Below are 143121 nucleotides of genomic sequence, written 5' to 3'. Positions count from 1 at the left end.
TAGTCAGGTTCGGTTTGCCTTTGTCTTAGGAAAGAAATTTTAAAAGGTATTTTTTATGGACTGTCAGACCACTCAACAGAGATGAGTTTAACATCTCAACAGACTGGGAATAGCCCAAAAGATATCCACAAAGAAAATAAACATCAAGGAACATCAATGAAACATCAGCAACCATCAAGGAACACGCAGACACTGCCCCTGGCCGAGATGGAGACACCTGGTCTGGAAAAGACTGAGAAAGAAATCCAGGAATGCGGATCTAATTAACATCAGAAGAGGAGAAATCCGCCTGCAATAGGAAACCAAATACTAAGAACTACACAACCTGGAAGGAATAAACACTAAACCAATGGATTTCAATGGGTCCAGACTCTAAAACGTTTAGGAAAATTCTACTAAAATTCACGTCTCATGGAATGATTTTCTCTGCACACCCGGGCTATGTGTGGATGAAATTATTTCTGTTGCTCATCCTGACCAGAATCAAGTAATGCTTTGACTCTAACACTAAAGACATTATTGAAGAGTTTTTGTTTTTCCTGCAGTTCCAGTGACAAGATTACACAATTAGAGAATTTTTCATATTAATCCTACTTTTATTTTATCAGTTAGGTTTGGACCAGGGGTGTGACAAGCAATTTTTACTCCTAGGAGAAGATGTAGAAAAGACTTGCTTGCACTGGAATATTTTTCTCTATATTTGTGGCTGACTCTTAATGATGGCAGAATTTCCGAATGGGTTTTTCAATGCTCACCTTTAAGTTGCATTTTGCAAACGTAGAAGAGTATTAATCGTAAGGCTTTAACACATAAATAGTTAATACAAAATAGTTTAAAAAAAAAAAGAAAAATAAAGCAGATTGTGAGGGTGGACGTGTGAATCACCTAAGGGCTGCTCTGGAAGAAAATCCTAGTTCCAGGCAGCCAGGAGAGGAGTTTTAGAAATGCAAATTACCATTGCTCTGGAAATGTGTGGACAATGCCCCAGGGACTTCTTGCCAGGGGGAGGAATTTCCCTGAGTCCATCTGCCCCTCACCCCCAGCTCTGCCTGCTTGCACAGATGGAATTTGCACAACTAAAGGCAGAGCCCATAGTGAGGATATCTGACTGCAACAGAAACTGGTTAAGCTGCAAAGGGAAACAGCAAAAGGAGAATATTGAGCAAATTTCATGAAAAAAGTGTGTGTGGGGGGGGGATCATCCCTCTCCCCAAAGCACTGGGGTGTTTTTGCTAGTCCAGAGAAATCACTTGGGAATCCAAACATTTGATGATTTAATCAGAGAAAAGGGGTCAATTGATGCAGCCCTGGCTGGAAGGAGCACCCAAAAAAGGGAAAAAGATGAACGGCCACCAGAACAAATCCTACAACACCATGGACCAGCCCCTGGGATCCCTAACGAATTCATATCAGGACACAGAAAACCTATCCATAATTTGAGTGGCATAATTAGGTTAAAAAGTATCCTTGAAATAATAACCAAGCAGACAGCTCCAGCTCCTGACCTTCCTGCTGACCAAGCCGCTGAAATGAGGAACGAGACATTTCACCATGGGATGGAATCAGATTATCTACTTACAGAAGAAGGAGGAGTTTGTGGAAAATTAAGTGACACAAACGGCTGTTTGCAAACACATGATAACCGAAAAGTGGTGAAACAGATAGCAAAGGAAATAAGAAATTATTTCACGTACCAGTCCAAACAGGGAAAGGATGGGAATGGGACACGTTTTCATGGTTTCCTGGCAGACCATGGCTTAAACGAATGCTGCTCCTCCTCTGATGTGCAGCAGCAACTCTCATCTTTTTACCATGCACGACACCTTGCGCCAAACAGGATGCAGGAAGAGATTGAGTCAATGGAAATTAAAAGTTTGTAAAAGCAATTCTTGAGAAAATGAGAAAAGGAGGGATTGAAAGCAGTAAGATTAATATCGTAGTAGGGGTGCATATTAACGAGGACATGCAGTAGGCGGATCGGGAAGTCTGAACCTTCCAAGTATCTCAGCCAGAGGGGAATGGGACAGGGAGACGCAGCCGGGAAAATGAGGATAAAAAGGAGGCGGCGTTTTAGAGACCGCATGGCAAATGCCGCATGGCCTGTCCCTTTGTTCAGGAATAAAGTCACTTTTACAGGACTCCTCTGTCTCCTGCGGGCACACAAACCTCTGGCCACGGGAATTTTCCCGCACAGCCCCGGGCACAGGGCAGACACCTCTGTGCCACCCACAGCAACCGGGACGAGCCAGCGCTGCTCCGGCACCGGCTCCTGCCGAGGCCCCAGCGGGAAGGAGACCGCGGGCAGCCGCTCCCGCAGCGCCCTCAGCCCAGCGCCAACACGGGCCGGCACCGGCACAACCAACCCGCCAGAGCCCCCTGCCGCCCCCGAGGCCCGCAGCGAGCCCCGAGCCCCCGCACAACCGAGCGCGGCTCCCACCTGCGCTGGGGCCGCCTCCGAGCTCCGCCGCCGCCTGTGGCTGAGGAATTCGATGGGATGTGTCGCCTTAACCTTTCTGACCACTCCCAGCCCATCTATGCCAGCATTCAAGCCCTGAAAGAAGGTGTCAATAAACTTCGGGTAGATCATGGGTACGACTGGCTGAACTGCCTCTTAGGGCACTGGGGACTCACTGGCTGGGTTAGGAATTTAGTTAAAATAGGTTTGTATGTATTAGGCATCATATTATGCATTGTAGTAGTTATTCCTTGTATTTTACAGTGTGTTAAGAATTTAATCGACAAATCGCTTAAGAGTGTATTTTTAGTTAAAAGAAACGGGAGAGATGTGGATATGGGTAATGCAAATGAGACTGATAGTACTGCAGATTTAATCAGCAAATGCAGCCTGACAACGAGGATGCCTGGCAAGAGCAAACAGAGACCTGACTGCAAGAGGACTGGATCAAGTCTGGGTTATGGGAAATAAGATTTTACTAAGTCCAAATGTAAAGTTTGTCTATGTGAGAGTTTGTCTATATAAGGTTTGTCTATGTGATTGTAGTAAAATATTACCAGCCTTCCTGTAAATGGTATATAAGCACATGTAGTGCTCAGTAAAAATTGGATTTTGATCACCATTCAGTGTCCCCATCTCTCTCTCATCGTCGATAGTTCAAGTACTCCCAGTGGGTTCCTGGAAAGAGAATGGTGGCACATCTACTGCCTGCTACCCCCTCTAGGCAATATTCAACTGTTTCGTTCACAGACTCATCTTCTAGCACTCTTAGTGGGGTCAGCAGAGCCACTTCCCACTGGTGGGGGCAAAGAGCACCCTCTGTGCCTTTGTGGTGGGAGCAGACAGTGTTGTCTCAAAGGAAAGGTCAAAGAGAGACCAAGCTGGACCTCTGCCTCCTGCCCCTCACACCACAAGGGCAGGAGGGCACAAAACTGAGAATGCTTTTTTTCTTTTCGGTCCTGTCTTTCCCAGGAGCTTGACTAGTTTGAAGGAGAGGATTCGAAGGATTTCTTGAGGATCACTGCCAGTGCACAGCACACATGGCATCCCTCACCCCTTACATCATCATGGGATGGAGGGGTAGGAACCAACAACAGCCCTACCCCACTGCTCCAGAAGCCAAAATCCCCATGCAAGCATTTAGTTATGGCCTTCTTAGAGAACCACATTCCCACCCAAATCTTCCCCTCTGCAGCAGCTCATTCCCACAGGAACTGGCAGAGCAGATGGGCTTTGGACATTGGCTGGCTTCCATTGCAGTCCTTGCCCTGGAGCTGGCACGGCAGGAGAAGGGCTCTGGTGAACCTTCTCCTCCTCCCATGTAGGCTCTAACCCAGCTGCCAGAACTTCAAGTTCTCAGAGCACTTCTGGGCTCTGAGCAGCGGCCACGGGAGGAGGAGATGCAACTCCAAAGGCAGCAGTTCCCAGGCCCAGCTCCTGCCATCCCAGTGGGGCTGTTCGGTGGTTCAGGAGAGGAAGGGAAGGGCAAGTGCAGGTGGCAGTAGCTCATTTCAGACTGAAAGAGGGAAAGGTAATTTATTCACTTGGAAATCCCTGCATTCAAGCTCTGATCCTAAACTGAAAGAGAAGTAGCACCTGCTCGTGTTAAATTTGGGTGAAGAACAACTGTTACATTGGATATGGTAAGCAGTTCAATTATCTGAGGGAAAATGTACAGCAAAAATCAGCATTCACAGAGAGACAGAAAACAGCAGGAGTTGGCAAAAGGGAGGAGGAAAAGAAAGCACACCCCAAGCCAGTGTTTCACCCAAATCCAGGATTTTCTGTTTGTAAGGACTGGAGTCCCCCCAGGTCTCTCCCCCCAATAAACGGGACCGGGTGAACTGGGAAGCTTTACTGGGAACACTGGAGCAGCTGTGCTTGGGCAGAATGACAGCGGGGCTGGGTGTGGGACACACGACTCCTCTAAAATCAGTGTGGGGATGTGTTAGAGTCATTAAGTCAAGAATTTCTCTGAATCCTTCAGAGAGAGATCAGAGTGCAGGGATTGAATTAAAGTCTTGAGATGGATTGAAATATGTTAAGCCTCTCACACATAAAGCAGAGGTGAAGGTTTAGGTTGTAGCACGAGGGAGCAATAAGTAAGTAAATGGAATAAGTTTTAAGTGCTTTTAGGGAGTAAAAGGTCTTAGACGCCAGAGAAGTAGTACATGTTCTAGTGAAGGTTGAAAGACATGCTAGTGTTTCCTCCGAGGCTCCAAGAACCTCGCTTCAGACATAATAGAGTTAGAGTTAAGAATATTGCTTACATTTTTCAGTTAGAACAAGATAGGCCATGTACATAGTTTATATGTAGCACTTCACCACTCTGTGGATCCCAATGGAATTAGGCTCTCTGATGGAGGGCATCCACAGACCCCTTGGAGATGGATCCCAGTGGCATACTGTGGATGCTCTACATCTCTGTCTTCTTGGTGCTCAGGGTCCCCCACAAACACGGAGTTCAGGGGGTCCATACACACTTGGGGCAGGTGGGAAGGCCCAGGTTCCTCCCCTGGCAGGGACAAGTCTGACACAGGCTCTGGCAGCAGCCTCTGGCTCTGCTGCATCCCTTTGCATCAGGAGCAGTGCTCTGCTGCAAGGCCTCAGCAGTGAGTCTGGGCAGCGCTTTGGGGCTCTTGGATGGATTCTGGCACCTCCTCAGCTGCCCCTCACGGCAATGTGCCGTGGATGTGGCCTTCCCGGGGTGGGGATTTTCCAGTGGAGCCAGTTTGTGTGAGGGAGGATGGGTGTTCAGTGCCTGTGGGCAGAGGTTCCTCCACAGCCCCAGAACTCTCCTCCTCCCTGGCTGGCTGTGGGCAGTGTGTGCAAACGTGGCCTCAGCAGATGAGCCTGTGGGCTACGGCCTCCCCCAGCCCCAGCCTGGCCCAAGCTGATTTTCAGGACAGCTGCTGGCTTTGCCTTGCTTTGGATACATTCTCCTGCCTCAGTCTCGTGTCCTTGTCCCTAGACCAGAGGCAATTGATCAATGGTGTCACCTTGATGGTACCTCAGGTGCTGTTAGGCCGCTCAAGTCCCAGGCCAAAGCTGCAGTCAGGTGAAGGAGGGCTGGGCTGGGCTGGTCTCAGCCTCTTTATTCAGTTTAGCCATAATGTGCAAATCTCCTTCCTGGCAGCGTTTAAGCCATTGCCCATAACATTTCAGTGTGTGACACCGCTGCTGTGCCCAGAGCCCTGTGAGGCCCAGTGGCCCAGGAGAGACCCCCCCGAGCCCCACAGTGCCAGGCCTGGCTTTGCAGGCTGGGCTGTGCGGGGCCAGAGGAATTGGCCGGATGGACGCAGGCAGGGAGTTGTGGTCAGCGGCTCCATGGGCGGCTGCAGGCCGGGGATGAGGGGTGTCCCTCAGGGAGGGCTCTGCCTCGGCCCCGGGGGGGCCCAATGCGAGGGCGAGGGGCTGGGGGGGCCATGGGGGCGTTCGATCAATGGGGAGGGCCCGGGGAGTGCTGAGAAGGGGGTGGGGAGTGGGGGGAGGGAGGGGTCCCATGGATTTGGGGGGAGTCTTTGTTATGAATGATGTTCTATTTTTTCCAATTTATCAAGCAACAAGATTAAATTTAATAGTAAGTTTTTAATAGTAACAAAATGAATACAATCAAAGTATTGGAGATGACAATTAAAGTATTGGAGATGAAACATTCAAAGTGCATATATTTAAGAATATACAAAATTCGGCAGTAAGTAATTTAGTATAATTGAGGTTCGTATAAAGCATAAGCAAAACCGACCGGGGAGGGGCCCCCCTCCGACCGGGGACACGGGGAGTGGCTCCCATTCCTCACGTACTAAAGCATCCAGGCTAACAATCCCACTTATATACTGTAGGCTACAGAATTTTCTAGAAAACTCCTCCTAGTTTCTATTCCTAAAATGTGCGTCACTGTGTGTACGGCACGTGCTGTACTAATGGGTTAGGGGGTCTCTCACCCTTTTGAGGATCTTATTTCCGATGAAGGCTCATCGTCTTCCTCAATGACCGAGGTGTGACCTGCAGGTAGCGCAGGCGCCCTGTGTGACTGAGCAGATGTTTTCCATAAGAAGACTGTAATTGAGTCCCATGCTTGGAATCATCCCATTTTGGCCCATTTCAAGGTCAAAACTTTCTGTTTCTAGATGCTGCTTGTCAGACCTACGTCCTTCTACTATTCTTGTTTGACTTTCTTCCAAACTCCTTCTTCGACTCCCAACATTTGGAAGATGTCCTTTGCCCTGTCTCACCCATCTCCCCCCTCACTCTGTAACAATTGTCTTCTATTGATCTAAATATAATTTTGTTAATATAGTTACAATTTAATTAGCACGAATCACATTTATCACAAGCCGCATCCGGGAAACCCCAAATCCTTGAGAATTCTCACTTGGGACCACCCAAACCCTCCCCAGAACTCCCCTCCCCCACCCCTAACCCCCCCTTTCCTGTCCCCAGCTGTCCCCCCCTGCCCTGCCCTCCGAGCTGGGCCAGGCGGATACCATGTGGCACCGAGCCCTGGTGGCCCTGGTGGCCCTGGTGGCCCTGGCCAAGGCCTTGAGGACACCAAGCACCATCCATGCAGCACTGGCTGAAGGCAAGGTCACGCTGTATCAGGCCCAAGTGGCCCTGGAAGAGCTAAAGGAGGTCAGGAAGGCCGAGGTGGCCCCTGCGGTGGCCGGGGGGATGTTGGGGGATGAGGACGAGCAGGAGCTGTGGCTCCAAGGGGTCCTGGCTGAGGCAGCAGTGATGATGATGCTGGAGCAGGAGGAGGAAGGGGCACAGCAGTGCCAGAGCTGGCTACGGGCTGGGCACAGGCTGGCCATGGGGCTGATGGTGCTGTGCGATGCTGTGTGTGAGTAAAAACCAGTATGGACCAGTATAGACCAGTATGGACCAGTATAGACCAGTATAGACCAGTATGGACCAGTAGAAACCAGTATAGACCAGTTTGGGTGAACTGGGCTCTGGGCCGGGCACAGGCTGGCCATAGGGCTGATGACACTGTGTGTCAGTAAAAACCAGTATAAACCAGTACAGACCAGTACAGACCAGGACAGACCAGTAAAATCCAGTACAGACCACTATAAACCAGTATGGACCAGTATAAAGCAGTACAGACCAGTACAGACCAGTTTGGGTGAGCTGAGCTCCAGGCTGGACATGGGCTGGCCTTGGGGTTGATGGTGCTGTGTGTGAGTATAAACCAATATAGACCAGTATAAACCAGTACAGAGCAGTATGGGCCAGTATAGAGCAGTATGGGCCAGTACAGACCTGTACAGACCAGTATGGACCAGTAGAGACCTTCCCCTGTCCCAGGATGGGGACACTGGGCTGGCACTGGGAGCACTGGGAGGGAACTGGTTTGGTGACATTGAGATGGTGACATTGTTTTGGGGACAATGAGTTGGTGACACTGGGATGGGGCTGGGATGGAACTGGTGGCACTGGGACACAACTGGGAGCACTGGGGCAGGATGGGGGATACTGGGATGGGACAGGGACACTGGAATGGAACTGGGAGCACTGGGCTGGTGACACTGGGACAGGACTGAGGACACTGAGATTGAACTGGGGACACTGGGGTGGTGCCATGGGTGGCACTGGTGATGCTGAGATGGCACTGGGGACATTGGGACAGGACCAGCGACACTGGATTGGTGACACTGGGACAGAACTGCTGGCACTGGGATGGAACTGGGGACACTAGGTTGGTGACACTGAGCTGGCACTGGGAGCACTGGGCTAGTGACACTGGGACAGGACTGGTGGCACTGGGCTGGTGACACTGGTACGGGTCAGTGATGGGGTGGCACTGGGCTGGCACGGGGACACAACTGGGAGAACTGGGACAAGAACACTGGGACAGGATAGGGGACACTGGGATGGCACTGGGGACACTGGGCTGGTGATGACATTGGTATGGGGACACTGGGGATGTGGTACTGGGACAGGACTGGTGACACTGCTATAGGACTGGGGACACTGGGCTGGAACTGGGTTAGTGACACCAGGCTGGTGGCACTGGATTGGTGACACTGGTATGGTGACAATGGGGGGGTGGCACTGGGATGGGACTGGGAGCACTGGGATGGTGACACTGAGAGGGAACTGGTGGCACTGGGACACAACTGGGAGCACTGGGACAAGAACACTGGGACAGGATGGGGACACTGGGATGGCACTGGGAGCACTGGGAGGGAACTGGTTTGGTGACATTGAGATGGTGACATTGGTATGGGGACAATGGTGTGGTGACACTGGGAAGGAACTGGAGACACAGATTGAACTGGTAGGACTGGGATGGTGACACTGGGACACAACTGGTGGCATTGGGATGGAACTGGTGACACTGGGACACAACTAGGAGCACTGGGACAAGAGCACTGGGACAGGATGGGGGACACTGGGATGGACTGGAGACACTGGGAGGGAACTGGGAGCACTGGGATGGTGAAATTGGTATGGTGGCAATGGGGCAGTGACACTGGGCTGGGAAGGAACTGGGAACACTGAGCTGGTGACACTGGGACAGGACTGGGGACACTGGGATGGGAGTGGCTTGGTGGCACTGGGGTTGAACTGGGGACACTGGGCTGGTGACACTGCGACTGAACAGGTGGCACTGGGATGGTGACACTGGGCAGCCCTGGGGACACTGGGCTGGTGGCTCTGGGGTGTCCCCGGAGCGACTGCTCAGGTGCCACTGTGCTGGGTCCCCATGTCCCTGCAGTGTCTCTGGACGGCGTGCTCTGCCCTGGGGGTGGCCGAGGACAGTCACCTGCTGCTGACCCTGGGCACGGTGGCCGTGTCCTGCCAGGTGGCCCTGCAGGCCTTGGTGACATCGTGGTGACACCTGGCCACCATCGCCCGTGAGCACCGGGCCATGCCCCAGCACCTCCGTGACAGCACCCAGCGGGTGGCAACGGCCAGGGCCAGTGCCGAGGCCACTGTGGCCACCAGCAAGATCACTGCAGATGTCCAGGGGTGGCTGGAGACGGTGACATGACACCTGGGGTACTTGGAGGATGCTGTTAACAGGGACATGGTGGTGACACGTGTGGGACATGGTGACAGGGGTTCCCCAGAGGTGCCTGGGCCCTCGGGGACATCGTGGTGGCCTTGGGGACATCGGTGGAGGGACACAATGAGGTGACACGAAAGCTGGAGGTGGCCCAGGACGTGGCGGCGGGGCAGGGGTAGGGACAGGGTGGGGACATGGAAGTGGCACTGTCACCCCGAGGGACACTGGGAACCTTGGTGTCCTTGCCTTGGGGACATCAGGGCCACCCTGAGGTCGCCTGTCCTGTTTTGGGTCACTACGATGTCCCTGCAGTGTCCCCACAGGACCGCAGGTTGTCCCCCTGAATCGTTAAAAACCGGGATAATCACGGACAAAGGCGCTGTAACTAATTAAAGTTACAAAGTGGTGTGTTTATTCACCAGCACAGGAGTCACCTCCCAAAGGCGTGACCGCCCCGAACAAGGTTCTTTGCCCTCTATTTATTGCCCCAGATCTTACATACAATACATGTGCATAACCCCAGCACCTCCCATCCCCATCCCATATTAAAATGAGCCCATTCGTCCTTCACGTGTGCGCAGTTCTTCTCTTGAATTGGGTCGGTGCTCTCGAAATGGGTCAGTGGTCTCGATGGATGAAGTCAGGAGAGTCTTCATCAGGTCTCAGTGACCCTCTGGCACGATCCAAGGCCTCGTGCTTCATGATTAACGGTTTATTATTTTATGTTCTTCTATACATAAGTTCATAATAGCAGATAATTATACCAATTAGCTCTTGCCTAAGCATCAAGTAATTACCTACCTAACTTACATCTTGGTCATGGAAACTCATTCTACCCTTAGCAAAAATCTTAACTCTTTCAAACCATCATTCAACTCTCCATGTCTGTGCCCCACCATGTCTTTGTCCCTCCATATCCCCACCCATGTCTCAGTTCAGTGTCTTTATTTTCACCCCTGTTGGTTGTTTTAAAAGGATGAAGAAAAATGAAAAGCAAATCGAGGCTAAAAGAAAAGGATTTCCATGTCTGTGTGAGCTGAGAACCTATGTGCTTGAGTGGGAGGGAAAAACATTTTTTGGAGGACTTTCTACCCCACTGCATCCAAAATCTTGGTCTTTGCCTCAGTTCATCACCATTTGGCTATGGAAGACAACCTTGGGCAATAGGAAATGAAAATCCTGGAATCAGTGAGGTTGGAAAAGATCTCCAAGACAGTTGAGTACTCCTGGATGCCACCAGGACTGAACACAGTAGATTTTCTGGGGTTGAAAGTCAACAAATGTGCTCTCCTCAAGGAACTCCCAATGTCAGTTTGGGCCCCGATGGACGTTCCTGCCCCTGCATTCATCCAGGTGCCCACAGGGAGACAAGATGATGCACAGCCCCCCCAGCCAGGTGTCTTCCCAACAGGGATCACCAGGGCTCTGCCCAACGGGGGTCACTGGGGATCATCCAACACCGATCCTCCCATGGGGGATGGAGCTGGAGCAGAGCACGAAGCTCTTCCCACACTCGGGGCACTCACAGGGCTTCCCTTAGTGGAGCCTCTGTTGGTGTCGGGTCAAGTGAGAGCTCTGTGAGAAGCTCTTCCCACACTCAGGACACTCGTAGGGCCTCTCCCCAGTGTGGATGCGCTGGTGGACAGTGAGGGTGGAGTTGTGCTTGAATCCCTTCCCGCAGTCGGGGCAGCGGAAGGGCCTCTCCTCTGTGTGAATCCGCTCATGTAGGAGGAGATCGGAGCGGGTCTGAAACCTCTTCCCACACTTGGGACACTCGTAGGGCCTCTCCCCAGCGTGGATGGGCTGGTGTCTTCTCAGATCAGAGCTCCACCCAAAGCTCTTCCCACATTTCGAGCAGCTGTAGGGCCGTTCCCCTGTGTGGATCCTCTGGTGTAGGATCAGCTGGGACCTGTAGCTGAAACCCTTCCCACATTCCAAGCACTTGTGGGGCTTCTCCCCTGCATGAGGTTTCTCCACCAGCTCTGAGCTCTGCCTGGATCTCCGGCCGCATTCCCGGCTCAGGGAGGGTCTTTCCTCCTCGCAGCTCCCTGGGCTGGGTTTGCAGCCCCTCTTCCTGTGGGATCCCTCGGACGTTTCTTCCTTTTCCATCCACCCACGCCTTGGGAATTACAAATCCTGGTTTGGAGTAAAACACAAGAGAGCACCTTTGGCTGAGGGCTCCTCCTTCCCAAGTGCAACTCAGGAAGTCATTTGGCATCTTGTCTCTATAAGAACCTCCAAAACACAATGATTCAGAACAAAAATGATCCAAACATCAAGACACAGATCAAAAACTCCCCAGAAAGTAACTTTCAGCCAAAATCCCTTCCAAAATATAAAGATTCAGCCCCTGCAAAAAGCAAAGCAGCAACATTTAGCCCAATAATGCTCACAAACACCAAGATTCACTCCTGTGAAAATCATGCATGGTCCTCTTCAGTCACCTGCTGCATGTGTGGGGAGCAACGCTCCTGGGGCTGGAGGGACGCTGTAGATATAGGGAGGTTTGGAATCTTGTGCTGCTTCCCGTTTCTACTCCTCCTCCTCCTGTGTCCCTGCTCTTCCTCACATTCCTTTTCCTCCTATTATTCCTCTACTTCCTGCACAATCCCACCTTCTCCTCCCATATGCATCGTTTGATCATTTTGTTCTTCAACCTTGCTTCTCCTTCCCTTCTCCTGCTGCCCCCAGGCCCAGCACCCACTGCCGGCTCCCTCTTCCCCCCAAACCCACAGCATCCCAGCGCAGGGGCAGCGATGGAGCTGGGGCAGCTCGGGCTGGGGCAGCGCTGGGCTCTCGGCCGCTCCCGCCCGCACTCGCTCCCCACTGCAGCCGCTGCCGCCACCACAGCGCGGGGGGGCCCGGCCTTGGCGCTCCCCCCCTCCCACCTCCCCAAATTCCCCTGCCGGGGGGCGCTGGGGCCCGGGCCGGGCGCAGGTGGCTCCAGGTGGGCAACGCTGGGAGCTGCGGCTCTGCCTGGACACTGCTGCGTCATCACCGCCGCGCGCTCTCATTGGCTCAGCGCTGCCCGAGGGGCGGGGCTGCACCAAGCCGGGACACCCTGCTCCAGGGGGGATGGCCCCAAAACGGGGGACCCCCATGCAAGGAACAACAGCAAAGGGTCTCTACAAACACATGCTGCGAATCCGCTTGGACACAGGGCCGGGGACGTGGACATAAGGAAGGGACAGCAGAAGCCATCAGGGTCAGAAAATGTTATTTATTGACCACACAGACTGCTGCTCAGCCAAGGTCCTGAGCAATTCATGACTTCCCAGAAGAAGAAGTTTCTACAGCCCCTGAGGGATGAACCCCAGGGCTCAAAGTGGGCCCCATTCACCAGGTGACAAGCTTGAAATGCAGGAATTTTTATTTCCTCATAACTGTGATTGTCATTTACTGGGAAGTGATTTGATGCCTAAAATTGGAATGCAAACTAATACTGAAAAATGTGATACAGTGCCTAGTTCTGTTGTAACTTTTTGGATTATTTTTGGCAAGGCCTATGCTGAAGTGAACCCAGAAATTCAGGCAGCTCCAGGAAAATAGGGAAAATGAGATATGGAGCCTCTCCAAAGTACTTTGAAGCAAACAGGACAAGTGGGATCTAAAAGCAATACCGTATTCCAAGGGAGGGAAGGAAGGGCTTACAGCCTCTGATTGAGTCCCTGAAAAAGCTAGGGCTTTTGGAACCAGGGATCTCTCCCTATAATGCTCCTATGCTGCCAGTCAAGATATCAGATGGAATCAAGAGAATGCTACAGGACCTAAGGAAAATAAATGAGATTGTTCAACCCAGGCACCCCACAGTCTCACATCCTTACACCATCTTCAACCAGGTGCCCTCCTCACACTGACACCATTCAGTCCTTGATGGCAAAGATGCTTTCTGGGGATGCCCACTTACACAGGATGGTAAACTGGATTTTGCCTTTGAGTGGGAGCAAGAGGTAGAAGGGAAAATGGAAAAGACATGGACGGTCCTTCTGCAGGGATGCAGGGAAGCACCAACCTTATTGGGGCAAGCCTTGCAGAAAATATCACAAGAATTTACCCCACCCCCAGGGATTGGGTTAATGCAGGATGGGGATGACTTGCTGCAATCAGGAGGACAAGAAGTGGCAGAAGAAGCCTCTGGGAAATGGCTGAATGTTCAGGCTAAAAAGCATCTTTGAGTATTTGAAATATAAGAGCAAATGCTGGAGAAAATAGTTAGACATATTTTGACTGAAGGTTTGTGGTTTATAGACCCAGAGAGGGTCTAGAGAATCTCAGAAGTAATCCAGGACTGAAAAGGAGGTGCAAGAATTGTGAGCATTAATAGGAAACTGCAGGACCTGAATTGAGAGTTCTCTGTTCTATCCATAAGATTGTATCACTTTCTGAACCACAAAAGCCTCAATGTTGCGGTATGGACAGAAGAAAAGCAACAAATAAAATGAAAAATAACAGAGAAAATGAAAATTAAAAATAACGAAATGATTGGTGCCCCAGCTATGGCTCTTCCATACTCAGAAAATAAATTTGAATCCTAGGTGTGTTATAAGTACATATTATATTATTGGCTTTTTGAAAATATCAAAATGAATGCTCTATGTTGGAAAACTTTCCTGTATGAACATAGTTTATTTTAGATCTGCGATTAACACAACTTAGAAATAGTAGTGGTAAATATATTTCTTTGAACTACAACATTTTGATGTGAAAAGCTTTTGTTCATGTAACTAACTCAGAGAATGGTAAAAAAGATAATCAGGAAATTCTTCACATTCATGGATTATGGGACACCAGAACCCCAGGGAGGGAAAAAATAATGATTTACAGGTTGGGGAGAATGATTCTGAATAATGCATGAAGGTCTATGAATATGCAACATGTTGCTGCATTTAGGAAGTGTTTTCTGAGTCAGTGTGTGCCCTTGGCTGAAGGCCAAGCATCCGGCCATTATAACCTTTGGCCAGAGCCAGGGCAGATATTCAATTATCTCCCTTGGAATTGATCTTTGCAATTCCTTACCCTGGGAATTCTCCACCTAGCGCGGGCTGGAGATAAGGGATGTATATTTCAAGCAGTCTGTGGCCAGAATCCTGTCTCTTGTGAAATCTCTGCCACAGGAAGCTGGGCTGGCACAGAGCCTGCCTTGGCACTTTGCTGTTCACAGCATCCACCCAGGACTCTGCCTCTCAATTACACTCACACACTGGGCTGCCTGCGATTCCACTGTTGGAAAGTATACCAAATTTAAAATGTTTTACATTCCATTTTGCTAGTCAGGCTCGGTTTGCCTTTGTCTTAGGAAAGAAATTTTAAAAGGTATTTTTACAGGGATGTTGCACCACTCAAGAGAGATGAGTTTAACATCTCAACAGACTGGGAATAGCCCAAAAAATTCCCACAAAGATAACAACATTCAACAAAACATCAAGGAAACATCAGCAAACATCAAGGAACACCCACCCCAGACACTGCCCCGGCATAGATGGAGACACCTGGTCTGGAAAAGACTGAGAAGGAAATCCAGGAATGTGGATCTAATTAACATCATAGGAGGAGAAATCCAGGTCCAATAGGAAACCAAACACTAAAAACTACACAACCTGGAAGCAATAAACACTAAACCAATGGATTTCAATGGGTTCAGACTGTAAAATTTCAGGAAAAATCTAGGAAAATTCACATCTCATGGAATGATTTTCTCTGCACACCCGGGCTATGTGTGGATGAAATTATTTCTGTTGCACATCCTGACCAGAATCAAGTAATGTCTTAACTCTCTAACACTAAAGATATTGCTGGAGAGTTTTTTATTGTCCCTGCAGTTTCAGTGACAAGATTACACCATGAGAAAAATTTTTCACATTAATCCTACTTTTAGATTGTCAGTTAGGTTTGGGCCAGGGGTGTGACAAGCAATTTTTACTCCTAGGAGAAGAGGTAGAAAAGACTTGATTGCATTGGAATATTTTTCTCTATATTTGTGGCTGACTCTTAATGATGGGAGAATTTCGGAATGGATCTTTAGAAGCTCACCTTTAAGTTGCATTTTGCAAACCTAGAAGAGTATTAATGGTGAGGCTTTAACGCATAAACTGTTAATAAAAAATGGCTAAAAAAAATAAAAAAAGAAAAATAAAGCAGATTATGAGGGTGGACGTGTGAATCACCTAAAGGCTGCCCTGGAAGAAAATCCTAGTTCCAGGCAGCCAGGAGAGGAGTTTTAGAAATGCAAATTAACATTGCTCTGGAGAAGTGTGGACAATGCCCAAGGGCCTTCTTGCCAGGGGGAGGAATTTCCCTGAGTCCATCTGCCCCTCACCCCCAGCTCTGCCTGCTTGCACAGATGGAATTTGCACAACTAAACCCAGAGCCCATAGTGAGGATATCTGACTGCAACAGAAATTGGTTAAGCTGCAAAGGGAAAAAGCAAACGGAGAATATTGAGCAAATTTCATGAAAAAAAGTGTGGGGGGGATCATCCCTCTCCCCAGAGCACTGAGGTGTTTTTGCTAGTCCAGAGAAATCACTTGGGAATCCAAACATTTTATCATTTCATAAGATAAAAGTGGTCAATTGATGCAGCCCTGGCTGGAGGGAGCACCCAAAAATGGGAAAAAGATGAACGGCCACCAGAACAAATCCTACAACACCATGGACCAGCCCCTGGGATCCCTAACGAATTCATATCAGGACACAGAAAATCCATCCATAATTTGAGTGGCATAATTAGGTTTAAAAGTATCCTTGAAATAATAACCAAGCAGACAGCTCCAGCTCCTGACCTTCCTGCTGACCAAGCCGCTGAAATGAGGAACGAGACATTTCACCATGGGATGGAATCAGATTATCTACTTACAGAAGAAGGAGGAGTTTGTGGAAAATTAAGTGACACAAACGGCTGTTTGCAAACACATGATAACCGAAAAGTGGTGAAACAGATAGCAAAGGAAATATGAAAATATCTCGTATTCCGGAGAAAGGATGGGAATGGGACAAATTTTCGTGTTTCTCTGTCTGACCACGGCTTAAACGAATGCTGCTGCTCCTCTGACGTGCTGCAGCAACTCTCAGCTTTTTACCATGCACGACACCTTGCACCAAAGAGGATGCAGGAAAAGAAATTGAGTCAATGGAAATTGAAAGTTAGTAAAGGCAATTCTTGAGAATATGAAAAAAGGAAGGATTGAAAGCAGTAAGATTAATATCGTAGTAGGGGTGAATATTAAGAGGGACATGCAGTAGGTGGATCGGGAAGTCTGAACCTTCCAAGTATCTCAGCCAGAGGGGAATGGGAGAGGGAGATGCAGACGGGAAAATGAGGATAAAAAAGGAGGCTGCGTTTTAGAGACCGCATGGCAAATGCCGCATGGCCTCTCTCTTTGTTCATCAATAAAGTCACTTTTACAGGACTCCTCTGTCTCCTTTATGTACACAAACCTCTGGCCACGGGAATTTTCCCGCACAGCCCCGGGCACAGGGCAGACACCTCTGTGCCACCCACAGCAACCGGGACGAGCCAGCGCTGCTCCGGCACCGGCTCCTGCCGAGGCCCCAGCGGGAAGGAGACCGCGGGCAGCCGCTCCCGCAGCGCCCTCAGCCCAGCGCCAACACGGGCCGGCACCGGCACAACCAACCCGCCAGAGCCCCCTGCCGCCCCCTCGGCCCGCAGCGAGCCCCGAGCCCCCGCACAACCGAGCGCGGCTCCCACCTGCGCTGGGGCCGCCTCCGAGCTCCGCCGCCGCCTGTGGCTGAGGAATTCGATGGGATGTGTTGCCTTAACCTTTCTGACCACTCCCAGCCCATCTATGCCAGCATTCAAGCCCTGAAAGAAGGTGTCAATAAACTTCGGGTAGATCATGGGTACGACTGGCTGAACTGGCTCTTAGGGCACTGGGGACTCACTGGCTGGGTTAGGAATTTAGTTAAAATAGGTTTGTATGTATTAGGCATCATATTATGCATTGTAGTAGTTATTCCTTGTATTTTACAGTGTGTTAAGAATTTAATTGACAAATCGCTGATGAGTGTATTTTTAGTTAAAAGAAACGGGGGAGGTGTGGATATGGGTAATGCAAATGAGACTGATAGTACTGCAGATTGAATCAGCAAATGCAGCCTGACAACGAGGATGCCTGGCAAGAGGAAACAGAGACCTGACTGCAAGAGGACTGGATCAAGTCTGGGTTATGGGAAATAAGATTTTACTAAGTCCGCATGTAAAGTTTGTCTATGTGAGAGTTTGTCTATGTAAGGTTTGTCTATGTGATTGCAGGAAAATATTACCAGCCTTCCTGTAAATGGTATATAAGCACATGTAGTGCTCAGTAAAAATTGGATTTTGATCACCATTCAGTGTCCCCGTCTCTCTCTCATCGTCGATAGTTCAAGTACTCCCCGTGGGGTCCTGGAAAGAGAATGGTGGCACATCTACTGCCTGCTACCCCCCTCTAGGCAATATTCAACTGTTTAGTTCACAGACTCATCTTCCAGCACTCTTAGTGGGGTCAGCAGAGCCACTTCCCACTGGTGGGGGCAAAGAGCACCCTCTGTGCCTTTGTGCTGGGAGCAGACAGTGTTGTCTCAAAGGAAAGGTCAGAGAGAGACCAAGCTGGACCTCTGCCTCCTGCCCCTCACCCCACAAGGGCAGGAGGGCACAAAACTGAACACTTTTTTTTTGGACCCATCTTTCCCTTGAGCTTGACTAGCTCGAAGGAGAGGATTAGAAGGATTTCTTGAGGATCACTGCCAGTGCACAGCACACATGGCATCCCTCACCCCTTACATCATCATGGCATGGAGGGGTAGGAACCAACAACAGCCCTACCCCACTGCTCCAGAAGCCAAAACCCCCATGCAAGCATTTAGTTATGGCCTTCTTAGAGAACCACATTCCCACCCAAATCTTCCCCTCTGCAGCAGCTCATTCCCACAGGAACTGGCAGAGCAGATGGGCTTTGGACATTGGCTGGCTTCCATTGCACTCCTTGCCCTGGAGCTGGCACGGCAGGAGAAGGGCTCTGGTGAACCTTCTCCTCCTCCCATGTAGGCTCTAACCCAGCTGCCAGAACTTCAAGTTCTCAGAGCACTTCTGTGCTCTGAGCAGCGGCCACGGGAGGAGGAGATGCAACTCCAAAGGCAGCAGTTCCCAGGCCCAGCTCCTGCCATCCCAGTGGGGCTGTTTGGTGGTTCAGGAGAGGAAGGGAAGGGCAAGTGCAGGTGGCAGTAGCTCATTTCCGACTGAAAGAGAGAAAGGTAATTTATTAACTTTGAAATCCCTGCATTCAAGCTCTGATCTTAACCTGAAAGAGAAGTAGCACCTGCTCGTGTTAAATTTGGGTGAAGAACAACTGTTACATGTGATATGGTGAGCAGTTCAATTATCTGAGGGAAAATGTACAGCAAAAATTAGCATTCACAGAGAGACAGAAAGCAGCAGGAGTTGGCAAAAGGGAGGAGGAAAAGAAAGCACACCCCAAGTCAGTGTTTCATCCAAATCCAGGATTTTCTGTTTGTAAGGAGTGGGGTCCCCCCAGGTCCCTCCCCAGTCCCGCCCCCCAATAAACGGGGCCGGGGTGAACTGGGAAGCTTTATTGGGAACACTGGAGCAGCTGTGCTTGGGCAGAATGACAGCGGGGCTGGGTGTGGGACACACGACTCCTCTAAAATCAGTGCGGGGATGTATTGGAGTCAGTAAGTCAAGAGTTTCTCTGAATCCTTCAGAGAGAGATTAGACTGCAGGGATTGAATTAAAGTCTTTAGATGGGTTGAAATATGTTAAGCCTCTCACACATAAAGCAGAGGTGAAGGTTTAGGTTGTAGCACGAGGGAGCAATAAGTAAGTAAATGGAATAAGTTTTAAGTGCTTTTAGTGAGTAAAAGGTCTTAGAGGCCAGAGAAGTAGTACATGTTCTAGTGAAGGTTGAAAGACATGCTAGTGTTTCCTTCGGGGCTCCAAGAACCTCGCTTCAGACATAATAGAGTTAGAGTTAAGAATATTGCTTACATTTTTCAGTTAGAACAAGACAGGCCTTGTACATAGTTTATATGTAGCCTGGCGTGCTAAGAAACTAGAATTCTAATAGGTTAAGAAGCAGTGGTCTGAGTTTGTGTCTTAGGTAGTTGGAAAGTTGCTATGAAAGAACATGCTTTAGGGAGAGCAGGTGCTCTATGCCATGGCTTTATGCCATTGCATTTTGCCACTTGCATTTTGCCATTGCCACTTGCTTTATGCCATTGCTTTATGCCATTGCTTTTAATGCCATCTGCTTTTTGCCATTGCTTTGCTTTGTTTTTGCCTTTGAGACTGATGTGCTTCTGCAATAAGCAACTTGATAGTAACGATTAGCTGCTTGGCACATGAAAGAAAATAACCCGACAGTTGGATGCCTGAGAGCACCTGGAGGTTCAAAACCTCACAGTCCTCGAGCTCTGTGAGGACAGAGAAGAGAGAGAGCGCAGATGGGCAGGTCTGTCAGCAGGCGGGTTCCCCTTGGCTGCCCCTCGCCAGGCCTGGGTTGAGCCGGGACCAGCTGAGCCGAGCTCCCCAGGCCCGTGCTGTGCCTGCCCTGCCCGTGTGGAAGCGCCTGCAGCCATCAATAACCATCGATCCCGGCTGCGGCGGGCACTGCGGGCGCTGCGCCGCCTCTGCCGCTGCCCCTGCCTGGCTCCACTGCCCCAGCAGGAGGGCTGGAAAAGGAGTGACAACAAGAAAAAAAGAAATTGAAAGAAAAAGAATAATAAGAAGATTTAGAATAAGAATAGGAAAAATAAGAGGAATTAAGAATAAGGAAAACAACTCAACAGTAATAAGAATAAGATTATAAGAGTAAGAACAAGACTATAAGAACATAAGAATAGAAATAAATGTAGAAATAGGAGAACAAGTAGAAGAAGCCCATAAGAAGAAAGAGTTATATTAAGAATTATAATAGGAAGAAGAATAATAAAACTACTAAGTTGAAAAAGAAATGGTGGTAGGAGTAAATGAAATAATCATATTAAGTATAGACAGAAGAAGAAGAAGAAGAAAAAGAGGAGGAATGGGAAGAAGAAGAAAGAGAAGAGGAAGAGGAGGAAGAAGAAGTAATAGATGTAGTATTAAATAATGGAATTTGTATTAAATAATTATAATGAAAATAAAATTATTATTATTATAATAATTTGTATTAATGTTACCAAGTTAAAATACACATCCACACATCTTCTAGAGTCAAAGCATAGTTTGTGTTGGGAAGGACCTCAAAAATCCTCTACTGAATAAAGAGGCTGAGACCACCCCAGCCCAGCCCTCCTTCACCTGACTGCAGCTTTGGCCTGGGACTTGAGCGGCCTAACAGCACCTGAGGTACCATCAAGGTGACACCATTGATCAATTGCCTCTGGTCTAGGGACAAGGACACAAGACTGAGGCAGGAGAATGTATCCAAAGAAAGCCAAAGCCAGCAGCTGTCCTGAAAATCAGCTTGGGCCAGGCTGGGGCTGGGGGAGGCCGTAGCCCACAGGCTCATCTGCTGAGGCCACGTTTGCACACACTGCCCACAGCCAGCCAGGGAGGAGGAGAGTTCTGGGGCTGTGGGGGAACCTCTGCCCACAGGCACTGAACACCCATCCTCCCTCACACAAACTGGCTCCGCTGGAAAATCCCCAGCCCGGGAAGGCCACATCCACGGCACATTGCCGTGAGGGGCAGCTGAGGAGGTGCCAGAATCCATCCAAGAGCCCCAAAGCGCTGCCCAGACTCACTGCTGAGGCCTTGAGCAGAGCACTGCTCCTGATGCAAAGGGATGCAGCAGAGCCAGAGGCTGCTGCCAGAGCCTGTGTCAGACTTGTCCCTGCCAGGGGAGGAACCTGGGCCTTCCCACCTGCCCCCAGTGTGTATGGACCCCCTGAACTCCGTGTTTGTGGGGGACCCTGAGCACCAAGAAGACAGAGATGTAGAGCATCCACAGGACACTACTGGGATCCATCTCCAAGAGGTCTGTAGATGCTCTCCATCAGAGAGCCTAATTCCATTGGGATCCACAGAGTGGTGCGGTGCTACATATAAACTATGTACATGGCCTATCTTGTTCTAACTGAAAAATGTAAGCAATATTCTTAACTCTAACTCTATTATGTCTGAAGCGAGGTTCTTGGAGCCTCGAAGGAAACACTAGCATGTCTTTCAACCTTCACTAGAACATGTACTACTTCTCTGGCGTCTAAGACCTTTTACTCACTAAAAGCACTTAAAACTTATTCCATTTACTTACTTATTGCTCCCTCGTGCTACAACCTAAACCTTCACCTCTGCTTTATGTGTGAGAGGCTTAACACATTTCAGTCCATCTCAAGACTTCAATTCAATCCCTGCACTCTGATTTCTCTCTGAAGGATTCAGAGAAACTCTTGACTTAATGACTCCAACACATCCCCGCACTGATTTTAGAGGAGTCGTGTGTCCCACACCCAGCCCCGCTGTCATTCTGCCCAAGCACAGCTGCTCCAGTGTTCCCAGTAAAACTTCCCAGTTCACCCCGGCCCCGTTTATTGGGGGGCGGGACGGGGGGGGACCTGGGGGGACCCCACTCCTTACAAACAGAAAATCCTGGATTTGGATGAAACACTGACTTGGGGTGTGCTTTCTTGTCCTCCTCCCTTTTTCCAACTCCTGCTGTTTTCTGTCTCTCTGTGAATGCTAATTTTTGCTTTACATTTTCCCTCAGATAATTGAACTGCTTACCATATCAAATGTAACAGTTGTTCTTCACCCAAATTTAACACGAGCAGGTGCTACTTCTCTTTCAGTTTAGGATCAGAGCTTGAATGCAGTGATTTCCAAGTGAATAAATTACCTTTCCCTCTTTCAGTCTGAAATGAGCTACTGCCACCTGCACTTGCCCTTCCCTTCCTCTCCTGAACCACCGAACAGCCCCACTGGGATGGCAGGAGCTGGGCCTGGGAACTGCTGCCTTTGGAGTTGCATCTCCTCCTCCCGTGGCCGCTGCTCAGAGCACAGAAGTGCTCTGAGAACTTGAAGTTCTGGCAGCTGGGTTAGAGCCTACATGGGAGGAGGAGAAGGTTCACCAGAGCCCTTCTCCTGCCGTGCCAGCTCCAGGGCAAGGAGTGCAATGGAAGCCAGCCAATGTCCAAAGCCCATCTGCTCTGCCAGTTCCTGTGGGAATGAGCTGCTGCAGAGGGGAAGATTTGGGTGGGAATGTGGTTCTCTAAGAAGGCCATAACTAAATGCTTGCATGGGGTTTTGGCTTCTGGAGCAGTGGGGTAGGGCTGTTGTTGGTTCCTACCCCTCCATCCCATGATGATGTAAGGGGTGAGGGATGCCATGTGTGCTGTGCCCTGGCAGTGATCCTCAAGAAATCCTTCGAATCCTCTCCTTCGAGCTAGTCAAGCTCCTGGAAATGACAGGACAGATAAAAAAGGTTCTCAGTTTTGTGCCCTTCTTCCCCTGTAGGGTGAGGGGCAGGAGGCAGAGGTCCAGCTTGGTCTCTCTTTGACCTTTCCTTTGAGACAACACTGTCTGCTCCCACCACAAAGGCACAGAGGGTGCTCTTTGCCCCCACCAGTGGGAAGTGGCTCTGCTGAGCCCACTAAGAGTGCTAGAAGATGAGTCTGTGAACGAAACAGTTGAATATTGCCTAGAGGGGGTAGCAGGCAGTAGATGTGCCACCATTCTCTTTCCAGGAACCCACTGGGAGTACTTGAACTATCGACGATGAGAGAGAGATGGGGACACTGAATGGTGATCAAAATCCAGTTTTTACTGAGCACTATATGTGCTTATATACCATTTACAGGAAGGCTGGTAATATTTTACTGCAATCACATAGACAAACCTTACATAGACAAACTCTCACATAGACAAACTTTACATTTGGACTTAGTAAAATCTTATTTCCCATAACCCAGACTTGATCCAGTCCTCTTGCAGTCAGGTCTCTGTTTGCTCTTGCCAGGCATCCTCGTTGTCAGGCTGCATTTGCTGATTAAATCTGCAGTACTATCAGTCTCATTTGCATTACCCATATCCACATCTCCCCCGTTTCTTTTAACTAAAAATAGACTCTTATGCTATTTGTCGATTAAATTCTTAACACACTGTAAAATACAAGGAATAACTACTACAATGCATAATATGATGCCTAATACATGCAAACCTATTTTAACTAAATTCCTAACCCAGCCAGTGAGTCCCCAGTGCCCTAAGAGCCAGTTCAGCCAGTCGTACCCATGATCTACCCGAAGTTTATTCACACCTTCTTTCAGGGCTTGAGTGCTGGCATAGATGGGCTGGGAGTGGTCAGAAAGGTTAAGGCAACACATCCCATCGAATTCCTCAGCCACAGGCGGCGGCGGAGCTCGGAGGCGGCCCCAGCGCAGGTGGGAGCCGCGCTCGGTTGTGCGGGGGCTCGGGGCTCGCTGCGGGCCGAGGGGGCGGCAGGGGGCTCTGGCGGGTTGGTTGTGCCGGTGCCGGCCCGTGTTGGCGCTGGGCTGAGGGCGCTGCGGGAGCGGCTGCCCGCGGTCTCCTTCCCGCTGGGGCCTCGGCAGGAGCCGGTGCCGGAGCAGCGCTGGCTCGTCCCGGTTGCTGTGGGTGGCACAGAGGTGTCTGCCCTGTGCCCGGGGCTGTGCGGGAAAATTCCCGTGGCCAGAGGTTTGTGTACATAAAGGAGACAGAGGAGTCCTGTAAAAGTGACTTTATTGATGAACAAAGAGAGAGGCCATGCGGCATTTGCCATGCGGTCTCTAAAGCTCCGCCTCCTTTTTATCCTCATTTTCCCTTCTGCATCTCCCTCTCCCATTCCCCTCTGGCTGACGTTTTTGGAAGGTTCAGACTTCCCGATCCACCTACTGCATGTCCTCGTTAATATTCAGTCCTACTACGATATTAATCTTACTGCTTTCAATCCCTCCTTTTCTCATTTTCTCAAGAATTGCCTTTACAAACTTTTAATTTCCATTGTCTCAATCTCTTTTCCTGCATCCTGTTTGACGCAAGGTGTCGTGCATGGTAAAAAGCTGAGAGTTTCTGCAGCACGTCAGAGGAGGAGCAGCATTCGTTTCACCCATGGTCTGCCAGGAAACCACGAAAACGTGTCCCATTCCCATCCTTTCCCTGTTTGCACTGGTACATGAGCTACTTTCTTATTTCCTTTGTTATCTGTTTCACCACTTTTCGGTTATCATCTATTTGCAAACAGCAATTTGAATGATTTAATTTTCCACAAACTCCTCCTTCTTCTGTAAGTAGATAATCTGATCCCATCCCATGGTGAAATGTCTCGTTCCTCATTTCAGCGGCTTGGTGAGCAGGAAGGTCAGGAGCTGGAGCTGTCTGCTTGGTTATTATTTCAAGGACACTTTTTAACCTAATTATGCCACTCAAATTATGGATGGATTTTCTGTGTCCTGATATGAATTCGTTAGGGATCCCAGGGGCTGGTCCATGGTGTTGTAGGATTTCTTCTGGTGGCCGTTCATCTTTTTCCCTTTTTTGGGTGCTCCCTCCATCCAGGGCTGCATCAATTGACCACTTTTATCTTATGAAATGATAAAATGTTTGGATTCCCAACTCATTTCTCTGGACTAGCAAAAACACCTCATTGCTTTGGGGAGAGGGATGATTTCCCCCCACACTTTTTTTTCATGAAGTTTTCCCAACATTCTCCGTTTGCTGATTCCCTTTGCAGCTTAACCAGTTTCTGTTGCAGTCAGATATCCTCACTATGAGCTCTGCCTTTAGTTGTGCAAATTCCATCTGTGCAAGCAGGCAGAGCTGGGGGTGAGGGGCAGATGGACTCAGGGAAATTCCTCCCCCTGGCAAGAAGGCCCTTGGGCATTGTCCACACTTTTCCAGACCAATGTTAATTTGCATTTCTATAACTCCTCTCCTGGCTGCCTGAACTAGGATTTTCTTCCAGAGCAGCCTTTAGGTGATTCACACGTCCACCCTCACAACCTGCTTTATTTTTCTTTTTTATTTTTTTTAACGATTTTTTATTAACAGTTTATGCGTTAAAGCCTCACCATTAATACTCTTCTAGGTTTGCAAAATGCAACTTAAAGGTGAGCTTCTAAAGATCCATTCCGAAATTCTGCCGTCATTAAGAGCCACCACAAATATATAGAAAAATATTCCAATGCAATCAAGTCTTTTCTGCCTCTTCTCCTAGGAGTAAAAATTGCTTGTCACACCCCTGGCCCAAACCTAACTGACAATCTAAAAGTAGGATTAATGTGAAAAATTTTTCTCATGGTGTAATCTTGTCACTGAAACTGCAGGGACAATAAAAAACACTCCAGCAATATCTTTAGTGTTAGAGAGTTAAGGCATTACTTGATTCTGGTCAGGATGTGCAACAGAAATAATTTCATCCACACATATCCCGGATGTGCAGAGAAAATCATTCCATAAAATGTGAATTTTGCTAGATTATTCCTGAAATATTACAGTCTGAACGCATTGAAATCCATTGGTTTAGTGTTTATTGCTTCCAGGTTGTGTAGTTCTTAGTTTTTGGTTTCATATTGGATCTGGATTTCTCCTCCTGTGATGTTAATGAGGTCCCACTCCTGGATTTCCTTCTCAGTCTTTTCCAGACCAGGTGTCTCCATCTATGCCGGGGCAGTGTCTGGGGTGGGTGTTCCTTGATGTTTGCTGATGTTTCCTTGATGTTTTGTTGAATGTTGTTATCTTTGTGGGAATCTTTTGGGCTATTCCCAGTCTGTTGAGATGTTAAACTCATCTCTGTTAAGTGGTGCAACATCCCTTAAAAAAAGCGTTTTAAAATTTCTTTCCTGAGAGAAAGGCAAACCGAGCCTGACTAGTAAAATGAAATGTGAAAAAAATTTAAATTTGGTATATTTTCCAACAATGGAATCGCAGGCAGCCCAGTGTGTGAGTGTAATTGAGAGGCAGGGTCCTGGGTGGATGCTGTGAACAGCAAAGTGCCAAGGCAGGCTCTGTGCCAGCCCAGCTTCCTGTGGCAGAGATTTCACAAGAGACAGGATTCTGGCCACAGACTGCTTGAAATATCCATCCCTTATCTCCAGCCCGCACTAGGTGGAGAATTCCCAGGGTAAGGAATTGCAAAGATCAATTCCAAGGGAGATAATTGAATATCTGCCCTGGCTCTGGCCAAAGGTTATAATGGCCGGATGCTTGGCCTTCAGCCAAGGGCACACACTGACTCAGAAAACACTTCCTAAATGCAGCAACATGTTGCATATTCATAGACCTTCATGCATTATTCAGAATCACTCTCCTCTGACCTGTAAATCATTTTTTCCTTCCCTGGGGTTTTGGTGTCCTATAATCCAGGAATGTGAAGAATTTCCTGATTATCTTTTTTACCATTCTCCAAGTTTGTTACATGAACAAAAGATTTTTACATTATACTCCAAGAAAAATATATTTATCACACAGCTATTTATAAGTTTTGTTAATTGCAGAACTAAAAGAAACTATATTCATACAGCAATGTTTTCCAGCATATAGCATTCATTTTAATATTTGCAAAAACTCAATAATATAATGTACACTTATAACACACTTAGAATTCAAATTTCTTTTTCTCAGTGTGGAGGAGACATAGCTGGTGGTCCAATCATTTTGTTATTTTTCATTTTCTCAGGTTTTTTTCCTTTTCTCCTGTCCATACATCCCTTATCTCCACCCTCCACTAGGTGGAGAATTACGAGGGTAAGGAATTCCAAAGATCAATTCCAAGGGATATAATTCAATATCTGCCCTGGGTCTGGCTTTTATTCTTGCCAAAGTCAATGGCAAAAGCTGTATCCATGGCATCTTGGTTTCTATCACCAGCTTCCAAAGGAGTTTCTTTATTTCCCCATTCATTCTTTCTACCTGACCTGAGCTCTGGGGGTTCCAGGGCTTGTGGAGGTCCCATTGTATTCCTAAAGCAGCCATAACCCCCTGAAGGGTCTTTGCTGTAAAATGAGTTCCCCATCTGAGAGTCTGTTGTTTCCACAATCCCTTATCTTGGAGTTATTTGTTTTAGAAATACCTTAATAAGCGATTTGGTTATTGCTGAAGAAGTCAGAACTGCTTTTTTCACTCTGTTAGCTGCCATGCTGTCACCAGCAGATATTTGAGCCTTCCTGCTCAGGGCATTTCAGTGCCAGGCTCTTCCAAGCACACCCAGCTCTGCCGGTTGAGCTGACCATGCAGGGGTAACCTGAGCTTGGTCTAATTCCCTTTCCTTCATCAGAGCGTGTCTTGGAGCTCTTTTCCCTTCTCCTGCCCTTGCAGACCCATCCATAAACACATTTTGTCCCTCAGGCCAGGAAATGTGTCCTAAATCTCTCCCAGCCTGGCTCTGGAGCTCTGTCACTCGAATGCAGTCATGGGTTTGTTCCCAGCCCCCTGTGCAGGCTGTTCAAACAGGAGCCTGGGTTAAACCCTTGCCCTGTCCTCAATTCTAAATCCTCCTGTGCCACTGAACAAGTTTCATTCTGTAATCACCGAGCACTGCTCATCCATGTAGAGGCTCCTTTGGTTATCACAGCTTTGACTTGTTGCCAGACTTGAACAACAGGAGATCTGCTGCCATCAGTTTTTGGGCCTCAGGTCCCATTAAAGCTGTGGCTGCACAATTCTGCAGACAATGAGACCACTCTGGCCACTGGGCTAAACATTTTAGCACAAGAATTCCTTTGGAATGGCCCTGTTTAACATCCACATCCAATTCAAATTTCTTTTCTAATTCTAAAGGAGCCATGTCTGGGGCACCAATCATTTTGGTTTTATTTCATTTTTTGAAGTTTTGCAATTTCTCATGTCCATACCACAACATTGAGGCTATCTAGGCTTAAAAAGTCAGACAATCTTCAATCCAGGATTGAGGATCCAATTGCAGGTCCTGCAATTATCTATTCAGTCTCAAAATTCTCCCAGCCCCATTTTAGTGCTGGGTAACGTTACTTCTGAGATTCCCTAGTCTTTCTCTGGGTCAATACACCACAAATCTTCAGTCAAAATATTTAACCTTTTTCTCCACCATTTGTGCTTTTTTTTTCAAATATTCAAAGATGCATTTTAGCCTGAACATTCAGCCATTTCACAGAGGCTTCTTCTACCACTTCTTGTCGTCCTGATTGCAGCAAGTCATCCACATCCTGCATTAACCCAATCCCTGGGGATGGGGTAAATTCCTGTGATATTTTCTGCAAGGCTTGCTCCAATAAGGCTGGTGCTTCCGTGCATCCCTGCAGAAGGACCGTCCATGTCTTTCTCATTTTCCCTTCTACATCTTACTCCCACTAAGAGGCAAATTCTAGTTTACCATCCTGTGTAAGTGGGCATCCCCAGAAAGCATCTTTGCCATCAAGTCCTGAATGGTGTCAGTGTGAGGAGGGCACCTGGTTCAAGATGGTGTAAGGATGTGAGAGCCCCTGGGTGCTGGAGCCCCCTTGGGCCCTGGGGTTCATCCCTCAGGGGCTGTAGAAACTCTGCCATGGCCTTTGCCTTCCCCTTGGCCTTTTCCTCCTCCCTTCTTGCATTCCCCTGCTGTGCCTTTGTGACCAAGTGCTCCAGGGGCTTCTTCTGCCCCTCCTGCAGCCCCCTCAGTGCCTGGGGGTGCTCATCCTCTGACAGCTGCTGAGCTTTCTGCTAAATCATTCCTTTCTGCACTGACCCAAGGAAAATGCTTAAAAGCTGATCTCGATCCTTGCACGTCCAATGCCCATTTCCCAGCTGTTCCTTCGTGCTGCTGCTCCTTGTGCTGTGGCTGCCGTGGCCAGCCCGTATCCCAGAGCCGGTGCCTGTCCTGCCGCAGTGTCCAAACGCGGCCCCCCCGGCGGGCAGGGCCGGCAGCTCCACGGGGCCGGGCAGCGGCCGGGGCGTCCCGCAGCCTCCTGGGGGCCGGGGGCCACTGCCGGGCCTGCAATTGCCGGGGGGTGCTGGGCTCAGGCAGCGCCCGGCGCTGAGCCCCGGCTGCCCCACAGCCCCGGCCCGGCCCCGCAGCTCCCCACAGGCCCCCAGCCCGTGCTCCCGGTGCCGCCCCTCTGCGCCCGCTCCTGCCGCTGCCCAGCACAGAGAAACCCCCTGCAATCCTGACCTCCTTGTGTGCCTGTCCTGGCAACCGGGGATACAAAGGATCTGCAGCAGCTGGCGACTTCTGAGGATAAGAGCCTGCTGAAAAACATCCCCATCCTCAGTATTTTTCTCTTCCTCCTCTTTTCCATCCTTCATTTTTTTCCCACATAGATTGCTCCTGCTGCATCTTGACTGAACCATATTCCTGCACACTCCCCTTCACCCAATGCCTTCCCAGAAAACCAACAGCATCCATCCCTTTTTGTATCAATCTCTTCTGGACTTGCCTGATTGCCCCCATGAGTGTCCCTGTCCTTGATTACCTCTGGGAGAATGTGCAAACTCCCTCCACATGCTCCCAAGGGACCCTTCAGAGATATTTTGGGATCATCATCCCTTTTGCCAGGAGCCCTTCCTGGCTTTCCCTTCCTATCTTCCATGGGTGCCCTGCCATGTTTAGTCCCCGAAGATCCCACTGTAGTCCCTGCTGAGATTTTCAGTGCTCTCTGGCTGCCGACTCTTCCCAGCCCCCCTGATCTGTCACTCGTCTGTCTCCTGGAACCAGCGCCCCCCGGCAGGGGAATTTGGGGAGGTGGGAGGGGGGGAGCGCCAAGGCCGGGCCCCCCCGCGCTGTGGTGGCGGCAGCGGCTGCAGTGGGGAGCGAGTGCGGGCGGGAGCGGCCGAGAGCCCAGCGCTGCCCCAGCCCGAGCTGCCCCAGCTCCATCGCTGCCCTTGCGCTGGGATGCTGTGGGTTTGGGGGGAAGAGGGAGCCGGCAGTGGGTGCTGGGCCTGGGGGCAGCAGGAGAAGGGAAGGAGAAGCAGGGTTGAAGAACAAAATGGTCAAAGGATGCACGTGAGAGGAACAGCTGGGATAGTGCATAGGAACGAGGGTTAGTAGGAGCAAGAGGAGTGTGAGCAAGAGTAGAGACATAGGAGGAGGAGGAGGAGCAGAAACGGGAAGGAGCACAAGGTTCCACCCCTCCCTGTATCTGCCGCCTCTCCCCCAGCTCCAGGAGCCTTGCCCTCTCCACATGCAGCAGGCGACCGGGGAGGGGATCCATGATTTTCACAGCGTTGAGTCTTGGTGTTTCTGAGCTTTATTGGGTTAAATATTGGTGCTTTGGTTTCTTTGCGGGGCCTGAATCTTTATATTTTGGAGGGGCTTTTGGCTGAAGCTTGATATTTGGGGGGTTTTTGATCTGCGTCATGATATTTGGAGGATCTTTGGGCTGAAACTTGGTGCTTGGAGGTTCTTACAGACACAAGATGCCCAATGTCTTCCTGAGTTGCACTTTGGCAAGGAAGAACCCCCCATCCCAAAGCTCTCTCTTCTTGTTTTTTCCCAATAACAGGATTTTTCATTCCCCATGTGTGGGCAGATGGAGAAGGAGGAAAAGCCTGGGAGATCCCTCACTAGGAGTGGCTGCAAACCCAGCCCAGGGAGCTGCGAGGAGGAAAGACCCTCCCTGAGCCGGGAAGGCGGCCGGAGATGCAGGCAGAGCTCAGAGCTGGTGGAGAAGCCTCCTGGAGGGGAGAAGACCCACAAATGCTTGGAATGTGGGAAGGGTTTCAGGTGGAGCTCCCAGCTGATCCGGCACCAGAGGATCCACACTGGGGAATGGCCATACGAGTGTGGGGAATGTGGGAAGGGATTCAGAGACAGCTCCAAACTGTTGCAGCACCAGGTGATCCACACAGGGGAACGGCCCTACACCTGCTTGGAATGTGGGAAGAGCTTTGGGTGGATGTCCTACCTGAAGGAACACCGACGCATCCACGCTGGGGAGAGGCCCTACGAGTGTCCCAAGTGTGGGAAGAGGTTTCAGACCAGGTCCAATCTCTTCCGACATGAGCGGATTCACACAGAGGAGAGGCCCTTCCGCTGCCCCGACTGCGGGAAGGGATTCAAACAAAACTCCACCCTCACTGTCCACCGGCGCATCCACACTGGGGAGAGGCCCTACGAGTGTCCTGAGTGTGGGAAGAGCTTCTCAAAGAGCTTTAACTTGACTCAACACCAACGGAGGCTCCACTAAGGGAAGCCCTGTGCATGCCCCAATTTCGGGAAGAGCTTCGTGCTCTGCTCCAGCTCCATCCCCCATGGGAGGATCGGTGTTGGATGATCCCCAATGACGCCCTTTGCACGCCCTTTGGGCATAGCCCTGGTGATCCGTGTTGTGACGGGGTGGGGGGGGGGGGGGGGGGCGGCTCTGCACCATCCTGTCTCCCTGTGTGCTCCTGGATGAACGCAGGGGCGGGTACAACCATTGGGATGCAAACCGACATTGAGAATTCCTTGGGGAGAGTGAAATTGTTCACTTTCAACCCCAGAAAATCTTCTGTGTTCAATCCTATCTTCTGGTGGTGCCCTGCTGGGCAGGGTGGAGGAAGAACCCCCAGCCCTTGGCTGGAATTGAGTGCAGCGGGCGCCGGAGAACAGCCATGAAACCAGAAACTCATGACGGCTCCTCTGACTAAACCCTACAGTCCTCACCCAGCCCCCAGCGTGGCCTTGAAAGACTCTTTATTGTAAATAACTCTGACTGCCCCACCTGGGAAAAATCACAAATCCCTCTGCTGCCCTCTGGGCAAGGTATTAACTCTTTCAATGCCCAGAATAAAACTTTACAGATACTTTATTCTCGCTCCTAAATTGAAAAAATCAACAACAACAAAAAAGACAAAACAGTAATACACACAGAAACAATATAAAAACACCAAAATCAAACAAAAAGAAAAGTCAAATCCTAAATAAAGGAGAAAAGTCATGAGCGAAAATTTCTCGTTTTTTAAACTATGGACAAAATACTTTTGTTTCCCTATAACACATACAAATATTATGAAGTGAATATGACTGTTTGTTGGAGGTTGGGTGTTCCCCTTTTTCTCTCTGTGGAATTTTCCCCATTGTTATGCTAAGAAGCTGTGGCTCCCCCCTGGCTCAGACGGCTGGTTTTCCCTCGAGGGGAGGGGGAGGGAAGAGGGGGAAACACCGCGATGTGCAGGCAGCAGGTAAAGGAGAGGTTTGGGAGTCTCTCTCTCTCGCTCGTGGAGTCGGAGGAAAGACGCCGGTGCTGCTGCCGCCACCCCCTCGCCATCCCAGCGCCGGGAGCCGCGTTCTCTGCTGTGGGACACCGCACTGCTCCCTTTCCCGCTTTCGGTCTCCCAGCTCCGGACACCCTGCTGGGCACCGTGACCGACACCGTGAGCAGAGAAGTCTCTGCCCATCCCTCTCCCACCCGGGACGAGGCCGCAGCCATTGCCCCGGTCCTCCCGCAGCTGCGGGGACGGGACCTGCCCACAGCCCCGGTAACTGCAGGGCAAGGAGAGGGTGTCTGCGGCCAAAAAAGGACTAGAACTGAGTTATTGTTCTGTTGGCTGTTAATTTCATAGCTGTTGTTTTTGTTTGTCTTGTTAGATATATTAGTAAAGAACTGCTATTCCTACCCCCCATATCTTTGCCTGAGAGCCCCTTGATCTCAAAATTATATTCAAGTGAAGGGAGGGGGGGTTTATACTCTCCATTTCAAAGAGAGGCTGCTGTCTCTTTTGGCAAATACCTGTCTTCCAAACCAAGACAGATTTGGGCCTGAGGGCATTGAGAGGAGGGTGAAAAAGGAACAACAGTTCTCTTGAGTTACCTAAGTTGTGGTAGGTGACACCATGCTGTCCAGCTTACCCTGGTTTGGGCTCCATGTGGTCACTGCTATATCTCTCCCATTTGCAAGCCCTTTTTTGAAAATGGCTCTCATCACTGAGGTTCCTGTGGCCATTATCCAGTTCATTCTGTGGGTTGATCAGCAGAGAAATTCATGGATTTTTAACTTCCTCTGGAAGACAGCCACATGGATTCAGAGCTTTTGCACTCTAAGTGTGTAGTTTTGGGGTTTACTTCAATAATGGTACTTACTGTGAAGAAGTGTCAGCAGGGAAAATGTACTCCCAACCCATCACCCAGTTTTTTAAGTCCTCTCCACCAGATTTGAAGGAGTTCAGATCCACTCTAAATGCTAATGATATCATACAGTGGTTGGTGTTGCTGATATGCCTGTTCTATTTAGCAGTCAGAGATCAGGGGATATTGGCTTGCCAACAACCCTGATACCTACCCCAGGAAATTGGGATGCTGCCCCAGAGCCTGACCCTGCCCCACAGCCCACTTCAGAAATGAAACACCCAGAGTAGGTAGGGGAAAGAGATGAGCCAGATTCTGAAGGAGTACCTTTCCCCAGCTGGTGAGAAACCCTCCCCCTGCCTTAAAGAGGGAGACTCTGATGGTGCAGCAGTGGAACCCACAGACATTACATCTGTCCAGGTTCCAAATGTACCACAAGGGCAGTCACAGCCAGCAGCAGTCACCCCTGTGGAAACAAAGAAGTCTAAGATTTAAACAAAGCACCTAGAAAATAAGGATAAGAAAGGAGGGTCCTCATAACCAGCAGGGGAGTCAGAGGTTGAGATCATCACCAAGTCCCTGTTGTATCAAGGTAATCTGTGAAAAGACATTGTATGATGCACCGTGAGGCTTTTACAACCTGATTACTTTGGGTCTGGGACCTTATGGGTACAGGTGTGCAACTGGATGGTCCTGAGGCAAGGAATTTGGGACTCTTGACCCAGGACTCAGGTGTGGACCAGGTATTTGTAAGGGAGCCAGGGCCCTTTTCCCTCTGGGAGTGGCTTTTAATGAGTGTGAGAGAGAGGTTTGTCCACAGAGAGAGAATGCAGGAGCACCACCATAGAATGTGCTGGAAGACCCTTGAGGAAGGGATCCAAGAGCTGAGAGAAGTGGCAGTGCTGGAGGTGCTCTTTGGGAGGGATGGACAGCATGACAATGACCCTGACAAGGTCAGGTGCACAGGGCAGATGTTGTGGAATCTGGCAAACCTGGGCCCATCTCAATACACCACCTTTATTGCAATGGTTAGTGCTGACAGCAGCCGAGAAACAGTGGGTACTGTCACCAACAAGCTTAGAAATTAGGAGAGTATGATCAATGGCCCGATGCAGGCTCATGTCTCTGCTGTAATTGTGAGCCTCCAAGAGGAGATGAGGGAGGAGGGGAGGAGGAACAGTTCCCAAGCAGCACCAGTGCGAGTCACAGACCCCAAAGTTAGAGTACACTCTGAGTATTTTATTGATAACTTACATCTTGCACTTCATACATTAAACTGTGTTAATCAGACTCTGTCATATCACGAGTTCCTGGAACACATTTTTAAGCCCTTCCAGCTGTAGCCCAAGGGAAGCTGTTTCTGTCTTGCGTCACAAAATTGGCAGTTTTTTTGCAAAGACAACCCTTTAAAAATGACTTGTTACTTGCATTAACATCCGAGGGGTTGCTTTCAAAGACAGACAAAAAACCCCATGAACAAACAGAAACCAACCAAACAACATATTAAAAACTTTATTTTTAGCTCTTGCTTTTAATATTTTCCAAGCTGGCCTCTTCTTCCACTGCAGTGTTTTTCTTTGAACAGAAAAACACCTTTGCCAGAGGATGTGACTTAACAAGGCACATAGAACTTACACACAGTGGATATATTAAAGCTAAACAGGCAGAGTCCCATTTCACAATCATCATCATTTATTTTCTGTTTACTTTGTTTTCAGAAGGGTGGGAACTGTATCTCAGATCCCCTGGCTAGTTTGGTGCCATAGCCACTGATTACCTGTCCTTTCTAATTATCTGTCCTTTCTAATTATCTGTCCTTTCTGTAGTTCCTCTGGCCATTTGTTGCTCTTTGATCACTCCCTCCTTCACCTGATTTTTATATTTTTCTGGATTTGTGGGGGTTTTTGTATGGGTTTGGATTTTTTCTTGCTGGTTGTTTTGTTTGCCTGTTTTGTTGGGTCACAGTTTTGGTTTTGTTATTTGGTTGGGGTTTTTTCCAGTTACCAGTAGGAATCAGCTTGTGATTTGGATTCTAAAGTTTTGAAGACAGGTATTGCATATAAAGGTTGGTTTTGTTTTTAAAGTCATCTCACACACAGCTCTGCAAGGCCCTGTGACTTTGAGGACTGTGAGCTCTAACAAATTGTGCATGAATAGGAAACTTGTAGTTCCGATCTGCATTACACACAGCAAAATGTCAAGTGTTTGGAATGGAATCAATTCTAACCTTTTTTTTTTTTTTGCTGCCATGCCATAAAATTGTATCAGATTCATCAATGAACTCGGTTCTTCCAGGATGGAGTGTGCAAGGATAATCCCTTAGCTCCTGTGTGGAGCTGGTGTGCACCAGGCCAGACACAGCACTGTCACCCATAGCCAGCCTCTGTCTGCACAGAGAGCAGGGAGCTGCAGCTCTGAGGAACTCAGGGCTTGGTGAGCAAACACACCAAACCCCTCATTTAGATCAGTTCCTTTACTGGACTATTTGTTGCTATGTATTTAGTATATATTTATTTATAGTATATGCTGCTGGTATATTTTTATATCCTCACCCAAGGCTGAAAAAAAAGAACCCTGGCAGTTTGCTTTAGCTGTGAAGTGAAGAGACTCATTTCAACAGGTTCCAGCTTTGCTCCTTGTTTGAATTCAAAGCAAGCAAAAACCTCTTCTGTTGGTCACATCAAACCAGCATAAGTCTGTGAAAGACAGAAGAGTGTAAAAATAAGTTCATTTTATAGTACTTACAGTCTTCTAATTCAGCCATGGGATAATTATGCCATAATTCACTAGATCAAATAACTGGTAAAAGCAATAGAAAAGAAATTTTTTTAAAGCTAGGTTTAACAAAAGTGGATTAATTTCATAAACAAAACCATGTAGTAAAAATACAGTAATTTAAACTTCTCAAAGCCCTTTGATAATGGAGCCCTGCACCCCAGTCATGTGCAGTGCAGCCTCAGCTGTCCCTTTGAGCCCAGAGCTGCCAAGGGTCAGGGCTGGGATGAGCCTTCACCCAAAAGTGAATCCAAAATCAGTCGAGAACAGGGCTCACACACAGAGCAAAGTCTCAAGGCCAAGGCCAAACCTCCATCAGGTTGGATTTGTTTAAACACTGAATTGTAGAAAGTTTGCTCATCCTGTAACATCATTATTACCATGAAACTTTACATGAGCTGCTAAATAACCACATTCCCATCCTGAAATGCATTCCCAAATATTGTTGTGAACTTGCTCTGCCTCTGCCGCTGCTCCTGGGGCTGCTCTTGGCCACGCAGCCTCAGTGGGAGCCAGCACTGGCTGCAGCCCCAGCGGGCTCCCCAGGACAAGGCCCAGCAATTAAGAGGCCAATTAAAGCACTGGGCAGCAGCAGAACCCTTATCAGAGTTATTGGGACAACAGGGACTTGCCACAGCTCCACAGCAGCATGACCATGAGCCAGGCTACCAATGCAATGAGCAGAGTTTTAATAAAACTGCAGAGAAAAATCAGCAACTTACCGTCCTATCTGATAGAGCTTCCGAATGCCAAAATAGCAGCAGAGCAGGACAAGTGGCACAGTGAACATTGTCACTACTGTGCCGATCATGCAGGACCAGCGCACATCCTGGGGGCAGACAATTCTTGGAAGGCGCTCTGGATCCTGAGCATCTATTCCTGTTTCAGGGATAACATCTGTGGGAGCAATGGGGAGCGTGAGCCCGTGCTGTGCTCCACTGCTGAGCTGGCAGCTCGCTGCATACGGCCAGGACGTTCTCTGTTTGCCCCAGAGCTGGGGCCTGCAGGCACCTTGGCACCCCTTGGCACAGGCTGTGCCACCCAACAAAGCCCAGGAGGCCGGGAGGAGAGCCCGGGGCCAGCGCAGCTGCTTGGGCAGTCGCTGCTTCCAGGGAGCCGCGCCCAACCCATCCCTGAGCAGCCACTGCCAGCCCCGACCCTCCCTGCCCCGTGACAGCTCCCCCAGCCCAAGGGGACAGAGCCAGGCCCTGTCAGGACACACTGGAGCCCTGCTCTCCCCCTCTGCCCTTTCCCCACCATCGTCACCCCTTGCAGCCCCTCCCAGGTTTTGGGCGGTGTCTCCCACGGAGGGATCCCAGCAGGATTGCTCAGCCTGGCTGAGCCTGGCACAGCAATCACCTTCTGTGGCTCTGCCTGGCATCTCCTCCCTTTGTGTACCAGGGGCTGGCACGGAGCCATTGCTTTCTCCAGGAAGCGTTGCCTTCACCAAGGCCTTTTGGTCCACCTCTGGAGAAAGGAAGAGGCGCAGCTGGATCAGATGGAACCATTCCCCATTGGGGAGGGGGCATCTTCAGTAAGTAATATTTGTCCAGGACATGGATAAGGATCAGGAAAAGGCCCGGGCTCTTGGGGTTGCCACGGGGCCCTCCCTCCTCCGAACAGCCACCCCTCCTGATATACCATGAGACCAGGAAATTTCAGGGATCTCAGGGTGTGCATGGCCTGTGGGACACTTTGGGATCCCTGTCAGATGATGCCAAAGGCCTTCCTGCAGAGGCTCGGGAGAAGCTGCAGCCAGGCCAGGCTGGGAAACAGCCCTGCAGGCTGTGACAGCAGCAGTGGGACAGCGAGGCTGCCATGGATCCCTTCCCGCTGTGCCGGGCATGGCGTGTCCAGATGTGCAGAGAAAGCCCCCGGCTGCTGAGTGTCAGGAGAAGGCTGAGGGAAATGCACCCACCACGGCGTCTCTGCAGATCACTCAGCATCTGGTCCAGCAGTTTGGCTGCCTCCAGGGATTTCTTGTTTCCTGTTTCTTGGGCCTTGCCTGTTGGTGGATCTTAGAGCAAAGTAATTCAACTTCATGTGGATGGATTCCACAAAAGCAGTGCTCAGCTTGTGGGGTCAGCAGGTACACACTACTCCTGCTATGGGAATTGGATTTGGACACAACATCCAGCCCTGGACCTGCCAAAGTGCTCCCTGCAGATACACCTGTAACTCAACAGCCACAGAAGCTTCTGTCACCTGGTTTCTGCCACGTTGTCAATGATTGTGCTGTGAGGGGAAGTTAAGAACTTACCTGCAGAAGCTCCCAAGAGTTCCAAATCATCTTCCACCCAACTTCCTTGAGAAGCCTTCCCAGGAACCTCACCTAGAAGGGAGCACAGATCAGAACCATTTCCATGGTGTGCTGGGATCCCCTTCTGCCTTAGGGAACTGGGCAGTGCAAGGAAGGGAAATGCACCCACCACGGTGTCTCTCCAGATCACTTAGCATCTGGTCCAGATGTTTGGCTGCCTCCAGAGATTTCTGGTCTCCTGTGTCTTGGCTCTTGGCTTTTGGAAGACCTTAGAGCAAAACAGTTGCACTTCAAGTGTATGCATAGGGTGAGGCTGTGGGAACCAGATGTGAATGGACATGGCCAAAGCTGCAGAGGGGCCTGGGGGGCTCTGGGCTGGCTCTGGTCACTCTGCACACTCTCTCCATGCCCTGTTCAACATCCCTGGAGGGGAAACCAGAACAGCCCAGGGCCCGTGTGGGCTCTCTGCCTCCCACTGAGGAAATCCTCCCTAAAGCCCTATGGAAAACCATCCCAAACGCTCCCTGGGGAGAAGGGAGCGCTTTCCCAGGAAAGGGGAGCCAGGCCCCCAGCTCACCTGCTCCCTGTGCTCTCCACGGAGCTGCCTGGGCAGCCCTGGCAGGCAGGGCCAGTGCCAGGAGGAGCAGGAGGAAGAGGCGCAGAGCCAGGGCCATGGTGCCTTGCCCTGTGCCAGTCCCGCAGCTCTCGCTGCCCCCGCTGTCCTGACACCGCTGTCCCAATGTCAGCACCACTGCCGCCGCCGCCGCTGCTGCCGCAGCAGTTGTGCTCAAGGCCTGACTGCTCGGTGCCTGTGGTGCTGTGCAACCACGGGGCTCTGGCACCTCTGCGACCTCAGAGCCTGCTGTGACCTCAGCCTGCTGTGACCCCAGAGCCTGCTGTGACCTCACGGCCAGGGTGGAATTTTGTGGGGAGTGGGATCTATGTTCTTTGGGAAGGAGCTCATCCTGCCCAGCAGCTCTGTCCAAGGGCTGTGACATAGTCCCAGCCCAGCTGATCTCACAGCCTGGGGGATGAAGGGATGGAGAGCAGCTCTGCCGGGAAGGGCTTGTGGGTGCTGCTAGATGAGAGGCTGGACATGAGCCAGCAATGACACATCCAAAGGAGTGAATGTTGAAGGAGGTGATTCCACCCCTCTGGTCTGATGAGACCCGACCTGGAGTACTGCATCCAGCTCTGGGTCCCAACACCAGAAGGACATGGTGCTGTTGGAGCAAGTCCAGAGGAGGGACAAAATGATCTGAGGGCTGGAGCCTCTCTGCTTTGGAAACAGGCTGGGAAGCTGGGGGTGTTCATCCTGGAAGAGAGAAGGCTCCAGGGAGACCTGATTGCTGCCTTTCAGTACCTTAAGGGGACTTGTAAAAAAGATGGGACAGAATTTTTAGTGGGGTCTGCCTTCTCCGGGCAGGCCTTGGCAGCACCGCAGCCCTTCATGGCCTCCCACTGTCCCGTGCCCTCCACGCCTCCCCCAGGCCTGCCTGGCTGCTGAAGGAGCTCCAGAGGAGCCGCATCAAGAGGCACCTCAGAGCCCTCAGCAATCCAGCCAGCAACACACGGGCAGGACACAGATGGCGCTTCCAGGCTGGCAGAGGGGTGCTGGCCATCTCCAGGGACCGGTCTCTCAGGGATCCCCGCCGCAGCTCCGGCCTCTGCCCGCCCGCTCTGTCGGAAGCCTTAAGGCTTCCACAGAACCCCCAAAGGCCAAGGGCCTTTTGGCCACTTTCCCTTCCACTCCGCACGCTTGGCCAACTTGGCGAGCACAAGCACCCTTTTTGCCCTCTTCCCCATTGGCCTGAAGACTCTGGGCACCAAAAGAAAGCTCCTGGACCTCTGTGTATGACAACAGCAATTTACTAATCCTACAGTGGGGTGAAACAAAGTGCTTGCAGAGCAGAGGTGTTCCCTGCAGGCTCAGGTGGCCCCAGCAGACGCAGCCTCCCAGATCAGTTCTCCACAGTGCTCACACAGGACAACCAGCCCCTGCGACACAGGGAAGGCCGTGACTTCCAGAGCCGGCGGAATCCATCTCGCATCTGCTGGAGTCGGGAGGAGGGAATGCTCTGTACAGCTCTGTTGATGTACAGAGTCTGAAGAGCCAGGCATGAGATGGCAGGGCTGGTGTCATCTGTCATGTCCTGAAGGGCTGGAAGAGAGAGGAACAGAGCCACAGTCAGAGCCTGCATCTGCAGGGACCTGGGGAGACCCTCCTGCCCCATCCCTCCCACACGGCAGCTCTTGCCATAGCCTGGAGGAAGCAGGAGACAGCAAGGATCAGCTGGAAGGCGCTGGCCACAAATGTCCCTCCCGCAGGCCCCTGGAAGGTCTCTGTGCTCTGCCCACGCCGCCCCTCGTGCGCGCAGGGAGCAGAGCCCTCCCAGCCGGGGCAGACAACGCAGCTGCCAGCGCCAGCCCCCGCTGACAGCCCGCTGGCCTCACTCACCCCTGCACATGAGCTGCAACTCTCGCTGCTGCTCTCTCAGGAACCGCCCGGCCATCCCTGCCAACACAGAGCCTGTCACGGCCCCAGCCGCACAGCTGCCCCGCAGCGGCGCTGCCAGCCCTGCGGCCACAGCAGCGCCTTCCCCTGCAGGGCTCAGGCCCGGCCCTCGCCGCATCCTGACGCCCAAGGACACGGCTGCGAGAGGGCGGCAGCGGCGCCGAGGGCAGGCGGGGCTCCAGAGCCCCGGCCCGGATGGCGCTGCCGGGGCAGCAGGCGGGGCTGGGGCCGAGCTGCGGCGGGGCGGGGAGGGAGCCGGGCTTGTGGCTCACCAAGAAACCTGACGGCCGCCTCTCGCAGGGGCTCCTGTGGGCTCCGCAGGTACGGCAGCGCCTGGCGCAGCAGCTCGGCCGCTCGGCTCCTGTCCTGTGCCAGCTGGAGAGAGCGGCAGGGCACGGAGGGAAGGGTTGGCGCGGGCTCTGTCCCTTGGCCCCGGCCTGGCCTGCCCGCACAGCCCTGAGCGGGGCAGAGGGCCCGGCAAGGCGCGGGCTTGATGGAGCTCGGGGCTCCATCAGCTCCGGCCCTGGGGCCAGAGGAGCCTGGAGAAGAGCCCGCGTGGGCAGCCCAGGGAAGGGAGCAGCGTTCTTACCAAGCACTCGCCAAACCTCCACATCTGATCCGCCATCAGCAGGTGCTCAAGATCTCTCCTCTTCAGGAAGCTTAGTGCAGAAAGCAGCGTTTCACAAGAGGCCTGCAGAGCAGCAGAGACCCAGAGATGGCACCGCAGCCCAGGGCACAGGACCTGCCTCCCTGTGCCAAGGCCAGGAGGAGGCTGGAGCCCATGAGGTGCCCGGGTGCAGGGAGACAGCTGAGCCCCCTGCCAGGAGGACAGCAGCGCCCAGGAGTCCTCACCTCTGCCACACGCATGTTCTCATCGTGGCAGTTGAAGAAGAGTGGCAGCAGGCTCTTGCTCACAAGCATCTTGAGGGGCTTTTTACCCTTGGCCGCTACCAACCTCATCACCTCTTGGAAGAGGCGAATGGAGAGCAGCTGCACATGGCGGTTGTCCTGTTGGAAAGGAAGCAAAAGCCCTCCACATCAGCTGCTCCAGGCCCCTCTGTGCACAGCCCCAAAAATCCACGGGGCCCCACACTTGGGGACAGCACCCAGTGGCCGTGGCTGGGGGCACAGAGCCTTACGTTGTCCAGCAGTGGCCAGAGCGCGCCAGCCAGCCGCAGGGCGATGGGGCTGGGTATTGCGAGGTGTCTGTGCGAGAGCAGAAAGCTGAGCACCGCGACGGTCATCTCAACGATGTCTTCATCTGCATCCCGCAACAGGTCCACAAGGCTTTCTGTCAGGCTGTACATTCTAATGTTCTGCATGGAAGACAAGGCAGGGCAAGCCCACGCTGCTGCTGCTGCTGCTGCCGTGGAGCCCAGGGGCCGAAGGGCTGTCCTGAAGCACTCGGGCAGCTGAACAGCAACACAGGAGAGCTGGGAGCAGCTGCCACAGCTCCCAAAGCCCAGCCAAGCCCAAGGGGCTGCTTTCCCCAGCCCCACGCTGCCAGCACAGCTTCAGCCGCTGCTGTCTTCTCACCATCGAGGGGTCCTTGCTGAGCTGCACGAGGCCTCTGAGCACCAGGCGACACATCTCCCTGGACGTGCTCTGCAGGCGCCTTGCCATGATCTCCAGGAGGCTGTCACCCCATTCTTTGATGTCCAGGAGGTCCAGGACCTGAAAGGCACAAAGCAGTGACCGGGGTGCCCAGCTGGCAGGAGCTCAGAACTGCACAGGGCTGAGCCAAGGCAGCAGCACAGGGCACGGGCACCGTCCCAGGCAGCTGCGGCTGTGAGAGGGCAGAGAGGTGGGAGGCAGCTCAGCTGTGCTGCCCATGGGGCTCACCTCCACAAGGAACGCCATGGCAGGCAGCTGCCAGTCTGAAATGTCTTGGCTGAGGAGCTCCAAGAGGCAGGAGATGAAGCTGCAACACCAGATCATGGAGACACAGCGCATCTCCCTGGTGGGGGGGAAAAGGCATCATTGCCCCTGAGCCGAGAGGGCAAAGCTCTTCCAGGAGTGACCCACGGAGCTCTGGTCTTTTCCCAAGCACCCCGTGGGCGCTTTGGGAGGTGGCTGTTCCCGGGCACCCTCCTGTGCCAGCCTTTTCCAGTCTGCTCGTCCTTTTCTTTGTGACAAAGCCCTCTCACCCATGCCCATGGGAACTGTGTGGGGCACCCTGGGCACAAGTGCTGGGGGCAGCAGGGAGAAGGGGGTCTCACCTGGCCAGGAGTCCCACTGCATAGTGGTGGGTGTCAGTACAGAGCAGCGTGTCCCAGCCAGCCTTGCCTTCCATGGCTACCACAACACGCTCACACTGCACTCGGCAGAGCAGGACCTTCAGGGTCTGCACTGCAAACCTGTGTGCAGAGCAAAGCCCAGGTGATGCTGGCAGCCCTGGCTCCTGCCTTGGAAGGGATGGGGACACTGGGAGGACTGGGATGGAGCACCTTTGGGGGTTGGTGGCAAGGCCCAGTTGCTCCTGGCACCCCTTCCAGAAGGTATCAACCTCCTCTGGCGTATCCAGTGCGCTGATGTAAACTTGGAAGAGCAGACACAGAAAGAGACGGGGAAAATACTCCAACACTATAGGTGGGCACCAGGTCAGGTTGAAGACCCTCCACAGGGTCACGGTTGCCTGCAAAAAATGAACCACCCAGAGACAACACTCAGTGCCCAGTCATCCGTGTGGCAGGGCTCGAGCATGCCAGGGAGAGGCCGGGGGAGACACCTCGGGGTGACCCAGCCTGGTGCCCCTGAACCTTGCCCCTAAGGCAGGTTTCAGCGCAGTGCCTGAGGCAGAGAGATGCAGCTGGGGGGAGGACAGAGAGCTAGCTGCTGGAGAGGTGGCCTAGGGGCAAGCCAAGGTCAGTTGCAGGAACTCACAGCCAGGGCAAAGACTCCTGTGCTGTCCCCATCGGAGGTGTACACACTGTCCACTGGCCAGGCGTTCAGCACATTGAGGAGTATCTGCAGCGCCGGCTCCGCAGTCCCAGTGGAGGACATGATCACTCCCCACATGGCCGTAGCAGCTCTGTGGGGTCAGAGCTCTGTGTCAGGGGGGTCTGGGCCACAGCACTGTGGCCTGGGCTGCTGCAGGGGCCCGCGCTGGCCGTCAGCCCTGCCTCTGCCCACCGGCCCTCGCTGGCAGCACCCAGCCAGCCCACGGGGGTGCAGGCATCTTGAGGGGCAGGGAGGGAGCGTGGCAGCACGCTCAGGGGCTGACATGGCAGCACTGGCAAACGGAGGAGCCAGAGGCTCCTGGAACTGTCCCCCTGTCTGGCAGTCACCAGGGACAGGCTCTACAGGGTAACGGGCCGGGGAACCCTAAACCCTCAAGGCAGGTGGGGCTGCCGTACCTGTCACCCGATGGGGCCCAGCGCAAGAGAGTCATCAGCACATCGCAGGGGTATTCCCTGGTCAGCTCCAGAAGGGCCTTGTCCAGCCTGTGCCCAGCAGACTCATTGGCCGTGAGCCACTTGTGGATGTACCTCACCATGGCTGGCACCTGCAGAAGGCCCGGGGAGACTTGGACACCTGCCCGAGCAGCAGGTTCCCCAGCTTCCCCTGAGAAGTGCTGCCCTTCCTACCCTATTGGTCTGGGCCTCAAAGACTGAAGGAACCCAGCAGAGCTGGCTTGAGGCGCCACACAATTCCTGGCCACAGGCTGCTTACTTGCTTTGGATTGGAGACCCCCTTCTCCACAAGCAAATCCAGCATGGCAGCCCCGGTCTCATCAGTGAAGAGGGGAAAGTTTGCCAAGAGCCCAGTGCCCACACCGGTGGTCTCTTCCCGCCAAATACACATGATGAATTCATAGATCATCTGCAGGAGAAGGGCAGGAAGAGAGGGAGAATCCATGGAGTGCTCCAAGCACGGTGCTGGGCTGAGCAGTGACAGCAGGCCCAGCGCAGGTGGGGATGGCTGCAGTACCTGCGCTGTTCTGCGGAAGCGGCCACGGGCAGGGTCCTGCTCTTGTGTCGGGTCCATGGCGGCACCTGGCAAAGAGCGAGCGCAGCCAGGGCTGAGGGGCTGTGGGAGAGGCCGGAGAACACAGGCCAGCCCTGCATTCCCAGGCAGGGACAGCCCTGGGATGCTCCAGGGATGGGGTGTGGCTGCCTGGGGGTTCAGCCCCAGCCCCTCTTCTGTCCTATCCATGGGCATGTTGGATGGGATGGGATGGGATGGGATGGGATGGGATGGGATGGGATGGGATGGGATGGGATGGGATGGGATGGGATGGGATGGGATGGGGCTAAGCTGGCTGCCGGCACCAGCCCTGTGGCCCAGCTCTGCTACTCACCCTCCTGCAGCAGCTGGATCTGCTCCAGCTCTTCAGGCTGCTGTGCTGAGGGAGCTGCAGCCTCCTCCTCCTCCTTCACCCAGGCCAGCTTGGGCACTCTGGGTGGTGTCTGCTCCATGTCACTGTATGGAGTTGGGACTGCTTGCAGGAGAGATGTCTTGGAAAAGCTCCAGATGAACAAGTGCTGCAGTTGTGCCTTGTAGGCAGCTGCAACAGAGAAGCCTTGGGAAGGCTACAGGACACCGTGTCCTGCAGTCTGTCCTCGAGGTCACCTGCAGAGGAAACGCTTTGGAAAAGCTCCGGGTCAGTAAGGAACAAGCTGGCTGTGTGGGGGCTCCTCACAGCACCGCTCTCTCCGTCCTGTCCCGACGAGTGCACCGAGCACTGTGGTGTGGCCGTGTCACCGCCAGCACCTATGTCACGATGTGTCACAAAGGGTCACCCTTGTACGCTCTGTCCCTTTCCTATTGCACGGTGACCACGGTGTACTGTGTCACAAAGAGCCCTAGGACACACCTCCACGTGCCCTGGGGACACCCACACCCCCCCCAAAGTGGCCCAGCTTGCAAGGAAGACGTTCCCCCAAGGTTCGAGGACAGCCCAACAGGAATTTTAGGAATGGCTCAAACAACAAGCAGATGCTCCTCTGCTCTGCCTGCTCAGGGCAGCAGAAGGAGCCCCCACGGTTGCCAACACAGCTGCAGCAGGAAGGGCATCGGGGCCTTCCACAGCAGCTGCCAGGGCCTCTCTGGGACAAGACCCGGTGCTGGGTGGCCGTCACACACACAGGAGTGTGACACAGACACGGGACGTATGGCCCAGGGCACGAATGCTGCTCTGAGTCCTGGGAGCAGTGAAATCAGCAGGTGTGGCAGAGTCCCTGCCAAAGGAGACCTGCCGCCTCCAAGGCCTGCCAATGCTGGTGCCTGCTCCTGCCACAGAGACCTGTGTCCCCTGGGGACTTCTCTGCCAGAGGACAGCCAAAGCCCCCGTGCATTGGTGTGTGTGCTCCTTTCTGCAGGCGGCTGTTGGCAGGAGCACCTGGTGGCAACACTTGGTCTCTGTCAGAAGCTGTTACTCCTTCCTGGAATGATTTTTGCTTGGAAGTGATTATGTGCAGTGTCCACGCATCTCCCCAGCCCATCAGTGCCTCACACACGAGGTGACCACCAAGCCACTCTCCGGCCATCTGACCCGCAGCTGAGCCCTTCCCAGAGTGCCCGCACCCGCAGGGAGCGCAGGGCTGGATTTGGCCGCCAGAGAGTTGGTGACCCTCGTGAGATCCTCGGTGCATTTAGTTCCTACAGGAGTGTGGGCACCACTGGGAAATGATCTGCATGCCTTGTTAATTGGATGTTCTTCCACCGCTAGCCTGGGGCAGGATCTCTCCCGGTCCTCCTCTCAACTCCCGGGCCTCTCCTCAGCCAATGAGAGAAGGCACCAAAATAATTGAGCCAATCAGAGCGCGCGGCGCTGATGACTCCTCAGGCAGTCCCAGAGCGCCCAGAGCTCCTCACCTGGACTCCACCCGCGCCCCGCCCCCAGCGCCCCCCGCCAGGAGAATTTGGGGAGGGGAGTATCGCGTTTTATCTTCTTTTTTGTTTTTCTAGACTCGAGATTAAATGCTCTAGACATGGAATTTCGTGTTCGGACTCAGATGTTTATTAATTCTTAACTATATAACAGTGAGTTCTACAGCACTTACAGCTAACAGGCTAAAAATGGCGACGTACCTCTCTCTACAAGGCCTTTTAAGGGCCAATGAGTCCAATTAAAAAAAGACACCATAATAGCCCAAGAACCAATCACCCGTGACCTGCAATGTGGAATTTTCTATCTAATTACAAAAGTACCACCTATACCCGCGAAGAAGGTGAAAAAGAAAGGAAACTCCACCCTAAAACCTCCATCTTGTTTTATATGTATTAATATAGTTTAAACCAAGAAATTCTAAATTTTCCACCATGGGACATAACACACTTCTATTCAAACTACACACCAGCGATCCCAGTTCTATCACACAATTCTGGAAAGCTTCTTCACGGCCTCAGGTCAAAAGCAGTGTTTTCCTGGGGGTCAATGCCTGTCAGCAGAGAAAGCCCAAACCCCTCAGTTTCCAGGGTTCCAACAGGGGGAGGTGTCAGACCCTGCCCGGCGCTGGCCATGGGGCGTGTGGCGGGGGCCCGGAGCTCTTGGCTACTGTGGGCTGCTGGGGGGCTGCTGAGGGGCATCCCCGGACCTGTGTCCTGCACACACAGCGCTGTTCCAGGAGATGGTTTAGTCCGAGTGTCACTTCATTCACGGCACCGACCGGCTGAGGTTCGTGGAGAGGAACATCTCCAAGCGGGAGCAGTTCCTGCACTTGGGCAGCGATGTGGGGCTGCACGTGGGGACACCTCCCCCCTTTGGGGACAAGGCTGCCAGGCACTGGAACAGCGACCCGCAATGGATGGAGTACAGACGGGCTGCGGTGGACAGGCACTGCCGGCACAACTACGAGTTGTCCAGCCCGTTCCTCGTGGAGCGCAGAGGTGAGCGTGGGGCAGAGCGTGTCCCCTCGGGCCCTGCCCTGGGAATGACCCTGGAGCCCCTCAGAACCTGCCTGGGAATCACCCGAGACACGTCAGCCCTTCTTGTGCCCATCCCCGGGGCTTCCTGCCCCCTCATCCCAAGTGACTCCAGTGGCTCTCCCAATTCCTCTCAGTCCACAGCCATTCCATTCCCAGTCCACTCCCAGTCCTTCTAACTCCACTCCCAAACCTCCATCCTCTCTCCCAGTGCCCTCCCAGTGCCCTTCGAAATCTCTCCCTTCTCCCCCAATGACCCCCCAGTTCCTCCCAGTCCTTTCCAAGTCCTTTTCATTCCAATCCCAAACCTCCACTCTCTTTCCCATTGCCCCAATCCAATCCACTCTCTCCCAGTGTTCCCCCACTCTCTCCAATTTCATTCCCAGTCCCTCTCAGTGCCACACCAGCCCTCTCGTGTTGGGGACCTGGTCCTGGTGGCCACCACATGCCCTGAGAGCTCCTGCTGGCCCTGGAAGAACCTCACCTGGATCTCAGCAGGGTAGAAATCCATGGAGCAGAGCAGGCAGCTGGGGCCGGGCTGGGAGCTCGAGGGCCACAGTGAGATGGACACACTGGGGGGCACTGGGACAGAGTAGGGACACACTGGGATCAGCTGGGGGGAACAGGGTGGGGTTTGAGTGAACCTGGAGGGGATAGAGAAAGATCTGGATCTGGAAAGCAAGGGTTGGAATAAGGTTGGCTGTGATGGGAAGAGACTGGGAGGAGTCCTGGTGAGTCCTGGTGAGACCGGGCAGGGACTGGGAGAAGGTTTGGGGGTCCTGGGCTGGTGGGGGGCAACTGAGAGGGGGTTATGGGATCGTGAGAGGGACAGGAGGAGCGTTGGTGGGTCCTGGGGAGGCCGGGAAGAGATTGGGAGGAGGATTCAAGGAGTCCTGGGTGGGCTAGAGGTGACTGGGAGGGTGATTGGAGTAGCTTGGGGTGTCTGTGAGAGATTTTGGGAGGTCTTGACGCCTGTGGACCCCCAGAGATGCCGCCAGACACCGCCCGCAGCAAGGTGCTGATGGGGATCGGGGGCTCCGTGTTGGGTTTCATCTTCCTGGCGTTGGGGCTCGGCTTCTACCTGTGCAAGAAGGTGTGTGTGGGGGGGGGGGTCCCGGGGTGCATATCCCCCCTCCCCAATAAAGCTTCCCAGTTAGACCCAGTTTCGTTTATTGTGGGGCGGGACTGGGGAGGGACTTGGGGGGACCCCGCGGGGGGATCGTGACTGGGGGGGAGGGTGGGGTCCAGGTGGGGAACACTGGGTGCTGCGGGTCTGCCCGGCAACCGGTGAGTCATCACAGCCGCTCTCTCTGATTGGCTGGATCTTCTTCATCGCATTCTCTGATTGGCTGAGGAGAGGCCCGGCAGTTGAGAGAAGGAACAGGAGAGATCCCGCCCCGAGCACAGGCACGGGAACAACAGAGCCAGCCTGGGCACAGCGAGGGAATTTATTACCAACCAAATCACAGAGGGACAAGGAGAAGGGAGAGAAATTTCTTCAACGCCTTCCCCCCACCCCACGGAGATCACCAGGACCACGGATCACCAGGGCTCTGCCCAACGGGGGTCACTGGGGATCATCTAACACCGATCCTCCCATGGGAAATGGAGCTGGAGCAGAGCACGAAGCTCTTCCCACACTCGGGACACTCAAAGGGCTTCCCTTAGTGGTGACTCCGTTGGTGTCGGGTCAAGGTACAGCTCTGTGAGAAGCTCTTCCCACACTCAGGACACTCGTAGGGCCTCTCCCCAGTGTGGATGCGCCGGTGGACAGTGAGGTTGCCATTCTGCTTGAAGCCCTTCCCGCAGTCGGGGCAGCGGAATGGCCTTTCTTCTGCGTGTATCTTCTCATGCAGGAGGAGACTGGATCTGGTCTGAAACCTCTTCCCACACTCAGGACACTCGTACGGCCTCTCCCCAGTGTGGATGCGCTGGTGGTCCTTCAGGGAGGAGCTCCACCGAAAGCTCTTCCCACATTCCCCACACTCATAGGGCCGTTCCCCAGTGTGGATCACCCGATGCCGGATCAGGCCAGAGCTGTCGCTGAAACTCTTCCCACATATCCCACACTCATAGGGCTTTTCCCCAGTGTGGATTCTCTGGTGTTGGATCAGTTTGGAGCTATCTCTGAATCCCTTCCCGCACTCCCCACACTCGTAGGGCTTTTCCCCAGTGTGGATCACCTGGTGCCGGATCAGTTTGGAGCTGTAGCTGAAACCCTTCCCACATTCCAAGCACTTGTGGGGCTTCTCCCCTCCAGGAGGCTTCTCCACCAGCTCTGAGCTCTGCCTGGATCTCCGGCCGCCTTCCCGGCTCAGGGAGGGTCTTTCCTCCTCGCAGCTCCCTGGGCTGGGTTTGCAGCCCCTCCTCATGAGGGATCTCTGGGACTTGTTCTCCTCCTCCATGCGCCCACGCCTTTGGAATGAAAAATCGTGGTTTGAGAGGAAAAAAAAGAGGAGAGTGCTTTAGGTTGGGGGTTCCTCCTTACCCAAGTTCATCTCTGAAAGGTATTGGGCATCTTGTATGTGTAAGAACCTCCAGAACATCCAGCTTCAACCCAAAACTCCTTTAAACACCAAAACCCAGTTAAATAATCCCCCAAACATCAAGGTTCTGCAAACATCCCCTCCAAAGATAAAGATTCAGTCCCTGTAAAAAACCAAAACAGTAATTTTTAGCCAAATACAGATCAGCAACACCAAGATTCACCCCTGTGAAAATCGTGGATCCCCTCCCCAGTCACCGGCTGCATGTGGGGAGACAACGCGCCGGGGGCTGGGGGAGGCTGCAGATAAAGGAAGGGCTGGAACCTTGTGGTGTTTACTGATTCTGCTCCTCCTCCTCCTGTGTCCCTACTCTTTCTCACATCCCTGTTCCTCCTACTATTCCTCTTCCTCCCGCAGAATCTCACCTTCTCCTCCCACGTATATCTTTTGACCATTTGGTTCTTCAAGCCTGCTTCTCCTTCCCTTCTCCTGCTGCCCCCAGGCCCAGCACCCACTGCCGGCTCCCTCTTCCCCCCAAACCCACAGCATCCCAGCGCAGGGGCAGCGATGGAGCTGGGGCAGCTCGGGCTGGGGCAGCGCTGGGCTCTCGGCCGCTCCCGCCCGCACTCGCTCCCCACTGCAGCCGCTGCCGCCACCACAGCGCGGGGGGGCCCGGCCTTGGCGCTCCCCCCCTCCCACCTCCCCAAATTCCCCTGCCGGGGGGCGCTGGGGCCAGGAGACAGACGAGTGACAGATCAGGGGGGCTGGGAAGAGTCGGCAGCCAGAGAGCACTGAAAATCTCAGCAGGGACTACAGTGGGATCTTCGGGGACTAAACATGGCAGGGCACCCGTGGAAGGTAGGAAGGGAAGGCCAGGAAGGGATCCCAGCAAAAGGGATGATGATCCCAAAATATCTCTGAAGCGTCCCTTCGGAATATGTTGAGGGAGTTTGCACATTCTCCCAGAGGTAATCAAAGACATGGACACCCAGGGAGGCAATAAGGAAAGTCGAGAAGGGATGGAAGGTGTCGCTGTGCTAGTAAGGGATTGGGTGAAGGGGAGTGTGCAGGAATATGGTTCAGTCAAGATGCAGCAGGAGCAATCTACGTGGGAAGAAAAAGGGTGATGGAAAAGAGGAGGAAGAGAAAAATTCTGAGGATGGGGATGTTTTTCAGCAAGCTCTCATCCTCAGAAGTTGCCAGCTGCTGCAGATCCTTTGTATCCCCGGTTGCCAGGACAGGCACACAAGGAGGTCAGGATTGCAGGGGGTTTCTCTGTGCTGGGCAGCGGCAGGAGCGGGCGCAGAGGGGCGGCACCGGGAGCACGGGCTGGGGGCCTGTGGGGAGCTGCGGGGCCGGGCCGGGGCTGTGGGGCAGCCGGGGCTCAGCGCCGGGCGCTGCCTGAGCCCAGCACCCCCCGGCAATTGCAGGCCCGGCAGTGGCCCCCGGCCCCCAGGAGGCTGCGGGACGCCCCGGCCGCTGCCCGGCCCCGTGGAGCTGCCGGCCCTGCCCGCCGGGGGGGCCGCGTTTGGACACTGCGGCAGGACAGGCACCGGCTCTGGGATACGGGCTGGCCACGGCAGCCACAGCACAAGGAGCAGCAGGACAAAGGAACAGCTGGGAAATGGGGATTGGACGTGCAAGCATCGAGATCAGCTTTTAAGCATTTTCCTTGGGTCACTGCAGAAAGGAATGATTTAGCAGAAAGCTCAGCAGCTGTCAGAGGATGAGCACCCCCAGGCACTGAGGGGGCTGCAGGAGGGGCAGAAGAAGCCCCTGGAGCACTTGGTCACAAAGGCACAGCAGGGGAATGCAAGAAGGGAGGAGGAAAAGGCCAAGGGGAAGGCAAAGGCCATGGCAGAGTTTCTACAGCCCCTGAGGGATGAACCCCAGGGCCCAAGGGGGCCCCAGCACCCAGGGGCTCTCACATCCTTACACCATCTTCAACCAGGTGCCCTCCTCACACTGACACCATTCAGTCCTTGATGGCAAAGATGCTTTCTGGGGATGCCCACTCACACAGGATGGTAAACTGGATTTTGCCTTTGAGTGGGAACAAGAGGTAGAAGGGAAAATGGAAAAGACATGGACGGTCCTTCTGCAGGGATGCACGGAAGCACCAGCCTTATTGGGGCAAATCTTGCAGAAAATATCACAAAAATTTACCCCACCCCCAGGGATTGGGTTAATGCAGGATGTGGATGACTTGCTGCAATCAGGAGGACAAGAAGTGGTAGAAGAAGCCTCTGTGAAATGGCTGAATGTTCAGGCTAAAAAGCATCTTTAAATATTTGAAAAAAAAAAAGCACAAATGGTGGAGGAAAAGGTTAAATATTTTGACTGAAGGTTTGTGGTGTATTGACCCAGAGAAAGACTAGGGAATCTCAGAAGTAACGTTAGCCAGAACTAAAATGGGACTGGGAGAATTCTGATAATTAATAGATAATTGCAGGACCTGCAATTGGATCCTCAATCCTGGATTGAAGATTCTCTGTTCTATCTAGAAGATTGTATGACTTTTTAACCCCAGATAGCCTCAATGTTGTGGTATGGACATGAGAAACTGCAAAATTTCAGAAAATGAAATAAAACCAAAATGACTGGTGCCACAGCCATGGCTCCTCCAGAAACAGAAAAGAAATTTGAATTGTATATGGATGTTAAACAGGGCCATTCCCAAGGAATTCTTGTGCTAAAATGTTTAGCCCAGTGGCCAGAGTGGCCTCATTGTCTGCAGAATTGTGCAGCAGCAGCTTTAATGAGACCTGAGGCCCAAAAACTGATGGCAGCAGATCTCCTGTTGTTCAAGTCTGGCACCAAGTGAAAGCTTTGATAACCAAAGGAGCCTCTACATGGATGAGCAGTGCTCGGTGATTACAGAATGAAACTTGTTCAGTGGCACAGGAGGATTTAGAATTGAGGACAGGGCAAGGGTTTAACTCAGGCTCCTGATTGAACAGCCTGCACAGGGGGCTGGGAACAAACCCATGACTGCATTCGAGTGACAGAGCTCCAGAGCCAGGCTGGGAGAGATTTAGGAGAAATTCCCTGGCCTGAGGGACAAAATGTGTTTATGGATGGGTCTGCAAGGGCAGGAGAAGGGAAAAGAGCTCCAAGACATGCTCTGATGAAGGAAAGGGAATTAGACCAAGCTCAGGTTACCGCCTGCATGGTCAGCTCAACCGGCAGAGCTGGGTGTGCTTGGAAGAGCCTGGCACTGAAATGCCCTGAGCAGGAAGGCTCAAATATCTTCTGGTGACAGCATGGCAGCTAACAGGGTGGCAAAAGCAATTCTGACTTCTTCAGCAATCTCTGTATCGCTTATGAAGGTATTTCTTAAAGAAATAATTCCAAAAGAACAGATTGCAGAAGCTACAGACTGAGATTGAGAACTCATTTTACAGCAAAGATCCTTCAGGGGGTTATGGCTGCTTTAGGAAAACAATGGGACCTCCACAAGCCCTGGCACTCCCAGAGCTCAGGTCAGGTAGAAAGAAAAAAAGGGAAATAAAGAAACTCCTTTGGAAGCTGGTGATAGAAACCAAGATGCCATGGCTACACCTTTTGCCATTGACTTGGGCAAGAATAAGAGGCAGACCTAGGGCAGATATGGAATTATATCCCTCGGAATTGATCTTTGCAATTCCTTACCCTGGGAATTCTCCACCTAGTGCGGGCTGGAGATAAGGGATGGATATTTCAAGCAGTCTGTGGCCAGAATCCTGTCTCTTGTGAAATCTCTGCCACAGGAAGCTGGGCTGGCACAGAGCCTGCCTTGGCACTTTGCTGTTCACAGCATCCACCCAGGACTCTGTCTCTCAATTACACTCACACACTGGGCTGCCTGCGATTCCATTGCTGGAAAATATACCAAATCTAAATTTTTTTAATATTCCATTTTACTAGTCAGGCTCGGTTTGCCTTTCTCTCAGGAAATAAATTTTAAAAGTTTTTTTCTAAGGAATGTTAGACCACTCAACAGAGATGAGTTTAACATCTCAACAGACTGGGAATAGCCCAAAACATATCCACAAAGAGAACGACATTCAACAAAACATCAACGAAACACCAGCAAATATCCAGGAACACCCACCCCAGACACTGCCCCGGCATAGATGGAGACACCTGGTCTGGAAAAGACTGAGAAAGAAATCCAGGAGTGGGACCTCATTAACATCACAGGAGGAGAAATCCAGGTCCAATAGGAAACCAAATACTAAGAACTACACAACCTGGAAGCAATAAACACTAAACCAATGGATTTCAGCGAGTTCAGAATGTATAATTTCAGGAAAAATCTAGTAAAATTCACATCTCATGGAATGATTTTCTCTGCACACTCAGGCTATGTGAGGATGAAATTATTTCTGTTGCACACCCGGGCCAGGATCAAGTAATGCCTTGACTCTCTAGCATTAAGATATTGTTGGAGAGGTTTTGTTTTTTCTGCACTTTCAGTGACAAGATTACACCATTAGAAAATTTTTTCATAATAATCCTACTTTTATATTCTGAGTTGGGTTTGGACCAGGGGTGTGAAATCAATTTTTACTCCTAGGAGAAGAAGTAGAAAAATCTAGATTGCATTGGATTTTCTTTGTGTATATTTGTGGGTGGCTCTTAATGATGGCAGAATTTCAGAATGGGTTTTTTGATGCTCACCTTTATGTTGCATTTTGCAAAACTAGAAGAGTATTAATGGTGAGGCTTCAACACATAAACAGTTAGAACAAAATTGTTAAAAAAAGAGAAAAGAAAAAAAAAACAGATTGTGGAGGTGCACTTGTGGATCACCTAAGGGCTGCTCCGGAATAGAAGCATTGCATCCAGGCACAGCCACAACAGGAGCTTTAGAAATGCAAATTAACACTGCTAGGGCAAATTGTGCACAATGAATCAGGATGATCTTCATGCCTGGGGAAGGAATTTCGGTGATTGCCTCCGTCTCTCACCCCAAGCTCTGCCTGCTTGCACAGATGGAATTTGCACAACTAAAGGCAGAGCCCATAGTGAGGATATCTGACTGCAACAGAAATTGGTTAAGCTGCAAAGGGAATCAGCAAACGGAGAATGTTGGGAAAGCTTTACTAAAAAAAGTGGGGGGGAATCATCCCTCTCCCTGCTCCAACCTGTGCTGTCACTGTCCAGGTTATATAGGGTGTATTGGGGCACTGGGGTGTTTTTGGTGCCACAAGTTCAGGGAAATGAGTTGGAAATCCAAGTATGTGGTGATTTAATTAGAGAAAAGTGGTCAATTGATGCAGCCCTGGATGGAGGGAGCACCCAAAAACGGAAAAAAGATGAACAGACACCAGAGCCAATCCTACAACACCATGGACCAGCCCCTGGGAACCCTAACGAATTCATATCAGGACACAGAAAATCCATCCATAATTTAAGTGGCAGAATTAGGATAAAAAGTGTCCTCAAAATAATAACCAACCAGACAGCTCCAAATCCTGACCTTCCTGACGACCAATCCACTGAAATAAGGAAGGAGACATTTCACATGGGATAGGATCAGATTATCTATTAACAGAGGGAGGAGGAGTTTACGGAAAATTACATGACTCAAACTGCTGTTCACAAATAGATGATAACTGAAAAGTGGTGAAACAGATAACAAAGGAAATAAGAAAGTAGCTCGTATTCCGGAGAAACGATGGGAATGGGACACGTTTTCGTGGTTCCCTGGCAGACCATGGCTTAAACGAATGCTGCTGCTCCTCTGACGTGCTGCAGCAACTCTCAGCTTTTTACCATGCACGACACCTTGCGCCAAAGAGGACACAGGAAAAGAAATTGAGTCAATGGAAATTAAAAGTTAGTAAAGGCAATTCTTGAGAATATGAGAAAAGGAGGGATTGAAAGCAGTAAGATTAATATCGTAGTAGGAGTGCATATTAACGAGGACATGCAGTAGGTGGATCGGGAAGTCTGAACCTTCAAAAAACGTCAGCTAGAGGGGAATGGGAGAGGGAGGTGCAGACGGGAAAATGAGGATAAAAAGGAGACGGCGCTTTAGAGACCGCATGGCAAATGCCGCATGGCCTCTCTCTTTGTTCATCAATAAAGTCACTTTTACAGGACTCCTCTGTCTCCTGCGGGCACACAAACCTCTGGCCACGGGAATTTTCCCGCACAGCCCCGGGCACAGGGCAGACACCTCTGTGCCACCCACAGCAACCGGGACGAGCCAGCGCTGCTCCGGCACCGGCTCCTGCCGAGGCCCCAGCGGGAAGGAGACCGCGGGCAGCCGCTCCCGCAGCGCCCTCAGCCCAGCGCCAACACGGGCCGGCACCGGCACAACCAACCCGCCAGAGCCCCCTGCCGCCCCCGAGGCCCGCAGCGAGCCCCGAGCCCCCGCACAACCGAGCGCGGCTCCCACCTGCGCTGGGGCCGCCTCCGAGCTCCGCCGCCGCCTCCCCGGGCTCCGGCCGCTGCCGCCGCTGCCGGGCCCGCACAGACGCTGCCACAATGGCGCCTTTGCTGCTCTGCCCAATCAGCGCGCGACAACCAGGAGTGACATTGGCACAATCAGCCAATGGCAGCGAGGGCCGGGCTCTGCACACGGCCCAGCCTCGGCCCGCGCTCTCAGGGCCCCCCGGGCTGTGGGAGGGCAAAGGCGGAGATGAGGAACAGCCCTGGAACGGGCCGGGCCCGAGCCGCCATTGGCCTGGAAACACAAACAAAGTTCTCCGCAGCTCCCGGCACGCCTTTCCCAGCCCCGTCTTTTCGGTGGCTCTGGCTCAGCGGGAAGCCCTGGAGCCTCACTTCTGCTACCTCCTAATTAGGAGCGTCAGTGCATGGCTTTGATTTCCCCCAAAATGGGAAAACTGCCCCAAACCCCAGGGGATGAGTGGACGGGTGAGATTTCTGCAGAAAACTCCAAAACCTCAGAGCAGGATAATGAGAAGTAAATGGAGACCCTTCAAACCAGCTTTCCACACGCCTCCCTCCTTCCAGCTGCACCTCCTTCCCCGGCAGTGCAGGGTGTGAGAAACGGCGCTTGCTCTTTTAAAACTTTCAGCAATTTCTTAAACCTTAGAAAAATACAGCAAAAGACTGAATTAGGAGAAATATCAGCGCTGGGAGCACTGGACTAAACCCCCACGTGCTCCCCTACAGAATGGATGTTCTGCCTTTTATGCCCCTGGGCCCTCCCAAAGTCTTGTCGCTGAACTCCTTCTCTGCCGTCCATTGCTGGAGACTCCTTTCTTACATCTGCACTGGAGGTCAGGTGTAGGAACAAGCCGGCCCTCCCCAAATGCCCCGACTGCCTGAGCCATGTCGTGACAACAATGCAAGGGGGAGGGGAAAGAGGACTATGGGAGGATATATTACAAGAACATCGTTATACATCCACAAAACTTATCTTAACATACACACACTGTTCATCCTTTAATTGTGAGAGCCAACCACCACATTGCTCATCTGTAACAACAGCGACTGCACTGGCCCCCCTAGATCAGAGGGGGATGGAGCCAGTGCCAGTCCACCCGAATCGGTGAGGGCAGAGACTACCCCCAGCCCCCTGGGTATTGCATCACCCTAATACATATTTACAAAAGGCTATACATATTCAAGCACTTAAACAGAGTTTCTCCCCTGTCCTACCTTTTTCAAGCATGTGCAGTTTTCCCAGTCCTCATCATTTGTTACTTTTCAATACATTCAACAGGTGTGAATTCCTTCACTGGTTAAATGTTAACATTACAACAACTCTTCACCAACATTCACAACACAACATTCGCATTAAAATATCTCTAAACTTTAGGAAAACTTCTTTTACAAAAGTCAACCCTAGAAAACACATATTATTCACTCTAACAATTGCTAAAACAGTGTAATATAGTTATCACAATGGTCTTGAGATTAGAGCCAGGATTGGACTAAGGAGTGTGACTGGGGCTACCATTGGGCTTACGACTAAGAACGGTGTTGGCCTTAGGGCAGGAACTGGGCCTGAGTTTGGGAATTCAAGGTAAAGCTGGCATTGGAGTGTGGACTGGCACTCAAAGCTGCACTTAGGGCTTGAGACTACCATTGGAGTTGGGCTTAGAGTTGCTATTGGGGCTGGTTTTGCCTTAGGGCTAAACGTGGCATTTGGTTTAGGGCTGAGCATTTGGTAGGGGCTGGAACTGGGGCTGGGCTTTGCGGTTAGGGCTTGGATTTATATTAGAGCTGGAATTGGGGTTAAGGCTAAATGTGCCATTTGCCTTAGGCCTGGCCTTGAGATTGGCTCTGAGGCTGCATGAGTCTGGCACTGGGATGAGATTGAATCCAGGAGAGTGAGTGTGTCTCAACATAGAGTGAGACTGAGATCAGGATCAGGGTGAGCTTTGGGACCGAGCGCACGCCCAGACGGACAGGGGAGATGTCACTGCAGGATGTCCCTGGCATCGTCACAGCCCTGCTCAGGCACCACCAAAAGGCAGCAGGAGCTGGCTGGTCCAACATCCAGGTGCTTCCAGCACCGAGAATATCCCTCTGTCCAGTCCCTTCGGCTGTCCTGGACAGGCTCCCTCCGGGCTCTTTGTCACCTCCTCGATGGCAGAGCATGGGATATTGAGTGGCTTCTAGGACCCTGCAGAGTCCTTGAGGAGGGCAAGCCTTGTTAGCCACAACCAAATTCTCTCCCTGTCATACACAGCATTCCCATCCTGCATCCAATCCCATCCCTGTGCCACTTTCTGGGAAGAAAGGAAGCCCAGTCAAATCCAGAACAGTGGGAACATTCTGACAGTTCTCTGAGAAAATCCTAATGTATTTAACACTAATGCTCCGAAGAAGATCAGATCTTGATCTGTAAACACATTCCTGGTACTCGGAGGCCATCTGACCAGTAGAGTGGGGGAGCTTCCTGCAGATACAAGAGCCTCCTTGGTTTCATGTGAATCTTTCCCGCTGCAAAGCGTGGGGGGTTCCCCACTGGAACAGGGACAGCGTTCTGGGAACTGACTGTAGGCTGAACACAAGTGGCTCCAGGACACTTCCTGCCGGGACACTTGCCTCTGGGAACAGCTTCTTGGAGATGGCTGGGCTCCACTTTTTATTTCCAGGCTTTCCTGCCCATCTGCATCCTCAGGGATGAGGCTGTTTGTCTCATAGCCGTGGCTCTGAGGGAGCAGGGACGCCTGTCCAAAGGGCTGCCTCCCTCTGCACTCTGGCAGCTCTCACCCAGGCTCTGGCAGGGGTGAAGGCTCTTGCAGAAATATCCCAAGGCTGGAGATCTTCCTTACCCTGCTCCTCCACTGCTGATACCACAGAGTTCCCTGCACATAGGAACATCACCTTTTCTTCTGCAGGAACCTGTTCCAGCACAACACCAAGGGTCTTCTCCTGTGGCACTGCCACAGCATCCTTAAAGCTGTGGACTAGCAAGTGACAGCTCCTGGAAATTGCTGCTGTGTGTCTGGCTGCAGGAAACCCCTTCTGGAATGCCCTTGGTCTCCATTTTTTGCTTTCTGGACTTTCATGGCCAATCTGCATTGATTGCCAGCCAAAATCGCGAGGGTGCCGCGTGAGCAGCGGCCGAAAGCGCTGAGCGGGGCCATCAAACCCAGCCCAGCAACTCCCGGCGTTCGCCAGCCCAGAGGTGGCGCGGACAGCGCGGCCGAGGGTGGAGAACCAGCCCGGCTGTGCGGGAGGGCTCTCACAAAGCGCGGAGCTCGCCAAGCCAGTCCAAGTTGCTCTCGGCGCTGCCCAAGGCCTCGAGTCAGGCCCTTCTCCGGGCCCCCCGGCATAAAGCCGCCGCCGCGCCGAGCGGGGATCGGAGCGGGCGGAGCCGCGGATGAACCGGGCTGGGGGGCGGCGGCGCCGCTCAAGAGCGGGGCTGACCCGGGGGGCACCGAACCGGGCCGGGTTCCCTGCGGGATCCACCGGCACGAAAAAACAACACGGGGCCGCAAGAGCCCACGGCGGGGAGGGGCTTTTGAGTAGCTGCCCCACGCTAAGAAGCCAAAAGGCAGCGGGAAGGGGGAGGGTGCCGGGCTGTGCCGGTTCCCCGGGAATACCCGCCGGCATAAAGCCGTAGGAGCAGGGCCCCGAGCCGAGGAGGAGAGGAACGGCGGAACCCACCCGGTGCTATGGGGGTCCCTGCATCGTAGGCAAATTGGTTTTACTTTCCAAGACGAACCTAAAGCCTTCTTTTTCTACTCCTTTCTTTTTATTTCCTGTCTTTTCCCTTCTTTTTCCTTGTAGCTGACTGGGAAGGCAAGATTTCTTGCGAGGACTTATAACTGTCTATCAGGAAGTTGGGCTTTTGTTGTGAGAACCGGTGATTTTTGGGAAGAATGGGACTAAGAGCAAGGAAGGAATCCCCAGGGGGAAGAAGAAATGGAAATATATCAACAGATATACCCTTAAATAGCTCCCTGGGAAGAAAAATACCCGTTGAAAATATGACTACAACGCCAAAGAACTTAAGATGATACAGTATTGTAGAATAGAATAGACTAAAAGAGAAATTAAGTCCGACTATGTTTACTGGCCATGAGATGAGTCAAGTAAGGAATAGATGTGTCAGGTTTAGAACATCCATGTAAAAGCTAGGAGCAAGCCCAGTACTGATCTGGAAGAGGGGATTTCTCACTGAACAACCTTTCTAGCTCTGGCCTCTCAGTCCTGAATTTCAAGGGAAAGCTACTCTACACTCCATTCCATACAAACAGAAAATCCTGGATTTGGAAAAAACACTTGCTTAGAGTGTGCCTTGTTTTCCTCCTTCCCTTTTCCCAACTCCTGCCTTTTTTTCTCTCTCTCTGTGAATGCAAATTTTTGCTGTACACTTTCCCTCAGATAATTTAACTGCTTACCATATCAAGTGTAACACTTGTTCTTCACCCAAATTTAACATGAGCAGGTGCTACTTCTCTTTCAGGTAAAGATCAGAGCTTGAATGCAGTGATTTCAAAGTGAATAAATTACCTTTCCCTCTTTCAGTCGGAAATGAGCTACTGTCACCTGCACTTGCCCTTCCCTTCCTCTCCTGAACCACCGAACAGCCCCACTGGGATGGCAGGAGCTGGGCCTGGGAACTGCTGCCTTTGGAGTTGCATCTCCTCCTCCCGTGGCCTCTGCTCAGAGCCCAGAAGTGCTCTGAGAACTTGAAGTTGTGGCAGCTGGGTTAGAGCCTACATGGGAGGAGGAGAAGGTTCACCAGAGCCCTTCTCCTGCCGTGCCAGCTCCAGGGCAAGGAGTGCAATGGAAGCCAGCCAATGTCCAAAGCCCATCTGCTCTGCCAGTTCCTGTGGGAATGAGCTGCTGCAGAGGGGAAGATTTGGGTGGGAATGTGGTTCTCTAAGAAGGCCATAACTAAATGCTTGCATGGGGATTTTGGCTTCTGGAGCAGTGGGGCAGGGCTGTTGTTGGTTCCTACCCCTCCATCCCATGATGATGTAAGGGGTGAGGGATGCCATGTGTGCTGTGCACTGGCAGTGATCCTCAAGAAATCCTATGAATCCTCTCCTTCGAGATCCTTCCCTCTCCTAGTCAAGGCCATGGGAAAGATAGGACTGAAAAAAAAAAGTGCTCTGTTTTGTGCCCTTCTTCCCTTGTGGGGTGAGGGGCAGGAGGCAGAGGTCCAGCTTGGTCTCTCTTTGACCTTTCCTTTGAGACAACACTGTCTGCTCCCACCACAAAGGCACAGAGGGTGCTCTTTGCCCCCACCAGTGGGAAGTGGCTCTGCTGACCCCACTAAGAGTGCTAGAAGATGAGTCTGTGAACTAAACAGTTGAATATTGCCTAGAGGGGGGTAGCAGGCAGTAGATGTGCCACCATTCTCTTTCCAGGAGCCCACGGGGAGTACTCGACGGTGAGAGAGAGAAACAGGGACACTGAATGGTGATCAAAATCCAATTTTTACTGAGCACTACATGTGCTTATAGACCATTTACAGGAAGGCTGGTAATATTTTCCTGCAATCACATAGACAAACCTTACATAGACAAACTCTCACATAGACAAACTTTACATTTGGACTTAGTAAAATCTTATTTCCCATAACCCAGACTTGATCCAGTCCTCTTGCACTCAGATCTCTGTTTGCTCTTGCCAGGCATCCTCGTTGTCAGGCTGCATTTGCTGATTCAATCTGCAGTACTATCAGTCTCATTTGCATTACCCATATCCACACCTCCCCCGTTTCTTTTAACTAAAAATACACTCTTAAGCGATTTGTCGAATAAATTCTTAACACACTGTAAAATACAAGGAATAACTACTACAATGCATAATATGATGCCTAATACATACAAACCTATTTGAACTAAATTCCTAACCCAGCCAGTGAGTCCCCAGTGCCCTAAGAGCCAGTTCAGCCAGTCGTACCCATGATCTACCCGAAGTTTATTCACACCTTCTTTCAGGGCTTGAGTGCTGGCATAGATGGGCTGGGAGTGGTCAGAAAGGTTAAGGCAACACATCCCATCGAATTCCTCAGGCACAGGCGGCGGCGGAGCTCGGAGGCGGCCCCAGCGCAGGTGGGAGCCGCGCTCGGTTGTGCGGGGGCTCGGGGCTCGCTGCGGGCCTCGGGGGCGGCAGGGGGCTCTGGCGGGTTGGTTGTGCCGGTGCCGGCCCGTGTTGGCGCTGGGCTGAGGGCGCTGCGGGAAGCGGCTGCCCGCGGTCTCCTTCCCGCTGGGGCCTCGGCAGGAGCCGGTGCCGGAGCAGCGCTGGCTCGTCCCGGTTGCTGTGGGTGGCACAGAGGTGTCTGCCCTGTGCCCGGGGCTGTGCGGGAAAATTTCCGTGGCCAGAGGTTTGTGTGCCCAGAGGAGACAGAGGAGTCCTGTAAAAGTGACTTTATTGATGAACAAAGAGAGAGGCCATGCGGCATTTGCCATGCGGTCTCTAAAATGCAGCCTCCTTTTTATCCTCATTTTCCCGTTGCATCTCCCTCTCCCATTCCCCTCTGGCTGAGATACTTGGAAGGTTCAGACTTCCCGATCCACCTACTGCATGTCCTCGTTAATATGCACTCCTACTACGATATTAATCTTACTGCTTTCAATCCCTCATTTTCTCATTTTCTCAAGAATTGCCTTTACAAACTTTTAATTTCCATTGACTCAATTTCTTTTCCTGTGTCCTCTTTGGCGCAAGGTGTCGTGCATGGTAAAAAGCTGAGAGTTGCTGCAGCACGTTAGAAGAGGAGCAGCATTCGTTTAAGCCGTGGTCTGCCAGAAAACCACGAAAATTTGTCCCATTCCCATCCTTTCTCCGGAATACGAGATATTTTCATATTTCCTTTGCTATCTGTTTCACCACTTTTCGGTTATCATCTGTTTGCAAACAGCCGTTTGCGTCATTTAATTTTCCACAAACTCCTCCTTCTTCTGTAAATAGATAATCTGATCCCATCCCATGGTGAAATGTCTCGTTCCTCATTTCAGCGGCTTGGTCAGCAGGAAGGTCAGGAGCTGGAGCTGTCTGCTTGGTTATTATTTCAAGGATACTTGTTAACCTAATTATGCCACTCAAATTATGGATGGGTTTTCTGTGTCCTGATATGAATTCGTTAGGGATCCCAGGGGCTGGTCCATGGTGTTGTAGCATTTGTTCTGGTGGCCGTTCATCTTTTTCCCTTTTTTGGGTGCTCCCTCCTGCCACGGCTGCATCAATTGACCACTTTTATCTTATGAAATGATAAAATGTTTGGATTCCCAACTCATTTCTCTGGACTAGCAAAAACACCTCAGTGCTTTGGGGAGAGGGATGATCCCCCCCCCAAACACTTTTTTTCATGAAATTTGCTCAATATTCTCCGTTTGCTGTTTCCCTTTGCAGCTTAACCAGTTTCTGTTGCAGTCAGATATCCTCACTATGGGCTCTGCCTTTAGTTGTGCAGATTCCATCTGTGCAAGCAGGCAGAGCTGGGGGTGAGGGGCAGATGGACTCAGGGAAATTCCTCCCCCTGGCAAGAAGGCCCTTGGGCATTGTCCACACTTTTCCAGAGCAATGTTAATTTGCATTTCTAAATCTCCTCTCCTGGCTGCCTGGAACTAGGATTTTCTTCCAGAGCAGCCTTTAGGTGATTCACACGTCCACCCTCACAATCTGCTTTATTTTTCTTTTTTATTTTTTTTAACGAATTGTTATTAACAGTTTATCCATTAAAGCCTCACCATTAATATTCTTCTAGGTTTGCAAAATGCAACTTAAAGGTGAGCTTCTAAAGATCCATTCTGAAATTCTGCCGTCATTAAGAGCCACCACAAATATATAGAAAAATATTCCAATGCAATCAAGTCTTTTCTGCCTCTTCTCCTAGGAGTAAAAATTGCTTGTCACACCCCTGGCCCAAACCTAACTGACAATCTAAAAGTAGGATTAATGTGAAAAGTTTTTCTCATGGTGTAATCTTGTCACTGAAACTGCAGGGACAATAAAAATCTCTCCAGCAATATCTTCAGTGTTAGAGAGTTAAGGCATTTCTTGATTCTGGTCAGGATGTGCAACAGAAATAATTTCATCCACACATAGCCCGGGTGTGCAGAGAAAATCATTCCATGAGATGTAAATTTTATTAGATTTTTCCTGTAATTTTACAGTCTGAACCCATTGAAATCCATTGGTTTAGTGTTTATTGCTTCCCGGTTGTGTAGTTTTTAGTGTTTGGTTTCCTATTGCACTCAGATTTCTCCTCTTCTGATGTTAATTAGATCCACATTCCTGGATTTCCTTCTCAGCCTTTTCCAGACCAGGTGTCTCCATCTATGTTGGGGCAGTGTCTGGGGTGGGTGTTCCTTGATGTTTGCTGATGTTTCCTTGATGTTTTGTTGAATGTTGTTATCTTTGTGGGAATCTTTTGGGCTATTCCCAGTCTGTTGAGATGTTAAACTCGTCTCTGTTAAGTGGTGCAACATCTCTTAAAAAAAACCTTGTAAAATTTCTTTCCTGAGAGAAAGGCAAACCGAGCCTGACTAGTAAAATGAAATGTGAAAAAAATTTAAATTTGGTATACTTTCCAACAGTGGAATCGCAGGCAGCCCAGTGTGTGAGTGTAATTGAGAGGCAGAGTCCTGGGTGGATGCTGTGAACAGCAAAGTGCCAAGGCAGGCTCTGTGCCAGCCCAGCTTCCTGTGGCAGAGATTTCACAAGAGACAGGATTCTGGCCACAGACTGCTTGAAATATACATCCCTTATCTCCAGCCCGCACTAGGGGGAGAATTCCCAGGGTAAGGAATTGCAAAGATCAATTCCAAGGGAGATAATTGAATATCTGCCCTGGCTCTGGCCAAAGGTTATAATGGCCGGATGCTTGGCCTTCAGCCAAGGGCACACACTGACTCAGAAAACACTTCCTAAATGCAGCAACATGTTGCATATTCATAGACCTTCATGCATTATTCAGAATCATTCTCCCCAACCTGTAAATCACTATTTTTGCCTTCCCTGGAGTTCTGGTGTCCCATAATCCAAGAATGTGAAGAATTTCCTGATTATCTTTTTTACCATTCTCTGAGTTATTTATATGAACAAAAGCTTTTTACAACAAAATGTTGTACTTCAAAAAAATATATTTTCCACTACTATTTCTAAGTTCTGTTAATCGCAGAGCTAAAATAAACTGTGTTCATACAGAAAAGTTTTCCAACATATAGCATCCATTGTAATATTTGCAAAAACTCAATAATATAATATATACTTATAACACACCTAGGATTCAATTTTTTTTCTGAGTATGGAAGAGCCATAGCTGTGGCACCAATCATTTTGTTACATTTCATTTTCATTTTATTTGTTGCTTTTCTTCTGTCCATACCACCACATTGAGGCTATTGGGGTTCAGAAAGTGATACAATGTTATGGGTAGAACAGAGAATTCTCAATTCAGGTCCTGCAATTTCCTATTAATGCTCACAATTCTTACACCTCCTTTTCAGTCCTGGATTACTTCTGAGATTATCCAGACCCTCTCTGGGTCAATACACCACAAACCTTCAGACAAAATATGTCTAACTATTTTCTCCAGCATTTGCTCTTATATTTCAAATACTCAAAGATGCTTTTTAGCCTGAACATTCAGCCATTTCACAGAGGCTTCTTCTACCACTTCCTGTCCTCCTGATTGCAGCAAGTCATCCACATCCTGCATTAACCCAATCCCTGGGGGTGGGGTAAATTCTTGTGATATTTTCTGCAAGGCTTGCCCCAATAAGGCTGGTGCTTCCGTGCATCCCTGCAGAAGGACCGTCCATGTCTTTCTCATTTTTCTTTCTACCTCTTGTTCCCACTCAGAGGCAAAATCCAGTTTACCATCCTGTGTAAGTGGGCATCCCCAGAAAGCATCTTTGCCATCAAGGACTGAATGGTGTCAGTGTGAGGAGGGCACCTGGTTGAAGATGGTGTACGGATGTGAGAGCCCCTGGGTGCTGGGGCCCCCTTGGGCCCTGGGGTTCATCCCTCAGGGGCTGTAGAAACTCTGCCATGGCCTTTGCCTTCCCCTTGGCCTTTTCCTCATCCCTTCTTGCATTCCCCTGCTGTGCCTTTGTGACCAAGTGCTCCAGGGGCTTCTTCTGCCCCTCCTGCAGCCCCCTCAGTGCCTGGGGGTGCTCATCCTCTGACAGCTGCTGAGCTTTCTGCTAAATCATTCCTTTCTGCAGTGACCCAAGGAAAATGCTTAAAAGCTGATCTGGATGCTTGCACGTCCAATCCCCATTTCCCAGCTGTTCCTTCGTGCTGCTCCTTGTGCTGTGGCTGCCGTGGCCAGCCCGTATCCCAGAGCCGGTGCCTGTCCTGCCGCAGTGTCCAAACGCGGCCCCCCCGGCGGGCAGGGCCGGCAGCTCCACGGGGCCGGGCAGCGGCCGGGGCGTCCCGCAGCCTCCTGGGGGCCGGGGGCCACTGCCGGGCCTGCAATTGCCGGGGGGTGCTGGGCTCAGGCAGCGCCCGGCGCTGAGCCCCGGCTGCCCCACAGCCCCGGCCCGGCCCCGCAGCTCCCCACAGGCCCCCAGCCCGTGCTCCCGGTGCCGCCCCTCTGCGCCCGCTCCTGCCGCTGCCCAGCACAGAGAAACCCCCTGCAATCCTGACCTCCTTGTGTGCCTGTCCTGGCAACCGGGGATGGAAAGGATCTGCATCAGCTGGTGACTTCTGAGGATAAGAGCCTGCTGAAAAACATCCACATCCTCAGTATTTTTCTCTTCCTCCTCTTTTCCATCACCCTTTTTCTTCCCACATAGATTGCTCCTGCTGCATCTTGCCTGAACCATATTCCTGCACACTCCCCTTCACCCAGTCCCTTCCCAGCACACCAACACCATCCATCCCCTGTTGTCTAAATCCCTTCTGGACTTCCCTTATTGCCCCTCTGTGTGTCCATGTCCTTGATTACCTCTGGGAGAATGTGCAAACTCCCTCAAAATGCTCCCCAGGGACCCTTCAGAGATATTTTGGGATCATCATCCCTTTTGCCGGGATCCCTTCCTGGCCTTCCCTTTCTTCCCTCCATGGGTGCCCTGTAGTCACTGCTGAGATTTTCAGTGCTCTCTGGCTGCCGACTCTTCCCAGCCCCCCTGATCTGTCACTCGTCTGTCTCCTGGTCCCAGCGCCCCCCGGCAGGGGAATTTGGGGAGGTGGGAGGGGGGGAGCGCCAAGGCCGGGCCCCCCGCGCTGTGGTGGCGGCAGCGGCTGCAGTGGGGAGCGAGTGCGGGCGGGAGCGGCCGAGAGCCCAGCGCTGCCCCAGCCCGAGCTGCCCCAGCTCCATCGCTGCCCCTGCGCTGGGATGCTGTGGGTTTGGGGGGAAGAGGGAGCCGGCAGTGGGTGCTGGGCCTGGGGGCAGCAGAAGAAGGAAAGGAGAAGCAGGGTTGAAGCACAAAATGGTCAAATACTGCACATGGGAGGAGCAGGTGGGATTGTGCAGGAGAAAGAAGAATAATGGGCGGGAGTGTGAGGAAGAGTAGGTACACCGCAGGAGGGTCAGAAATGAGAAGCAGGACAATGTTCCACTCCTCCCTGTATTTGTAGCTTCTCCCCCAGCCCCAGGAGCGTTGCTCCCCCCGCATGCAGCAGGTGACCGAAAAGGATGATCCATGATTTTCACAGGGGTGAATCTTGGTGTTTGTGAGCTTTATAGGGCTAAATGTTGGTGCTTTGTTTTTTTGCAGGGGCTGAATCTTTATATTTTGGAGGGGATTTGGGCTGAAACTAACTTTTTGGGGAGTGTTTGATCTATGTCTTGATGTTGGGATAATTTTGGGGCTGAATCGTGGTGTTTTCAAGGTTCTTATAGACACAAGATGCCAAATGACTTCCTGAGATGAACTTTGGAAGGAGGAACCCCCAGCCCAAGGTGCTCTTTTTTTTTTCCCCCTCAAACTAGGATTTGTCATTCCCATTGCGTGGGTAGATGGAGGAGGAAGAGCCCCAGAGATCCCTCTTGAGGAGGGGCTGCACACCCAGCCCAGGGAGCTGCGAGGAGGAAAGACCCTCCCTGAGCCGGGAAGGCGGCCGGAGATCCAGGCAGAGCTCAGAGCTGGTGGAGAAGCCTCCTGGAGGGGAGAAGCCCCACAAGTGCTTGGAATGTGGGAAGGGTTTCAGGTGGAGCTCCCATCTGATCCTGCACCAGGTGATCCACACTGGGGAAAAGCCCTATGAGTGTGGGAAATGTGGGAAAAGCTTCAGGGATAGCAACTACCTTATGCAGCACCAAGTGATCCACACAGGGGAACGGCCCTACACCTGCTTGGAATGTGGGAAGAGCTTTGGGTGGAGCTCTGCCCTGAGAAAACACCAGCGCATCCACACTGGGGAGAGGCCCTACGAGTGTCCCAAGTGTGGGAAGAGGTTTCAGACCAGCTCCGATTGCCTCAGACATGAGCGGATTCACACAGAGGAGAGGCCCTTCCGCTGCCCCGACTGCGGGAAGGGATTCAAGCACAACTCCAACCTCATTGTCCACCAGCACATCCACACTGGGGAGAGGCCCTACGAGTGTCCTGAGTGTGGGAAGAGCTTCTCACAGAGCTCTCACTTGACCGAACACCAACGTAGGCACCACTAAGGGAAGCCCTGTGAGTGCCCCGAGTGTGGGAAGAGCTTCATGCTCTGCTCCAGCTCCATCCCCCATGGGAGGATCGGTGTTGGATGATCCCCAGTGACCCCCGTTGTTCAGAGCCCTGGTGATCCGTGTTGGTAAGACACCTGGCTGGGGGAGCTCTGCATCTTCCTGGCTTCCTGTGTGCACCTGGATGAATGTAAGGGCAGAAAGTCCATTCAGGATCCAAACTGACACTGGGAATTCCTTGGGGAGAGCACATTTGTTGACTTTCAACGCCAGCAAATCTTCTTTGTTCAGTCCTATCTTCTGGTGGCATCCAGGGATACTGAACAGTCTTGGAGGTCTTTTCCAACCTCAGTGATCTCAAAATTTTGATTTCCTATTACCCAAGGGTGTTTCCCGCAACAAAATGGTGATGGATTGGGGCAAAGACCAAGATTTTGGAGGCAGTGGGGTGGAAACCCCTCTGAAAAATGTTCTTCCTTCCACCCAAGCACATGGATCGTCAGCCAGCATGGACACAGAAATCCTTTTCTTTGGGCCTTGATTTGCTTTTCATTTCTCTTCATCCCTTTAAAACATCCAACACTGGGGTAAAAATAAAGACACTGAACTGAAACATGGGTGGGGACAGGGGGACAATGACATGGTGGGGACACAGACATGGAGAGTGACATGGGGACACATGGACATGGAGGGGGACGTGGCCATTCGTGGGGACATGGGGGGACACAGGCGTGGATGGAGATGTGGGGGACAGTGACAGGGATGGAAACATGGTGGGGACACAGCCATGGGTGAGGACATGGTGGGACATGGCCAGTGACATGTGGGGACACGGCCACGGCCGGTGCCATGGGGGGAACTTGCAGGGGCTGTGGGGGATGCTGGCTTGGAGGGAGTTGAGGGTTCCTGGCAGGGACTTGGGGCTCGCTGAGGCCTTTGGGGACCCCAGGCCGAGCGGCTCCGGCTGTGCTGGGAGACCCTGGCGGAGGTTCTGGGGCAGCTGCTCAAGGACCCCCTGCCCTGGAGCCCCAGCCGGGCATTGGGCTCCTGGAAGGGAATGAACGTCCTTGTCCCCAGCAGGGAAATCCCAGCACCCCCAGGGTGTCAGGGGCAGCTGAGAGGCCACAACATGGAGGGGAAAGCCAGACAGAGCTGTCCCCCTCCAAAAATCCTGTAACTCAGGGACTCCTTTCAGGAAAAAGCTGCCACGAGGTGCCTGAATTGAGAGAAGGGAGGGATGGGACCCCCAGAGGTAGCAAGAGGGGTCTGGAACCCCCAAAACCCGGCATGCATGGGGACTGGGATGGATGATGGGGAAGTAGTGGAAGAGCAAAAAGGGGTCTGAGACACCCCAAGGGTGAGGGAGGGGGCTGAGACCCCCAAATTGACTTGGCAGTGGTCTTTGAGTTGAGGGAACCATGGGAGATGGAGGGAAAGTCGTGTCTGGTACAGAAAAAGGATGGTTCCATGGGGGTCCCTTCGTGTCCTCATCACTCAATCCCTGGAGTGATTCCCTGGGGCTCTGGGGATGGATCTGCTCTGGGGCAGTCCCCAAGCCCTTGGGGGGCTCATGGGGGGTTCCTCCCACACAACAACTGGTAATGGGGTGGCCGTGGGGGACAGGGGTTGTGCTGCTTTCACCTGGTAAAGAATGGACTCAGAGGTTTTTCTCTATGAGAAAACTTCCTCTGTGAGTTGATGGGACCAATTGAAGGCTGGCTTGGTTATTGACAGCCTGAATAACCATTGGAGCAAGTCAGTTCGCTCCATGAACACACATTTTGAAGGGGGTGACTTGGCAAAGAGCTCTCTTTGTTTCCCAGCAGCAGTGGCGGTCCCAGGGCCCGGCCTGGCTGCACTGCAGGCCTGCGGGCCTGGCCGGGGGCAGGGCCGGGCCCTGTCTGGGGAGCTGGCATGGCCCGGCAGGGAGGAGGGGTGGCCATGGCTCAGCATCATGGCAGTGACTGCTGGGCTGGGCCCACAGAGGCTGACTGAGATCCCGGCCGCTCCCCCTCTTTCCCTTTTCCAGCCAGGCCTGAGGTTTCCGAAATCTTGGCACAGCTCCAGCATTGCAGCCTTGCTTTCCCTGTGTGAAATCTTAACTCTTTCAGTGCTCAGATAAGACTTGCAGACTTTTCAATCCTCCCCAGAGTGAGAAGAGAAAATGAAAGAGCTAAGTTTCTTTAGATGGAAGGAGAATGAGGAGATGCTGTGAAGATGGCTGAAAATCCTTTTGTACGTTGTAGGGATGAACTGATGTTACATTGACTTTTCCTATAAACCATGGAGAAAGACATGGGGGGGTTGGAGATGTTCCATTTGATAGATTGTTAATCAAAGGCAGCTGTGTTGAGAATCCTTCACCCCCAGGAGAAAAGGGGATCTTTTTTCCTGGAGATGAAGCATGAACAGAGAGAAGGAGAGATGAAGAGAATTTTTGGTTTGGAACAGTTCATTCTTTAAAGTAAATACCCCATGAGTTTAACATGGCCCATAAGCACAGCTTCGGGAAAGCTGTGAAAATGGGAGGAGCCTCATGATTTGTAAGTTCTTTTCCCAGGTGGATGCGAATCGTGAAAGTGAAGCCACGAGAGGACTGGTTTTTCCCTTCTTGTGGTGAAGTCCCTATGGCCTGACAAGAGGAAACTTCTCTCTCCAAAGTGAACTGAAAAAAGGACTATTTAAGTTGGGAACTGGCTGAAGTAGTTTTTTGTATGTTTGTTTTGTTGTTATGAAGGTTGGGAGAGGGGAGGAAAGAGTGGTCTGAAGATCTTATTCTGAATTTGCTTTTCTTTCTCTTTCTTTGTGTAGTTAATAAAGTCTTTTATACCCTTTTAAGTTCTAGGCCTGCCTTGCTCTTTTGCTCCTGGTTCCGTCTCACAGCAGAAAATGAGTATATTTAAATTGGCAAATCAAAACTATAACATTATTTGGTCAGGAAATTCAAAAATTCAAATTAAACCAAGACATTAGATTATCCTGTCTGGATGAAGATAACCAGAACTCCAGGGAAGGAATTTATTGATGGGGAGTAGGACAGGATGGCTACAAAAAAAAGTTGATTTGTAGATTGGGGTTGATGATTTTGAATAATGAAGGTCTATAAATGTGCAACACGTTGATGCATTTAAGGAAGTGTTTTCTGAGTGTGTGCCCTTGGCTGAATGCCCAGCACCCAGCCACATTAATCCTTTGCTTTACTGTCTTAGTCTCCTATTTGTCGTTTTGTTTTTTTAAATTAAACCTTGTAAAATTTACCAGGAAAGTGAACCTCGTTTTTCACATCACTATGGGCAGGGAGCTGCTGCTCCTGAAGCTCCCCTTTCCTCGTTCCTTCCAGGAGGAAAGCTGGGTGTGGGAGCGCTGCATGCGCTCCTTCAGAGGCTGCTGAGGGCAGGGCTGGGGAAGGGGAAGAAGTGGATGAAGAACTGCGTGCAGTGTCCTGGCCCTGCTCATCCTCCCCATGAATGACGAGGCCCCCAGGGTGGGCCAGGCACTGCTGCCAAGGCTGAGCACTGACACGGAGAGGGGTGGCTGACCCCCCCTGGGGCTCCAGGCCTTGGGCAGCATTCCCCAAGCACAGCCCAGGGAAGGGTCCCTGCAGAGCCAAGTTGGCATTGCCAGCACCTGCCCTGCCCACTCCAGCAGGGCTCAGCACCAGGCCAGGACACCGAGGTGTGGACAGGTGTGTCCCCAAAGGTGTTGGAGAGCAGGCATTTGGGCCTCAATCCCTGTACCTGGGGGCCATTCCCAGATGTTTTGGCAGCTCCCTAAAGGCAGAGTCACCCCAGGTCAACTTTCCCAGGCCGTGGAGCCATCTCCCAGTTCCTGCTGTTCCACAGGCCTCCAGGAATGCCGTCCTTGCTATCGCAGAGCTCCTCAAGTGGAAGGAGCTGAAGCACGTGGTGAAGACAGGGCAGAGCTGGAGGATGGCTGACTGCTTGGTGAGGATGTGCCCCAGGGACTGTGCTGGGCCGTGGGCTCTGCAGCTGGGCCTGGGGAAGAGACCCCACAGCCTGGAGCTGCATCCTTGTTCCTGGCTCAAGAACAGAGCCCCAGGGACTCTCCTCCAGTCCCATCTCCCCTTCCTGCACCCAGTGGGAAGGAGGAGGGCTCTTGGTAATGGGGCTGCTGCCAGGAGGGGCTGCTCCAGCCACCTGGAAGATGTGTGACAATGCCACATCTTTATGGTCCCTCCAGATGGAAAAGGACAGCAGCAGGGCTGAGCAGCACCTTCATCAGAGCCTGCAGTGCCTGAGGGACCCTCAGCAATGTGTGCAAGACTGGACCATCAGGTTCATGAGCCCCAGCCCGGGGTCCCTCTTTGGGCAGCCCCTGTCCCCCCCAGCCCCTGCCCAGTGCCACATCCAGGCTGCTGGTGGTCCCTGGTTGTTTGGGATCGTGCTGGGGAACAGCAGGGGCTGACAGAGCTCTGTGCCCAGGGACCATCGTGTGACATCCCCAGGACCAGAGCGAGGAGCTGCCTGCTCTGGATTTCAGTGGGGAGTGGGGAGTGAGGGCTGGGAGAGTGGGGGGGGGTCTCTACAAACACGGGAACTCATCTCGGCTCTGTTTTGGTCACAGAACTTCAGGCCTTGCAGAAAGATGGGTGTGAACTCACGCGTTGTCTGGCAGCTCAGAGCAGCTCGATCCTGAGGAGCCGAAGGAGCAGCGGACACCGGGACAGTCCCTGCGAGCTCTGTGGTGCTGGCACTGCTGAGCTGGGGGCCTGTTGTGCCCAGAGTGGGACATTCAGGCTCGACTGATCAGGGACACCCTCCTGCTGATTCACAAGGTGCAGAAAGGACTCCTTGACTTCCCAGGGTTCTTCTCAGAGAAGGCTCTGGGTGTGGCTGGATCCAACCCCAGCCCCAGACTGGGGCAGCACTTTAAGTCTGAAGGGTCATACAGGCGTCCTTGAGCCTGGAGATCACTTTGTCCTAAGGATTATGGCTGGCAAGCCAACGATAGTTTTGTAAATAAAGTTAGGTTTTTTAAGTTTTAAGTAATTGCTTTTCAAATTTCTTTTAAGACATCCCAAAGGTACCTGTGGGCAGGTGGGCACACAGGTGTGATGGGGTGGGTGGGATCAGGCCAGGAATTAGACCCTGATTTTGTGATTTACAGCAGGACTTCTTCTCTGATCCTAATTCCCAGTGTTATGGTGCTGCCAGGTGTGCTGCTGGTGGGTCTGGGACTCTCACACTGAGATCTGATACCCCTAAACTGGGGTTTGGGTCCCTCACATTGGGGGTTCAGGTCCTGGACTCCTAAACTGGGGTCAGGGACCCTGAAACTGTAATCTGGGTTTTTTAAACTGGGTCTGGGATTCTTAAACTGAGATCTGGTACCCCCAAACTGGGGTCTGCAGCCCTCCAGCGTGATCTGGGATCCTCACACTGAGGTCTCAGCTCTCCACCCTGGGACCTGGGCCTCTCAAACTGGGGTCTGGAATCTGCAAAGTGGGTCTGGACCCTCCCCCCACCTGGAGTTTGGACCCCTGAAAAAACTGGGGGGACAAGTGGGGGAGGTGAGGTAGGGCTTTATTTGGAGGTACAAAGATGAAAGGGGGATGGGGAGACCTCAGGGTGGAATTTTGGGTCCACCTTAGAGGGCGGAGGTGAGTGGGAGTAGCCCAGGATGGAGATTTGGGATCCTCAGGGTGGGCTTTGTGGGGTCTCAGGGGGGATTTGGGGGTCCGAGCGTGGGTTCTGGAGGGCTTCAGTGTGGAATTTTGGGGTCCCAGAGTTGATTTAGGCAGTTCCAAGATAGATTTTGGGGTGCAAGATGGATTTCGTGGGTCCCAGCGCCAGATTTCACAGACCCCTTAGTGGAAGGCCTTTGGGGTTTGAGGATTCCCAGGGTGGATTTTGGAGTTTCACAGTGAGTTTCACCCTCCACAGGATGGATTTGGGCATCTCAGGTTGGGTTTTGGGGTTCCAGAGTAGGTTTTTAGGGTCCTAGGATGGATTTTGGGGGTCCTAGGCTGGGTTTTCAGGGTCAGGGGGATGGATTTTAGGGTTCCAGCACCCGCAGCGCAAAGTCCAGGGCGGGGGCACTGTGGGTCAGACACCCCATGGACACCACGTCGATGTGGGGCCCCAAAAACTGGGGGAGGGTCTCCAAAACGATGCCCCCGCTGGCCTCCACCGTCACTCCGGGATGTGCAGCCTTGACCTGCGCCGCAGCCGAGTGCAGCTCCTGGGGGGACACCCTGTTAGCAGGGAGCACCCCCTCCCCAAAATTTGGGGGTACACTGCACATATGGATGTATACTGGATGCTACATAGTGCAGAATCCCCCCCCGAAATTTGGGCCCAAATCTGCCCAATTTGGGACCTCTCCCACAAGAAATCCCCAATTCAGGGATTATTCCACCCACTGAGCTCCAAAATTGGGGTGTCCACCCCCAACCCCTCCAAATCAAGGGTTATCCTGATTAAACCCAATAAAAACTCAATAAAAATAGATTCCCACCCAACATCTGCCCAACTGGGGGTACCACCCACCACTGACCTCCAGAACAACCCCAAGTTTGGGCTCTCCAATCCAAATAGCTGTCCCCCCACCCAGAACCACCCAAAATTGTGGCCTCCTATTCAACACCTCCAATCCAGGCATTTGCCCACCCCTGACCCCCAAATTACAGTCCCCCCACCTAAACTCCCCAAGTTAAGGGTCCCTTCACCCAAAACCTCACAAACTGGGATTATCCAATCCTCTGACTCCCCCGAAATTGGGATTATCCCTCGTATCTTTGGGGTGGCCCACATTTACAGCAGATCCCCATTTTACTGGTGTAGCCTTACCCCGGGATGTCCCCTGTGTCCCATTTTTGGGGTTTATCCCCATTTTTAGAATCCAAACCCCCATTTTTGGGGTCCAGCCCACACTTGGGGTCCCACCACTATTGGCCCCCCTCCGATTTGGGGGCTCACCTGGGGGCTCAGGTTGTCCAGCAGGACGATGTCAGCCCCAGCCCCAGCAGCCGCCAGCGCCTCGTCCGCACTCGAGCACTCGACCCCCAACCGGCGGGTGAAGCCCCCGGCCCGGCGCACCCCCAAAATCATCTGGGGAAGAGGGGGGTCAGGGAGAACCCCAGAGTGACGCCCCAGTATGGGGCAGGGTAAAATGGGGGCTTTCCCACAGTCATTCCCTTAAAATTGGGTTCCCCCACTGCCCTCCCCCCACATTGATCCCCAAATCCCCAGAGTCCCCCAATTCAAGGTTGTCTGCTGCCCCCAAAGTTGGGCTTCTCCCAACTACAAACATCAAAATTTAGAGTTACTCAACGCATGATCTTCCCCCAATTCAGGGGTGACCCCCCAGTTTCCCTCCCAAATTGGGACCCCTGCACCCATCCCCCCCAATTCAGGGGTCCTCCCACATCAGTCCACGCCCACAATACCCCAGTCCAAGAGTCTGTCCCAAAATTGGTACCCCCTTTAAATATTGCTGCTTCCCCACCACCCTCGAAATTCGGGGTACCCCAAGCCATCACTCCCCCAAAATCGAGCCCCCTCCACCAAACCCCCCCATTACCTCCAGACCTCATATTCCCCACACCCCCAGAATTGGGGATGTCACGGCTACAACCCAGAACCCACCAATTCAAGGGTCCCCCTCCAATCTCCCCCCCAATCTGGGGTGCTGCTCCTCCAGTCTCCGAGTTTCCCCAAAATCCAGGGATCCTGCCGCCATTACCGCCCAAATTCTGGAGTCCCCCCACACCCAGAACCCCCCAATTCAAGCCCCCTCCCAATTGTCCCCCCAAGTTTGGCGTCCCCACCTGCTCGAGCCCCCCCGCTGCCGCCGCCAGCGCTCGGTGATTGTCCTTGAGGAGGAGGAGTCCCCCCAAACCTGCCCGGTGGGGGTCAGCGCCCCCCACCCCCAGCGCGTATTTCTCCGCCAAGCGGAACCCGGGCGTGGTTTTTCGGGTGCCCCCCACGACCCCCGCCCAGCCCTGGGCCCGGGCCACCCCCACAGCCCTCGCGGCCATCGAGGCCACCCCGCTGCAGCGCCCCAAAATATTGAGGGCGACCCTCTCCGCTGCCAGCACCCCCGCGGCCGGACCCTCCACCTCGGCCACCAACACCCGCCCGGGGGGCAGCGCCGCCCCCTCGGGCACCCTCCAGGTGACCCGGCACCCCGACACCCCGAAAACGGCCTCGGCGAAGGGGGCCCCGGCCAGGACACCCCCCGAGTGCCCCCCGGCCTTGCTGAGCAGCTGCGCTCGGGTCGCGCTGTCCCCCACGGTCGCCACCGCCGCGTCCGGCCAGGGCGCGTCCTCGTCCAGCCAGGAGCGCGCCAGGGAGCGCAGGCGGTGCGGGGGGGGCGGGGGGGCCCAGCCCCGGGCGGGGGGCGGCGAGCGGGCCGGGGGCGAGCGGGACATGGTCCGGGGGAGCCTGGGCAGAGAGACAGAGGCGCTGCTTGGGGGCTGCGGGAGTGGGATTTGGGGTCGTGGGGAGGGATTTGGGATCTTGGGGAGGGATTTGGGGTCATGGAGAGGGATTTGGGGGCGTGGGGAGGGGCTGTTGGCGCCCTAGGTGGGTCCCTGAGAAGGTACTGGGATCCAGGAAGGATTTTCAGGGAGATATTTGGGTCTGGACGGGTTTTGAGGTGTTGAGGGGGAAATTTGTGTTGGTCTTTGAGGGGTGTGGGGAATACGGGGGTTCTTGGGAATTCGCAAACACCAATTCCTTAGGGGAATTTTGAGGGGATGCTGCGGGGGTTGAGGGTCGCAGGAGGCTCCTTGAGGGGATACTGGGATCCGGGAAGGATTTTCAGGGAAATATTTGGGTCTGGGGGGTTTTGAGGGGGAAATTTGGGTTGGTCTTTGGGAACCCCAGAGTGACACCCAATCCCTCAGAAGAGTATGGGGCAGGGTAAAATGGGGCCTCCCCCTGTCTTTGAATTAAAATTGGGGTCCCTGCCACTGACTGATCCCCACAAATCGGTGTCTTCTCCCCAGAGCCCCCCAATTCAAGGGTGTCTTCTGGCCCCAAAGTTGGGGTTCGCCCAACGACAAACACCAAAATTTAGAGTTACCCAACACACGATTCCCCCAGTTCAGGGTATTGAAGTACTGAGGGGGAAATTTGGGTTGGTCTTTGCAGGATTTGGGGAATTTTGAGGGGTTGCTGCGGGGGTTGAGGGTCCCAGGAGGGTCCTTGAAGAGATATTGGGGTCCTGGGAAGGGCTTGTCGGGAGGTTATTGCGTCCTGGGAAGGGGATTTTGGGCGGCTCCTGGGGGGAGGCTGAGGGTCCTAGGAGGGTCTTGGAGGGGATATTGTGGTCCTAAGGGGATTTTGGGGAAGATTTTTGGTGCTGGGGGGATTTGGGGAGTTATTGGGGTCCTGGGATGGATCTGGGAGTCCAGGAAGGAGATCAAATGTGGGTCCCGCCCCTCCATGGGCACCCAAAATGTGGGTCCCTCTCCCCCGTCCTGCCCCTTCCCCCCAGCTCAGGGGGGTCCAAAGTCCGGTCCGGAGTGGCCACATCACCCACCCCTCCCCCCTCCCCTTCCCGAGACTCCCAGGTGGGGGAGGGGCGCCCCACTGACCTGTCCAGGGTTGGAGGCGACTGAAGCCCGAATTGGGGCTTGGGGGTTCTTACCTGGGGGGGCGTGGCCCGCCTCGCCCCAATGCCCGACCCTGGGCTGTGATTGGCTGCCCTGGGGGTCCCCACCCCCCAAAAAACCCGCAGGCGGTTTGGGATGGGGGAGGGGAAATTCCCTTTATTGACAGTAAATGAGCGTGGCGAGGGCATTGGGGACACTTGAGTGGCGCCCCACGGACGGGGGGGACACTTGGGGTGACACCAGATGACATCAGGTGATTCCCCCAACCTGCCCCCCCTAATTCAGACCCTGCCACATCCCATCAGTGTCACGTGGGGGGGGGGGGGGCTACAGAGGCATCGGGGGTGACGGACACATGGGGGTGACAGGAGGTGACAGTGACAGGGGTGTTCCCGCAATAGCTGTGATAGGGAACACTGGGATGTGAAAGGGAAAACAAGGCGGGGGCGAGGGAGAGGGGGTGGTGACAGTGCCAGGGGTGTGATGGTGACAGTGCCAGAGGTGTGGTGGCACTGCCAGGGATGTGGTGGTGACTGTGTCACGGGTATGGTGACAGTGCCAGGGGTGTGGTGACAGTTCCAGGGGTGTGGGGTGGCAGTGCCAGGGGTGTGGTGACAGTACCAGGGGTGTTCCTCTGGGCGGGGCTGTGGCCGAGGGGTTGGACAAGGTTGGGATGAGGGCAGAAGATGGAGATGGGGGAAGAGGGGAACAGAGGGACATTGCGAGGGGGAGACAGGGAAGAGATCGAGGTGGCAGAGCCATGGTGGAGGGGACAGCAGAGGGGACATGGAGATGACAGTGGGGGCAGGGACAAGAGAGGACCCAGACATGGAGTTGGGGACATGGAGAGGACATGGACATGGTGGTGGGGTCATGGGGATGGGGATGGTAGCCAGGAGGAGGTGGAGGTCAAGGAGACCTGGAGATCATGGAGGTGACCTGGACATGGTGGTGGCACATGTGGAGAGGACAGGGAGGAGCTGGAGGAGACAGGAAGATGGAACTGGGGATGGAGATGAGCAGTGAAATGTGGAGAGGTGGTGGGGACATGGGGAGGACATGAGGGGGGATATGGAGATGTTCAAGGTGAACAGGATGTGGTGGTGGGACATGAGGAGGGGACAGGGAGATGGTAGTGGGGGCATGGAGATGGTCAAGAGCACCTGGAGATGGTCGAAGGGACACAGGAAGTGGGAGAGTGGGGACAGGGAAGAGCTGGAGGTGACCTTGGACCATGAAGGTGACCATGGAGGTGACCCATGAGCAGAGGGCAGGGTTCAGGTGGGACATGGGCCCATGGGAATAGGGGGATTGGGAATGCTGGGACAGGGGGCTGTGGGGACATGGTGTGGGCAGTGTCAGGTGATGGTGTCAAGGGTGTGGGTGATGAAGATGAAGGTGATGATGAAGATGGTGCTGTTGGTGTTGTGGTGATGATGATGGAGGTTGATGGTATTGGGAGATGATGATGGCGGTGTGGGTGATGAAGATGATGATGTTGCAGAGGATAAGGCTGATGATGTGGGTGGTTGTGGTGATGAAGATGATGGTGATGATGAAGGCCACCCCTGCTCCTTATTGAGGGCATTTCACATCTCGATGGGGACCAGCACTGGCAGCGCCATCGGCTCTGGAGCCTCAAAGATGTCACAGTCCAGAGCCTCAAAGACCTCGCTGTGCTCTGGGACCTGCATGAAGTGGGGCTGGAGGGGGTCACCAGGGGGTCACTGGGCTGGAACACTTAGGGGACACCTTGGGGACACCCAGGCAGGACTCCTGGGGGCTGGGGAGGCTCCACTGGTGTTGGGACTAAGGAGCAGCAGTTGCCCATCCCAAACACTGTCCCCACAGGGGGATTTTGCCAAGAGACGAGCACAGAATGGAGCTCCCTAAGGTAAGATCAAGGTGGGACAATTGTCCTCAGGCCATCTTGGACCTTGGGGGAGGTAAACAAAGCTGGGGGATCAGAATGGATCCTGGTGGTGGACAAGGAAATCCAACCCAGCACTGGTGCTGGAATCAGCTGTGACTGGGTCAAAGGGAATTCCAGAGGGGCAGATGGTGACCACTGACCCATGGCCACCACCAAGCCCAGAAACCTCCGGCTGAACAGAAGAGTCAGCCTGAGCCTGGAATAATCAGCACCCAAGGCCAGGGAATTGTTAAACCAATGGCATTAGAGAGGGGTGTAGCCCATGAGCACTGATTCCTGAGTTTGCTAAAATGGATAAACAGGGAGAAGCTCAGAATGACCTCAGGACCCCCCACCACCCAAAAGCTCCAGGGGAAGAAGGACCAACAGGACACTGCTGGATCCATGGGTGGTGCTGACCTTCTGATTGATCTCTCTCCCTCCCTTCTCCCTCTCTTCCTGCCCTTCCTCCTTTCTCTCCCTGGCATTTTATTGTTCAGTAAATTCCACACTATTGACTTTGGTCCCATTTGCCCCTGAATTTGGGCAGAGGCACCCCAAGGATGGGATCTGAACAGCCCAAGATCCTTCAAGTGACCTTAACCCCCTCATTGCCAAGAGCCATGAAGCCACGAGTGCTGATCCTTGGCCAGGGAAGCTCTGTCACTCCCAGACGGAGCAGAGGAGCCAGGGCTCCAGGTTCCTGGCCATGATCCTCTCCTGCCCCGAGCCCAGCCTGTGCTCCCTGGGGATGGGGCTCCCAGAGCCCTGGGCAGAACCTGTTTCCCTCTGTGCCCCAAACCCTGGGGCTCCAGAGGCTGCTCTGGGTGCCCCTCGTCCCTCCCAGCTCCAGGGGGACATTCCAGGGTGTCCCAGCCTGCCCTGCCCAGGGCACACAGTGGTGGGGGGGAGAGAGAGACCCCTGGGAGCCCCTGGAGTCACTCTGGTCATGGTGGGGGAGGGACTGGAGACTCGCAGGGTTGAGCAAGGGCCACAGAACACACAGGGACACGGAACACGGACATGGGAACACACATGGAGATACGAACACACAGGGACATGGGAACACACAGAGATATGGGAGCACACAGGGACACGGAGCACACATGGATACACATAGACATGGAACACACATGGATGTGGGAACACACACATGGACAGGGGAACACACACGGACATGAGAACAGGCACACGTGCATACACAGAGTTGTTTTGCTGAAGGGGTTTATTGATTATTCCAGGGACATTCCCAGGGCTCCCAGGGGATCAGGGGGATTATCCAGAGATGATCATCTCCTCATGCTGCTGGAGGGGGACAGACCCTGGGTGTCATCACCAGTTCCAGACCTGAAAGGCAAAGCCCAAGTCGTGACACCCGTGTCCACTGGGACACGGGAGGGACCTTGTTCCCACCCCTCTCTTTGCAGGGACCTGCAGCAGGAGAAGGGATTTGGAGCCCCGGATACACCTGGGACTGGACTTGGCTCCTGACATCCATGGGGCTCCCAGAGCCTCTCACCCTGGAATATCCCAAAACCTCCCAGAGCCCTTGCTGCTCCCACAGGGACACTGGGTGTCCCCAGAGCCCCCCAGTGCAAGGAAAGCCTTGGGGACAGCTCTGTCCACCGAACCCCAGCACATGGATCAGGGACAGCCCCCTCCATGTCCCTATGACTTTCCCAAGCTCTGCCCACCCCAGAGAGCTCAGGGATCTGCCCTGGCCCCCGAGGATCTTTTGTGGGGCTGGAATCCCCCAAGATTTCTCACCAGGGCATCCAGAGGGGCAGCCGGGCATCACTCCCGCAGAAGCTCCACCTGCTCAGCCACGAGGGGCTGGGGAGAAAGGGGGGGTTAGAGCCACACTGGGGGATACTGGGGCTGGTTGGGAGATACTGGGGCATGCTGGGGTGTACTGGGGCACAGTGAGGTGTTCCGGGGTGCACTGGGGGGTGATGACGAGGACAGGGGAAGCTCTGGGCCCAGCAGAACTGCGGGTACCCACCTCAGACCTCTTCACTCGTTGGACGCCGTTCTTCTTCTGCAGAGAGATGGGGAGATGTCACTGGTCACTGGGGTGTCCCCAGTCCCAGCAAGGCACGGGGGGACCCAACTGGCCCCCAGTTCCCACACTGGTGCCCCAATTCCAGGACTTACCACAATGCATCCACCTGCAGCTCCTCCTATGACTACCTGCAGATTGAGAGCAAAGGTTTAGTCTGGAATGGCCCCTGTGGGACTCAGCGGGTCACAGGTGTCCCCACGCCCTGTGGCTGCCCCCAGTCTGAGTGGGAAAATCCCTTCTGCTCCCCCCAGTCCCACTCCAGCCAGTTTCACCCGATCCCTGTTCCTGCAGGGACCACGGTGGGGATGGAGACGAGGAGAGCGAGGGGAACTTGGGCCCTCCAAGGAGGAGGGGATGGAGTGGGATGTGAGGGCCCCAAAGACACTGAACTGGGGGAACTTTGGGGCCCCTCGGGATGGAGCTGGGGGAGTTGAAGGGATGGGAATGGGGGAATGCAGGTGGGGAGGCAGGAATTCCAGTGGGGGACATGGGGGCTGAAGTGGGAGGTGGGTGGGACAGGGGAAAGCAGGGGCAGAGGACCAAAATTGTTGGGTTTGGGAGGGGCTTTGGGAGTCCAGGAGGGGGATTTGGGGATACTGTCATGGAGAATGAGAAAGGGAAGGGAGTGGAGGGAAAGAGGAGAGGAAGTGGACTGGGCATGGGGATCTTTGGGGTGCCTGGGGTGCACTGGGATGGGTGGGAATACAATGGGGACCCTGGGGAAGGGGCAGCCTTGGGAAGCTCTGGGATGTACAGGCACGCACTGGGGTGCACTGGGATGGCCTGGAGGGTCATGGCCATGAGAGGGGAGGCTCTGGTTCAGCAAAAGAACTCGGGGTACTCACCTTGCCAAAAGCAATGCCACCAACTCGCTGTGGAGAGAGCATGAGATGTCACTGGGGTGTCCCCAGTCCTAGTAAAGATTGGGGGTGACCAAACTTCCCCCCAGTTCCCACACTGGTGCCCCCAGCTCCAGGACTTACCCCAGCACATAGAGCTCCACCACTGCCATCAAAGGTGGCCTGGGCAAGGAGAGCAAAAGGTTGGTCAGGATTGGCCCTTGAGGGGCTGGGGGGACACAGGAGTCCCCAGCCCCCCACCTCCCACCCATGGCTGTCCTCTGCTCTGAGCAGGGGGTGCCAGGGGATTTGGGAACATCACTGCAGGGTGAAAGGCAATGAACTGAGGGCAAAGAATGGAGAGAAGACTCTGGGAATCATCTGGGGGCTTGAGGGGAGCAGGGGCAGAGGGGGAGGCATTTCCCAGTTTGTGCCAGCTCAGCCTGGCTTGGGACTGGAACAGTTCATCCCAGTTTGGCCGAGTTCAGCCTAGTCTGTACTTAAATGAGTTTGGACCTCTTGGTCCCACTTCAGCCTAGTTTGGGACTGGTCTTTGTTCTTGTGTGGGCAACAGAGGAGATGCTGGGGAGATGCCCGAGGGGATCAAGAGGATGGGATGGGATGGGATGGGATGGGATGGGATGGGATGGGATGGGATGGGATGGGATGGGATGGGATGGGGAGGCCCAAAAGGACGGGATTTGGGGATAGCAGCACAGGAAAGCTCTGGGGCCCTCGCAGGGAGGAGCCGGGTCCGAGCATCCGTGGGGAAGCCGGGCTCTGGCAGCGGGAGTTGAATTGCGGCAAGGGGAAGGACAGAGGCAATGGTGGCGAGGAGAAAGCGGCACGGTCCGGGGCCGGGGAGCCCGGCGGAGCCCCTGCATTGGGAAGAGCCCTCAGACCTGAGCCCAGCCCGTGGCTTTGGAGCCTCACCTCGCTCTGTGCCGGCAGGCACAGCAGGATGGAGAAGAGCAGGGCCACGCTGAGCACAGCCACCTTCATCTTCCTCTCGCCCTGGGCAGCGCTGGCTGAGGCTGCAGCAGGGCAGGAGCACCTTTATCCCTGCCGGGACTCCTCCCTGCGCCCTCCCTGACAGCCCCCAGGCCAAAGCCCGGCTTGGCACAGCCCCCAGCCCTGGCCACAAGCCCAGCCCTGGCACAGAGTCCATCCCGCCTGTGGCACGGATCCAGCCCCGCTCCCCGCATCCCTGCAGCTTCCTGCACGGGGCAGCTGCCCCTGGAGGGGACCGGGCACCCGGGGTCCGAGGGGGGCAGGCAGGGATCCAAAGGCAGCTGGGGACCCTGTGGGGACACCCCCACTCCAACACAATCCATCCTCCAACAGCCCCCAGCCCCACACCCCCCATCTCCCGGTACCCCTCCCCTCCCAGAGCGTTCCTTGCAGGACACCCCGGAGCTGAGCCCAGCCCCAAACCTGGAGTGTCAGAGCAGGATTGTCTCTGTTCCCACTGCAGCCCCTGGGCTCATTGGGGTGCACTGACCCCTCTTCCTGGGGCAGCAGCACCCCGGGATCAGGGAGAAGGGGCAGGGGGAGCACAGCGGGGTCAGGGGCCATGGCAGCAGCTGGGGGACCGGGATCTCCAGTCCCTGCAGGTGCCCTGGGGAGCACTGGGCAATGGTGGCACTGGGACACCGGGGCTGGCCTTGTGGCAGTGCTGGGGTGGTGGCAGTGCCCGGCTCCAGCCCATTCCTGTCCCTGCAGCCCCAGACTGCTCCAGGCCCCCAGGGGAAGATCCCCGGGCAGAGCCCCTGGCACAGCCACGGCCACCGTGTCCTGCTGGATCAGCCCAAGCCCGCTGTGCTGAGCTGGCCCAGCCATCGGCTCCCAGGGGCTCTGTGCCCAGCAGGGCTGTGGCTCCAGACCGGGCTGGCACTGGGACACAGCTCCCGAAGCTCCCCTGGCCCCAGGGATGGCCCTGCCCTGTCCTGCCCTGCTCCCAGCGCTGGCCCTGAGCTGGGGCTGACCTTCCCAGCCCAGGGTCCTGCACTGCTGTCCCAGCTCAGAGGCCCCTGTCAGGGTCACCCCGAGGACACAGATCAGTGACAGTCCCTTCCAGGGCTGCCACGAGCTGCCAGTGCCTCCATTCTCCACTGACATTCCGTGACATTTCCAGGACATGTTCCCTCCTCACGGGACACTGACCTCACAGAAGGCACCTGTTGTGGCACAGGTCAGAAAATCCTTCAGGCACCTGACTTGACTGTTTGCATTGGATTTTCCTGCAGAGCCAGCAGTGACCTGGAAGATTTTCTCATCCCAGCAGGAATCACCGCCTGAGTGATTCATGGAGCTGGATCTGGCCCCTTCCCTCTTCCCAGGAAACCAAGAGCTGCCAGCACAGCTCATCCTGCTGCTCCCAGACACTCACAGCTTTTGCTAATGGATCCATTTCTGATTTTCCAGTATTTTAAATCCAAGAACCACAAATATTCACAATACTTCAGTTCTGGTGTGAAATTATCCTGCTTTGAGGCAATAAATCCTGCTTGGGGCAATAAATCCAGGTTCCTTCCTCCAGTGCCTGGCAGTTCCTCTCTGGGAGCCAGGAATGGGGACACTGGGGATAAGGATGGGGACACTAGGGGCAGGGTTGGGGACTGCAGAGTGGGATAAGGACAGCAGGGGCAGAGATGGGAACAGCAGGAATGGGAATGGGGACACCAGGAGTGGAATGGGGACAGCAGGAGCAGGATGGGGTCAGCAGGACTAGAATTGGGACTTGCCGACCACACCCAGCTCCATCCCTCAGGATTCATTTCCCACTCTGTGTCCCATGTCCGAGGTGTCCCCAGGAAGGTTTGGCCACGTTGGGCTCCTGGAGGGGCAGTGGGATGGGGGGAAGGGTCAGGCCAGGCCTCATTGTGCCCAAAGGTCCTTGAGTGTCCCAAAATTGGGGCTCAGGATCTTGGAGAAGTTCCCTGGCCATGACATGGGCACGAGATGGCCGTGAGATGAGAGTGACCATGACACAACCACAACCCTGACCATGACATGATTTGGACCAAGAGATGACCATGGGTTGGCCATGGCAAAACCATGGCTTTGAGGTGACCCTGATGTGGTCGTGGCCATGAGATGACCATGAGGTGACCATGACATGATCATGAGATGACCATTACAGTGAGATGACCACAAGCATAAGATGATGGTGATCAGGAAATGACCATGACCATGAGATGGCTGTGACCATGAGATGACCACAAGATGACCTTGACACCACTATGGCCATGAAATACTGAAGGCTGTGAGATGACCATAACAGGATCTTGACCTAGAGGTGACCATGAGATGACCCCAACACACCATGGCTGTGTGCTGATCAAGACCATGAGATGATCATGACACAGCCATGGCTGTGAGATGATTGTGACCATGAGGTGACTGTGAGATGACCATTAGGTGACCATGACCATGAGGTAATGGTGATGACCATAACTGTAGGAAATAAGGAACGCCTTAGAGAATAAGGGCCTCTTCTATTTTTGTTAAATCCTGTTCACTATGTTCACTTTCATCCACCAAGAGGCACTCTGGGAAGGGCTCAGCTGCGGGTCAGATGGCCAGAGAGTGGGGTGGTGGTCACCTCGTGTGTGAGGCAGTGATGGGCTGGGGAGATGCGTGGACACCACATGATCAGAGAGCTGACTGGGTCAAGGGACACATCAACAGTGACACTGCAGTGACAGGCAGCCAATGTGGGCTTGTTTCAGTAAAGTTTGGGTTAAATTTCAGTTATGTTTGAATGACACAACATAAATGATGGGCCACCTAACCGGGGAAGGACAATTTAGCCAACCTGAGGAGCAAGCAGCAGCAGTCCCCAGGCAAGTATTCAATGAAGTTAAAAATTTTTGTTAAAAGCATTGGTCTATGTAGCAGATGGCAGCAATCCTAACTCAGAGTATACTAATATTAGGCAAGAGCCAGGAGAGACATACATGGAATTTATAGACCAGTTAAAACAAGCATTGGAAAAACAAATCCCTGATGATAGGACCAGCAACAAACTGTTAGAGACATTGGCAGTAGCTCATGGTAACTCTGAGTGTCCAAAGGTGTTGCACGCCCTGCCACGAGAAACACCACTGATGATCCTCCAGATGATCGAGGCGTGCAATCGTCTCGGGATGAATGTGGCAGTGGTACAGGCCCCGGTCATGGGGCAAGGAGTTGCAAAAGCCCTGGTGGCTGTGCAGTTTCCTTTTAAAGCCCACAATCACAGTACCAACCCACATGCTTTGCATTTCTGAAAAGACTGTCCACAGAGAAAAGGGAGATACGCAGTTCCTGGTCAAAACGAACCCCCGGCTAAACAATTTTCTTTTAAAGGCAATTTCCCCAGGCTGCCATCAAAAAAACTTGCACTGGAGCATGAGCCGGCCTCGTGCTGTAACAGAAATCCACAAGCTGATGATGCTGATGACCACCAGTGTTAGTAAAAGAGCCTGAAACAAATCAAATTTTAGGACCATTTCAATTAATAATTGGGGGAAGGGATACAGTTGTGTCTCCACAGATAGAGGACCTCGGTGGATACCAGCCAAAACCATCAAACCTTACCTACAGCCATTAAAGGACTGCCCACCAGAAAATTCCAGTACTCACAACTCCTAACAGCAAGTCTTTAGCGAACATAACACACCAGGAGACTTTATGATTATCTGTTCCCACCCCAAATAACCCCTCTTCAACATGGCTGGTAGGTCTGGCAATAGATGAGTGGCCAGTAAATAAAAAGGCCATCTGTAATATGCAAAGGAACAGTCCCATTGGTAAGCTGAAATACAATCCTGTAGATTTTTGAGACTTGTGGCCTTGCAGCCTTCCACATGCACCATTAGAGGCTCAAGAATTGGAACTGTTTGGCTCAGCTCGAATGGATTACTGCTTTACCTTTCATTATAGAAAAAGAGTTCAATTGGTAACATCTAATGGTGCTAAGCCCCAAATTGTAAAACCAGATGAACCAGCACTGTGGGATGTTTCTCCCCACCATCCAAGGTATAAAAATGAGAGCCTATGGTGCAATTATACCTCATGACATCCATCTAAATCGATGCCCCTTTGCAATTACCACCAGGCACGTTTCTTATTTGTGGGGACAGAGCATGGCCTGCCATTCCATCTCGTATTAAAGGCAGCCCATGTAGCCTTGGTAGGCTTGCTTTACTAACTCCCAATGTCACAACACTAATTGGCAATGACAAAAATAGGGAAATAAACCGCTTTGCACATCAGTTCCAATTCGACTGCACCAGTGAAATAGAATTTTGGAATAGAGGACAGAGGATTGTTGCCTCTGCTTTTGTACCGTGGGTAGGTGCTGCACAAGCAGTAACGCAATTAGGAAAATTAGGATGTTGGTTATGTAAATAAACCAATGCTACTTCTATCTCTAAATGACCTTTTAACAGATGTTGACAGCCTAAGACACACAACGTTACAAAACAGAGCTGCCATAGATTTCTTGCTGTTGGCACATGGATGCCAAGACCTCGAAGGCATGTGCTGCGTGAACCTTTCAGACCATAGTGAGTCTATACACAAAAGTATTCAAGTCCTCAAAGATGGGAGTCAAAAAGTTAAGAATTTATGATGACAAAGACTGGTTTGATGGACTCTTTAAAAGTTGGGAAATCAAGGGGTAGGTGTTGTCTATAATGAATACGGGGTTACTTATCTTCATAATTGTTGTCATTATACTGTGAGTTGTTCCTTGTCTGTTAGGATGTTTTTACAGAGTTCTACAAAAATCTTTCAGTTCTATTTTTACAGTTAAACAGAAAGGGAGAGATGTGGGAGTCAGCCTGACCAGTATCCCAGGACAGGCAACCATCACCAAAGAAAAATTATATCCCAACCCTAAACTTTGGGAGGCCTTTGTTTAAGTTGTGGTGACCTCAGAAGAATGTTATGAAGAGTTATGGGATTGCCTATGTTAATACCTCATGCATATTCCTAACCCTCATTTCCCAGTTAATTATCACCTCTCCCAGTTCCAGACTGTTCTCCCTTCCTTGTATCCCCATTGGCCCTCAGCTGATGCAATGTTCCACCCAACCTACCCCATTGGATCCTACCTTCCCTTACTCCACCTCTGCCCCACTTTCCCCTTTCCCCATTGGACCCTAAGCTCAACTCTACCCCCTCCCTTACCCCATATTTACACCTTGGACCTCCCTGTATCTTTGTCTTCAACCCCAGGCTCCTAAAGTGACCTTGTCCTCTCAGTTGTTGTATTTGGATTTTTGGGCCTCATCCCACATTTACTTTCATTATTAATAAATTTTTTTATGTTTCTGAGTTGTGGTTGTTGTTCCGTTCTTCTTTAATTTTTGCCACTTCTGCCCTGATATCCGCAAAGCCTAAAAAGGATTGTTGGGGACCACCCTCGACCCCTGATATGAGATGACCATGACAAAACTATGGCCATGAGATGACCATGACCATGAGATGACCATGACACAACCATCATCCTGAGATGACTATTACAGTGAGACGACAATGGACATGAGATGATGGGGATCAGGAGATGACCAAGAACAAGAAATAACCATGATGCAACCATGACTGTGAACGAGATGATGGAGATCAGGAGATGACCATGAGGTGACCACAATATGACCACTGCTATGAAATAATTGTGGCCACAGGATGACCATGACCATGAGATGATGGCGATAAGGAGATGACCATGACCATGAGATGACCATGACCATGAGGTGACCATTACTGAGAGTTGACCATGAAGATGAGATGATGGATATCAGGAAATAAATGACCATGACTGTGATGATGACATGACTGTGACTGTGAGATGACCAAGAGACGGCCATGACCATGAGAGGACTGTGACCATGAGATGATGATGACACAGCCATGTGGTGCCCAGGATCATGTAGTGACCATGAGATGACCATGACACAACCATGGCCATGAGGTGATCAAGAAATGTCCGTGACTGTGACCATGACATGCTGACAACTGTGAGATGACCATGGGCATGAGGTATTGTGACCAAGAGATGACCACGGCATGCCCGTGACCATAACATGATCCTGGCCATGAGGTGACCATGAGCATGAGATGATGGTGCTTAGGAGATGACCATAAGATGACCATGAGTGACCATGAGTGAACATGAGCTGGCCTTGAAGATGACCATGAGATGACCATGACCCGGCCATGGTCTGGATCTCCTCAGATCCTGTCACTCACCTCCCGCTTATTATGAATGGGAAACAACAGTCTCAATATTCAGCAAAATTTAGATTGCTTTATTTGATAGAGACGGAGCATGCAGCGATGGGGAATGTGAGGGGTCACCGTCCACTCCACGCTCCACCAAACCCTATTTTGTAGCGTCTTCTTATACTGTGATTTCTCGTTGTAATCAGTAATTTTTAGTATTTTGCTGTCATAATTTGGGCAGGTAAGCAGTGGTGGTCGAAGAAGCATCTGCATCCAAACTCACAAAGCCTCTGGGCGATAGTCAGTCTCACAGATAACCATCTGGTCTTTGTAGACAACCACCAGGGAAATCTGCAAGTCTGGTCCTTGAGAGAGGCAGCACTGATCAAACAAAGGCAGGAAGGGCTATCCAAAAGTGTGATTTTGCAAGCTGGCAGTTGATGTAACTTATTTGGAAAACATAACATACGTAAAATAACATAACATAACATAACATAACATAACATAACATAACATAACATAACATAACATAACATAACATAACATGGTGATTTAAAACAGAATGATTTAATCATATATATTTCTTTATCTAGTGTCCATGCTTCACTTCAGAACATAGCATTCTGGCTCATACAAACCCCAATATTTTATGATTAACACATATCTTTTATTAATTATCACAATTTCCCCACTTCTTTTCTTTTATCCCATTGATTCATGTGTTGGCTACAAATTTTGACAGGACTTCTTGTACTAGATTTAATTCACTCACTGCCATTAGTTTTGTTGCCTTCTCAGGGTCTATTGGTATTGTAGCAACTTGCATTCCTTGAACCACCGACTGGATTAGTCGAATGAAGCATGGAACAAGACAAGGGATGAACAGTACTCCTAATAATGCACATGTTAACATAAAACCTAATTCCTTCCACCAATCTCCCCCCAACAGGTTATTCCACCAATTATCATTAAACACAGAGTTCCAGGTTTATACAGGTACATGGGCTATTTGTTATATTTCTTCTACAATTTTAGTAATTACTTCACCATTATCATCAATTTCTATGCAGCATTCAGAATTATTGAACTTCCCACACACTCCCCCTTCTTCAGCTAACAGATAGTCCAGGGCTCGTCGATTTTGATATACTGCTGCTCTAGTTTGGGTAAGTTGTTTAGCTATCAATTCCATTGCTCGGGCTGTTTGCTTGGAAGTAATTTCTACTAGGCCTTGTAGCCTGATAATTCTATTTATCATATAAATTGGAGTGAGATAGCCCCAGCTTCCATCTTGAGCCCCATAGTACTCAGTAATTTGTTCTGGGGGCCATTCATCATCCTTCCAGATTTGTGTTCCCCCTATGGATGGGCTCTTTTTGTTTGCAGGCAAAGTTTCATACAAGGGAACTCCTAACACTTGATTGTCTTTCTCTTCTGGTAATGTAAAAACTGCAGGCTGGATAATCCCTCAGGTACATGTCCCTCTCCATCTGTTTGGTAGGGTATTAGAAGCTCTTTTCCTGCAGATCCAAAATATTCCGTCTGGGACTTTCCAGCTTAGCTGAACTGATTCAGGTCGTTGCCAATAGATTCTTACACTATTCTTATTATACCAGCAGAGTCCTGTAAAATTGTTCTTTATACAATTACCCTTACTTAGCTTTCCTCGATATTTTTTTAGAGTTTTGGGCCACCAAGACTGATTGCTTGCATTTGTAGTCAGGAGAGTCTTACAGGGGGTGTGCCCCACATCTTGGGTAAAGTTAGTTCCCTGACGTGTTATAGATGCTTCTCCTGTTACCTCATGACTTAGAACCCACCCTTCAGGTCTATTGACTCCCCTCAATATTTCTGTTTGATTCCACTGTAATAAATGATCTGGGCCTAATCCCTCCCCCCTCCATGACCATTGTTCAGTCATCTGCATTCCTCCACAGTGATCCAACAGTGACTTCAGTTCAGTTCAGTAGTAATTTCTCACATTAATTCCACAAATAAATTCTTTCCCAAGGGGGGTAAGTTCCGTTCACTGAGTTGTTGTTTTATTTTCTCATACAAGTTAAAATTTCCCCCACAGTTTATCCTTGTTCCTCTGAACACTTTAGTTGTATTTTTTATCAATTCCTCCTTGTAGTGATCTCGCACCTGATCTGAATATCCCCACATACCTTCTTTTGGGAAGCAGAGGTGCGTCTCTCCTACTGGGCAACTTTGGTATGCTGATGGAGCCCACCCTCCTTTTCCCAAATTCGTGGCCACCCAATAACTTTTTCCCATAATAGTACACGATTCCAGCTTGTGCTGATTCTAGCAGGAATTGATGTGTGTGGAAGGCAAGGGTGGATACCGTGCATCCCCGTACCCAATTGTCTGGTGACACTTGGAACAAGCATCAGCATTATTTCCTTTTATCATCATTAGCAATAGGATGACTCCCATGACCATTTTCATCCCTCTGCCTCCCTCAAGGCCTATGGGGTTGCTGCCAGTAGCCGAGGTTTGTTTGATCTTCTCGGCAGCAGGGAATATGTCCTGGGCTCTCCCACTTTGTCTTTCTCTTTTGGTAGTGTTTCTTAATTTTGTCCCAAATTTAGCTTTAACATTCCAGTACGAGGTACAGCAGTGACAGCTCGGTATACACAACCCTTCCGACACTCTATTGCCAAAACCTCTGCTCTGGCTTTCTCTTTTCCTCTTGTTCCATTCTCAAATAACTCCCACCAGTTATGATCATCAATTTCGATTTTTCCTCGTGCTGATAGGGTATTTAGCACCTTAACAGTTTCCTTCTGTTCCTTTCTTCTACACTGAACAAATTATGTGAATGGGAGATACCCACCATAGGGATGAGACCACCACAGCTCAGGACAATATGGACAACTCTTTTTGATGAAGGGGTTACAATCACACCTGGCTTCAGGACAGGTGACTTTCAGTCCTGACTGGGAGACCTTCGAGACAAATTGATCCGGTGCCGACATCGAGAGCTCTGGATTTGCCCTTTGAGGTCTCCAGGCTCGGATGTCACTGCCCAACCTGCAGTAGGAGGGGTTACAGGACCCTGGACTCTACTCACATGTGTCCATCCCTTTTCAGGTGTCCTCACAGCTGTTTCAGTTGTTAACAGAACCAAATACAGTCCTTCCCATTTTGGATCTAGATTTTCTTCTTTAATTAACACAGGTTGTCGTGGCCAAATCTTATCTATGGCAAATCTTAGAGGGACGGTTTGAGCTAAAATTCCCCTCTCCATTAATACTTGTAAATTTTTATTGATTATTATTATGTAATTGTGGAGGGAAGTGTCCTGAACTAAAGCTGGATCAAGTTGTTCTCCTTTAGGGTCAGGCATACCATACAGCATTTCATATGGTGAAATCTCTGTTCTTGAATTTGGCATTGTTCGTATATTAGACAGGGCTAGTGGGAGGCACTTTGTCCATGGCATTTTAGTCTCAATCATTAATTTTGACAGCTGTTGTTTCAATGTTTGATTCATCCTTTCAACCCTGCCAGAACTCTGAGGGTGCCAAGGTGTGTGATACTCCCAGCTGATGCCCAGGGCCGGGGTCAGTGACTGCAGCACCTTTGATGTAAAGTGCGTCCCCTGCTCTGAGTCTATGGCTCGAACCAGGCCATACCTTGGGATTATGTGTTCCAACAATATTTTGGCTGCCACTTGTGATGTGGCTCTAGCTGCAGGGTATGCCTCTACCCAGTGGGTTAATTTGTTACTATTACTAGTAAATAGTTCCATCTTCCTATATATGGGAATTCTGTAAAATCTATTTGTATTCTTTCAAAGGGTGTGTAAGCAAATTTCCATTCTCCTGATGGACCTTGTAGCATAACTTTTAATTAATTTTGTGAACAAGTTAACCAAGTCTGGATGCTCTGCTTTGCAATATCAAAAATGGCAATGCATCCAAACAAATTTAAATATTGGTCTTCTAGCACTCTGGTTCCAAAATGAGTTCGTTGATGTAATTGTTCAGTAATTTGTCTGGCCTGGGTTTTGAGTAAACTTTCCCTGCCATCTGGTTAAACCTATTAATTCTCCTGCAGTTCTGCCCTGAACTTCTTTATCGTTTCTTTTTACTGAAGAGTAATTGTCCACACAATCACATTCTATATTTTCTCCTGGTTCCTCATATAGGAATTGTGCAGGACTTTGAGCAGTTGCTGCTTTTAGCTCTAAGTCTGGGGAAGTGATTAGAATAGCTTCATATTTTAATATTCGGGTATCAGTTAACCATTTCTTGGCTTTTTGATTCAGAATTCCCCTCACATTATGGGGGTGTGGACCACTAGGGTCTCCCCAAAGGTGACTTTTCAGGCTTCTTCCATTAAAAGTGCTGTGGCCACTGGGGCCTGCAGACATGTGGGCCAACCCCGGCTGACAGGGTCGAGCAGTTTAGAATAAAATCCCACTGGCTTTCGACTGCCTGCCCATTCCTGGGTGAGTACCCCATATGCTGTTTGATCAGAGGTGTTTACAAATAACTGAAATGGTCTCTCCAAGTCTGGGAGACTGAGTGCAGGGGCTTGAATTAAAGCTTGTCTGACCTTTTCTAAACTTTTGTCATCCTCCTCTGCCCATTTCAGGCGATTACTGGTAAGTTTTTATATAGAAATTTCACTTTCTCACTAAATCCCTCTATTCATTGATGACAGTATCCCAGCAGTCCCAACATTTTCCTCACTTCTTTTTTAGTCTTTGGAGGTCCCAGGCTTAGTTATCCAAACACTCTGTTAGGATCCAATTTCTTTTTCCCTTTACTTAACCAATGACCTAAATATTCTACTTCTGCTTCTGTGAATTGCAATTTAGCTTTGCATATCTTCAAACCCTGCTGTCCTAAAAAGTTTAAAAGTCATATAGTCCCATTTCTAGTAGATTTCTGGTCTTTTTCTGCTATTAATAGATCATCTACATATTGTAACCATTTCACCCCTTCTGGTAGCTCAAAAGATTGCATTAATTCTTCTAGGGCTGCCCAAAGACATTGGGGGATTCTGTAAAGCCCTGAGGCAATACTGTCCAACGCAGTTGTCGTTTCCTGCCTTTATCAGGATATTCCCATTCAAAGGCAAAGCAATCTCTGCTACTTTCCTCTAACGGGCATGCCCAGAAGGCATCTTTTAGATCTATTACACTATACCAAGTGTAGCCAGGGGACAGCTGGCTTAAGAGTGTGTAAGGGTTTGCTCCTATAGGAAATTTGATGACAGTTCGCTGATTTATAGCCCTCAAATCCTGTACCAATCTGTAATTCCCGTCTGTCTTTTTGACAGGCAGAATAGGAGGATTATGTGGGGACATACATGGTTCTGAAATCTCTTGTTGCAAAAGGTTTTCTATGAGAGGCTTAAGGTCCCGTCTCCCTTCTAATGATATTGGATATTGACAAACTCGGATTGGCAAATCAGGATCAGTGATTTTCACTTTGATAGGTTTCATTTTTAATTTCCCTATTTCCCCAGTGATGTACCACACCTCAGGACATATTTGTTCCTCATCTTTTTGGTTAAGGCATAAATTTTAAGTTGCCCTCGGGATACTTCAATTTTCAAATCCAATGCTATTATTAAATCCTTCCCCAATAAATTATTTTTTGTCTCTGACAGTAACAGCAGATCATTTAATCTATTTTTTAATAGGGTCTGTATTTATACATTTTTAATAACAAGGATCCGAAACGGCTTACCCGGCGCTTTCTTAAGGGGGTCCCAGGTGGCTCTCAGAGGGCTCCGGGGGATCGCAGAGGGGATCCAGAGGGATCCAGAGGAATTCTGTGGAATTCCCCGTCGTTCCCCCCACCTACCGCGCTCCCTCGGTCACTTTCACTTTCCTCTTCGAACCTGAGAGACCGGGACCTACCCGGCGCCGGGTGACGTCACTCAGATGTCGGGCTGCCATTGGCGGACAGGAAATAGCGCCGCCAATGGCGAGGCAGGAGGCGGCTCTGAGGGCGGGGCCACAGCTGGGGCGGGGCCAGACTGGGTCAGGTCCGGGCGGGCTCGAAGCGGAGCGGCGCCATGGCTGCAGCGCTGGGGCTGCACTTGGGGCTCCTGGGGCTGCTCTTGGCGGGGCCGGGGGGCGCGACGAAAGGTGAGTGGGACCCTTGAAATCGCGACCCCCCTGAACGTCCGTTTCCGGGCACCAGGAAACCCCTAAACCTTCATTCCCGGGTAGGGGAACGCCTGGAATCCGCATTTTGGGTCCTGTGACCCCCCCTTAATCCCCTTCCCCAGCACCAAGACCCCCCTGTACCCCCATTTCTGGGCATGGGGACTCTTTTGAGTACCAATTTCCGGGCACCGGGACACTCCTGAACCCCCTCATCTGGCCCCGGGACCCCCTTAAACCCTCATTCCTGGGGATCAGGATTCCTTTGAACCCCGAATCGCAGACCGGCAAACGCCCTGAACTTCCATTTCCGGGCACCGGGAACCCCCTTAACCTTCATCCTCGGGTACGGGAACCCCCCCCCCCCCCCCCCCGCCTATTTTGGGTCCTATGACCCCCCCATCCCCTTCCCCGGTTTCAGGACCCCCCTGTACCCCCATTCCTGGGCACGGGGACCCCCATGAGCACCAATTTCCCGGCACCGGGATCCCCCTGTACCCCCTTATCTGGCACCGGCACCCCCATGAACCCCCATTCCTGGGGATCAGGATCCCTTTGAACTCCGAATCGCGGATCGGGAAGCCCCCTGAACTTCCATTTCCAGGTACTGGGATCCCCCTAAACTTCATTCCCGGGTACGGGAAACACTCCATCGCCCCATTTTGGGACCTGTGACCCCCCCCCCCCCAAGCCCTTTCCCGGTATGAGGACCCCCCTGTACCCCCTTAACTGGCATCAGCACTTCCCTGAACCATTCCTGGGGATCAGGATCCCTTTGAACCCCGAATTGCAGACCAGGAACCCCCCTGAACCCCCCTTCCTGGGCACCGGCACCCCCTAAACTTTCATTCCCAGGCAGGAAAACTCCCCTGAATCCCCTGTTTGGGTCCTGTGATTCCCATACACTTCCCCAGCACCAGGACCCCCCTGGAACCCCTTATCTGGCACCGGGGCCCCCCTGAATCCTCATTCCTGGGGATCAGGATCCTTTAAACCCCGAATCGCAGCATGGGAGCCCTTCTGACCCCCATTCCTGGGCACTGGGACATCCCTGAATCTCCATTTCCGGGCCTGGGACCCCCCCTGCACCTCATTTTCCGGCATCCCGCTTTTCCCAGGCCCCATTCCCGCCCTTTTCCTTGATCTTTGGACCTCCTAGGATTCCCAACTTTAGTGTCCCCCCCCGTTTTCCACTGCAAATGCTTCCCAAAATGGCGTCCCAGAGGGTCCCCGGTGTCCCAGGGCTCTCAGGAGGGTCGCAGCGGGGATCCAATGGGATCCAGATGAACTCCCTGGAATTCCCCCTTTCCCCCATCCCCTCCCCCACCGCTCTCCCTCGGTCTCTTTCCTGTCTCCCAGGCTGAGCCTTCATGATGCACTCGCCTCTCCCATCCCCAGACCCCCCTTTCCCGTGACCCAGGGACCCCCTGGCCCCCCATTCCTGCCTTTCCCAGCTCCCAGGGCCCCCATTCCCTCAACACCGGGGACCTCTGGACCCTCTTTCCTGGGCACAGGGACCCCCTGGATCCCCCATCCCGCCTCTCCCCGACCTTTCCTTGAACCTTGGACCCTTCCCGGCTCTCCCCGTTCTCCTTCCTGCCCCCCCAATCTCTGCATCCCCCCCGTTCTTCACCTCCTTCTCCTCCTGCAGGGGGTCCCAGGGCTCCAGGAAGGTCCCTGGGGGGTCGTGGAGGGTCCCAGGGAGGATTCTGGACTTTGGGATGCGCCTGAATTTCCTGTCCTGGGCACTGGTGCACCCTGCACTCCCTTATCCAGTACCAATCCCCACTACACTCCCTTTCCCATCTATCCCACCCTCTCCAGCCTCAGACTCCCCTTTTCCTTGACCCTGAGACCTCCTGGACCCCCATTCCTGCTTCTCTCAGTCCCAGCCCTGATTTCTGTCTGCATTAAGGACCTCTGAGCCCCCCATTCCAGCCATGCCAAGTATGCCCACCTTGTGACCCCCTTTCCTTATCACTGGAGCCTCCTGGACCCCCTTTCCTGGGCACAGGGATCCCCTGGAACCCCCATCCCACCTCTCCCAGTCTTTGTATCCCCCTTTTTTTTGACACTGGGAGTCCCCTGAGCCCCCATTCCTGGACTCTGGGAGTCCCCTGAGCCCCAATTCCTGGACACTGGGTCCCCATGCATCCCATTCCCGGCTCTCCCGGTTCCCCTTTCATTGATCCATGTCCCCCTCAATCCCCCCAAATCTCTGTGTCCCCCCAGTTCTCCACTCTCTGCGTTACCTGTCTGTGGCGGTGTCAGAGCCCAGCCCGGGGATCCCCCAGTTCATGATCATTGGGTACCTGGATGGGATCCCCTTCGTGCGCTATGACAGCGAGCGGGGCCGGGCAGAGCCGCTGACACAGTGGATAAAGGATGGAGTCGAGCCGGGATATTGGGATGAGGAGACCCAGATCTGTGAGCAGAACCAGCACGTGGATGCCAGGAGCCTTTATATACTGCGGGACCGGTACAACCAGAGCAGGGGTGAGTGGGGGCATCTGTGGGGCTGGGATAGATCTGTGGGGCTGGGATAGATCTGTGGGTTGGGTTGTGGATCCGTGGGGCTGGGGTGTGGATCCATAGGGCCTGAATGTGGATTCACAGGGCGCCAAGGGGCTGAGTTGGGGATCCATTAGGTTGGTATGGGATATCTTGTGATCCATGGGTGTGAGTGGGGATCCCCGGGGTTGGGATGGGATCTGTGGGGTTGGGTTGGGATCCATGGGTTGGGATGTGGATCCATGGGGTTAGGATGAAGCTCTCTGGGTCTCCATCAGACTCTGAGGCTCCATAGGGTTGGAATGGGGCTCTGTGGGGCTGGGACACAATTCCATGGGTCTCTGTGGGTACAATCCCCCCAGGTCTCCACACGTGGTTGCGAGTGTCTGGCTGTGACCTCCTGTCTGACGGGAGCATCCGTGGATCCTACCAGGATGGCTACGACGGGTGGGATTACATCTCCTTGGACCTGGGATCTGGGAGATTGGTGGCGGCCGACAGCGCTGCTGAGATCACCAGGAGGCTCTGGGAACATGAGAACGTGGCTGAGAGGTGGAGAAATTACCTGGGGCACGAATGCCCGGAATGGCTCCAGAAATACGTCGGATATGGGCAGAAGGAGCTGGACCGCAAAGGTGGGAGCAGAATCCCTGTGGGAATGTGGGCTATGGAAGATTTGGGACCATGGGAATTCCATGGACAGGTCTCACCCCATCCCATTCCAGTGGGAATTCCATGGACAGGTCTCACCCCCATCCCATTCCAGTGGGAATTCCATGGACAGGTCTCACCCCCATTGCATTCAAGTGGGAATTCCAGGGAAAGATCTCACCCCCATCCCATTCCAGTGGGAATTCCATGGACAGGTCTCACCCCCATCCCATTCCAGTGGGAATTCCACAGACAGGTCTCAGCCCCATCCCATTCCAGTGGGATTTCCAGGGAAAGATCTCACCCCCATCCCATTCCAGTGGGAATTCCATGGACAGGTCTCACCCCCATCCCATTCCAGTGGGAATTCCAGGGAAAGATCTCACCCCCATCCCATTCCAGTGGGAATTCCATGGACAGGTCTCACCCCCATCCCATTCCAGTGGGAATTCCAGGGAAAGATCTCACCCCCATCCCATTCCAGTGGGAATTCCATGGACAGGTCTCACCCCCATCCCATTCCAGTGGGAATTCCACAGACAGGACTCAGCCCCATCCCATTCCAGTGGGAATTCCAGGGAAAGATCTCACCCTCATTCCCTTCCAGTGGGAATTCCACAGACAGGACTCACCACCATCCCATTCCAGTGGGAATTCCATGGACAGGTCTCACCCCCATTGCATTCAAGTGGGAATTCCAGGGAAAGATCTCACCCCCAACCCATTCCAGTGGGAATTCCATGGACAGGTCTCACCCCCATCCCATTCCAGTGGGAATTCCAGGGAAAGATCTCACCCCCATCCCATTCCAGTGGGAATTCCATGGACAGGTCTCACCCCCATCCCATTCCAGTGGGAATTCCACAGACAGGACTCAGCCCCATCCCATTCCAGTGGGAATTCCAGGGAAAGATCTCACCCTCATTCCCTTCCAGTGGGAATTCCATGGACAGGTCTCACCCCCATCCTATTCCAGTAGGAATTCCATGGTTGAATCTCACCCCTGTCCCATTCTCATGGAATTCCAGGGGCAGATTTTACCACCATCCCATTCCAACCCGAATTCCAGGGACAGATCTCACCCCCATCCCATTCCAGTGGGAATTCCATGGACAGATCTCACCCCTGTCCCATTCCCAAGGAATTCCATGGGTACATTTTAACCCCATGCCATTCCAATCTGAATTCCATGGGCAGTTCTCACCCACATCAATTTCCAGTGGGAATTCCATGGGCAGATGTGTCCTCTATCTCGTTTTACTGGCAATTCCATGTCCAGATCTCACCCCCATCCTATTGCAGTAGGAATTCCATGGACAGGTCTCACCCCCATCCCATTCAAGTGGGAAATCCATGGGCAGATCTCACCCCTGTCCCATTCCCATGGAATTCCATGGGCAGATTTAAACCCGTCCCATTCCAGTGGGATTTCGATGGGCAGTTCTCACCCATCCCATTCCAGTGGGAATTCCAGGGTGTCCTGGTTTTGGGCAAATTTGGGGGAAAACCTCCAGAAGGAGCCCCCAGACAGCAAACCCCACGACTCCTCCCCCCCACCCCACCGGGTTTGGGAAGAATTTCCTCAGAGAAGAGTGGGAGAAAAAACCTGTTTATTTAACAAGCAAGACACTCCCCAGCACAGGGAAAAAAGACAACACCAGATGACAAAAAAACTCTTTCACCGTTCTGAAGGGATGACAAAGTCAGTCTCTCTGGCGAGTGGTCGCTCAGTTATCAGTCTCTGGCGCTGGGGATGACTGCTGCAGGTGACAGAGTGTAGACTCCCGGTGTTTCTTGGGGTTTCCCAGGTCCCCGTCTGGAACAGGTTCAGATGGTATTCAGGAGAGGGAGGGGACGGGGTGGAAGAGAAAACAGTCCAGGGAAAAAGTTGGACTGCCTAGCTGAACTAACTAATAAGCAAAAAGCAAGGGCAAAGCGAAGGAAAGAAAAAGAGGCAGAAGCGAGCAAGCAAGCAAGCAGGCAAGCAGGCAAGCAAACCGAGCTAAAACCTCTCCTAAACATAGACCATGGGGGAGGTGAGCCGGCTGATAACAGGACAAAACAAAGCTTCACTCTCAGAGTCAGTCCTGGAAGCACAGGACATAATACCAAACATAATCAGGACACACGATTGGAGATACGAACACCATAACATCACCCTAGGACACAGGGACAGATCTCACCCACATCCCATTCCACTGGCAACTCCATGGGTGAATCTCACCCCTGTCCCATTTTCATGGATTTCCAGGGGCAGATTTTACCACCATCCCCTTCCAGTGGGAATTTGTGGGGCAGATCTCACCCCGTCCCATTCCCATGAATTTCCATGGGCAGATTTCAACCCCATCCCGTTCCAATCTGAATTCCATGGGCAGATCGCACCCCATCCATTTCCAGTGGGAATTCCAGTGGTAGATCTCTCCCCCGTCCCATTTTACTGGGAATTCCATGTCCAGATCTTAACCTTATCCCATTCCTGTGGGAATTCCATGAGTAGAGGTCACCCCATCCCATTCCCATAGAATTCCATTGGCAGATCTCTCTCTCATCCTAATATAGTGGGAATTCGATGGGCAGATGTCTTCTCCATCTGATTCCAGTGGAAATTCCATGGGGAGATGTCATCCCCATCCCATTCCAGTGGAAATTCCAGGGCCAGATCTCACCCATGGACTCAATCGAATTCCATGCATGTATCTCACCGTTATCCCATTCCAGAGCCCCCTGATGTCCATGTGTCTGGAAAAGAGGAACACGGGACGCTGATCTTGTCCTGCCACGCGTACGGATTCTACCCCAGCTCCATCGCAGTCAACTGGATGAAGGGGGATGAAATCTGGGATCAGGAGACGGAGTGGGGCGGGATCGTTCCCAACAGTGACGGCACCTTCCACACCTGGGCCAGGATCGAGGCGCGGCCGGAGGAGCGGGAGCAGTACCGGTGCCGGGTGGAGCATCCCGGAATGTCAGAGCCCGGGATCTACGCTTGGGGTGAGGCTGGGAATGTGGAATGTGGGAATTGGGAATTTGGAATTCCCAAATGGGGATTCCCCTCCCTCTCCTCACCATCCTGCTTTTCCCAGACCCGACTTCTGGCGGGAATCTCGTTGTGGTGGTTGCTGTGTCCATCGCTGCCATCATCATCCTCATTGCCCTCATTGGATTCATTGTCTGGAAGCGCCAATCCGGTAACACACGGGATGGGGGCCAGGAAGGGGCACGGATCCACCCGGCACTGTTCTGGGAATCCTGTGCCACCAACACTGATCCCACTGGTTTTTTCAGAGGGAGGAGGGACAGGACTGGATACAACATAGCAGCTGGTGAGTACCAGTGGTGGATCCAGCTCTGGATCCCCTCTTTGTGGATCCTAGGATGGACCCTGGGGTTAATCCCAGTGTGTGATCCATGCTGGAATCTCATGGATCTTCTCTTTCTGCAGGACAAGATGTGGGAACCAACGGCTTGAATGCAGGTACAGAGCGGGATCAGGGTGAGATTCCAAAAGGGGATTGTGGCAGGATGGACAGATTGGGATCATGGAGGAATTCCGGATCAGAGCAGGATCAGATGGAATTGTGGAGTGGGATAGGGGCTGGATTTTGGAATGGGATCATGTGGGAATGATGGAGCGGGATTGATGTGGGATGGATGGATGGATGGATGGATGGATGGATGGATGGATGGATGGATGGATGGATGGATGGATGGGGCAGGATCAGGGAGGGATTCCCTTGTGTGATGGGTGTGGGATGGGGCAGGTCTGGGAAGGGATCAGGTGAGATTCCGGAGCAGTTTGTGCTCTCCATGGGCTCCAGCCAGGTCCATCCTGTGGGATGCAGACAGGGATAGGGTGGCACCGTGACACTTTCTCATCCCAGCAGGAATCACCGCCTGAGCGATCCGTGGAGCTGGATCCGGCCCCTTCCCTCTTCCCAGGAAACCAAGAGCTGCCAGCAGAGCTCATCCTGCTCCTCCCACACACCCACAGCTTTTGCTAATGAATCCATTTCTGATTTTCCAGTGTTTTGAAGCCTGGAACCACAAATATTCCCAACACTTTAGTTCTGCTGTGAAATTATCCTGCTTTGGGGCAATAAATCCTGCTTGGGGCAATAAATCCTGCTTTGAGCAATAAATCCGAATTCCCTCCTCCAGTGTCTGGCAATTCCTCTCTGGGAGCCAGGAACGTGGATGGGGACACTGGGGACAAGGATGGGGGGACAGCAGGGACAGAGATGGGAACAGCAGGAATGAGAATGGGGACACCAGGAAGAGCATTTGAACACCAGGAATGGGAATGAGGACACAGGAGCACCATGGGTACACCAGGAACAGGATGGGGACAGCATGAGCAGGATGGTGACAGCAGGATTGGAATTGGGACTTGCCAGCCACATCCAGCTCCATTCCCCAGGATTCATTTCCTGCTCCGTGTCCCACGTCCAAGGTGTCCCCAGGAGGGTTTGGCCACGTTGGGCTTCTGGAGGGGCAGTGGGATGGGGGGAGGGGTCAGGCCAGGCCTCATTGTCCCCAAAGGTCCTTGAGTGTCCCAAAATCGGGGCTCAGGATCTTGGAGAAGTTCCCTGGCCATGACACGAGCATGAGATGGCCGTGAGATGAGAGTGACCATGACACAACCACGGCCCTGCCCATGAGATGATTTGGACCAAGAGATGATCATGGGTTGGCCATGGCACAACCCTGGCCTTGAGGTGACCCTGATGTGGTCATGGCCATGAGATGACCATGAGGTGACCATGACATGATCATGAGGTGACCATTACAGTGAGATGACCGTGAGCATAAGATGATGGTGATCAGGAAAGGACCATGACGATGAGATGGCCGTGACCATGAGATGACCACAAGATGATGGTGACAATGAGATGACCACAAGATGACCTTGACACCACCATGGCCATGAAATACTGAAGGCTGTGAGATGACCATGACAGGATCTTGACCTAGAGGTGGCCATGAGATGACCCCAACACACCATGGCTGTGTGCTGATCAAGACCATGAGATGATCATGACACAACCATGGCTGTGAGATGATTGTGACCATGAGGTGGCTGTGAGATGACCATTAGGTGACCATGACCATGAGATAATGGTGATGACCATAACTGTAGGAAATAAGGAACGCCTTACAGAATAAGGACCTTTTCTATCTTTGTTAAATCCTGTGCACTTCCGTTCACTTTTATCCACCAAAAGGCACTCTGGGAAGGGCTCAGCTGCGGGTCAGATGGCCAGAGAGTGGGGTGGTGGTCACCTCGTGTGTGAGGCAGTGATGGGCCGGGAAGATGCATGGACACCACAGGATCAGAGAGCTGATTCTGTGAAGGGACTCGTCAACAGCGACAGCGCAGTGACAGGCAGCCAATGCGGGCTTGCTTCAGTAAAGTTTGGGTTAAGTTTCAGTTAAGTCTGAATGACACAGCCAGAGCAGCATTAATGATGGACCACCTAACTGGGAAAGGACAATTTAGCCAACCTGAGGAGCAAGCAGCAGCAGTCCCCAGGCAAGTACGTGGTGAAGTTAAAGATTTTTGTTTAAAGCATTGGTCCATGTACCAGATGGCAGCAATCCTAACTTGGAGTATACTAATATTAGGCAAGAGCCAGGAGAGACATACATGGAATTTATAGATCGGTTAAAACAAGCATTGGAAAAACAAATCCCTGATGCTAGGACCAGGGACAAGCTCTTAGAGACATTGGCAGTAGCTCATGGTAACTCCGAGTGTCCAAAGGTGTTGCACGCCCTGCCATGAGAACCACCACCAATGATCCTCCAGATGATCGAGGCGTGCAATCGTCTCGGGATGAATGTGGCAGCAGGACAGGCCCAGGCCATGGGGCAAGGAGTTGCAAAAGCCCTGGTGGCTGTGCAGTTTCCTTTTACAACACCACAATCACAATAACAACCCACTTGCTTTCGATGTGTTCCACAGGGACATTTCTGAAAAGACTGTCCACAGAGAAAAGGGAGATACCCAGTTCCTGGTCAAAACCAACCCCAGGCTAAACAGTTTTCTTCTAAAGGCAATTTCCCTAGGCAACCACAAAAAAAACTTCCATCAGAGCGCGAGCCGGCCTCGCGCTGTGACAGAAATCCACAAGCTGATGATGCTGATGACCATCAGTGTTAGTAAAAGAGCCTGAAACAAATCAAATTTTAGGATCATTTCGATTAATAACTGGGGGAATGGATGGGGTTGTTTCTCCACAGATAGAGGACCTCGGTGGTACCAGCCAAAACCATCAAACCTTACCTACAGCCATTAAAGGACGACCCACCGGAATGTTCCAGTACTCCCAACTCCTAACAGCGAGCCTTTAGTGAACATAACACACCAGGAGACTTTATGTTTATCTCTTGCCACCCCAAATAACCCCTTTTCATCATGGCTGGTAGGTCTGGCAATAGATGAGTGGCCAGTAAATAAAAAGGCCATCTGTAATATGCAAAGGAACAGTCCCATTGGTAAGCTGAAATACAATCCTGTAGATTTTTGGGACTCGTGGCCTCTCAGCCTTCCACATGCACCATTAGAGGCTCAAGAATTGGAACTGTTTGGCTCAATTCAAATGGATTACTGCAATAGCTTTCGTTATGGATAAAGAATTCAATTGGTAAGATGTAATGGTACTAAGTATTCAAGTCCTCAGAGAGAGAGTCAAAGAGTTACAAATTAATGATGACAAAGACTGGTTTGATGGAGTCTTTAAAAGTTGGGGAATCAAGGAGTGCGTGTTGTCCATAATGAAAACGGGGTTACTTATCTTCATAATTGTCATTTTGTAGTGTTAGTTTTTCCTTGTCTGTTAGAATGTTTCTACAGAGTTTTACAAAAATCTTTCAGTTCTATTTTTACTGTTAAGCAGAAAGGGGGAGATGTGGGGGTCAGCCTGACCAGTATCCCAGGACAGGCAACCATCACCAAAGAAGAATGATATCCCAACCCTAAACCTTGGGAGGCATTTGTTAAGTTGTGGTGACCCCAGAGGAATGTTAGGAAGAGTTATGGGATTGCCTATGTGAATACCTCATGCATATTCCTAACCCTCATTTCCCAGTTAATTATCACCTCTCCCAGTTCCAGAATGTTCTCCCTTCCTTGTATCTCCATTGGCCCTCAGCTGATGCAATGTTCCACCCAAGCTACTCCATTGGATCCTACCTTCCCTTACTCCACTTCTGCCCCACTTTCCCCTTTCCCCATTGGACCCTAAGCTCAACTCCACCCCCTCTCTTACCCCATGTTTACACCTTGGACCTCCCTGTATCTTTGTCTTCAACCCCAGGCTCCTAAAGTGACCTTGTCCTCTCGGTTGTTGAATTTGGATTTTTGGGCCTCATCCCACGTTTCCTTTCATTATTATTAAAGTGTTTTATGTTTCTGAGTCGTGGTTGTCGTTCCGCTCTTCTTTAATTTTTGCCATTTCTGCCCTGATATCTGCAGTGCCTAAAAAGGATTGTTGGGGACCACCCTTGACCCCTGATATGAGATGACCATGACAGAACTATGGCCATGAGGTGACCATGACACAACCATCACCTTGAGATGACCATTACAGTGAGATGACAATGGACATGAGATGATGGGGATCAGGAGATGACCATGAGGTGACCACAATATGACCACGGCTATGAAATAATTGTGGCCACAGGATGACCACGACCATGAGATGATGGTGATAAGGAGATGACCATGACCACGAGATGACCATGACGATGAGGTGACCATGAGATGCTCATTAGGGTGAGCTGACCATGAGCATGACATGATGGATATCAGGAAATAAACGACCATGACTGTGCTGATGACATGACTGTGACTGTGAGATGACCAAGAGATGATCATGAGATGACCATATCCATGACCATGAGAGGACTGTGACCATGAGATGACGATGACACAACCATGGCCATGAGGTGATCAAGAAATGTCCGTGACTGTGACCATGACATGCTGACAACTGTGAGATAACCATGGGCATGAGGTATTGTGACCAAGAGATGACCACGGCATGCCCATGACCATAACATGATCCTGGCCATGAGGCGACCATGAGCATGAGATGATGGTGCTTAGGAGATGACCATAAGATGACCATGAGTGACCATGAGTGAACATGAGCTGGCCTTGAAGATGACCATGAGATGACCATGACCTGGCCATGGTCTGGATCTCCTCAGATCCTGTCACTCACCTCCCGCTTATTATGAATGGGAAACAACAGTCTCAATATTCAGCAAAATTTAGATTGCTTTATTTGATAGAGACGGAGCATGCAGCGATGGGGAATGTGAGGGGTCACCGTCCACTCCACGCTCCACCAAACCCTATTTTGTAGCGTCTTCTTATACTGTGGTTTCTCGTTGTAATCAATAATTTTTAGTATTTTGCTGTCATAATTTGGGCAGGTAAGCAGTGGTGGTCGAAGAAGCATCTGCATCCAAACTCACAAAGCCTCCGGGCGATAGTCAGTCTCACAGATAACCATCTGGTCTTTGTAGACAACCACCAGGGAAATCTGCAAGTCTGGTCCTTGAGAGAGGCAGCAGTGATCAAACAAAGGCAGGAAGGACTATCCAAAAGTGTGATTTTGCAAGCTGGCAGTTGATGTAACTTATTTGGAAAACATAACATACATAACATAACATAACATAACATAACATAATATAACATGGTGATTTAAAACAGAATGATTTAATCATATATTTTTCTTTATCTAGTGTCCATGCTTCACTTCATACCTTAGTATTCTGGTTTATACAAACCACAATTCTTTTGTGAGTAACACAAATCTTTTTCCAATTATCACAATTTCCCCACTTCTTTTGTTTTATCCCATTGATTTGTGTTTTGGTTACAAATTTTGTTGGTAGTTCTTGTGCTCAATTTAATTCATTCACTGGCATTAGTTTTGTTGCCTTCTCAGGGTCTATTGGTATTGTAGCAACTTGCATTCCTTGAACCAGCGACTGGATTAGTCGAATGAAGCATGGAACAAGACAAGGCATGAACAGTACTCCTAATAATGCACATGTTAACATAAAACCTAATTCCTTCCACCAATCTCCCCCCAACAGGTTATTCCACCAATTATCATTAAACACAGAGTTCCAGGTTTATACAGGTACATGGGCTATTTGTTATATTTCTTCTGCAATTTTAGTAATTACTTCACCATTATCATCAATTTCTATGCAGCATTCAGAATTATTGAACTTCCCACACACTCCCCCTTCTTCAGCTAACAGATAGTCCAGGGCTCGTCGATTTTGATATACTGCTGCTCTAGTTTGGGTAAGTTGTTTAGCCATCAATTCCATTGCTCGGGCTGTTTGCTTGGAAGTAATTTCTACTAGGCCTTGTAGCCTGATAATTCTATTTATCATATAAATTGGAGTGAGATAGCCCCAGCTTCCATCTTGAGCCCCATAGTACTCAGTAATTTGTTCTGGGGGCCATTCATCATCCTTCCAGATTTGTGTTCCCCCTATGGATGGGCTCTTTTTGTTTGCAGGCAAAGTTTCATACAAGGGAACTCCTAACACTTGATTGTCTTTCTCTTCTGGTAATGTAAAAACTGCAGGCTGGATAATCCCTCAGGTACATGTCCCTCTCCATCTGTTTGGTAGGGTATTAGAAACTCTTTTCCTGCAGATCCAAAATATTCCGTCTGGGACTTTCCAGCTTAGCTGAACTGATTCAGGTCGTTGCCAATAGATTCTTACACTATTCTTATTATACCAGCAGAGTCCTGTAAAATTGTTCTTTATACAATTACCCTTACTTAGCTTTCCTCGATATTTTTTTAGAGTTTTGGGCCACCAAGACTGATTGCTTGCATTTGTAGTCAGGAGAGTCTTACAGGGGGTGTGCCCCACATCTTGGGTAAAGTTAGTTCCCTGACGTGTTATAGATGCTTCTCCTGTTACCTCATGACTTAGAACCCACCCTTCAGGTCTATTGACTCCCCTCAATATTTCTGTTTGATTCCACTGTAATAAATGATCTGGGCCTAATCCCTCCCCCCTCCATGACCATTGTTCAGTCATCTGCATTCCTCCACAGTGATCCAACAGTGACTTCAGTTCAGTAGTAATTTCTCACATTAATTCCACAAATAAATTTATTCCCAAGGTGGGTAAGTTCTGTTCACTGAGTTGTTGCTTTATTTTCTCATACAAGTTAAAATTTCCCCACAGTTTATCCTTGTTCCCCTGAACACTTTAGTTGTATTTTTTATCAATTCCTTCTTGTAGTGATCGCGCACTCCTCCCTGATCTGAATATCCCCACATACCTTCTTTTGGGAAGCAGAGGTGTGTCTCTCCTACTGGGCAACTTTGGTATGCTGATGGAGCCCACCCTCCTTTTCCCAAATTCGTGGCCACCCAATAACTTTTTCCCATAATAGTACACGATTCCAACTTGTGCTGATTCTAGCAGGAATTGATGTGTGTGGAAGGCAAGGGTGGATACCGTGCATCCCCGTACCCAATTGTCTGGTGACACTTGGAACAAGCATCAGCATTATTTCCTTTTATCATCATTAGCAATAGGATGACTCCCATGACCATTTTCATCCCTCTGCCTCCCTCAAGGCCTACGGGGTTGCTGCCAGTAGCCGAGGTTTGTTTCATCTTCTCGGCAGCAGGGAATATGTCCTGGGCTCTCCCACTTTGTCTTTCTCTTTTGGTAGTGTTTCTTAATTTTGTCCCAAATTTAGCTTTAACATTCCAGTGCGAGGTACAGCAGTAACAGCTCGGTATACACAACCCTTCTGACACTCTATTGCCAAAACCTCTGCTCTGGCTTTCTCTTTTCCTCTTGTTCCATTCTCAAATAACTCCCACCAGTTATGATCATCAATTTCGATTTTTCCTCGTGCTGATAGGGTATTTAGCACCTTAACAGTTTCCTTCTGTTCCTTTCTTCTACACTGAACAAATTATGTGAATGGGAGATACCCACCATAGGGATGAGACCACCACAGCTCAGGACAATATGGACAACTCTTTTTGATGAAGGGGTTACAATCACACCTGGCTTCAGGACAGGTGACTTTCAGTCCTGACTGGGAGACCTTCGAGACAAATTGATCCGGTGCCGACATCGAGAGCTCTGGATTTGCCCTTTGAGGTCTCCAGGCTCGGATGTCACTGCCCAACCTGCAGTAGGAGGGGTTACAGGACCCTGGACTCTACTCACACGTGTCCATCCTTTTTCAGGTGTCCTCACAGCTGTTTCAGTTGTTAACAGAACCAGTCATTCCCATTTTGGATCTAGATTTTCTTTTTTCCATACTTTAATTAACACATGTTGTCCTGGCCTAATCTTATCTATGGCAAATCTTAGAGGGATGGTTTTAGCTAAAATTCCCTTCTCCCTTAATTCTTGCAAATTTTTATTGATTATTATTATGTAATTGTGGAGGGAAGTGTCCTGAACTAAAGCTGGATCAAGTTGTTCTCCTTTAGGGTCAGGCATACCATACAGCATTTCATATGGTGAAATCCGTGTTTTTGAATTTGGCATTGTTCGTATATTAGACAGGGCTAGTGGGAGGCACTTTGTCCATGGCATTTTAGTCTCAATCATTAATTTTGACAGCTGTTGTTTCAATGTTTGATTCATCCTTTCAACCCTGCCAGAACTCTGAGGGTGCCAAGGTGTGTGATACTCCCAGCTGATGCCCAGGGCCGGGGTCAGTGACTGCAGCACCTTTGATGTAAAGTGCGTCCCCTGCTCTGAGTCTATGGCTCGAACCAGGCCATACCTTGGGATTATGTGTTCCAACAATATTTTGGCTGCCACTTGTGATGTGGCTCTAGCTGCAGGGTATGCCTCTACCCAGTGGGTTAATTTGTTACCATTACTAGTAAATAGTTCCATCTTCCTATTTTTGGGAATTCTGTAAAATCTATTTGTATTCTTTCAAAGGGTCTGTAAGCAAATTTCCATTCTCCTGATGGACCTTGTAGCATAACTTTTAATTAATTTTGTGAACAAGTTAACCAAGTCTGGATGCTCTGCTTTGCAATATCAAAAATGCCAATGCATCCAAAAAAATGTAAAAATTGTTCTGCTAGCACTCTCGTTCGCCAAAGAGATCATTGATGTAATTGTTCAGTAATTTGTCTGGCCTGGGTTTTGAGTAAACTTTCCCTGCCATCTGGTTAAACCTATTAATTCTCCTGCAGTTCTGCCCTGAACTTCTTTATCGTTTCTTTTTACTGAAGAGTAATTGTCCACACAATCACATTCTATATTTTCTCCTGGTTCCTCATATAGGAATTGTGCAGGACTTTGAGCAGTTGCTGCTTTTAGCTCTAAGTCTGGGGAAGTGATTAGAATAGCTTCATATTTTAATATTCGGGTATCAGTTAACCATTTCTTGGCTTTTTGATTCAGAATTCCCCTCACATTATGGGGGTGTGGACCACTAGGGTCTCCCCAAAGGTGACTTTTCAGGCTTCTTCCATTAAAAGTGCTGTGGCCACTGGGGCCTGCAGACATGTGGGCCAACCCCGACTGACAGGGTCGAGCAGTTTAGAATAAAATCCCACTGGCTTTCGACTGCCTGCCCATTCCTGGGTGAGTACCCCATATGCTGTTTGATCAGAGGTGTTTACAAACAATTGAAATGGTCTCTCCAAATCTGGGAGACTGAGTACAGGGGCTTGAATTCAAGCTTGTCTGACCTTTTCAAAACTTTTGTCATCCTCCTCTGCCCATTTCAGGCGATTACTGGTAAGTTTTTTATATAGAAATTTCACTTTCTCACTAAATCCCTCTATTCATTGATGACAGTATCCCAGCAGTCCCAACATTTTCCTCACTTCGTTTTTAGTCTTTGGAGTCCTAGGGTTAGTATTCCAGACACTCTGTTAGGATCCAATTTCTTTTTCCCTTTACTTAACCAATGACCTAAATATTCTACTTCTGCTTCTGTGAATTGCAATTTAGCTTTGCATACCTTCAAACCCTGCTGTGCCAAAAAGTTTAAAAGTCATATATTCCCATTTCTAGTAGATTTCTGGTCTTTTTTCTGCTATTAATAGATCATCTACATATTGTAACGATTTCACCCCTTCTGGTAGCTCAAAAGATTGCATTAATTCTTCTAGGGCTGCCCAAAGACATTGGGGGATTCTGTAAAGCCCTGAGGCAATACTGTCCAACGCAGTTGTCGTTTCCTGCCTTTATCAGGATATTCCCATTCAAAGGCAAAGCAATCTCTGCTACTTTCCTCTAACGGGCATGCCCAGAAGGCATCTTTTAGATCTATTACACTATACCAAGTGTAGTCAGGGGACAGCTGGCTTAAGAGGGTGTAAGGATTTGCTCCTATAGGAAATTTGATGACAGTTCGCTGATTTATAGCCCTCAAATCCTGTACCAATCTGTAATTCCCGTCTGTCTTTTTGACAGGCAGAATAAGAGGATTATGTGGGGACATACATGGTTCTGAAATCTCTTGTTGCAAAAGGTTTTCTGTGACAGGTTGAAGGCCCGGGCTCCCTTCTAATGATATTGGATATTGACAAACTCGGATTGGCAAATCAGGATCAGTGATTTTCACTTTGATAGGTTTCATTTTTAATTTCCCTATTTCCCCAGTGATGTACCACACCTCAGGACATATTTGTTCCTCATCTTTTTGGTTAAGGCATAAATTTCAAGTTGCCCTCGGGATACTTCAATTTTCAAATCCAATGCTATTATTAAATCCTTCCCCAATAAATTATTTTTTGTCTCTGACAGTAACAGTAGATCATTTAATCGAATATTGCTTTGGTTCTCAATTTATACATTTTTAATAACAAGGATCCGAAACGGCTTACCCGGCGCTTTCTTAAGGGGGTCCCAGGTGGCTCTCAGAGGGCTCCGGGGGATCGCAGCGGGGATCCAGAGGGATCCAGAGGAATTCTGTGGAATTCCGACGTCCCCTCCCCCCCCGCGCTCTCTCTCGGGCTCTTTCGCTTCCGCGTCCCAACCTGAGAGACCGGGATCTACCCGGCGCCGGGTGACGTCACTCAGATGTCGGGCTGCCATTGGCGAACAGGAAATAGCGCCGCCAATGGCGAGGCAGGAGGCGGCTCTGAGGGCGGGGCCACAGCTGGGGCGGGGCCAGACTGGGTCAGGTCCGGGCGGGCTCGAAGCGGGGTAGCGCCATGGCTGCAGCGCTGGGGCTGCTCTTGGGGCTGCTCTTGGGGGGCCCGGGGAGCGCGAGGAAAGGTGAGTGGGACCCTTGAAATCGCGACCCCCCTGAACGTCCGTTTCCGGGCACCAGGAAACCCCTAAACCTTCATTCCCGGGTAGGGGAACGCCTGGAATCCGCATTTTGGGTCCTGTGACCCCCCCTTAATCCCCTTCCCCAGCATCCAGACCCCCCTGTACCCCCATTTCTGGGCATGGGGACACTTTTGAGTACCAATTTGCGGGCAGTGGGACACTCCTGAACCGCCTCATCTGGCACCGGGACCCCCTTAAACCCTCATTCCTGGAGATCAGGATTCCTTTGAACCCCGAATCGCGGACCGGGAAACGCCCTGAACTTCCATTTCGGGGCACCGGGAACCCCCTTAACCTTCATCCTCGGGTACAGGAAATCCCCCCCTCGCCTATTTTGGGTCCTATGACCCCCCCATCCCCTTTCCCGGCATCAGGACCCCCCTGTACCCCCATTCCTGGGCACGGGGACCCCCCTGTACCCCCATTCCTGGGCACGGGGACCCCCATGAGCACCAATTTCCGGGCACCGGGATCCCCCTGTACCTCCTTATCTGACACCGGCACCCCCATAAACCCCCATTCCCGGGGATCAGGATCCCTTTGAACCCCGAATTGCAGACCAGGAACCCCCCTGAACCCCCCTTCCTGGGCAGCGGGAACCCCCTAAACTTTCATTCCCGGGTAGGGAAAATCCCCTGAATCCCCTGTTTGGGTCCTGTGCTTCCCATACATTTCCCCAGCACAGGGACCCCCCTGGAACCCCTTATCTGGCACCGGGGCCCCCCTGAATCCTCATCCCTAGGGATCAGGATCCTTTAAACCCCGAATCGCAGCATGGGAGCCCTTCTGACCCCCATTCCTGGGCACTGGGACATCCCTGAATCTCCATTTCCGGGCCTGGGACCCCCCTGCGCCTCATTTTCCGGCATCCCGCTTTTCCCAGGCCCCATTCCCGCCCTTTTCCTTGATCTTTGGACCTCCTAGGATTCCCAACTTTAGTGTCCCCCCCCGTTTTCCACTGCAAATGCTTCCCAAAATGGCGTCCCAGAGGGTCCCCGGTGTCCCAGGGCTCTCAGGAGGGTCGCAGCGGGGATCCAATGGGATCCAGATGAACTCCCTGGAATTCCCCCTTTCCCCCATCCCCTCCCCCACCGCTCTCCCTCGGTCTTTTTCCTGTCTCCCAGGCTGAGCCTTCAGGATCCGCTCGCCTCTCCCATCCCCAGACCCCCCTTTCCCGTGACCCAGGGACCCCCTGGCCCCCCATTCCTGCCTTTCCCAGCTCCCAGGGCCCCCATTCCCTCAACACCGGGGACCTCTGGACCCTCTTTCCTGGGCACAGGGACCCCCTGGATCCCCCATCCCGCCTCTCCCAGACCTTTCCTTGAACCTTGGACCCTTCCCAGCTCTCCTGGGTCTCCCCATTCTGCTTCCTGCCCCCCCAATCTCTGCATCCCCCCGTTCTTCACCTCCTCCTCGTCCTGCAGGGGGACCCAGTGGCTCCAGGAAGGCCCCTGGGGGGTCGTGGAGGGTCTCAGGGAGGATTCTGGGCTCTGGGACCCCCTGAATTTTAAGTCCTGGGCACTGGAACCCCTCTGCACTCCCTTATCCCATACCATTTCCCTCCTGCACCCATTTCCCATCCATCCCATCTTTCCCTTTTCCAGACTCCCCTTTTCCTTGACACTGAGACCCCCTGGACCCCCATTCCTGATTTTTTTAGCCCCTTGCTCCCCGTTCCCTCTGCATCAAAGACCCCCTGAGCTACCCATTCCATCCATCCCGGGTCTCCCTGCCTTGTGACTCCTCTTTCCTTGGCATTGGGGACCCCTGGACTTTCTTTCCTCAGCACAGGAATCCCCTAGAACCCCCATCCCACCTCTCCCCATGCTTGTATTCTCCTTTCCTTGACACTGGGCGTCCCCTGAGCACCCGTTCCTGGACACTGGGTCCCCATGCACTCCCTCCCCACCTCTCCCAGTTCCTCTTTCATTGATCCATGACCCCCTCAACCCCCCCAAATCTCTGTGTCCCCCCAGTTCTCCACTCCCTGCGTTACCTGTCTGTGGCGGTGTCAGAGCCCAGCCCTGGGATTCCTGAGTACGTGACCGTTGGGTACCTGGATGGAATCCCCTTCGAGCGCTACGACAGCGAGCGGGGCCGGATGGAGCCGCTGACACAGTGGATAAAGGATGGAGTCGAGCCGCGATATTGGGATAGCCAGACCCAGACCTCTGTGCAGAACCAGCACATGGATGCCTGGAACCTGGAGACACTGCGGGACCGGTACAACCAGAGCTGGGGTGAGTGAGAGGATCTGTGGGGCTGGGATAGATCTGCTGCCCGAAACCCCAAGTAAAACACAAACTAACAGAGTGTCAGTTTATGCGGTGCTTTATTCAGGGCCCGGGGACCTGCGGACTCGCGTCCTAAGTCAGGATCCCACTGGTTCCCTTTTTAGAGGGTTTTTATACCCTTTTTACAAATGGTTTATGTGCAGAAGTACACATTCTTCTGTAGATACATTCACCTTGAAGATAGCATTTTGGCGTCATAAATCTTACATGGTTGCTTATCTTAGGACTAGAGTGTTCTCCCCCTCAATCTCTCTCTTATGCCACTGCCCACCACCAGTACTTTATTTATGTTTAGACTTTAACCTTATCACTAACGGTTCTGCATGCTCTCAGCACAGCACATTCCTAAGTTAGTTTCCCAGGGCCTACTCTGGGGACTGCAGTCTCCAAGCCTTAGCATTACTACTACTATTATGGTTTATACACTTTATATTCTAATATTCAGGATTTCTAGTCCATACGGTAACAACTCCCCCCTTTTGAGCATTCTTTAGAGTCTTCTGCAAGGATGCTCAATTCTTCCAAGTGATAGTTTCTAGATATGATGGTGGAGGGTTGTTTCAGGAAGTTGGTTGAATCACTTCTTTTCGAGTCAGGGCCTTCATGATTTGCCGTGTATGTGTTCCTTCTTTAGCAATTATTCCTAAAAGACATCTATACATAATCACAATTACTACAATGATTATTACAATCATTATTCCATTTTGAATAATTGAGGATAACCAACCAGAGACCTGGATTCCTAAAGAACTGAATAAAGCTCCAACCCAATTATGTTCTGCATTCTTTTGTACTTCATGTATGTTTAGTTCAATTCGCTCCAATTGACCTATATCCTTTTCTACTTCCTTCGTGACATTTGGGATATGTACACAACAGTGATCATCCCTTCCTTGTAAATATCCACAAACTCCGTGTTCCTTTAATAAGAGCAGATCTAATGCCATTCTATTCTGGATTGTCATCCTGGTTGTGGCTTGTAATTGTAGATTAAGATCTCTAAATCCCTTTTTTGTTACTGCTGCCAATCTTTCTGTCTGCTCTAGTAATTTATATAACATTTCCCGGTTTCTATATGTAGATACAGGTGCAAATAAGGATTCAAGCATCCAACCGAATTTTACACTTTCCCTCAGTTCGTGCCATTCATTCTCTAGATTTACTGCTTCGACTATCTCAGGGCTTAATCCCCTTTTCGTCCTTTTCTCTTGGTCCTCCTTGGTTAATTTGGACTGTTTCCAAAATGGACATAAGGTTGGTATCCCTAACGTTATTTGAGTAATCGGACCACCTATCGGTAAATGTGTAGTCCATTGGCCATGTCCCATTACCCAGACTGAATTTCCGGGGCTTCTTACGGTGGTTGATTGACAATCTTTCCGAGCTCCTTTTAATTCTCCCGTTATTGTATGGTTGTATCTCTGACATTCACATCCCCATTTCAACAACACCCGAGCGGGTACCAATCCAATTTGGGATTCTGGGGTATCACAGGTTATGACTTTACTACAGTTCCAACCTGATATTTGGGCTAGTCTGTCGTGGTGCACTGTTTCAACTTCGAGGGCCCCTGGATGTTCCTGTTTTCTTGACCACTCGATACACTAGTGTATTGATCCGATATAACTATAGGGTTCCAGTAGGCTAGGACCCCAAATTGCTTTCCATTGCTCCCACTCTTCTTTCCCTTCTTGACACACTATCTCATGATAATAATCTACTACAGGTTTTCTTCTTTTCTGATTTACTTCAAATGTGCACCACCCAACATTTTTGTATTGACCTATTTCAGTGAATACAGAATATGGTAATTTTAAACATTCCGATCTTTGCCCTGGGGTTGACCACCGTCTTCCATAGGTATAAACCTCTTCTACTATTCTAGTGCGATTTCGTAGCTCTCTGTGGCATTTCCTCGTTCCATTTACTATTTTTGGGGGCATTTCTCCTAATGGGATGATTCCCCACGGTATAGGGTCACTTGCTGCCTTTGGCAAGGGCAAACACGCTGTTATCGCTGTTACATTTTGCATTTTCCCAAAATCCCTAATTAATCCCACTACCAAATTCTCTTGCCCCAATTCCTGTTTCTCATTTTCCATTTCTTTTGCTTGTTGGACCATTCTAGTTTCTCTCATCCTGCAAAGATTCCCTAATTTAAGAGTGCAATTGATTCTCAGTGAAGGACCATCCCACATGTCAATTCTCATACTTGTGGGTGTTACTTGTATTGGATAAGAATGCCCTTCTGTCTTAAAACCCTCCACCAAAATTTTTACATCTAAGTTCCCATAATCGAAGCTTTCCCTAATCCATACCATGCATGAAAATTGACCAACCTGGGCTTTTTGCAAGTGTGAGATCATTAGGGTAGTATTACCTTTCTGCTGTTTCATATCCCAAATTGTCACAATTCCTTCTGAAAATACCTTATTTGTAGTGATCAATTTCCATTTCGTCTTTACTTCATCGAATCCAGCTCCCTGGTCATCAGAAAACAAACAGGTTAGATTTACATTTGCCCCTTGTGGTACAATCACTGTTGGTTTAGGAACAGTAACTTTAACAAAGGCATCTCCGATACGAGCAATGCTCAACATTAACATCGTAATCAAGGCCTTGCCCTGAACACCAGTTTTGTGTCGGTTAAAGGTTGGACTTCCCATCGTGACGGGACTTTCTTGATTCGGGTGTAGTGTATCCAATTGTCGATCCCTTGGACCTTTACGGCTGTGTATGTAGTCATAATCACTTGTCGGGGGCCGTCCCATGTTTCTTTTAGTGGTTCCACATTCCAGTTTTTTATGTAGACTTGGTCTCCAGGCTGTATATCGTGGACGGGATTCTCCAGAGGCAAAGGTCGATTCCACTGCAACGCCCCCCGTAGTGCTGTAAGAGTCTTATTGAGAGACAAAATGTAATTTACCAGTACCTGATCTCCCACCACATTAGGGTCCCCTTTGTAAGTTGCAGCATGATAGGGTTTGCCGTATAAAATTTCATACGGACTTACTCCTACCTTGTCTCTAGGTTTGATCCTGACCCTTAACAGAGCTAAAGGTAATGCTTGAGGCCATTGTATCTTTGCTTCTTGGCAGATTTTCTTAATTTGGCCTTTTAGTGTCTGATTCATCTTTTCTACTTGTCCACTAGACTGAGGTCTCCAAGGTGTATGGAGATTCCATGTTATCCCAAGTACCTTAGCCACTTCTTGCACTATTCCTGCCACAAAATGAGGTCCCCTATTTGAGGACATTCCTAGTGGGATTCCAAACCTAGGGATGATTTCTCGAAGTAAAGTTTTAATCACTTCTTTTGCTTGGTTTGTTCTACATGGGAATGCCTCTGGCCAGCCTGAGAAGGTACATACATAGACTAAAACATACTTATACCCCTGTGCTTTTGGTAATTCTGAAAAATCTATCTGCCAATAATCTCCTGGCTGTGGGCCTATTTGCAATTTTCCCATTTGCACTTGCCTACGTGTCACTGGGTTGTTCTTAATACAAACTGGACACATTGCATTGATCCTTTTGGCCATTGTTAACATCTGATTGGAGATTATTTCTTGTTTTAGAAATTGCACTAAAGCTTCTGCTCCCCAATGGCATTTGTTATGTTCAATTTCTAATATCATTCTCATTATTTTTGTTGGCAATATCACTTGTCCTACGGCAGTTACATACCATCCGGCCGCATTCTTCTTAGCTTGTACTAGCCGTGCTAATTTTTCGTCTTCTGGTAGGTGTACTGGTACTTCGTCCATAAAAGCTTCCACAGGGTTGGTACGTGCTGGTAGCAACGCCATTTGGGTCCATACTTCATGAGCAGCCTGTCTGGCTGCTCTGTCAGCCAGACGATTTCCCTGGAATGCTCTTTCTTCTCCCTGCTGGTGTCCTTTTACATGCATTACTGCCACCGCCTGGGGCTTATGTACTGCTTCCAGTAGTTGCACAATTTGTTCTCGGTGTTTAATTGACGAACCCTGTGAATTTAATAGTCCTCTCTCCTTCCATAATGCCCCATGTACATGTATTACCCCAAATGCATATTTAGAATCAGTCCAAATATTTACTCTTTTCCCTTGACTTAATTCCAAGGCTCGGATGAGGGCTTGGATTTCAGCTTTTTGTGCTGATGTTCCGGGAGCCAAGGCTCTGGCTTCTATAACCTGTCTTAGAGTTACCACTGCATACCCGGCGTACCTGGTTCCATTCTCCACGAAACTAGATCCATCGGTATACAGCTCCCATTCAGGTTCGTCTAAGGGCTCATCCTTTAGATCCTTGCGGGCAGCGTATACCTGTTCGATGGTCTCCACACAGTCGTGTACCAGGTTGCCTTCTTCTTGGGTGGCTCTAAGAAATTCGGCTGGATTGAGATGGTTAGTTACCTTCATTTCAACATCATCATGTTCCCTAAGGATTGCCTGGTATTGCAGCATACGGCTGGAGGAGAGCCAATGCCCCCCCTTTTGTTCCAACACTGCTATTACCATATGTGGGACAAACACTTCCATTTTCTGCCCCATAGTTAGTTTTCTAGCTTCTTGTATCAGAAGCACTGTTGTAGCAACAGCTCTAAGGCAGCCAGGCCATCCAGCGCTTACTGGATCCAGTTGTTTTGAGAAATATCCCACCGGGCGCTTCCATGTTCCCAATTTTTGTGTCAACACCCCAATCCCCAGTCTTTGCCTCTCATTTACATATAGCTGAAAGGGTTTTGTGAGATCTGGCAACCCTAATGCAGGTGCCTCTTTTAGGGCTTGCTTCAAGTTCTGAAATGCCTTTTCTTGTATTTTATTCCATTTAAATTCAGGATTCTTGACTGCCTCATACAGAGGTTTTGCTTTTAGTCCAAATTCTGGAATCCACAACCGACACCACCCTGCCATTCCTAAAAAGGACCTTAACTCTTGTGGATTTCGAGGTGTTGGTATAGCACATATGGCCTGGATCCGGTTCACCCCTAATTTCCGAACTCCTTGTGATATCTCGCATCCCAAATAAATGACTTGTGTTCTTACCAGCTGGGCCTTTTCTTTTGACACTCGGTATCCAGCTTGTCCGAGCATGTTGAGGAGTTCAATGCTGAGTCTGCGACAGATGTCTTCTTCTGTTGAGGCTAGAAAAATATCATCTACGTACTGTAAAAGAATAAATGAGGAAGGTGACTCCTTTACCTGAGTTAGTCTCCATTCTTCTAGTTCCCGGGCTAATTGGTTTCCGAAGATGGTTGGAGAATTCTTGAATCCTTGTGGTAAGCGTGTCCAGGTGAGCTGTCTTTTCCGTCCTGTAGCAGGATTTTCCCATTCGAAAGCAAAAATTTTCCTATTTTCAAATGCCAAAGGGATACAGAAGAATGCATCTTTCAAGTCAATTACTGTGAACCATTTAAATATCTCCGAGACAGCTGTTAGCAATGTATATGGATTTGCTACTACTGGATGAATATCCTTTGTTATATTATTAATTGCCCTCAGATCTTGAACTAACCTGTACTTACCATTGGACTTCTTTACCGGAAATATGGGGGTATTGAATTCTGATTCACATTCCTGTAATATCCCTAAACTGACAAACTGATCTATTAAGGGTGCTACTCCTTTCCGAGCCTCCAGTTTCAGAGGGTACTGCCTTATCCGTACGGGTTGTGCTCCTTCCTTCAATTCCACAACTACCGGTTGTGCTGCTTTTGATTTTCCAGGAATCCCTATTTCCCATACCCATGGTACCACAGCCTGTTCTATTTCTGTGGGGATTTCTGTTGCCTCTACTTCTTTCACTGTAAATAATTTGGCTATATTATCTTCTGGAATTTCTAATTTTACTCTTCCTTTTTCAAAGATTATTTTTGCCTCTAACATTGATAACAAATCCCTCCCTATTAATGATTCTGGGCTATTTGGCATATATAAAAATTGATGATCAAATTCTTTCCCCCCAAACTTTATATCCAACGGACGTAAAAATGCCCTTTCTTCCACCTGTCCTGTAACCCCTACCACCCGAATGGTAGAATCACTTAGAGGTCCTAATTTGGTGTTAATAGCAGAATATGTAGCCCCCGTATCTACTCTAAATTCCAATGGTTCCCCGTCTACTTCTAAGACTACCTTCAGATCCCGATCTAGTCAGCTTTGATTCTGGTAGCTTCCCATCATAAAGGCTTGGGCGACACCTTGTGGCCCTCCCCGAACTGCACTTGAATTATTTATCAACCCCTCCCCGCTATTCAGCCCGAATCCCATACCTTGATTAAGTGGACATTCGTTTTTCCAGTGTCCTCTGTTCTTGCACAAGGCACACTGATCCAATCCCAATCTCATTTTTCCTTGTCCCATTTGTAATTGGTTTGGGAATCCCCTTCCACCCATCGAAATTCCTCCCCTAGCCATTCCTCGCCCCCGTCCGCGCCCCCGGCCACCTCCCCACATACCATTCCCCGTTATCTGCTGTAGTACTGCCAACATACTAGCTTGTTGCTTCTTAGCAGTCTCTTTTTCCCTATTATTATATACCTTCCACGCAACTTCTAAAAGTTTATCCAAATTCCGTGTATCTTCCCCTTCTAATTTCTGCAACTTTTCCCGAATATCCTCTTGGGATTGTCCCATAAAAATTAAAGCTAGCTGCAATTTCCCTGATTCCCCTTCAATTTCCAAACTGGTATATTTTCGAGCAGTTTCCTTAAGCCTTTCTAAGAAAGCTGACGGGGACTCATTTTTCTCCTGCTTTACTGAATACAGCTTGGACCAGTTTAACGTCTTAGGTATCCCGCTCCGTATTCCTTCTATCAACAATTCTTGATAAGCCTTAAGTCTATGGTAACCCCCTGTTGAATTAACATTCCACTCTGGATCCTCCCGCGGCACCAAATCGTTTAATGTACCATCCGCTATTTGCAACCTAATCATTTCTCGTGCCTTTTCCCTCATAGCTCTAAACACCATCTCTTTCTCAGTAGAGTCCATTATTGTATCCAGTAAGACCTGTAAATCATTCCAGTCTGGATTCTGTGTTTTAATCACCATTTTCACTACCCTTGCCGCCCGTTCAGGATCCTCCCGATAAGCCCCCACAGACTGCTTCCAAATTAACAAATCATTAGGAGAAAAAGGAACTTTCACCATTACTCGTTCCCCGTGGGGTCCGACCGCTTCCCGCAATGGAACCATCAATTGTGCACCCCTTTTTCCCTTCTTCTCCCGCCCGCTACGGGTCCTTTCACATAGAGGAGTACGCGGCTTATCAACGACTTTTCCTTTCTCTAAATCCCCCCCTTTTTCTTCCTCATTCACCTCTTCGTCCGACTCACTCGATTCACTCTCTTCCGGGGGGGGTGCACTAGGTGCTACCAACAGAGAAACATCCTCCTCAGGGTCTGACAACTTAACAGAATACTCCTTCCCTTTCTGCCACCCTTTGCAGCCCGCACAACCATCTGTTGCTGTTTTTAAGACCATGATGCCACACTCCTTCTGCCACTCTGGCTTATTTTTCAAATAATAAAACAAATCAAGATACGGGATTTCTTCCCATTTCTCATTATTTTGTAAGAAATGCATAAGAGGAGTTATAATATCAGGATTTAGAGTACCATTTCGGGGCCATTGCATACCCTCAGGTTCGTATTGGGGCCACACACGATTACAAAAATCAATCAATTTCTTTTTACTCAGTTCTTGACCAAATTTCCCCACCTTCCAATGTTGCAACAAACAGCCCAAGGGTGAATCATTCGGAATTTCCATCCCCGAACTAGCCAGAACTTTAAAGGTTTTAAAAGGCATCATAACACTCACACTCACACACTTTACTATTATTTCCACACTCACACACCCTTTACCACAATTCTTGCCTTTCTCGTCGCCGCGAGTGGCAAGTGCTGGATCTGCGCAATCACTGTTGCGTCTGACGACCAGCGCCTAGGCTTCCTTTTCCACAACCTTTAAGACGTCCTTTGCCCCCGGTGCGGGATCACCGTCCCGTCTTAATCGGCGGGCTTTCCCTTTCAATAAAGAATAAAGCACCTTGCGGGCTTACCTCACAGTCGTCCGTCAGGCGCGGGGTCGGGCACGGGTTGATGTCTCCCCAGAAATCACCTGGTACCGGCGTGGAGTAGATCAGCTCGCGAACCGCCCCTGCCGCCTCCGGAGTCCTGCCGCGGTCGCCAAAACTGCTGCCCGAAACCCCAAGTAAAACACAAACTAACAGAGTGTCAGTTTATGCGGTGCTTTATTCAGGGCCCGGGGACCTGCGGACTCGCGTCCTAAGTCAGGATCCCGCTGGTTCCCTTTTTAGAGGGTTTTTTTATACCCTTTTACAAATGGTTTATGTGCAGAAGTACACATTCTTCTGTAGATACATTCACCTTGAAGATAGCATTTTGGCGTCATAAATCCTACATGGTTGCTTATCTTAGGACTATAGTGTTCTCCTCCTCAATCTCTCTCTTATGCCACTGCCCACCACCAGTACTTTATTTATGTTTAGACTTTAACCTTATCACTAACGGTTCTGCATGCTCTCAGCACAGCACACTCTTAAGTTAGTTTCCCAGGGCCTACTCTGAGGACTGCAGTCTTCAAGCCTTAGCATTACTACTACTATTATGGTTTATACACTTTATATTCTAATATTCAGGATTTCTAGTCCATACGGTAACAATGGGTTGGGAGAAAATTGCCCCTACTGTCACTTCCTCACAGTAAGTACCATTATTGAAGTAACCCCAAAAACACACAGTTAGAGTGTGATACCTCTGAATCCATGTACCTGCCTTCCAGAGAGAGATAAAAGCCCATGAATTCCTCACCTTATCAACCCACAAAATGAACTGGATAATAGTCACAGTAGCCTTAGTGATAGCACCCGTGTTTAGATAAGGGCCTGCAAATGGGACAGATGTAGCAGTGACCACGTGCAGCCCAAACCAGGGTAAGCTGGACAACATGGTGTCACCTAAAACGCAAAATCAGGTCGCTCAAGAACTGTTATTGCTTTTCCAGCCTTTCCACTCAATGCCCACAGTTTCCACCGTTGGGTGCCAAAATCACTCCTGGTTTGAATAAAAGACAGGTGTGTGCTAGGGAAAGCAGGGCCTTCCCTTGAAATGGAGGAAGTAAATCCCTCCCTCTGAATCAGCATAATTTTGAAATTAAGGGGCTCTCAGGCCAAGATATGGGGATAGGAATGACAGTTCTTTACTAGTATATCTAAGAAGGCAAACAGAAGAACAACTCAGGAATTAACAAGAAGCAGAACAGGAACCCAGTTCCAGTCCTTCTCGGCCTCAGGCACTTTTCCCCTGTGCTGCAGTCACCGTCACCGCTGGCAGTGAGCGCTGGCAGATTCCCGGTGGACGGGGCAGATGTGACGATCCCGGCACCTGCAGGGGCACTGGGGTGATGGCAGCTGTGTCCCAGATGGGAAGGGATGGAGGAGAGGCAGGATGCTGGGAAAACAGCAAGCTGAAGCAGGAGGGCGTCCAAGCAGGGCTGCGGGGTCCAAAACAGAGAGGCAGCTCCCGGCGTTGGGATGGTGGGGGGGTAGCAATGACCTTTCTGCTCCGAGAGCCAAAAGCGAGCGAGAGCCAGCAACTGCCCCCACCCTCCTTTACCTGCTTCCAATCTCACCGTGTTCCCCCTTTCCCTCCCCCCACCCTCCGACAGAAACTCCCAAAAAAACCAGGGAACCTCTCTCCCTGGTGCTAGGACCTAACCATCAGTGCTTCTTAGCATGTCAATGGGAAAAAAATTCCACAGGCAGAAAGGAAAGGAAAAAAGAACCCCCAACAGACGCTTATCCAATTCTTCACTGATTTGAGGTTTATGAGCTGTTGCAGACACTGGGGTGATGGTGCAATGTTTTAATGTTTGGTAATCACCTAATTTCACAAGTGTAATTAATTATATCTGTTATCGGAAATGTTTTGGTTTGTTGTATCAGAATTATTCCCAATTACTGTAAGTTTTGCTTTTACTACATGTATTGTTTTGTTTTGAACTTCCCTTCATGTTCACGGCAAGAGTCATGCATGCTGTTTTTAAAACAAGGAAGGGGGAATTAGCTCCTAAATATTTATATATTTATAAATTTTTTTTGCAATATTTACACCAAAAAAAGGTAAAATATTTTTATGTAAGGCTCTTCAATTGAAGGTACAATGACAAAGTCTAATTAATTCATTAACTTAAGGAGAAGGTATGCATGTGTTTTTATCATCAACAAGTTCAAAGTAGTCACCTGTTCATTCAGCCAAACATCAATTGCCTCCAAGAAAATTAAGCCCAGTGAGAAGAAAAAGAACCTAATCACCATGCAGCCTTCGTGGCCAGAACAAAACCAGAAGCAGGACTGCCAAGACATGGCTGTGTCTGGAAATTTACAGGCAAATTGCCAACAAAAGCCCTGTGTCATCATCATGGAATAGTGTTCCTACTAACCTTCTTCAGTTATTCCCTGTTCCAGGATCCAAGAGCACATTCAGTGATGTCAAAGATCCACATTTCCAGCTAATGGACTATTTGGACTTTAAAACAATGGTCATTTATTCCCATTTCCCTAGGACACACTGGACATTATTCTTTTATTTATCATGCTGTGAAACCCTGTGTCAATGACATGATAGAATTTGCTAAGTTTTGTTGATTGTAATCTGTCCTTTATGTATCTTATCCCATATCTAACAGATAACCAGTGATAACCTTAATGAGATAACACCCTCACAAGAGAGAGCTATTTTATCATCAGAACATATGAGCCTTTTTTGAATTAAAAAAAAGGATGAGATGGTGCAGTCAGGTAGATAAATTATAAAAGAAAGGCCTCATAAAATCAGGTCTTACTCTCTGCTAATTAATAGCTAGCCTCTCACTTCTATGTGCAGCTAAGTTACTTGCTTGTTCCCAGGTGAAAACAATCTTAAGCATGAAAACAATTAACACAACAAGCTATTCTGGTAAGAGAACCATTTGCACCTGCAAGAAATAAGAAATCTGTCCTGCTGGGGACAAGGACGTTCATTCCCTTCCAGGAGCCCAATGCCCGGCTGGGGCTCCAGGGCAGGGGGTCCTTGAGCAGCTGCCCCAGAACCTCCGCCAGGGTCTCCCAGCGCAGCCGGAGCCGCTCGGCCTGGGGTCCCCAAAGGCCTCAGCGAGCCCCAAGTCCCTGCCAGGAACCCTCAACTCCCTCCAAGCCAGCATCCCCCACAGCCCCTGCAAGTTCCCCCATGGCACCGGCCGTGGCCATGTCCCCACATGTCACTGGCCATGTCCCACCATGTCCTCACCCATGGCTGTGTCCCCACCATGTTTCCATCCCTGTCACTGTCCCCCACATCTCCATCCATGCCTGTGTCCCCCCATGTCCCCATGAATGGCCACATCCCCCTCCATGTCCATGTGTCCCCATGTCACTCTCCATGTCTGTGTCCCCACCATGTCATTGTCCCCCTGTCCCCACCCATGTCTCAGTTCAGTGTCTTTATTTTCAACCCAGTGTTGGATGTTTTAAAGGGATGAAGAGAAATGAAAAGCAAATCAAGGCCAAAAGAAAATTATTTCTGTGTCCATGCTGGCTGAGGATCCATGTGCTTGGGTGGGAGGGAAGAACCTTTTCTGGAGGTGTTTCCACTGCACTGTCTCCAAAATCTTGGTCTTTGCCCCAGTTCATCATGATTTGACTGCAGAAGACACGCTTTAGTAATAAAAAATCAAAATTGCAAGATCATTTAGGTTGGAAAGGACCACCAAGACCATTCAGTATTCCTGAATGCCACAAGAAGATAGGATTGAACAAAGAAGATTTCCTAGGGTTGAAAGTCAACAAGTTCACTCTCCCCAAGAAATTCCCAATCTCAGTTTGGATCCTGATGGACGTTCCTGCCCCTGTGTTCCTCCAGGTACCCACAGGAAGACAGGATGAGGCAGAGTCCCCTCAGCCAGGTGTCTTCCCAACACGGATCACCAGGACCAAAGATCACCAGGGCTCTGCCCAACGGGGGTCACTGGGGATCATCCAACACCGATCCTCCCATGGGGGATGGAGCTGGAGCAGAGCACGAAGCTCTTCCCACACTCGGGGCACTCACAGGGCTTCCCTTAGTGGTGACTCCGTTGGTGTTTGGTCAAGGTTGAGCTCTGTGAGAAGCTCTTCCCACACTCAGGACACTCGTAGGGCCTCTCCCCAGTGTGGATGCGCCGGTGCCTGATGAGGGTGGAGTTGCGGTTGAATCCCTTCCCGCAGTCGGGGCAGCGGAAGGGCCTCTCCTCTGTGTGAATCCGCTCATGTCTGAGGAGATTGGAGCTGGTCTGAAACCTCTTCCCACACTTGGGACACTCGTAGGGCCTCTCCCCAGTGTGGATGCGCTGGTGGCCTCTCAGGTTGGTGCTGCACTGAAAGGTCTTCCCACATTCCAAGCAGGTGTAGGGCCGTTCCCCTGTGTGGATCACCTGGTGCTCCATCAGATGAGAAATAGTTCTGAAGCTCTTCCCACATTTCCCACACTCATAGGGCCGTTCTCCAGTGTGCATCATCTGGTGCCGGATCAGCCTGGAGCTCCACCTGAAACCCTTCCCACATTCCAAGCACTCGTGAGGCTTCTCCCCTCCAGGAGGCTTCTCCACCAGCTCTGAGCTCTGCCTGGATCTCCGGCCGCCTTCCCGGCTCAGGGAGGGTCTTTCCTCCTCGCAGCTCCCTGGGCTGGGTTTGCAGCCCCTCCTCCTGAGGGATCTCTGGGGCTTTTCCTCCTCCTCCTCCATCTACCCACGGCATGGGAATGACAAATCCTGGTTTCAGGGGAAAAAAAAAAGAGCACCTTGAGCTGGGAGTTCCTCCTTCCAAAGTTCATCTCACGAAGTCATTTAGCATCTTGTGTCTATAAGAACCTCCAAAACACAACGATTCAGCAAAAAAATTATCCAAACATCAAGACATAGATCAAACACTCCCCAAAAAGTAAGTTTCAGCCCAAATCCCCTCCAAAATATAAAGATTCAGCCCCTGCAAAAAAACAAAGCACCAACATTTAGCCCTATAAAGCTCACAAACAGCAAGATTCAACCCTGTGAAAATCATGGATCATCCTCTTCGGTCACTTGCTGCATGTGGGGGGAGCAACGCTCCTGGGGCTGGGGCAGAGGCTACAGATACAGGGAGGGGTGGAACATTGTGCTGCTTCTCATTTCTGACCCTCCTGCGGTGTCCCTACTCTTCCTCACACTCCCGCCCATTATTCTTCTTTCTCCTGCACAATCCCACCTGCTCCTCCCACGTGCAGCGTTTGACCATTTTGTTCTTCAACCCTGCTTCTCCTTTCCTTCTCCTGCTGCCCCCAGGCCCAGCACCCACTGCCGGCTCCCTCTTCCCCCCAAACCCACAGCATCCCAGCGCAGGGGCAGCGATGGAGCTGGGGCAGCTCGGGCTGGGGCAGCGCTGGGCTCTCGGCCGCTCCCGCCCGCACTCGCTCCCCACTGCAGCCGCTGCCGCCACCACAGCGCGGGGGGGCCCGGCCTTGGCGCTCCCCCCTCCCACCTCCCCAAATTCCCCTGCCGGGGGGCGCTGGGGCCAGGAGACAGACGAGTGACAGATCAGGGGGGCTGGGAAGAGTCGGCAGCCAGAGAGCACTGAAAATCTCAGCAGGGACTACAGTGGGATCTTCGGGGACTAAACATGGCAGGGCATCCGTGGAGGGTAGAAAGGGAAAGCCAGGAAGGGCTCCTGGCCAAAGGGACGATGACCCCAAAATATCTCTGAAGGGGCCCTTGGGAGCATCTTGAGGAAGTTTGCACATTCTCCCAGAGGTAATCAAGGACAGGGAGACACAGGGGAGCAATAAGGGAAGTCCAGAAGGAATTTAGACAACAGGGGATGGATGGTGATGGTGTGCTGGGAAGGGAATGGGTGAAGGGGAGTGTCCTGGACTTTCTTTGGGTCAGTGCAGAAAGGAATGATTTAGCAGAAAGCTCAGCAGCTGTCAGAGGATGAGCACCCCCAGGCACTGAGGGGGCTGCAGGAGGGGCAGAAGAAGCCCCTGGAGCACTTGGTCACAAAGGCACAGCAGGGGAATGCAAGAAGGGATGAGGAGAAGGCCAAGGGGAAGGCAAAGGCCATGGCAGAGTTTCTACAGCCCCTGAGGGACGAACCCCAGGGCCCAAGGGGGCCCCAGCACCCAGGGGCTCTCACATCCTTACACCATCTTCAACCAGGTGCCCTCCTCACACTGACACCATTCAGTCCTTGATGGCAAAGATGCTTTCTGGGGATGCCCACTCACACAGGGTGGTAAACTGGATTTTGCCTTTGAGTGGGAACAAGAGGTAGAAGGGAAAATGGGAAAGACATGGCCGGTCCTTCTGCAGGGATGCACCAGCCTTATTGGGGCAAGCCTTGCAGAAAATATCACAAGAATTTACCCCACCCTCAGGGATTGGGTTAATGCAGGATGTGGATGACTTGCTGCAATCAGGAGGACAAGAAGTGGTAGAAGAAGCCTCTGTGAAATGGCTGAATGTTCAGGCTAAAAAGCACCTTTGAGTATTTGAAATAAAAGAGGAAATGGTGGAGAAAAAGGTTAAAGATTTGGGACATATTTTGACTGAAGATTTGTGGTGTATTGACCCAGAGAGGGACCAGGCAATCTCAGAACTAACATTAACCAGCACTAAAATGGAACTGTGACAACTCTGAGGATTAATAGGCAATTGCAGCACCTGCACTGAGGATTCTCTGTTCCAGCAAGAATATTGTACGACTTTTTAACCCCAGACAGCCTTAATATTATTGTATGGACATAAGAAAAACAACAAAATTTGAGAAAATGAAAAAAGAAAGTGATGGACGCCACAGCCATGGCTCTACCAGAGTCAGAAGAGAAATTGGAATGGGATGTGGATGTTAAACAGGGCCATGCCAAAGGAATTTGGAATTCCCGGCTGCAGGAGCAGCATGGGAGGGCACCACTGACCCTGCACTGAAGGCAACGCAGCAGCAGCCAGGGCTCCACATCGGGCCAAGCCCCTGCGCCTGCCCACAGATCCTCTGCTGAAATCCTCTGCCTGGGCACCCTCCTTTGGCATCTCCACACACTGGGGCCAATCCTTGCTGCCACTGCTGGAGCTTCGCTGCTTTCTGTGCCTGCACTGCCACAGCTGCTGGGGAAGACAACGGCACAATTCCACTCTGCCCCTCAGTTACACTCACACACTGGGCTGACGGGGATTCCATGGTCGGAAAATATAACGAGTGTAATTTTAAAAATCTATTTCTCTACTCAGGCTTCATGTGCCTTTGCATTGGGGAAACGAATTTGAAAGAGATTTCTAAGGAATGTTCCTCCACTCAACAGAGATGAGTTTAACATCTCAATAGACTGGGAATAGCCCAAAAGATACTCACAAAGATAACGACCATTAAGGCCCATCAGCAAACATCAAGGAACACCCACCCCAGACACTGCCCCTGGCATAGTTGGAGATGCCTGGTCTGCAAAAGGCTGAGAAGGAAATCCAGGAGTGCGGACTTAATTAATATAGAGGGGAAGAAATTTGGGTCCGATAGGAAATTAAATAGTAACAACTACACAACTTGGAAGCAATGAACATTAAACCAATGGATTTCTATGGGTTCAAACTGTAAAAAGTTAAGGGAAAATCTAGTAAAACTCACATATCATGGAATGATTTTCTCTGCACACCCGGGCTATTTGTGGATGAAATGATTTCTGCTACACATCCTGGCCAGAATCAAGCAATTCCTTGATTCTCTAACAGTAGAAATGCTGTTGAAGAGTTTTTGTTCTTCCCGCAGTTTTGGTGACAAGACTACACCATTAGAAGGTTTTTTCTTAATAATCCTACTTTTATAAGATTCATTCCAGGCAGAGTCAGGAGAGCAGCTTTAGAAATGCAAATTAACTCTGCTGAAGAAATGTATGGACAATTTACCAAACTATTCTTGCCTGGGGGAGGAATTTTGCAGATTTCCTCTGTCCCCCACTCCAAGCTCTGCCTGCCTGCACAGATGGAATTTGCACAACTAAAGGCAGAGCCCATAGTGAGGATATCTGACTGCAACAGAAATTGGTTAAGCTGCAAAGGGAAACAGCAAACGCAGAATTTTGTGCAACCTTCATGAAAAATAGTGTGTGTGTGGGGGGAATCATCCCTCTCTCCAGAGCACTGGGGTGTTTTTGCTAATCCAGAGAAACCAGTTGGGGATCCAAGTATTTGATGATTTCATAAGATTAACGTGGTCAATTGATGCAGCCCTGGCTGCAGGGAGCACCCCAAAACTGGAAAAAAGATGAACAGACACCAGAACAAATCCTACACCACCATGGACCAGCCCCTAGGAGCCCTAACGAATTCATATCAGGAGACAGAGAAGTCATTTATCATTTCAATGGCATAATTAGATTACACAATGTCCTCAAAATAACACCCAACCAGACAGCTCCAGCTCCTCACCTTCTTCCCGACCAATCCACTCAGATGAGGAATGCAACGTTTCCCGATGGAATGGAATCAGATGATGTATTAACAGAAAGTGGAGGAGTTTGTGGAAAATTAAATGACTCAAACTGCTGTTTGCAAACAGATCACAAAGGAAAAGTGGTGAAACAGATAACAAAGGAAGTGAGAAAGTAGCTCATGTACCAGTCCAAACAGGGAAAGGAAGGGAATGGGACACGTTTTCGTGGTTTCCTGGCAGATCATGGCTTAAACGAATGCTGCTCCTCCTCTGACACGCTGCAGCAACTCTCAGCTTTTTACCATGCACGACACCTTGCGCCAAAGAGGATGCAGGAAAAGAGATTGAGTCAATGGAAATTAAAAGTTCATAAAGGCAATTCCTGAGAAAATGAGAAAAGGAGGGATTGCAAGCAGCAAGATTAATATCGTAGTAGGGGTGCATATTAACGAGGACATGCAGTAGGTGGATCGGGAAGTCTGAACCTTCAAAAAACGTCAGCCAGAGGGGAATGGGAGAGGGAGGTGCAGACGGGAAAATGAGGATAAAAAGGAGGCTGCGCTTTAGAGACCGCATGGCAAATGCCGCATGGCGTCTCTCTTTGTTCATCAATAAAGTCACTTTTACAGGACTCCTCTGTCTCCTGCGGGCACACAAACCTCTGGCCACGGGAATTTTCCCGCACAGCCCCGGGCACAGGGCAGACACCTCTGTGCCACCCACAGCAACCGGGACGAGCCAGCGCTGCTCCGGCACCGGCTCCTGCCGAGGCCCCAGCGGGAAGAAGACCGCGGGCAGCCGCTCCCGCAGCGCCCTCAGCCCAGCGCCAACACGGGCCGGCACCGGCACAACCAACCCGCCAGAGCCCCCTGCCGCCCCCGAGGCCCGCAGCGAGCCCCGAGCCCCCGCACAACCGAGCGCGGCTCCCACCTGCGCTGGGGCCGCCTCCGAGCTCCGCCGCCGCCTCCCCGGGCTCCGGCCGCTGCCGCCGCTGCCGGGCCCGCACAGACGCTGCCACAATGGCGCCTTTGCTACTCTGCCCAATCAGCGCGCGACAACCAGGAGTGACATTGGCACAATCAGCCAATGGCAGCGAGGGCCGGGCTCTGCACACGGCCCAGCCTCGGCCCGCGCTCTCAGGGCCCCCCGGGCTGTGGGAGGGCAAAGGCGGAGATGAGGAACAGCCCTGGAACGGGCCCGGGCCGAGCCGCCATTGGCCTGGAAACACAAACAAAGTTCTCCGCAGCTCCCGGCACGCCTTTCCCAGCCCTGCGTGTTCGCTGCCTCCGGCTCTGCGGGAAGACCTGGAACCTCATTTCTCCTGCCCCCTAATTAGGAGCATCAGTGCATAGCTTTGATTTCCCGCACAAAAAGGGAAAACTGCTCCAAACCCCTGTGGATGAGTGGGAGAGGGGAGAGATTTCTGGCAGAAAACTCCAAAAACTCAGAGCAGGATAATGAGAAGTAAATGAAGACCCTTCAAACCAGCTTTCCACACGCCTCCCTCCTTCCAGCTGCACCTCCTACCCCGGCAGTGCAGGGTTGGAGAAACGACGCTCACTTTGTAAAATTATAAAGGTTTATTAAACCTTAGCAAAAAAAAATACACCAAAAGACTGAATTAGGAGAAAAATCAGCGCTGGTAGCACAGGACTAAAGCAGCAGACCCGGGTGTGATTTGGGGGCCCAGCGGGGTCCCCGGGCCGCCCCCGCCCCCCCCCCCCCGATCTCGGCCAACGGGTGCGAGCGGCGCGGCCCCGCTGCTGAGCACTGACCCCACCCCGGGGGCCGCCGGGGCCCCTCCGAAAAAAACCCGCACCTGCACCCCCCCTTCAGTCCCTCCGACCTTCCCAGTCCTGGGGGAAAAGGGGAGGATCTGGGGCAGGATCACCCGGAGACCCCCGGGGAGAGGAGCGGGGGGGGGGGGGGGGGGGGGGGGGGGGGTTGGGCTCGCGCTGAGTGGGGGGTCCCGCGTCAGGATTTCGAGGGGGTTCGCTCGAGGAATTTTGGGTGTCCTCGTGCGAAGGATCCTCGTGCATAGGGCTCCTCTCGTGCCACCGTCTCCTCGTGTCACCCAGACCAGTTTGGGGAGCTCTTTGTGTCACCCAGAGGAATCTGGGGGCTCCTCGTGTCACTGAGAGCCCTGCGAGTGTCACCAAGAGCTCCTCGAGTGCCACCAGCAGGAACGAGGGGTCTTCTCGTATCACCGAGAGCCCTGCGAGTGACAATGAGAGCCCTGTGTCACCAAGAGCCCCTCAAGTGCCCCCAGCTCCTTGTGCCACCAGGAGCCCCTGGAGTGCCACCAGCTCCTCGTGTCACCGAGAGCCCCTCGTGCCACCAGGACCTCGTGCCAGAGAATTTGGGGAGAGTCTCTGTGCCACCCGGAGCCCCTGAGTGTCACCAGCCCCGTGCCAGGGTCCCCTGTGTCACCGGAGTCTCTCTCTGTGTCACACACCAGGAACCGACCCCCGCTCCGAGCACCAGGACCCCCGAATTTAACCGTCCTCGTGCACCGGGACCCCCTCAGGACCCTCGAGTTTCCTCTCTCCCCTCCTCGTGCACCGGCATCACCGGACCGCCCCCCCCCTTTCCCGAGGAATCGCCGGAGACCCCCTCCATCAATCACCGGGCACCGGCACCACCAGAGGACTTCCCCCATCAATCAGCACCGTCACCGTGCACCGGGACTCCCCCCACCATCGAGCAGTGACACCCCCTCATCCTGCACCGGGACCGCCGGACCCCCTTCAAACATCGCCAGCCTCGGGCACCGAGATCACCGGAGACCCCTCCATGAGTCACCGGGACGCCCCCGTCATGCACCAGGACCACCGGAGACCTCCCCAGGAATCACCGGACACCCCCTCACGAATCACCGGGCACCGGGACGCCCCCTCGGGCACCGGGACTGGACCCCCCCCTCGTGTACCGACCACCCTCCGGTGCACAGGGCCCGGACCCCCCTTTGTGCCCCCCCTGCCCATCCCGGGGATTCCGCCCCTCCCCTTTGACTTCCCCCGGGAACAGGAGCGGGAATGGGGGGGGCGTGCGCTGGGGGGGCACCGGGGTGTCCCCAGCACCGGGGGGCGTCCCTTGGGGCTCGCTCCTTTCCCCTCTCTCCTCCTCCCGTTATCACCAGGGACCCACCCCAATTTACCGGGGCTCCCCCTATTCACTGCCCCCCCCGTTCACCGACCAACCCAAAGCGCTGGGACCCCCCCGGATACTTGGGACCCCCCCAGCGCGCCAGGACCCCCCCCCCACTCACCGCCCCTCCCCCATCCATGGGACCCCCCCACTCACCGCTCCCCCCCCGTCACCAGGACCCCAAAATTCATGGGACTCCCCCCACACTCATCAAGACTCCCCCCAAATCCATGGGACCCCTCCCTCCCCCCCACTCACCACCCCCTTCTCAGCACTCCCCGGGCCCTCCCCATTGATCGAACGCCCCCATGGCCCCCCCCAGCCCCTCGCCCTCGCATTGGGCCCCCCCGGGGCCGAGGCAGAGCCCTCCCTGAGGGACACCCCTCATCCCCGGCCTGCAGCCGCCCATGGAGCCGCTGACCACAACTCCCTGCCTGCGTCCATCCGGCCAATTCCTCTGGCCCCGCACAGCCCAGCCTGCAAAGCCAGGCCTGGCACTGTGGGGCTCGGGGGGTCTGTCCTGGGCCACCGGGCCTCACAGGGCTCTGGGCACAGCAGCGGTGTCACACACTGAAATGTTATGGGGAATGGCTTAAACGCTGCCAGGAAGGAGATTTGCACATTATGGCGAAACTGAATAAAGAGGCTGAGACCACCCCAGCCCAGCCCTCCTTCACCTGACTGCAGCTTTGGCCTGGGACTTGAGCGGCCTAACAGCACCTGAGGTACCATAAAAGTGACACCATTGATCAATTGTCTCTGGTCTAGGGACAAGGACACGAGACTGAGGCAGGAGAATGTATCCAAAGCAAGGCAAAGCCAGCAGCTGTCCTGAAAATCAGCTTGGGCCAGGCTGGGGCTGGGGGAGGCCGTAGCCCACAGGCTCATCTGCTGAGGCCACGTTTGCACACACTGCCCACAGCCAGCCAGGGAGGAGGAGAGTTCTGGGGCTGTGGGGGAACCTCTGCCCACAGGTACTGAACACCCATCCTCCCTCACACAAACTGGCTCCGCTGGAAAATCCCCAGCCCGGGAAGGCCACATCCACGGCACATTGCCGTGAGGGGCAGCTGAGGAGGTGCCAGAATCCATCCAAGAGCCCCAAAGCGCTGCCCAGACTCACTGCTGAGGCCTTGCAGCAGAGCACTGCTCCTGATGCAAAGGGATGCAGCAGAGCCAGAGGCTGCTGCCAGAGTCTGTGTCAGACTTGTCCCTGCCAGGGGAGGAACCTGGGCCTTCCCACCTGCCCCAAGTGTGTATGGACCCCCTGAACTCCGTGTTTGTGGGGGACCCTGAGCACCAAGAAGACAGAGATGTAGAGCATCCACAGGACGCTACTGGGATCCATCTCCAAGGGGTCTGTGGATGCTCTCCATCAGAGAGCAGAATTCCATTGGGATCCACAGAGTGGTGAGGTGCTACATATAAACTATGTGCATGGCCTATCTTGTTCTAACTGAAAAATGTAAGCAATATTCTGAACTCTAACTCTATTATGTCTGAAGCCAGGTTCTTGGAGCCTCGAAGGAAACACTAGCATGTCTTTCAACCTTCACTAGAACATGTACTACTTCTCTGGCGTCTAAGACCTTTTACTCACTAAAAGCACTTAAAACTTATTCCATTTACTTACTTATTGCTCCCTCGCGCTACAACCTAAACCTTCACCTCTGCTTTATGTGTGAGAGGCTTAACACATTTCAGTCCATCTCAAGACTTTAATTCAATCCCTGCACTCTGATCTCTCTCTGAAGGATTCAGAGAAACTCTTGACTTAGTGACTCCAACACATCCCCACACTGATTTTAGAGGAGTCGTGTGTCCCACACGCAGCCCCGCTGTCATTCTGCCCAAGCACAGCTGCTCCAGTGTTCCCAACAGAGCTTCCCAGTTCACCCGGTCCCGTTTATTGGGGGGAGAGACCTGGCGGGACTCCAGTCCTTACAAACAGAAAATCCTGGATTTGGGTGAAACACTGCCTTGGGGTGTGCTTTCTTTTCCTCCTCCCTTTTGCCAACTCTTGCTCTTTTCTGTCTCTCTGTGAATGCTAATTTTTGCTGTACATTTTCCCTTAGATAATTGAACTGCTTACCATATCAAATCTAACAGTTGTTCTTCACCCAAATTTAACATGAGCAGGTGCTACTTCTCTTTCAGGTTAAGATCAGAGCTTGAATGCAGTGATTTCAAAGTGAATAAATTACCTTTCCCTCTTTCAGTTGGAAATGAGCTACTGCCACCTGCACTTGCCCTTCCCTTCCTCTCCTGAACCACCGAACAGCCCCACTGGGATGGCAGGAGCTGGGCCTGGGAACTGCTGCCTTTGGAGTTGCATCTCCTCCTCCTGTGGCCGCTGCTCAGAGCCCAGAAGTGCTCTGAGAACTTGAAGTTCTGGCAGCTGGGTTAGAGCCTACATGGGAGGAGGAGAAGGTTCACCAGAGCCCTTCTCCTGCCGTGCCAGCTCCAGGGCAAGGAGTGCAATGGAAGCCAGCCAATGTCCAAAGCCCATCTGCTCTGCCAGTTCCTGTGGGAATGAGCTGCTGCAGAGGGGAAGATTTGGGTGGGAATGTGGTTCTCTAAGAAGGCCATAACTAAATGCTTGCATGGGGGTTTTGGCTTCTGGAGCAGTGGGGTAGGGCTGTGGTTGGTTCCTACCCATCCATCCCATGATGATGTAAGGGGTGAGGGATGCCATGTGTGCTGTGCACTGGCAGTGATCCTCAAGAAATCCTTCTAATCCTCTCCTTCGAGCTAGTCAAGCAGCTGGGAAAGACAGGACCGAAAAGAAAAAAGCATTCTCAATTCTGTGCCCTCCTGCCCTTGTAGAGTGAGAGACAAGAGGCAGAGGTCCAGCTTGGTCTCTCTCTGACCTTTCCTTTGAGACAACACTGTCTGCTCCCAGCACAAAGGCACAGAGGGTGCTCTTTGCCCCCACCAGTGGGAAGTGGCTCTGCTGACCCCACTAAGAGTGCTGGAAGATGAGTCTGTGAACTAAACAGTTGAATATTGCCTAGAGGGGGGTAGCAGGCAGTAGATGTGCCACCATTCTCTTTCCAGGAACCCACTGGGAGTACTTGAACTATCGACGATGAGAGAGAGACGGGGACACTGAATGGTGATCAAAATCCAATTTTTACTGAGCACTACATGTACTCATATACCATTTACAGGAAGGCTGGTAATATTTTACTACAATCACATAGACAAACCTTATATGGACAAACTCTCACATAGACAAACTTTACATTTGGACTTAGTAAAATCTTATTTCCCATAACCCAGACTTGATCCAGTCCTCTTGCAGTCAGATCTCTGCTCTTGCCAGGCATCCTCATTGTCAGGCTGCATTTGCTGATTAAATCTGCAATACTATCAGTCTCATTTGCATTACCCATATCCACACCTCCCCCATTTCTTTTAACTAAAAATACACTCTTATGCGATTTGTCTATTAAATTCTTAACACACTGTAAAATACAAGGAATAACTACTACAATGCATAATATGATGCCTAATACATACAAACCTATTTGAACTAAATTCCTAACCCAGCCAGTGAGTCCCCAATGCCCTAAGAGCCACTTCAGCCAGTCGTACCCATTATCTACCCGAAGTTTATTGACACCTTCTTTCAGGGCTTGAATGCTGGCATAGATGGGCTGGGAGTGGTCAGAAAGGTTAAGGCAACACATCCCATCGAATTCCTCAGCCACAGGCGGCGGCGGAGCTCGGAGGCGGCCCCAGCGCAGGTGGGAGCCGCGCTCGGTTGTGCGGGGGCTCGGGGCTCGCTGCGGGCCTCGGGGGCGGCAGGGGGCTCTGGCGGGTTGGTTGTGCCGGTGCCGGCCCGTGTTGGCGCTGGGCTGAGGGCGCTGCGGGAGCGGCTGCCCGCGGTCTCCTTCCCGCTGGGGCCTCGGCAGGAGCCGGTGCCGGAGCAGCGCTGGCTCGTCCCGGTTGCTGTGGGTGGCACAGAGGTGTCTGCCCTGTGCCCGGGGCTGTGCGGGAAAATTCCCGTGGCCAGAGGTTTGTGTGCCCGCAGGAGACAGAGGAGTCCTGTAAAAGTGACTTTATTCCTGAACAAAGAGAGAGGCCATGCGGCATTTGCCATGCGGTCTCTAAAGCGCCGTCTCCTTTTTATCCTCATTTTCCCGTCTGCACCTCCCTCTCCCATTCCCCTCTAGCTGACGTTTTTTGAAGGTTCAGACTTCCCGATCCGCCTACTGCATGTCCCTCTTAATATGCACTCCTACTACGATATTAATCTTGCTGCTTGCAATCCCTCCTTTTCTCATTTTCTCAAGAATTGCCTTCATAAACTTTTAATTTCCATTGACTCAATCTCTTTTCCTGCATCCTGTTTGACGCAAGGTGTCGTGCATGGTAAAAAGCTGAGAGTTGCTGCAGCGTGTCAGAGGAGGAGCAGCATTCGTTTAAGCCATGGTCTGCCAGGAAACCACGAAAACGTGTCCCATTCCCTTCCTTTCCACATTTGACCGGAATATGAGCTACTTTCTCACTTCCTTTGTTATCTGTTTCACCACTTTTCCTTTGTGATCTGTTTGCAAACAGCAGTTTGAGTCATTTAATTTTCCACAAACTTCTCCACTTTCTGTTAATAGATCATCTGATTCCATTCCATCGGGAAACGTTGCATTCCTCATCTGAGTGGATTGGTCGGGAAGAAGGTGAGGAGCTGGAGCTGTCTGGTTGGGTGTTATTTCGAGGACATTGTGTAATCTAATTATGCCATCGAAATGATAAATGATTTCTCTGTCTCCTGATATGAATTCGTTAGGGCTCCTAGGGGCTGGTCCATGGTGGTGTAGGATTTGTTCTGGTGTCTGTTCATCTTTTTTCCAGTTTTGGGGTGCTCCCTACAGCCAGGGCTGCATCAATTGACCACGTTAATCTTATTAAATCATCAAATACTTGGATCCCCAACTGGTTTCTCTGGATTAGCAAAAACACCCCAGTGCTCTGGAGAGAGGGATGATTCCCCCCCCCACTATTTTTCATGAAGGTTGCACAAAATTCTGCGTTTGCTGTTTCCCTTTGCAGCTTAACCAATTTCTGTTGCAGTCAGATATCCTCACTATGGGCTCTGCCTTTAGCTGTACAAATTCCATCTGTGCAGGGAGGCAGAGCTTGGAGTGGGGGACAGAGGAAATCTGCAAAATTCCTCCCCCAGGCAAGAATAGTTTGGTAAATTGTCCATACATTTCTTCAGCAGAGTTAATTTGCATTTCTAAAGCTGCTCTCCTGACTCTGCCTGGAATGAATCTTATAAAAGTAGGATTATTAAGAAAAAACCTTCTAATGGTGTAGTCTTGTCACCAAAACTGCGGGAAGAACTAAAACTCTTCAACACCATTTCTACTGTTAGAGAATCAAGGAATTGCTTGAATCTGGCCAGGATGTGCAGCAGAAATAATTTCATCCACAAATAGCCCGGGTGTGCAGAGAAAATCATTCCATGATATGTGAGTTTTACTAGATTTTCCCTTAACTTTTTGCTGTTTGAACCCATAGAAATCTATTGGTTTAATGTTCATTACTTCCAAGTTGTGTAGTTCTTAGTATTTAATTTCCTGTTGTACCCGGATTTCTCCTCCTGTGATGTTAATTAGGTCCCACTCCTGGATTTCCTTCTCAGCCTTTTACAGACCAGGTGTTTCCATCTATGCCGGGTGCAGTGTCTGGGATGGGTCCTTCTTGACGTTTGCTTCTGTTTCCTTGATGTTTTGTTGATGTTTGTTATCTTTTGGGCTATTCCCAATCTGTTGAGATGTTAAACTCATCTCCATTGAGTGTAACATCTCTTAGAAAACCACTTAAAAATCCCTTTTTTGAGGACAAAGGCAAATCAAGCCTGACTAGAGAAATAATTTTTAAAACATTTTAAAACTAGGTATATTTTCCGACCATGGAATCCCGGGCAGCCCAGTGTGTGAGTGTAACTGAGGGGCAGAGTGGAATTGTGCCGTTGTCTTCCCCAGCAGCTGTGGCAGTGCAGGCACAGAAAGCAGCGAAGCTCCAGCAGTGGCAGCAAGGATTGGCCCCAGTGTGTGGAGATGCCAAAGGAGGGTGCCCAGGCAGAGGATTTCAGCAGAGGATCTGTGGGCAGGCCCAGGGGCTTGGCCCGATGTGGAGCCCTGGCTGCTGCTGCGTTGCCTTCAGTGCAGGGTCAGTGGTGCCCTCCCATGCTGCTCCTGCAGCTGGGAATTCCAAATTCCTTTGGCATGGCCCTGTTTAACATCCACACCCCATTCCAATTTCTTTTCTGACTCTGGTAGAGCCATGGGAGGGGTTCAGTCACTTTCTTTTTTCATTTTCTCAAGTTTTGTACTTTTCCTTATGTCCATACAATAATATTAAGGCTCTCTGGGGTTAAAAAGTCATACAATATTGTGGCTGGAACAGAGAATCCTCAATGCAGGTGCTGCAATTGCCTATTAATCCTCAGCGTTGTCCCAGCTCCATTTTAGTGCTGGGTAGTGTTAGTTCTGAGGTTGCCTGGTCCCTCCCTGGGTCAATACACCACAAACCTTCAGTCAAAGTATGTCCCAAATATTTAATCTTTTTCTCCAGCATTTGCACTTTTTTTTCAAATAATCAAAGATGCTTTTTAGCCTGAACATTCAGCCATTTCACAGAGGCTTCTTCTACCACTTCTTGTCCCC

The 143121-nt window shown here is 51.3% G+C and overlaps 3 protein-coding genes across 3 annotated transcripts; 2 read left to right on the top strand and 1 right to left on the bottom strand.

The window, feature by feature from the left end:
* Nucleotides 1-49490: 49490 nt before the first annotated feature.
* LOC148217885 (uncharacterized) lies at nt 49491-50231 on the bottom strand. The gene is made up of 2 exons (XM_088158323.1): nt 50010-50231; nt 49491-49925 (listed from the first exon to the last, which is right to left on the bottom strand). The coding sequence occupies exons 1-2, from the start codon at nt 50229-50231 to the stop codon at nt 49491-49493; spliced, it is 657 nt and encodes a 218-aa protein (XP_088014449.1).
* Nucleotides 50232-96904: 46673 nt separating this feature from the next.
* LOC106864645 (class I histocompatibility antigen, F10 alpha chain-like) lies at nt 96905-103907 on the top strand. The gene is made up of 7 exons (XM_088158311.1): nt 96905-97026; nt 99277-99540; nt 99918-100190; nt 102928-103200; nt 103293-103397; nt 103497-103532; nt 103652-103907. Exons 1-7 carry the CDS (start codon nt 96954-96956, stop codon nt 103834-103836), a joined length of 1209 nt encoding a protein of 402 aa, XP_088014437.1. The 5' UTR covers nt 96905-96953; the 3' UTR covers nt 103837-103907.
* Nucleotides 103908-114403: 10496 nt separating this feature from the next.
* LOC148217884 (class I histocompatibility antigen, F10 alpha chain-like) lies at nt 114404-116779 on the top strand. The gene is made up of 2 exons (XM_088158322.1): nt 114404-114474; nt 116508-116779. The coding sequence occupies exons 1-2, from the start codon at nt 114411-114413 to the stop codon at nt 116777-116779; spliced, it is 336 nt and encodes a 111-aa protein (XP_088014448.1). The 5' UTR covers nt 114404-114410.
* Nucleotides 116780-143121: the final 26342 nt, after the last annotated feature.

Source organism: Sturnus vulgaris, unplaced genomic scaffold (genome assembly GCF_052056855.1).
Source record: "Sturnus vulgaris isolate bStuVul1 unplaced genomic scaffold, bStuVul1.hap1 Scaffold_198, whole genome shotgun sequence".
Lineage (NCBI taxonomy): Eukaryota > Metazoa > Chordata > Aves > Passeriformes > Sturnidae > Sturnus > Sturnus vulgaris.
Note: the sequence above shows the minus strand (reverse complement) of the source record. Positions and strands in the feature narration are given on the sequence as shown.

Bases quoted from the DNA above. Each gene is read 5' to 3' on its own strand.
- LOC148217884 (XM_088158322.1), top strand. From the start codon at position 114,411: ATGGCTGCAGCGCTGGGGCTGCTCTTGGGGCTGCTCTTGGGGGGCCCG. The intron at 114,475-116,507 runs GTGAGTGGGACC...GTGTCCCCCCAG, and splicing joins CCCGGGGAGCGCGAGGAAAG to TTCTCCACTCCCTGCGTTAC.
- LOC148217885 (XM_088158323.1), bottom strand. From the start codon at position 50,231: ATGGAGGAGGAGAACAAGTCCCAGAGATCCCTCATGAGGAGGGGCTGC. The intron at 49,926-50,009 runs GTGATCCACACT...ATCCAACACCAG, and splicing joins CCAAACTGATCCGGCACCAG to AGAATCCACACTGGGGAAAA.
- LOC106864645 (XM_088158311.1), top strand. From the start codon at position 96,954: ATGGCTGCAGCGCTGGGGCTGCACTTGGGGCTCCTGGGGCTGCTCTTG. The intron at 103,201-103,292 runs GTGAGGCTGGGA...TGCTTTTCCCAG, and splicing joins GCCCGGGATCTACGCTTGGG to ACCCGACTTCTGGCGGGAAT. The intron at 103,398-103,496 runs GTAACACACGGG...GTTTTTTCAGAG, and splicing joins TGTCTGGAAGCGCCAATCCG to GGAGGAGGGACAGGACTGGA.